The sequence below is a fragment of the Manacus vitellinus genome, unplaced genomic scaffold (genome assembly GCF_001715985.3).
Source record: "Manacus vitellinus isolate BGI_N305 unplaced genomic scaffold, ASM171598v3 scaffold_30_pilon, whole genome shotgun sequence".
In the NCBI taxonomy this organism is placed as follows: Eukaryota; Metazoa; Chordata; class Aves; order Passeriformes; family Pipridae; genus Manacus; species Manacus vitellinus.
In genome coordinates, this window is record NW_021940291.1 from 1 (window position 1) to 144,179 (window position 144,179).

At 38.8% G+C, this 144,179-nt stretch overlaps 2 protein-coding genes across 2 annotated transcripts; both read left to right on the forward strand.

Annotated features, from left to right (window-relative positions):
- Positions 1 to 1,214: 1,214 nt before the first annotated feature.
- MUC2 (mucin 2, oligomeric mucus/gel-forming) lies at positions 1,215 to 14,474 on the forward strand (the record flags this gene model as incomplete). The annotated part of the gene is made up of 18 exons (XM_029961069.1): positions 1,215 to 1,924; positions 3,004 to 3,178; positions 3,731 to 3,978; positions 5,114 to 5,297; positions 5,429 to 5,633; positions 6,254 to 6,432; positions 7,071 to 7,140; positions 7,448 to 7,548; positions 7,706 to 7,737; positions 7,912 to 8,086; positions 8,651 to 8,755; positions 9,360 to 9,400; positions 10,012 to 10,134; positions 10,592 to 10,687; positions 11,318 to 11,446; positions 12,121 to 12,160; positions 12,452 to 12,581; positions 13,989 to 14,474. Coding segments are annotated over 18 exons (2,939 nt in total), but the record flags the coding sequence as incomplete, so codon positions are not given.
- A 10,343-nt stretch (positions 14,475 to 24,817) lies between these two features.
- LOC103759753 (mucin-5B) lies at positions 24,818 to 68,213 on the forward strand. Its single transcript, XM_018075969.2, has 48 exons — positions 24,818 to 24,968; positions 26,544 to 26,799; positions 27,630 to 27,744; positions 29,105 to 29,192; positions 30,881 to 31,014; positions 31,422 to 31,647; positions 32,444 to 32,569; positions 33,279 to 33,396; positions 34,616 to 34,754; positions 35,335 to 35,436; positions 36,474 to 36,543; positions 36,782 to 36,919; positions 37,627 to 37,791; positions 38,626 to 38,720; positions 39,493 to 39,619; positions 42,667 to 42,919; positions 43,898 to 43,950; positions 44,334 to 44,434; positions 44,741 to 44,892; positions 46,670 to 46,808; positions 47,548 to 47,658; positions 48,430 to 48,609; positions 48,970 to 49,206; positions 50,533 to 50,689; positions 50,903 to 51,031; positions 51,455 to 51,539; positions 51,745 to 51,782; positions 52,817 to 52,972; positions 53,790 to 53,855; positions 54,179 to 54,271; positions 54,963 to 55,204; positions 55,712 to 55,889; positions 56,180 to 56,430; positions 56,856 to 57,039; positions 57,580 to 57,772; positions 58,392 to 58,570; positions 59,086 to 59,155; positions 59,307 to 59,428; positions 59,823 to 59,854; positions 60,270 to 60,447; positions 61,424 to 61,528; positions 62,175 to 62,215; positions 62,830 to 62,952; positions 63,906 to 64,001; positions 65,242 to 65,370; positions 66,269 to 66,308; positions 66,972 to 67,095; positions 67,656 to 68,213. The coding sequence occupies exons 1-48, from the start codon at positions 24,887 to 24,889 to the stop codon at positions 67,828 to 67,830; spliced, it is 6,393 nt and encodes a 2,130-aa protein (XP_017931458.1). The 5' UTR covers positions 24,818 to 24,886; the 3' UTR covers positions 67,831 to 68,213.
- Positions 68,214 to 144,179: the final 75,966 nt, after the last annotated feature.

The following is a 144,179-nucleotide window of genomic DNA, read 5'->3' on the forward strand; positions in this document are numbered from 1 at the left end:
CAGCACTGCCAGCACCACGGTGCCCCCCATCAGCACCACCAGCAGCAGCACCCCATGGACAACAACTGTTCCTGGCTCATCAACAACCACCTCTCCTCCTCTAAGTATTGTCACCAGGACCCCTCAGCCTCCAACTACATTACCATTAGGTAATTCTGTGGCTTTCTTTTCCTTTGTGGGTTTGAGAAATTTGGATTTATTGGCAGCTTACCATGTTTCTTAGTTTTTATACTCTGCAGGAGTGTGGTTGATGTGTATTTCCAAAAAATCATACAAAGCTGACATTTTGGCAGCAATGTCAATATCCTCTGCCATCCCAGAGAATCTTCCTCTGTAAGAATACAATGAAGTACATGAAGGGGTTTGCCTGTTCTCACCCAGATGCAAATTAATATTTTGTTGAAGGACTCTGTCTGTGGACTGTGTGGGCAGAAACAGTGTATCTTACTTCCTCCAGCATCATTACTGCACTCTTATTATGTACACAGTACTACTCTATCTACTGTGTGTCACATTATGCTATAAAAGCACAAACAGATGGCTCTGAGGCTGGACACTTTCTAAAATGCTGATTAAATACTATTTTAAAGGAGTCTGCATTGCCCATAATGAAAACTGGCCATGTGAAAAAGAAAAACCAGAAAAGTGAATTGGGGTTCCTAACATCCCAAAATATCTTATGAGTGAGTCATCTTAAGGATCTGGGAGTCAGATATAGAACGTGTACTGTCTCCAGCAACTGCTGGAGTTAGTTTCGTTAGAATCAGATGACTGAGCATAATCAATGGTGGTATGAATGTGCCACATGAAGTAGCACAGGGAATAATGGTCTGTCCATAGAATATAGTAAGATGGCAATACAGAATTAATCAAAGAGTTCACTGAGCATTGATCACTCAATGGATTCCCCTGGATTTAGGACAGCTGAACTCTTCTCTGCAGTATCAAGTTTTAACATTACAGAAGCTCTTCCACCTGAGATTGATTGTTGATCAAGCTTTTATATCAGTCTCCTATAGAAGATGAAGGAGATTTTATTAATAATCCCTCCGTGATGCAAAACCCATTAATAAAACAGTTTCTGTTTTATTTTTATCTAAAGACCCTGTGCTTATATTTGTTGAATTACATTTGCTTATTAGAAAATGAGATGAAATTATGAAGAAAATGCAATTTCCCTACCTAAAATACTGTGTTTTCTCCCTGTCATAAAGAGGGTACAACACCTGGACCAGAGACACCGACAAAGACAAGTACTCCAGTTACTCCTTCAGCTACTCCACTGCCAACAACTAGAACAACAGAAAGAGGAAGTACAGTGTTTACCAGAAGCACCACTATTCAGCAGTCAACATCCTCGGTGTCAACAAGCCCAGTGACTGTCACCACCTCTGAAGTCACTGAAACAGGATCAACCCCCAAAACTACCCCTTCAGGCCCCACACCCTCAAGATCCACCAGCACCACACCAGTAACAGAAACACCTAGCCATGAGACCACTACCACCAGGACCGTGAGCCCCCCAACAGGATCACATACCGCCCCTGTCAGCACCACAACTTCAGGACCATCCTCTCTGGGGTCTACTCCTAGGAGTACTGTATCTCTGTCTTCAGCATCAACCAGCTCTGTGCCAGTCACCACCTCTGGTACTACTCCAACCAAAACCTTTACCACCACTTCAGGAACCACCTCTAGCAGTTTTACCATAAGTACTGCAACCACCACCTCCACCACCTTAGAAACTCTTTCACCTGGCTCAACTAGTACATCTGGGCCAACTGCAACATCAACTGCAGTCACCACTACAGGAAGTTCTACATACAGTACCGTTACTCCAGTTAGTGGCTCAAGTTCAACTACAGGTCTAACACCAACTACGCCTAAAAAAATATGTTCTATTTTACCTGATGAATCTTATGAGGTGAGTAGATCTCATGGTTTTTTTAGCATTCTGATTTGGATGGAGACTAGACACATAACTTCGATGTTAGTAACATACAGAGTAGGCACTGAACTGGATAGAAAAGGAAGATTCAGCCTGTTCTATTTTTTTCTGTTTTCTTGGGTATCAGCGAGACTTCTAATGATATTCAGATTGATATATACTGCTATTAATTCTTCAAGGATAGTTTTTAAAAAGCTTTCTTCAAGGAGCTAGATCCCCGTTCAGTGTTTCTCTTTATTGCAGGATAACTTTGATGAAGAGGTAACCAAGAGCTAAGTGGTGCTAAACTATCTTTTCTGTTTCTGCTTTTGACTAGGTCCAAAGTAGGAAAATATTGTGTGTTTGCAGTGCAGCCCAATAAGAAACCAGAGCATTGAATTTGTCTGAGTTTTGAAAGAGTCATACTTGTTCATATTCTGGTTTCAGGAGAGGACTATGAAACAGATCACCAGATTCAAATGCTCGTCAAATTTGACTGAGAGTTCTGATTTTTTTTGAACCCTCCACCTCTGACAGACAAATTAATGTCTTGTACAATTCTAAAGCCTCCTCACAGCTTAGATGCCTCTCAACTTGCTCAGTAGATATGCAGGAATGAAAGTTATACATGGTTGAAAAAACAGTGGAAGATAGAAAAAGTGCATACAGTCACAATGCATGCACATAATCACCTTGGACATTTCTTCCCAAACAACTGGCATTCACTGTAGCTTTAACTGTTAATCTGTTCTAAACATTCATGGAAGGGAATTGATCATATATTGAACATTGATATTGGTCAGTGTCTTTCACTGTTGCTTAGAGAAGCTGTCTAGGTGATGAGGTTAGATCAAACATGTAACTTAGATAGCTGAGACTAGAAAAGGTGATTCCCATTTCTGTTTAGTGCCTTGACTTTTGTAAGTAACGCTTTTAACTTTGCAGCTTTTCAGATTTCTGCTGGGGAAAAATTGCCATTAAACATATGGTGTTTTAAAAATCTGCAGAAGATAATCAGACTCACTGCTTCATAAGGTTTTTCTCTGTCTTCCCCCTTCCCCTCTTTTCAAACACAGCAAGGTGAGTCATGGTGGCTCTGTAACTGCACTAAGGCAATATGTATAGAAGACAATATCGTCCAGGTGATTCCCATAATCTGTAATCCACCTCCTAAACCTACCTGTGCCAATGGGCTTTCTCCTGTGCCAGTCATTGATGAGGATGGATGCTGTTGGCATTGGGAGTGTGATTGTAAGTATATATTTTGTTGAGTATTTAATCTCCTGTGGGAACAATACTACTGTCATGACTAACAATATTTATTAGGGGACAAGATTGCATAAGACTGTGACCCTCAGTCTTCTAATATGGGTCTGTTTGGAGTGCTTCATTGATTCTTTTTTGCTAACTGAAGTGTTTGCTTAAGTTGCCATCATTTCTACATAACTGTTGGGTTAGTAGAATAAAATGGTCTCCCAAAGCAGGATTTAAATTTTCAGATGCAGACCATAGGGTAGAAGCCTATATATTGCTCGTTCAGACTATTGGTAAAGATATATCTGTGGTACAGTTAATCCTATTCTCAGTTGTCTGTCAGTAATGTCAGATGAACTGTGCCTTGAAAGAGCCTGGTTTTTTATTGATGACTCCTACATAACAAACTCCTGCATTGACAAACACACTTAAAAAACTTAAATGCTTAAAGTTCAATGAGATGATTCCCACATCTATAGATTTTGTTTGTAGTCTGATCTGATTCTGTATGTTGCCATAAGAGTCTGACTTAGCTGTATGCTTTTTTAGGCTACTGCACTGGCTGGGGAGACCCACATTACATGACTTTTGATGGACTGTACTACAGCTACCAAGGGAATTGTACATATGTCCTTGTGGAAGAGATTAATAAGAAAGTTGACAACTTTGGTGTCTACATTGATAACTACCATTGTGATTCACGGGATGTGGTCTCCTGTCCTCGAACGCTCATTGTGAGACATGAAACTCAGGAAGTGAGGATAGCAACGGTGAAACCAAATACTGTAGAAGTAGAGGTATGAGAGAATGTTACCATTGATTTTGATATCACATCAAAATGATAAGTATATTCACAATGTTTGGAAAAAAATCAAAAGTAATCTGTGTTTTAGATTCCGTAACAGTTTAGATTATAAAATGGGACTGATTTGAAGGACTGCTTTTTTGACTCTAAACATGAGAGAAAAAATTCTTCTTCTCTTTTTAATCTCAAATATTTTCAGTGCCCTATCTCTCCTAAATGCGCAAGTGTGGACAAATTACTAAGAGTTAAGGATATAAAATAAGTTGATTTATAATTAATGTTAATGTAACAAAGGAAACAATAAATGTTGAATGGGAGGAGGTAATGTAAAGTAGACATAACAATAAAGTACCAGCCTTAAGCCTTTTAAAAAAGTTACATTACTAGCTCTGATTTGTTTCACCTTTTTAACTTTTGGAATAAGAGCACTTACATGTTTATTTCATTGATAAATATGATGTCCTGGCTTTGGGCCTTCAAAATTGGATGAGAAGTGTTTGTAGCTTTATGCTCTTTGTTCGGTTTATTTTTGTACCTTTATTTTTGTACATTACTGTGTGAGAATATTATGTCAGATTGCAACATATTGTTGAAAATTTGCAACATTTAGACCTTCTTTTTTTCTCTGAAGCAAAGAAATCTGCCATTGCTGAGTAAAAGTAGTAGTGTTAGTTCATAGAATCACAGAATCATATCCTGGCTACAGTATTTAAATAAATAATACAGATTTAGTCTTATTTCTTTCATTCAGTTTTCCAACAAGCATATTCCCTTTATTCCAAGAAAGTTAAAACTTTATACAGTATAAATTTAAGAGAATTTTATGTTCCACATTCACGAGGTGACCTCAATGCCATAGTCTCTCTAATGATTCAGTTAAGTGTTAGGATTTAGCTAGTTTAAACCCTGAATTTTATCTTAATTTAACAGAGGTTGATAGGCTTTTTTGGCTCAGAGAAGAAAAGTTTGGCTTTCCAGTAACATAAAAGGAAACACAGGGACACTTGATACAAATGAAAAGGATATTATTTACCTTTACATTCTCTCTGCAATGCAAATGAACAGTCAATTGTTTTCTGAAGTCAAACTAAATATATGCCTCTTTTCTGTTTTCCTTTGTTTATTAGGTGACAGTAAACAATCAGTTAGTGGCTTTGCCTTATAAAAAGTTTGGCGTGAGCATCTATGAGTCAGGAATAAATCGTGTTGTGGAAATTCCTGAGCTAAAAATGAATGTGACCTACAATGGCTTGTCCTTTTCTATCAGAATGCCCTACAGCCTGTTTGGCAACAACACTCAGGGACAGTGCGGTAAGGCTTGCTCTTGCAATATTTGTACTCTCAGAAAACCACAATAACAGCCCTGCTTACAAAGATGAATAGAATTTGATAACAAATGAGTTATCAAGTGAGTGAATTCTTTCTCCCTTTACCAATCTTAGGTACTTGCAATAACAACACCGCAGATGACTGCATGTTGCCGAATGGAAACATTGCAGAAAACTGTGAAACCATGGCAGATCACTGGCAGGTTGTTGATCCCTCCAAACCACAGTGCTCTCCAGGCCTAAATCCTACAAGTTCACCTAGCACAACCCCAGCAGAGCCTTGCAAAGAATCTTCCATCTGCGAGCTTCTTTTGGGAAGGTAGACATTCCTCTTGGGTTTACAAGCCTGGTATCTTAAATTGAATTGACAATTTTAGGATTAATTTTTCAATGAAAAGTGTTTCTACCTTTTATTTCTTGTAGCTTTGTGGGTTGCTTCCACTCCTTTTACTTTTTCTGGTTGTTATTCTTTGCTGACAGTTTCTTTCAACCCGCTGACTGCTATGTTAACCTTCATTGATGTTCTCATGTGCTTCTACAGTCTTTGCCCTCCTCTGTCCTACACCTTTTCCCACATTCACTTAGCAGAAAACAAAGTCCAGCTGAAAACAAAGATCTTAATTTTTAAAACACCGTGTCAGAATTAAAAAAAACCCCAAACCCAAACAAAATGTCTTTAAAGAGGGAGCACATGGTTGCACTCAGTAATATTCATGTAGCTCCTGGCCTGAAAATACTTGTGTCTGAGTGCTTTGTAGGTGAGTGGAGAATACTTTAAGTTATGTTGAAAGGTTACAGTCTGGATAAGTGCTCTCAGTAAAAATCTCTCATCCACAGTCCATGCCCACATCTTCTGTTGCCACATCATACCAGGTTAAGCACATTGAAAAATTTATGGATCATTCAATAACTAATAATGATAAATATTTCTGTTTCTAGTGTGTTCAAGCCATGCCATGAGTTTGTGCGGCCTGAAAAGTACTATGCAGCCTGCGTTTTTGATAGTTGTGTACTTCCCAACCTAGACCTGGAATGCTCAAGTCTGCAGATCTATGCTGCCACCTGTGCTGATCAAGGTGCATGCATTGACTGGAGAAGTCACACCAATGGTGTATGCTGTAAGTATTTGGCCATTTATCTTGAATTATTAAGGAAGCTTGTATGGAAACATTTCAATAGTAATGTCGTACTGCTTTCCGAGCAATGAAGACAACAATAAATCACACCAGCTGCTTTCCTTAAGTAATTTTGCAGTTAACATTTTTAACAATGGAAATATGAATGAGCCTGCAAAAATAAACATCTGTTGACTGTGCCAGAAACATCTGTATCAGTACACACCTTTTATGTACACAGACAGTTTTGTGTTTTGCAGGCATCAGCAGATCACTCTATTTAGTGATATATGCATTACTTTTCAGCTGTAGTAAGAGGACGACAAAGAGTAGGAATACACTCCCTCCTGAGAATTTGTGCAAAAGAGACTGAAATGATGAAAAAGAATTGTAATCGAGATGTAGACTCTTGGCTTTATCACATTAATGTAAAGATGGTTCCCTGTCTCTGGCTAAATTGCATAAAATAATTTAATTCAGAGACATGAGTCTGATATCTGAGATTTTTTCTCCTTGCTTCTCAGGGTTGTCACAGATACATAGGAGAATGAGTAAACACTGTTTAAGTTCTTGGCATAAGGTCATGAGGCTTTTATATGACAGTTACTGAGCTCTTCCTCCTTTTTATTCTTCCATTCCAGCTCATGAATGCCCCTCAGGAAAAGAGTTCAGAGCATGTGGTCCTATTAAAGAGCCAACCTGCAAATCAAGGTAAATAATTAGTTAGTTATACCTTCTACAACTGTTCACTCATATCTAATGCACAGGTGAATGAGGAAAATCAACCTCCTTTCATATCTTAAACTGACAAATTTGTTACCACTGTTCTGTTGATCCTGTGTATGGGTGCCTCTACTGTTTATGTTGTTCAGCTAGACCAAACACAAACACTGACAATCTCTAATCACAAATCTGCAGATCATTTGCCACTGTATCTTCAGTGAAAGGTTATTTGGCATAATCCTCCTCTATGTGCCTATGACAGTAATGGTGTTCCTCTGAACATTTTGTTTCATAGTCACCAAAATGAAACTTCAACTAAACAAGTGGAAGGCTGTTTCTGTCCCAATGGAACAATGCTGTATGACTCTGGCGTGGATGTCTGCGTGAAAACCTGTGGTGAGTTTTATCACTTCACTTGGATGCATATTCGCTTCCCCTCTGTTGTTTCCTTCTTATGTATGCAACACAGGTCTGACTGTATGCAGTCAACATATAGTAGAGATGCCTACTGGTATGTAACTGGTAATGGAGATTTATTTTGATATTTTCACAGGCTGTGTTGGAGTGGATATGATCCCAAGAGAGGTACGATGCCATATGCTTTTGGATTAAAAGTAGAAGTTGGGGGTTGGGAGAAGAGAGCGGTCTCCACTGGTGCAGGCTTGTTTTGTGGTTTCCCAACTTTTTATTCCTGATTTTACTTCTGTTCTTTTTAATTGGTAACTGTGCAATCACTAATTTTATTTTCTTTAATGACAGTTTGGGGAAAAGTTTATAGTAGACTGTCAGGACTGTACTTGCCTGGAAGGGGAATATGGCATTGTATGCCAGCCTCATGAATGTCCTGAACAACATGTCACTTGTAATGGAGAAGGCTTCTATCAGGTCACTGAAGTCAATCCTGAAGACTCTTGCTGCCCTCTTGTCACCTGCAGTAAGCTTATACTATGTTTCTAGTTTTTCTATACTGCTTAGAAACAGAAAGAGACTGAACTACTTTAGCACCAGAGACCTGCAGCAGTTAGTCCCAAAACAGTATTTTTCCTCATGCCTTTTAAAATCAGCAATTAAAGTGCATTTTAATATTGAAATGATTCAGGATAACTGAATCTACAGCTATGGGACTCAACACAACTCAATTTCTAGTTCTTGAGTTTTATTCAAGCAAGAATTCTCTGTGGATTTTCATTTTGCAGCAGTTGCCTATGATACTGGAGAGAGTAACAGCTGTTCATTACTTCTCTGCATAGAATTGGGTTACTTTATTAATACAGGATAATTACCTAGTAGAAAAAGTTTCATAAACTAATGCAGTACCCCCAAACCAGTGCCTAGATTTACTAGGAAAAATATGTTCCCTTTCTGCAGTTTGTTTATCTGAAGAGAATCTGGTCTGTTTCCTATGGAAAGTTCATCCTAAATGCTTTGATAGATGCTTATTTCTAGTAGCTGTGATTTAGTGTACTTTTTGGCTTATTCTTTTTTTTTTTTCCCTCAGAATGCAACACAAGCCTCTGCACAGCTAAAGCTCCCAAGTGCACACTGGGATTTGAACTTCATTCTTATATTCCCAGTGGTCAGTGCTGTCCTGTGTACCAATGTGGTAAGTTCCTTGGAAATATATTACAATGATTAGCATTATATATTACAGAATTGATAATTACATTTAGTAAGACTGTATGCAATAGCCTATTGAAGGAGATATTCAACACAGTCAGATTCTAGAAATTAGTTACTATTAACATTGGTTACTACTGCTATAGTTATGACAACTAGGAAATCAGAAACACCTCAGGTGACTCAAGTTCAATTCTCCTGATTGCAAATACATGTAAGGTCAGCTACAGAATTAACTGTGACTGTGGTCTCAGCTTAATCTAGCAAAAAGTCCCTATAAGCATCCCCAGTAGAAGACAGCTTTACAAAGACTACTTTGTTCTTGGTAATTGAAAGAAGGAAGTACTTGGTACCTATTAACTGGACATTCTTGGCTATGAGCTGGACTGCATATATTAGGACAAATCTTCCCTTTTTGCACATGCAGTATTAGTTCTTATACTTTATACATGTCATGTCTGCTACCAGAATGGAGGAATAACCAATGAATTTGAATTCATTGTGGAAGAAATGAGTTTGACTAGAGTGGCGCAAAGGCATTTTTTATTCTTTTTTCCTACGTTAACATCTGACTTCTTGCTTATTAACAGTTCCCAAGGGGGTCTGTGTTCACGAGAGTGCTGAGTTCTTGGTAAGTTCTAAAAATGCCTAAAAGACCAGTTAGTAAACTTGATCACAAATACTGTGAAGAGGTTTATCCAGTACAATCAATATTTTAGAAATTTTCCAATTTCTGTCAGGAGGTCATCAATTTCACAAAGCCTAAATCTCTCCTGAAAAGGTTGTTGTGTATGAAAGAAATGGAAGAGTTGCTTGTATGTCAGTATCAGGAGAGAGATTTGGGTTAAATGTGCTTGCATTTTGAAAAGTCAGTCCCCATTTATTGTCAGTACATTGTTGCAGTTTTAAGACTCTGCTTTCAAAAATTAAAAGATACGTGAATAAGTGCTATTCTAAACAAACCTAGATTTCTAATAAATTCTCTTGGGCCTAGTAATTGTGCCTGTCCTTTTAATATCAGAGTTTATCATTGCTATGTAGGACGTCAATAAAGACACACATTAAATTATATTCAGTGTTTAAAATGTTGTCTTTATAACTGGCTAGCCAGATAGCTATCCAATTGTCTTTAAGATTTTTTCCTTTTCCATTGCTTGATTTACAGATTTTTTGAAATCAATAAATGTCTGTCAAACATGTCATATGCCATTAACATATGCTTTTTTTTCTTAAAATTTTTAGCCTAACTCCTCAGTCTTTGTTGATAAGTGTCAGAATTGTTTCTGCACAAATGAAGTTAACGTCAGCACTCAACTGAATATCATCTCATGTGAACCTCTTCCATGCAATACGTACTGTGCACCGGTAAGTGACAAACTTAAACAAAAAAACCCAAAATACCCATTTATGTGAAAATCACTTTGATCAATGAGTGGTATTAAGCAAAGAACAGGGAGTTGAAATTCAGAGACCAACTCCAGTGTGGATGCCAACTGTCCTTCGAGCAATCTGCTGCATGCAGCTTGACTCCATAACTGACAGTATTCAGTTCATATTGGCCAGATTAGCTGGGAAATTTCTGTAGAGCACTTAATGGAGGGATATTCAATTAGTAGGCATATTTATTGCATTGCAGTGCTTTAATTTATTCCATCTATAATCTGCTTTTATTATTTGTCTTCTACTGGGTTGGAACACAGAAAGTCACAAATCTAGAGTGCACTTCAAAGTATAATCAATCAATGGATTGGTATGTTTTCATTTATTTCTCAAAAATTCATCTATTATAGTGCTATTGTTTTTAATTAATTTTAATATCTAGGGATATGAACTTCAACCAGTGAAAGGTGAATGTTGTGGAAAATGTGTGCAGACCAAGTGTATTATACATGCAAACAATGAGGAACTCATCTTGAGTGTAAGTATGCTCTACATTCTGTGTCTCTACCAAATATGTAAAGTTCCCTGTTTCAGAAGGGGAACATCTCCTTGCCAGAGACAAGGCTTAGTGTAAGTTTGCACCTGAAAGATCAAAGACTCATCTAAAGCAAAACCTATCTACAATATTTTGACCTGAAGGTAGGTCTCATGAAATCAAATTTTCTGGAAGGCTCTTCTTGGAATGACAAATCCAATACCATTGGAAGGGATTTTCTTTCAATTGTCTGGAAGCTTGGGCTTATCTATGTTGTTTGATTTCTGTATGAACACTAGTAAAGCCTGCATATGGAACAATTGTATTGCCCCTGTAGGGTGGAAGTTTAGGATTGTTCTTAATTAGCATATAACGGTCTAGCTGTGTGTGGGTGATTTTGTTAAAGTACTCTACATAGTTTAGAGGCATTTTTCTTTCTCAAGGAAAATCCCATGTAAAACTGAAGATTCTTTCCATATATGGTACATTGCAGTACATGTAACAATCTGTATCTGAAATGGCTGTTAAAATGATTTACTGGGAAACAAGAGGAAAGTCATTGTCAGAGGACAAGAAAATTTCTGTCTGAGCTCCCTTCAGCTTTTCTTATTACATTTTGCATTTTACTTGCAGCCTGGAGATTTTAAAAATGATCCTAACAACAACTGCACCATTTATAGCTGTGTAGAAATCCACAACCAGCTTATCTCTTCCACATCTGAGATTACCTGTCCAGCATTTAATGAGGACAGCTGCAAACCTGTAAGTAAAAATGGAAAATTTACCCTCTACTCCATATATAGATTACTTCAGTTTAGTTCAGCCATCTAAGAACAAAAGTAAAATTAAGCTCTGATGACCCTTCACCATAGCTTCTCAGTCACAAGGGCAAAAGTTTCTAATGCATCCATGCACAACCCTATACAGTGTATAAAATATCTGGGTGAGAATTTGAGGCTTATAACTGGTAACTGTCTCTCAGTAGGCAAAATATTGGTCAGCACTGAGATACTAAGTCTTTGCTGATTGCTTTGTTTGGGGTCCTGTCTCAACAGGAACCATGTTTTCTTGAATGTTACAGAAACAGAAGTTGTTCAGTCAATAGGCTGCCAGTAACACTGTGCATACTCCTCATTCAAATACAGAAAACTTAAAGAAAGCATTTATTGGAATAGTTTCTGAGGAAAAATGACATTATGTTAACTGTAGACTTCCTTCAAAGAGTTATTTTTATTTTCACAATCCTTTTTAAATGGATAGATTTCAAGTCTGGAAGAGACCATTATCTTTACTTATTCAGATCGATGCTGCAGTGTTCACTGGTTGTTTCCAGCCATTGACTGACAAATTGCTCTCTTTAGTTATTGGCCTAAAAGCCTCTTTCAATAGTGAGAAATAAAACAATATAATTTTTTTCTGTTTCTTTGTTCTTTTAGGGAACTATTTCATTCTTACCTAATGGTTGTTGCAAAACCTGTAAGTATCCCAGTGTATCTGAATCAACGATACAGAGAATGAATTGTCTTCTTTAATCAAACCATTTTCCAGCAATAGAGGCTGATATATTTCTATTTAAATAGATATTTTTATATTTATGTTTGTTATTCCAAGCATTCACTGTCCAATCTCTCTGGAAAAGTTTAAGCTGAAGCAGAAAAACCACTTAAGACAGTTCTTTGAGTGCACTAGTGAAGCTGAGGGAATGCTGAACTGCAAGGAATTTCTGGAGGTATTTCACTGTGTGTATTTTCCGATCTTTCCCTATAGGTGCACCTCTGGATAGCAGCACACCGTGCTCTGTCCGTGAAAGAGAAGACTTTATTGTCTATAATGGCTGCCGTTCCGTGGACAGAGTTGTCATGACTGAGTGTGAAGGAACATGTGGAACCGTCTCGCTGTAAGTAAACTTATCAGACAATGAGATTGAAATTCTGCTGGCACTGAGCTTGTTTATATAAAAGGAACAATAAATAGGCAGACTACAGAATGGTAGAAGACTTGGGACTATCTGCTCCCCAAATCATAGACACAAAATCATGAAATCTGTGACTGAACAGTTGATTTATCTTAATGCAAAGCAGAAGAATGTATTACATTTCCTTGGGATTCAGACAGATATGATAAGGTCTCTTCACCCAGTAACAGCTGTCTTGTCTGTCATTTGTGTCAGACCACCTTTGCTAGAAATCATCACTAAAGATAATTTCCTGTGGATAATTTCCTGTAATAGGAATGAGCCCAGGGAGCAGCCAGACTTGATACTCTTAAGCTCAAAAGCTGCTTCTCAATAGTTAACATCTAAAATGAAACACATACATCTTTTAAAGGAAGATTCAAACCTACAATTTTTATACAGTATATAAATTAGAAAACTAATGCTTTAGGGATGGTATTAGTAGAGTATTTTGACTGTACATTTTTCTCTGAAATGAGAGAATATACAAAAAAGTGGCTATAAGGGAGTGGCTAGTAGGACACCTGGTAGTGAGCACTGCAAAAACACAATTCTAACTCCCCAAAGAAACTGTCACTTGCTGCCTATCACTGAGTATGCCACAGGGTACCTTACATGGGAGAAAACTGCTTTTTAGTATCACATGAAACTATGATTGACTGGGGAGTTTATTAGTATTTTGAAATACCTTATCATCCTAGGGTCTTTCTGTGGTTGCTTCTGCACACAAATACAAAAAAAAAAGGTGGATCTTGATGCAGTTCATAGCCTGATATAGACATATTCTGCAGGTTAGGAATGGTGCTTGGGAAGCTGATGAACACAAGACTGCAAAAAATACTTTGAGATAGAAACAGAAAGAGCTGCTGCTTCCCTTTCCTGTTAACACCGCCCTGACTGGGATATGCATTTTATTCCCATGATGCAATTGTAGCTTTTGTAGACAATTGATTGACGTGATGCCATTCTATATGGCCTTGTAGCCCTTTGTCTATGCAGTTTTCATATTCAGGTCAAGGCTTTGTCTCCCCCTAAACTGTTGATCTGGTGTATTTAACATCCATCAGTGCTAGGATTATGAGAGGGATCTAAGGAAGCTGATGATCTTGTACTCACTGAGGGTTTTTTATAGGACTTTGATATGAATGGTTTTACCAAAAAAAAGAAATCTCAGCAAGTGCAATGAACTTTAAAAGCATATTATTTTAATCACTGTTCTGTTAGATGAACTTAGCGCTTCCATTAGCCACAACTGCAGCTTCTCACAGGAGTTCTGTATGTGATTTCACCCTTTCCTTCTGTATGTTGGCTTCTGGCACTGAGTAACGTTGCCATTTTCTATTTTACTAGATACTCTGCTGAGGCCAATTCTATGGATCACAGCTGTTCCTGCTGCAGAGAATCACAGACTACTGAGAAGTACGTGGTACTGAAGTGTCCTGGTGGGCAGTCACTGTCACATAAGTACATCTATGTGGAAAGCTGCAGCTGTCAAGACACTGAATGCCAGATCCCACAATCCAGTGAGTTGCAGAGAAGAAAATAACAAGGCAAGATCTCTGAACCATACCAAGACGACCATCAGCTTAACATCAAAATGAAGACAGAAAAAAACTAGCAGCATTTGACTGAAAGGCCTGTGCACCATTCTTAGCTTTCTTGACTACTTTTGAACATTGCTTTTCCCAGTAAATGCATCCTATTTGTTCTCTGATTACTTTGAACAGTGCTCTATTTATTTGTGACAAAATAAGAACACAAATTTGTATTCTTCCAAGTGCACAGCCTTTTGGATCCTTTTATAATCTGCTTATTTTCTCTGAATGATTAAAAGCACATTTCAAAAACACATGGCTTCTGTAGTTATTTACGTACTGTTTTCATTAGTCTGAGTTTTAAAAGAGAAGAAAAGTTCTTTTTCAAGTTAATGGAGATTGAGCGATATATATCCTAAATTTTTGGGGGGTCTATTTCTGGCTCCCTAAAAATTGAAATTTCAATGTTTAAGGTGGGAGAGAAGTTGATTCTGTCTACCAGAACAAAGCCAAAGATGAATAATTGTCATGAAGTGATTCAGATTACTTGGAGAAACTTCTAGTTTAGCACCAGATCTTATTTTAGGAGGGCTGTGTATGTTGGAACTGTCTCAGGTCATCACAGTTATATATTTTCACTAAAAAGATAGTCCCTCAGCTATGTTCACATATGTTCATTCACAGTGCTTTCAAGATGTACAGTTACTACTATAGTAAGAGCTCTCCAAATTCCAACCTTTGCAAAACAGATGCCCATCTCTAAGCTTGTAAACTTAGCCTTCCTCTACAGCAAATGGAGAGCAATAGCCATTTTTGACATTCATTTGTTTCACAACAAGGAACACATCCAAACCAGGTTAGCTGAATTGCATTCAAAAGTGCCTGTTTATCTGATCTTGCCATAAGTGGAGCTGAAGCAGATTAGCCAGAAGTTGTTCATCTCTTGAATCATCTGAAGTACAATGAGGGTAAACAACCCCTGTTGTATGTGAAAAAAAAAGGCTTTTGGTATTATTTTGTCTCTGTTAATGAACACGTAATTGTGTTTTACCCTTCTGAGAGTCTGAGCAACAGCCAACCTCAATAGTAGCATCTTTGCTACCTAAAGGATCGGTGGCACTATTTTGTGCTGCTACTAGCCTATCAAATGTGCTGCAGCTTAGGATGCAGACACTGGTAGGAACATGCAGAAAATGAAATTCTAGATGTTTTTAAGCTTTCCAATACTATGACTGGAGAGCTAATTTATGTGGAGAGCTAATTTATGTGGAGAGGTAGCTGATCTAAGGAAGTTTCATCAGTTTACAAAGCAGCTAATGAAGCCTGGTTTCTGCTTCACTATGGGTTTCTAAGGATTTTTATCTCTATGTTCATTGTGAGATGTGACTGATATTTACCTCCTGGGGCACCTACAAAGTCGCTCTCCTCTGTGGATTCTTTGTTGTCTAACAATTTCTTTGCTGATACAACAGCCATACTTTTCATCTAGTCCTTTGCAAAAACTGCTTTTCTCAAAATCTGTTGAGATTTAGCTGTCTTTGAGTTTTTCATTTTTGCAGTTAAATTTGGCTGAAGTCAAAAAATAACTTCCAGACACAAATAGATAAAAGGTGTGATCAAATCTGCCTTGTTTCCTATGAAAAAAAGATAAACTATTCCTAGCCAGTAGTGGCATTTTGCTGCACACTATATTTACACTGAAATCTAAAATCTTCCTTGCTGCATTCATTTTTTGTTTGCTCTGTTTGCATGGGCTCTTTCTGGCCCTTCTAGTGATGGGTGAACTACTTCTTAATAAGGAAGTTTAAAGATTCTATGTAAGTCAGTAGGGCTGCAGATTTTGACTTCACCACTGCAGGGCAGTCTATGGCTAAGAATGTAAAATTACTTCGGACCAAAAAAGCAAGCTGCCTGGAAAGGAAGTTTCTATTTCCTGAAGTAGAGGGTTTTATCTCTGAGAAGAAGGAATGCTCCTGTTTCCCCACAGACACTTGTATGCTCTTAGTAAGCACTGAAAAAAATTATTCTGAAAGGCATTTACATGCATGCACCGGGTGGTGTCACAGTGCTCTGTATTGCAGTTCTTCCAGTTTTGGTGCTGGGTCTGTGCTGCCCATAATCAGGTTTCCAAGCGGATGCTGTCAGAAAAATCTTACAAGTGCTTGGCAGTTCTGGGTCAAACTGTACATGTCAAACCTCCACCCCTTTCTGCACCCTTAGTCACCTTAGAACTGTGTGGTTCAGTTTGTGCCTGCATTTCCAGTGGAACTGGATGACAAAATTGAACAGATGAAACTTTTTCCAGTGGAGGAATCCACAAAGAGTCTTTGGGAGAGAATGGAAGGAAAGAAGCCTTAACTGTGTATTCCTATAAAGAGTGACAGTGAGTAGCACTTTTGCTCCCCTCCATGACCCTCTTGGAAGTAAATGGAGACCTGTACTATTTGATCCCATGAAGCATTTTGTTTCTTAAACAAGAGCTGTTTGGTCTGCAGGTCACAAACACAGATTCTTCTGAAAAACCCAGGGGACAAACTGAAGAAATCTCTCTCATTGCCCTCTGCCCCTTTAGGGACTCAGAGGAGATCATGGGACCTTCTGATCTCATTGTCTTCCAGGCAAGGGACCCTGGCAGCATCATAAAAAGCATTAGTGCTGGAAGGGAATGGGCTCAACTCTCTCTGTCCTCAAAAAATGACTCCATTCTCCAAGAATTTCCTTCTCTTCTGGAGTATAGCTAAAAGGAAGAAGTAGCAAGAGCTCCATGTCATGTCTCTGTGCCCGAGTCCTGTGTTTGTATCCTCTTAGACTTTCTGTCTAGCCTCCCACTTTCATTGCTGGCAAAGGGTTTCTTTTTCGTTTGTTTCTTTTTTTTCATCTCCTGCTACTTAGCAGTTTTAGTTTTGCCTTGAAAAATGAAGAAGACTTCTTGGGATGCAAGCAAGACTTCCACCCACATAGCCTTTAAAGGCACAAAAAACAAGGTCCCAGCTGTTACTCTCCAAAAGCTGCTTGGTTTGGCCTCACTTTGTCTTGTTGTCCCTAAGCACGAGATAAGCAGAGTTCCTCTAAATATGAGGTTTGAACATGTCTTCGAGGCCCTCAAAGAAGTACTTGAAATTGCTTTGACATTCTGGAAAACAAAACAAGACTAATCATGGCCTTATTGTTGCTTTCCTGAGGGGAAGGAAGGGCAGATATGGGCGAGCTGAAATTCCCCATTACAGGCTGGAGTTGGAATTTACATGTAACATGCTTATGGCCATGGTTGTCCTGGTTGTGACTTTGAGTTCTTGCCTCAGTGGCAGGCTTCACCAAGGCAGCTGGAAGCTCAAGATCTTTTCCAGGCAGCTGCAGTCTTACAGGGAGCTCCCCACAGCACAGGGTTAGTTGTGGGAGACGACCACCAAATGCTGGAGCAAACCCGAGTGGGTTGGCTGCAGCTCAGGGAGGGTGCTGTTGCCACATGAGTAAAGAGCACTGCAGCTGAGGGCCTCCAGTGCAGCTCACAACACACTTGCCCACTCTGACAAAAGAGATCCTTGTCCTATTGCATTGTGGGCCACCAGGAGGTGGGGGTGGGAAATACACACAAGTATTCCCTTAGACACACCCTGAGCCTCACAGTAGGTTGCATGCTTCCCTGGAAGCAAGGCAATTGTGGAATGCACCTTATCTGTGAAACACATGGGTTTTAGTCTTCTTCTGCAGGATAGTTTGAATCTCAGACAATTTCTTTGTAGTCACCTGGAGATACACCAGAAACTAGATGTTTTTCACATGAATCTACAGCGATACAGTGAGAATTTTCATCTGGAGTTAAAAAGGAGTTCTCAGAAGATTTCCTGATAAAGTGAGCATGGTTGTTTTATGAACCATTACTGGACAAGTGTTTTGAGAACACCAGGGACAGAAAGGAAAGTTCTTGTTAGCAATATGGAAAATCACTGCTGTTATCTGAGGTAAGGCAGATGGAATTCAGAAGCAGGGGAAAAAGCCACATGCAAACTGAAAAGAACTCTCCCCAAAATAATACAAGGTAGAGGTTTCTGATCTAAGAACTACATTGCTTACTGATATAACTATATAATATAATCTTATTATTTTGTGCTGCAGGAGAGGAAAGGTAAGATAAAATTTTCAGTATGTTTGCTGTTTGACTGTACTTTGCTAAACCACACTTCACTGAACTAAGCACATACAACTCCACACATAAGCCCCAATGAAAGGACTTCAGCAAAGGCAAAGCCCTAAGTAAATAATCATGCAGTTACTGTTCTTGTTGTACAATGTTTGCATTTGTCTAGAAAAGCAAACTCAGATACTGGGAAAAAAGACAGAAATAGACTTACAAACTATGAGATCATAGGAAAGAAAATTCTTATGAGTTTTAGGTCTAACAAAAAGAGAAATACATTTAAATAACTGTAACACTGGTACACAATTTCTGAAATTTCATCTCCCAGCATAAGCTTTGAGGAATAGGGGATATTTTAAGGCAGAACAAGTTCTTCAAGTAAAGCAACCCTCTTCCAGGGCCAAATTTCCTAAATTAATTCAATCTTTTCAGGATACCACAAACTGTGTTCTTAACTGGCAACCTCCTAGTCCAATCAGGTCCAACCAGGCTACATAAGCCATATTCCCATCACTAATCCTGTAAATTCTTTTTCAGCATCACCCATTTAAAATCTGTTATGTTCAAAATGAATTTCCTTAAGTGTTCCAGTTTTTCAGAATTCATATGTGAAATACTTGAATTACTTTCACAAACTTGTCTCTAGAATAGTGAAAAACACCTCTGTAATGTTATTATCCCAAGATTTTGAGAAAACTACCAAAGAGTAGAACTCAGAACTCATAATATATTTTTGATATTCAGTGCAGCAGCTTCCATATCAGAATATCTTTCTGCTGCAGAGTGGTTTAAAGACATGTTGCCTTTTGCTACTCTTTTGGCTAGCCTCCTCTCCACATTTGACAGAGAACTGGTTTCTTCTAATGCTGCTGACCTTCCCCAGTTCCAGGAAATCATGGATCTTCCAATGATACACAAGTACTTTTACAAAGAGTAGCTTGAAAAGATCATTCTGGAAGTTTGTTCCTGGTCACATTATATGAAATATTTAAACGGTGAAACCCTTGTCATTTGCCTTGAAGGTTAAACAGAAAAACTAGTCATGAGAGCCTAATTCAGCTGGTCACACAAATGCTAATCTCCACACCCAGAAGCAGCTTCTTCCTGACTGTACCAAGGCATAAGTCTAGCATAATGATAACAGAAGCATAACAGGTTTTCAAATCACTAAAGATTATCATGTATGTGGTGAGCAAGTTGGAGAAGAAACCTCAGATACTGAGCGAAACAACATGCATACAACTACCCTATTTGACAAAAATCAAGTAGAGTTATAGTATGGCAGAGTTGGGGTTGAGAAGGAGCACCTGTGGTTCATGCAGCTTTCTTTTAAGCAGTAACAAAAGGCAATAGGAACGGTGATCAAGGAATGTGGCTTTACACAGTGCCTGTGACCTGACACAGCAGTTAAATTTCAATAGCCTGTCCCTTTGGACTAGTGTAGCTGAGCACTTCTTGCCCTTTGTTTGCAGGATCTATGGGAGATGTATGGTCATTCTTCTCCTTAAGGGAGTCTGAGCAAAACATAGCACACTAAGGGCAGCTAGTCCCTGGGTGGCCTATTTCTGCCTTCCTAACGTGCTAAGCAGAGGCCTAAGGAAAGACTGTGTCCCCATTTCCCTTGGTTTTCCTCTTTCTGGGTAGGTGTTTGGATTTAAATTAAAACTGGTATTCAACCACCTACAAAACAGCTTCAGTTTTGGTGGCTATGGCATTCAAGGCAGGGCCAGCTCTGAAACTTGGATGACATAGAAAAGTTAGCTGCCTACTGCGAAATATTACAGGTTATGCTGGAAGGATCACAATCTTGTGAGTCCAGTAGGAATGCTCTGACAGAGTTTTAGATCAGGTCCTTAACAGGGGCATAGTGTAAGTCCAGTTTAGGAAAAAAACAGGCCAAGGTTGCTTAGCTTCCCACGTCAACTTGTTCTCTGCCCCATCTCTCAGCCTTTCTTTTGGCTTGCAGTAACTTTCAGTCATAGTGAACATGGTTACTTGCTGTGTAATTTCATGTAATTTCAGGGTTATAGAGACCTCTGTACTAAGTATGCAGTGGCCTCTTGTGAATTATCTTGGCACTCATGAAATAAGAGATTGCTTTTTTAAAAAGAGGTGGAATCTGCTCTAGCCTAAACCCCATAAAGCTCTAATTATTATAGCAGAAAGTTTGCATCCTTCCCCACAAGGGGCCCTGGGTTCCCTGTGTTCTGCTTTTCACCAGGAAGGTGAAAAGCGTGTACTCCATGCTTTTCACCAGGAAGGTTGCTTAAAGAAAAATCTCTCAAGTAGAAAATCTCAAGGGCCCAGCCTCCTGATGAGATGGCTTTCTATGCAGGGAGTCTTTCTTACGTGAGGAAGTGCCAATAGGTCAAAGAGACCTGTGTGCATGAACACCAATCAGCCGTGTCATTACTCCTTGTACGTGGATTTTGACAGATCTACATCTTAAAAAAACCCAACAAAGAGCAGCTGAACTCTTTCCTTACAAACAGGAATAACTAATGTCCCTGATTTTTTCATGAAAAGTCAAGGAGCCCCATGGCAAGATGAGAGGTTAAGGAGCTTTATGTTCATTCTAAGGCAAAATGTAAGAAAACATTCAACCATCTCCTATCAAAATTAAAATACTGAAGGCATTCTTCATATATTTTAATGGATAATTAATGACAGAGATCCATTCCCTCCTTTTCCACTGCCTGCTACAGATCACCTTATACATACTGACAGCTATTCCAAACTGAGTGGTAGATGCAAATCTGATGGATCAAATAAATCTTTATTGTAAATTTCCTAAATTCTATGATATCATAAAAAATAAAAAAATGGAATCCATGTTCTTCTTGAATTCTACTGGCAATTTAGAATGCACAAATGATTGTTATAACTATCAGTTATATAAAATATTTTGCCAAATTCACTTCAGACTTTTTTTGTCATATGGATTATTGGCACAAGAAGGCTTGACACTAAATCCAAATGAATTGTTTTCCTGGCTAACATTACCTTGTTAATGAAGCATGCATCATTTCTTTAGAGTTTTATTTGGGCAGTGCTTGTAAAACACCATTTTATAGTGGATACTCATTTTAAGAAGCAGTACCAACTTTGCCTGAATGAAGCGGAATATTAGAGGATTTCCAAGCTGAACCCCACAAGTGTTTGGACTGATCCAAGATGGCCTTAATGCTTTACAGTATGTATTGAATCACCTTTTGCAGAAGGATATGATACGAATTCAACTGCCAGACTTCAGTACAGTGGCTGGATATTAATTCACCAGATGCCCCCTATTTGAGTGCCTCTTTACCAAGTGTGTAGCAAAAAATATGAGATGTGAGTCACTGCTGTATTACATTAGCTTCATGACGGTTTATCTTCAGTGAGTCAGTGGTGATAAAGAAGCTAAGTTAATATTTACCTATTGTATTTACTAAAATCACATACCCTTTAGTGGCAAATGATCCATGAAATGGGCGGTAAAGGGGCCAAGAAGAATTGTTCTTTTTGGTAATACAGCTGCAGAAGAGGGAAGGCCTCTTATGCCTCAGAATCCAATAAAGGGAAAAGTTATTAATCCCAGTATGTCACTGCAGGGGGAATAGTTATATCTTGCATGCCAGCAATAGCAATGATTCAGTGGTAAGTGATCAACACAGTCTATAAGCTCCCTGTCAGTCTGAATTTTCTTCTGAAAGCTTCCATGTGTTTTTTCTGAAAACCTCCGTGTTTCCACGTTTGAATATAAAAACTTCATTTGAATGCAAATATCCTTCCCCTGTCAGTAGCCCTGAAATCATTTCAGGGGAGTGAAGCATCCAGTGATTTCTAAGGACTATAGCCTGCAGTATCGGTGGAGAAGCCAGAAGCAGCAGCTCTGGTTAGTCACTGACAGGAACTCTGTTCCCCAAGAAATGGCAAAGGAATGGCAAAAATGACAGAGCAGACAAACAGAGGTAAGAAAATGTCTAGATGCAAAGGAAGAGGACTGAGTGTCCTGTTTCTTTGAGTAGCAGGAGTTGTGCTCTTGCTTTTCTTAGAGGAGGATCCCAGATGACTGATATTACTTTCTCTGCTGAGTAGAACATAAGTGGATGTTGGTTCAGTGAGTTATTTGTTTTATTCTCTCTGTTCCTTAAACACAGTTTTAAAATGTGCTTTTCATGCTCTTCCCATGACCCTAAGTGCTAAGTGGGGCTTATGGGGGAAATCATGTCTTTTGAACTGCCCCACGCACAGAAGACAAAGGGCTGAGAGTTGCACTGGTCAACCTCACTATGTATTTTTCATCAAAGGACTACTCCAACCTGAAGAGTATCTTTGGCAAGGAGTTAATATGTGGTTCCTGCTGCTTTTGTACTGCTCAGTGGGAATAAAGGGATTTTTTTCTAGAGTCAGGAATCATATTCCTAGAATCTTATTCTTCTTTCTGCTCTCATACCAAAATTCCTTGATTGCCTGGGCGGGATTGGGGAAAGAAGAGTACCATGATTAAAAAATTATGGACTTTATCTCAGCAGAGTTCTACATTTGGATTTTGACACTAGGTTTGATTTTGGAAAATTATTACCTTTCGGCTTTCCATCTTTATCCTCAGTTAAACTCTCTTCGTCTTTGTCTGTGATTTACTGACCTATGCGCTTTTCCTCCTGGGCTTCACTGCCCTTCCCCACACCTGCCATTAGCCCTGTTTTGTGGCATGAACAAGAACTCAACTTGAAAGTTACCATGAGAATATGCTGAATTTGAGTGTTACTGTTGCACTGTATTTATTTCAGACCACCCTCATATCTACAATGTCATATTCTCGTGGTTAGGTTTATCTACTAGATATTATCGTGGTTTACTTTGTACCTATTTGGATGGAGATCAGCAGGGAAGATGTGTTGTGATTAAAAGGAAAAGCAGCAGGAGTCCATTATTTCCATCACCAGTGCCATAAAGTCTGTTGGTTCTGTATTCCAGCCAAAATGGCAGGGCTTCAAGAACAGACTTTGCCTTCCAGTAGCGCCCTGCCTCGAATGCGACTGACAATGGAATTAATGGGACACGGACAGTGGCAAAGGGGTAACATGAACTCATGTTTCATGTGCTGCACAATGCTCTTGCCTGCTACTGCTGAATTTTCTTTAGAGCAACAGCAGCAGCAAATCTTCCTCTGGCAGACATTTGCACTTGCAGTTCTTTAAGCCACTTCACAACTGTGCAGGGGCAGCAGCTGAAAGAAGCAGTAGGCCACCTTTGGTTCACTCAACTGTGTCAATACCAGAAAGCTTGGTAAAGCAGTGAGCAAGACATGGTTCTCAAGGACCAGCTTACTGTCTGCCAACCAGATAAAAGGGCATGCATATTTCCCAGTGGGTGCCTGCACAAGCTCGACCTGAAGCCTTGCAACCAGAGTGAGACCTATGTCCACCTTCAATTATATTCATGCCCACTTACCACTGGCAATCACTCTGGCATTAGTATATTCCCAAAGGGGCATGGAGCAGCTGGAAGTGTGTCATCTGTGTTTGATTTGCTGGGTCTAGGTGAGAGGTTTCCTCTATGTCAGAAGCAGTCCCCCCATGACATGGATGATGTGAAGAAATGCTGGTGTCAACCAAGCAAGTAAATCCCTAGAAGAGACTCTAAAATTACTGATATCAAACATCTGTAACAGGATATCCTACAGACCATAGAGCTCGTGACTGAATCTGCTGGATTTTTTATGGGTCTGTGAAAGGGTATTAAAGTACTTTGAAAGAACCAAGGGATGCTTTTGCAGCAGCATAATTTAAGAGGTGAAGGACTGAATTGTGGTCTACGTTTTGATGGGACTTGGGCACTGCTTCTTTATGATGTTTGGAGAAACCACTGCCTCAGTGTGCATAAAGAATAAATTACCTTCCTATGACTGACTGGTATGATTATATCCCATTTGTGCAGTACATGTGAGAATTTTGCACTTTGTGGCCTAATGTTCCTGATTTGTTGAAGCAGTCAGTCTTTGGTCTTTTTTGTAAGATCTTTTGGATACACTTCTTAAAGGACAATGCCCTCCTGCCATAAGATTTTACTCTAAATAAACCATACATTATGCTTGACCTTACAATACTTTTTGCTCTAACATTTAGAGGTCACCATTAGTGATTCAAAGTTAGCAGAGGTAACAAAAAAGTCTTCTTGAGCTGGAGGACTGTGCTGATGTGCAAACCAGAGCAAAGCTCTGAAAGAGGCCAGTGATTGCTTTTAACTAATCAGATGTTCTGAAAAAGAAAAACTATTGTTGCCAAAGAAATAATAACAATGTAGGAGGAAGGTGGGGGGACCTATATTAAAAAATGGAAATTAGACAAGAACAACTCTCTTTTCCCATAAAGCAAGAGAGAACTGGATACCTGTCTTTTCTTAAAGACAGAATGTTGCTGGGTGCTAATATGAACAACTGAAAGAAAATTTAATGAAGCTCCACCTTTCAGGGACCCTGCCATCAATGTTTTGTTCTCATGCCAAACTCCTGGACTATAAAAATCTGCCTATAAGCCAAGAAAAAACACTTCCCTGAAAGGATTTTCAAGTTACCGCTCCATGGCAAGATGGGAATAAAAAAGGGGGGATCATTTTGGATCTTCTGCCTAATTTGGAGTTGTTGCAAGGGCAAAGAACCTGTTCAGATAGGTAAGAAAAAAAATCTAATTCTCACATTACTTACTCTCATTTTGCTCTCCATAGGTGAAAATAGAGTTGACAAGTTAAAATGTGTAACATATTCATGTAAGAGCTGTAGACATACCAGACACTGTTTAACATTGTACATTTTCATCCTTATTGTCACCCATTTAAGTATTTTACTTTTTTACTTCCATTAGTAGGTAGTGTATCAACTATTTTATGTTCTAAGTGACTAATCTTTAAGAGGAGACCCTCTGGATGCAGTTTACATCACAAAAAAAAAAAAAGGTGATATCCTTTTCAACACATTTCACTTATATTTTTTATACAAGGAGTATGTATCATAATGCAGATAGACTTGATTGACCAGCAAGAAATGTTGCATTAGGAATAATCACATTTTTTGTGGTCTGCTGCACTCTTATCTCCTGGTTTGATTTTGAATGTCTTACACTTTTCCCAACTGCTTAATGCACAAACAATTGATGTAACAGTTATTGCTGTCTTAGTAATCCTAGCAATTCTACTTCCAAGAATAGCCAAACTTTCTCATTTGCCCTCATTATTGTGTAGAAAAGTGCTAAATTGCCCTACTCCACTTTAGTCCTGCAACAACCTATGGCAAATAACAGTCCCTTTAAAAAGGGAGTGTTTCTGTAAGGACTTCATGGCACTTGAGTTTGTGTTGCACATTCCTAGCATTAAGATCTGAATTTCTCAGTTTTCCCCTGGTGGTTCTTAGGCAGGAATATTCAATAATATTTTAGAATTCACTGAGTGCATTAATTTTTTATTACATTGGTTTTTTATTTGATCTGTGATGGACGATGCTATGTTGATATTCCTAAACAAGCTACCTAAACAACACAAAGAAATTTGCCCATTTTCATTCGTCATTCTTTCAGATGAGCCTAGAAGAAATGCTAAATGCATTTTGTAGCAAACATATATGATTTAATTCAGGGTAATTCATGTTGTCTTTGTGAAGCTCAGTGGCATGAAAATGACTTTCTGAAATGATATCTTATATGCACTTAGGGTATGTATCTATGCATTTGACAGAGGTACAACTTAGAGGTCCAAAACATGATTTTTGGTTGAGAAGAAAGAACAAGTAGCTCTGAGCTGACTGCTGAAGGTGGTAGCAGCCTCAACCATGAGACCAGTGGCTGCTGTTTTGCTGTAGTCATGCCACCTATGATATCTCCTGGAAGGGACTCAATACAAGACTTTGGATGGGTCTACTGTGTAAATACAGACACAATCTTTATAGACAATGGAGAGATGCATGCAGTTTTGAGAATCTTGTTAGGCAGATATGTAAGGTAGGGAAGCTGAACCCGTTCTGCTTCACTGTTAACCTAAAGGAGCCAGGGCTAATCTGCTTACATTGGAGGTATCTCTGTCATTGACTTCAAAAGATCAGGGAGATGAAACTCCTTCCCACAAGCTAGTATCTTCCAGGAGTTATTATTTTTTCCCTTTGAAAAATCTCTCCTTTAATATTTTTTAACAAAAAAAGGGCAAAGCACCTCATATGGGGTGAATTTCTAAGCTCTCTTCCTATGACTTTTTCTTTAGTCCAGGTCTCTACTGTCGGTAGGAGCGAATGTGCCACCTGGGGCAATTTCCACTTTCATACATTCGACCATGTTAAGTTTACTTTTCCTGGAACCTGCACATATGTCTTCGCTTCACACTGCAACGACAGCTACCAGGACTTTAACATTCAGATCAGACGCAGTGACAAGAATAACTTCCTGATCTACTTCACTGTCACCATTGATGGAGTGATCTTGGAGGTGAAGGAGACAGGCATCACTGTGAATGGGAACAAGTGAGTAAAGACTGTACTGTTGTAAATTGGGCACAATTTTAAGGGCAGTCCTTATGAGAAGCACAGAGTTCTTCTAGCATTTAATTATGAAGGGCCAAGGCAATCTTTGACTCTGGGAAAACCCCTCACAATCTTGTTGGAGAGAAAATTGCAAGCATATGGGCTGTCTTCTCTTGACAGCCTTCTAGAAACAACCAAATATAGAACAGCATTCGTCACTAGTTGTAATTATAGTACCAAAGCCCATGTGTGTCTTCTAAATTGAAGGGACAAGAAATCTCCTAAATTTTAGCCATTTTCTGAATTTCTAAGTTTTTTAGGCTGTGGGAAAATGAACGGTAATTGTCTTGATAAGAGGGAAAACTAATGTAGGTCTGAGTCGCATCAGCAGGTGAGTAACAGAACAGAGCTCTTTTCACATCTCTGCAAATCCCAAATGTCAAGGAAATCCTGGAGGGATGATGATAATCTGCAGTGTCCTCATGTGGAGGGCATTTTTCCAATATTGTCTTCTTGTTCCTTATAAACTTTTGGGTTAGGTCCCAGGATATGTAAACAAGCAAAGCTTCTTTGGTATCTGTTGAGTGGGTAGTGTAGTATCAACAAATGACCAAAATACATTGTGTTGTGGATTAAGGTGGGTCAAAGGTCACAGTGGACAATGTGATCACACCTAAATTCAGTGCATTGGATGGCTGATTTTGAAAAGAGTGTTCCCACATCTTATTTAGTTTGTTTTGACTCTAGGTTTTCTTCCTATATCTCTGTGAGCATTACATCAGTCTTTTTTTTTTTTTAATGCAATCTCTTTTGTTCTCTCCAATTTCCAGGATCCCCATGCCCTTCAGCTTGAAGAGCATCCTGATTGAGGACACCTGTACTTACTTCCAAGTCACTTCCAAGCTGGGCCTGACACTCAAGTGGAACTGGGCTGACACTCTCCTAGTATGAACAACCAGTTAGTTGTTTTTCTCCTGGTGAAACTCATCAATGATGAAAAGCAGAGATGGATGCAGGCACTGTGTTAATGAAAGAAATTGTGGGAGAGAGGTGTCACTGCATCCATAAGCTGATAGGGAAGTACCAAACTAGGTAATAGTTTTGTGGGGCAGGGTCATGGAGTTCATGGAGTCACAACTTTGAGGCATTTCCAGCTGATTTTATGTGACAAAAGTTGCCACTGTTAACCCTGGATGTAACACATCTGTAGTTACTTCCTTGCTCCTTGGGGCACTGACAGCAACACAGCTAGTCCCTCCAGCTCTGACTTGCTAATTACCCTCTGTTTCATGCACATCTTGCATGGGAAACTAATCTGTGACCATGTTCAGACATTGGCCTCTGTCATTCCAAAGCCATGCTATGAGAGAATTCCCCTCTAAAGATCTACCCTGTAATAGCCTCTTCTTCAACAGTGTATTTACACTTTCAAGTGTGAACACTTATCCTTCACAATCAGGACTGAGATTAACTAAGTGGAACTTGCATGTCATGTTTTACAGTTCAGAGACAGAGAGAGGGTAAAAGGTGAATAGAGAGAAAAAAAACCAGGAAGCAATCAAGTGATACTGAAATTCTGATTTACTGAAGTATTTGCTTCCCTCCTTCCCCTGTACTAATTAATACTTAAAATACTGAATGCAGTACCTGTACATGATTGCAGAGTGGACACAATTTTAGGGTGACACACTTGTAGGAAAAGCTTTGCCTTTTTTTTTTGTGGATGTGAGTGATGCCAGTACTATCCTCCGAGTATGTAAGAGTGATTAGGTGCTGTAGTTTTATCTAGCAAGGCAATAGTGTGCTAACCTGGATCTTTATTTCCCCTAACTATGGGCAAAACAAGTAATGCTGGGCAGACCCATCCCTAGAAGTGCTATAAAGGTTTCCATTTACCCTATGGACTGGAAAAACTCTTAGATATGGCTAAAAGCTAACTAGAGGGTGCTTCTTTGCAGCATCCAGCATTAGAGCACAGTTATCTGACCTGCCTGCAGAGGAGCTGTGGTACCATGCAAGAGGTAAAAAATGTCTATATACCAGTGTCTCTACACTAGGAGACACTGGTTCAAGGATTAGTCCAGTGTTCAGCATGCTTCACTTAGCTCTTTACTTAGGAATGACAGTTGCTAGAGGATTATCTTCACATTTGAATTCAATCTGTCTACAGGTAAGTTTTATGACAGCGTTGTAAAAGAAGAGGAGACTGCTACAAATTGGGAATGAGCATTTCTGTATGAATGACTTTGTAATGTGCTGCTGATGTGGAGAAAAGCCTTTAAACTCTGTGTTTCCTCTTTTGTAGCTGGACCTGGAAGAAACATATAAAGAGAAAATATGTGGTCTATGTGGGAACTATGATGGCAGTGAGAAGAATGATTTGATTTTGGATGGTAGGTCATAAATACAGCATATTCCACACAGAACAGACCTCTTAATACATGACATAAAACTTGATATCTGTATATTTAGCAGGGTTTTGGATTTCCTGACAGGCACATGAACATTTTCATATACAGAAGATGTATTTTAAGAGCTTCTGGGATGATTTGGGCTTCTCTGCTCTTTTCAAACTTGCAAGAGTCTCAAATCTCTTTGACCCAAATTAATTGCTTGGCTATCCTGCAGCAACATTGCCAGGTTTCCCATTGATAATAACATACTTTAAGGAAATGCACGATTGTATTTTCTCTTCTTCCATTTTAGTCATTCTACATGTGATTATTTTTGTCTCTATAATAAAATGAAAGCATCAGAGAAATCACAGATTTCATTGAGCATCTTGGAAGAAACTGTAGTGCCATCCACCGACACCTTCAGATATTACAAATAGCTGAGGCTAAGTCCTGCAGAAGGTTGTATGAGTGAAGAGAAACCTGCATCTTGAGATATTAGCTGCAGGACTGAAGCCAAGGTAATAACAATATCCCTTAATATAATACCTTGGCTTCTTAGGTCACCAGAAGAATATGGTCACCTACCTCACCCATTCAGAAAGAATCCTGAGGTTTGATTAAAAGTACCATTTGTAGTAATATATTTGGGGGGTCATTTTCATATTTTGTATTAGGTATTGGACACATTTTAATCATGTTTGTGCCCTATACTTCACAAGTGCAATATGTGAAAACTAAAGGTGGCTCAATTTTTTATCAAGAAACAGTTTTCTACTGAGAACCATTGCTCTAAGAAAACCAAACTCCTCTCATATGCATCTTGTTCCATATAAAACAGGTTCCCATGCCTGGGGACCACATGGCCTACCACATCTTTCCTGAATACATCTTTCTCTCTGGGATGAGCAGGCAGAATTAAGTATACTTGTCCAGGCTAAAATTCACTGCATGTAAGGGTTCAAAATTTCTCATTACCTACAGACTCTTTCCTCTTATCAGGAAGAAAAATCCCATATCTACATGAAGTAGCTCATCTTGAAACTTTGTTCTTTATGTTCTTTAATGTCAGTTGAGATCCTTGGAAAATCATGTGGCTCCAAGAGCTCAGAGCTTTAAAAGATCACCTGTTTCCAAAAGCATTAGTGGTAAAGCACCTGAAAACAATGCTTTAGTGGAAATAATTAACATTTAGGGGACTGAGTTAGTATAGGAGAATAGATCTGGTCAGGAATCTATCTATTAAACATTGGGGGGGGGAAAAAAAGGTAGAGAATGTTATAGAACATACAAGCCTAAGGCTTTACATTAGGTTCTGATAGTAGAAGGCAAGTTAAAATGTATGACTGTTATACATGCAAATACAAAACTCTGTAAGATCAAATACACCCTAAACAAACCAAAGTCTTCAGAAATGATGAGATGCAATAGAAAGGTCAAGAGTTTCACGTGATTTTAAATTCCCAAGCTGACAGCAGGCCTTGATACAAGTGTGCCATATTCCTAGCTCTAGCTCAACAGAAGTTATATCAGGCTTTCAGCCTTTATAATATGGATGCTGGTTAAATTTGGGCTTTTGGTGAGGTGCATACTGCCTTAGAGACCAAAAATTAAGTGCACCTTTATAGCCCATTAACTGATCTAAAGAATTGCAGGCAGTTACTGACATGCATCTGGGGATTTTGCAGGATATAAAATGCATCCAAGACAGTTTGGGAACTTCCACAAAGTAGAGGATCCATCACAAAAGTGTGCTGATGTGAGTCCAGATGACCATACTGGAAGACATCCTAGGAGGAAAGACGATAGATGCAGTATATACGTAAGTATGTGTGCCCAAGAAGTACAACCCCTCCTGAACTACAGTGCTGGAGAAACTGTGTTGAAACAAGTGCTAATTACAGAGCAAGCACTAAACTGAATTTTTCAGGACTTTGCACATGAATTTGAGCAAAATGCTGAAAGAATATCCTATTATAGTGTTAGAGAAATAGATAGCAGGAGAATGCACAATTGAATGACAGCTTCCAGTCCAAGAAAAAACCTCATGACAGAAAGTTAAACTGGATAATCTCCTGAGGTCCCTTCCAACTTGAATTATCCTGTGGCCCTGGAATTTTGTCATCAGTGAAATCTTGTATATCCATAAACCCGAGAGGTGGTCAAATGTCAAGTGTAGCTTTTTTTTTTTTTTTTTTTTTTTTTTTTTTTTTTTTTTTTTAAAAACAGAAAAAAAGATGCAAGAAACTTATGTCCCGTTTTGGAAACTGCCCCAAAGTGGTTGCATTTGATGACTACATAGAGACCTGTGCTGAAGATATGTGTCACTGTGCAGCTAATTCTTCTCACTCTGATCTGGTTTCCAGCTGCATATGCAGCACTTTAAACCAGTACTCTCGAGACTGTGTCCTGAGGAAGGGAGACCCTGGAGAATGGAGAACCAAAGAACTCTGCTGTAAGTAACTACTGTTCTGGAGTTTTCTCTCAGGTTAGACATTTATGCAAGTATTCTGATTCCAGTGGAGCAAAGCTAGGGGCTCTGTTAACTACTGTGAATCAATCTGTAGAAGTACTTAGGCAGAAACATTGCTAGTGGAAAAGCTTCTACAAATTTAACTTGATTTTGCCTCTTGAATTAGAACTATAGCTTGATGTAGCCCCCCTCCTTCTTGCAAGTAAGTTTTCTCCAGTTCTTTTTTTGAATTTTACCATGCACAGTTAAGTCATAAATAACCTTGTTTCAAATGTTGACAACTAGACAGAAGTAGTTACTGAAAAGTATAATATGTTTGTACTTAGCTTATCCTGTGCTTTCTTACTCAGTAGTCCAGTTACCAAGCAGGAAATCACTGTAAATCCAGGGGGAAAGCTACAGGTAGTTCACCCAAACTGCTGGTGTGGATTGGGATAGAAAATTCATGCCAGAATCACTAATGCTTCAGGCAAAAATAAACTATTATGACTCCATAAATGAATCTGGTGTTCATTGCTTCTATCACGACATCAGCCAACCTTGAGCTAGTAAGATAATGTAAAATAGCTCATATTTCCCAGCAGTACTGTTTTGTCCGCAGGTAAAGTAAAAGTGGCCATAAAAAGTTCCTTTAGAGGTTGAACAAACATGACATATCTGGACAGAAGGTCTTGCAAATGAGATAAGCAGGAGAGGAGGAAGAAGGAGTCAGGTACAATGATTTGAGAGATCTTATAAGTACATCGTTAACAGACTCCATTTTCATTTGATCCTGCAGATCAGGAATGCCCAAACAACATGGAGTACATGGAATGTGGAAACTCCTGTGCTGACACATGTGCAGATCCAGAAAGGAGCAAGATTTGTAAAGCCCCATGTACAGATGGCTGTTTCTGTCCTCCTGGTAAGGCAGTTCACTTCTCCCAGTGATCACACACATCGGGGGACAAAGGGGAGGTTGTTCCCTTTCTTTAGCATTTTACGCAACAAATAAACTGTTTCTTCTAGCATAATTTAAAAACTTTCTTCTTGGAAGAACCAGATCTCTAAAGATTCAAGATCCTGACACTGGAGGAGGAAAGGGAAAGATTTCTAAGTACAAGGCAGAAAAAAATTGTGCAGATGAAGAAAGTAAGAATTCTTACTCTAGAAGTAAGAATGCAGATGAAGATGTCTGGTGAGGTGCCTCCCTGTTGTGAGACTAGATCTTGATGTAGGTTAAGTGACACATAATATAAATGCATTTCCAGGTATGTGCATGTGTAAATTTGTACATGAAATAGAGTCTAAGATGAGGTTCTGGTTTCTGTTAGATGCACTATTAGAAAAGAATGGAAACTGGCTTACATCCTTGCAATCTGACACTAGATAATCCTGTGACAGAGGAAAAGTTTCATAACAGTAAATATTCTTTGAGTTCTTCATTGCTTTCATTTGAAAGCAGTAAGAAATATTTCCCATCCATTAACATCTGGGGTGTTTTCCTTAAAACGTATCCCATTCGTTCAAAGAAGTGCTGAATATTCCTGAGTTTTTTTCTGTACTCTAATCTTCCTTGATGGTGTTTCCCAGACTCACCAAAACAATATTAACTAGCCACTGTGTCTGAACAGGAACGATCCTTGATGACCTCGGTGGCAAGAAATGCATCCCCAGAGACAGCTGCCCCTGTATGTTTCAAGGCAAAGTCTACTCATCTGGAGGAACTTACTCCACTCCCTGCCAAAACTGGTACTGATGTGATCCTGATTGCACTAACAAGGCAGAAGTATTTATTTTTGAGTATTGATGAGTTCCATTTTGTACTTCTCTCATTTCTTTTTTCCTTTTCCCGATATTTATCTTAAATAACAATGCAAAGCTTGGGTCTGAATTTCAACAGTACAGGAAAATTTAGAGGTAGTCCTCAACCTCACACAGTTATTACCACTCTCACTTAAAAATGGTTGTGAAAACTGAGCTCGAGATTTCAGAATGCAGAAAAATGAGACTCTTTGCTGGTTAATTCAGAGACATTGCCCACTATAGCGAGGCAAGAAGTCAGACCATGTTAATAAGTGACATTTCCAACAATCTCTTGTTTACAAAGGCTGTATAAAGGCTTGGATCTCAAAAATCATGATCCTTGAAAATTATTTGATTTAGAAAAAATCTGGTGGCTTGAACCCATCTCTACTCTGCACTAGCGAAAGTTGATACAACTTTAGGTATATTATTCTCAAAAGAGTTTTATTTCTTGCTCTGATATCCATCTGGTGAATGAACAGTTGTATATGTTATTTGAGCTCCTGTGACACAGTACCATTTCTTGACCATAGGCCTGACCTTTATGTTAGGAAGGAATGAAATGTGCTGTGATGCAGGATGGGGTAGATGTTCTGAAAATTCTTTTGGATTAATATTTCCTGCAATTTTGAGTAACTGAAATTAATGGGCTTTGGGTGGTTCCCATCTAGCCACGTCCTCACTTACTCCTCTCAAAGCCTGAGCCTATGTGGCAGGACTGTTTTCCTCTTGTGTGCACAGGTGTAAGAATTATAACTGCTCATTATCTCAGGTCCTCCACAATTAGCTGCCAAAATGTTGCATCAGCAACTTGCTGAATAGCTGCATCAATAGCACAAAATGTTGCAAGATCCTGTTGGAAGTTCTTTCTTTCTTTCCTTAAAAGGTCAAGTAAACAATTTAGGCCCTGAAAAACATTTCTTGCTTGACCATCTCAGTGTCTCTGTGAGGGAGTTAGTTCAAAGCCCAGGGCATTTCACTCTCTCATTGAGAGTCATTCAAACTTCACACTTTAAGGGCCTTAAGTCTTCTTCCCACCTGGTTTTAATGAGAAGACAAGGTAAAAAGACAAAGAGAGTGCACCTGTGCAGAGTCAAATGGCATATCACCTCTTCTCCCTTGAAGCTGTGTTTATTCTAACTGCTGTTTTTTGGGTTTTGCACAGTACTTGCAAAGGAGGCCACTGGAGCTGTATCTCTCTGCCCTGTTCAGGAAATTGCCACATAGATGGAGGATTCCATATAACAACATTTGATAACAAGAGATTCCATTTTCATGGCAACTGTCATTATGTCCTAGCTAAGGTAAGAGCAATCTCCCATTTCACTCCTAAATCTCTTGAGTAGCATAAGGCATTAAACTGTGCTGGAGCTTTATATGACGTAATTTAATTAAATGACACCAATTCAGCAAAGCACTTCAACACATACTCAGTCTTAAACCCCATAAATTTTTGAATTTGCAATGAATGGCATGTCAATTGCTGATGCTTAGCTTCAAAGTTTTGCAGCTTCAACATAGTTGTATTTTTTTTAATTGAAATTATTTTCTTAATTGATGTATTAGTGTAGATTTAAGCATTTCTTCTGAAGTTTTCTTTATGTGTGATTGTCAAAAGGAAGTGGATGAGCAAAAATTTCCACAAAAAGGTTGAATGTGACTGTCTGCAAATATGAGATCCACACAGGCTGATAGCAAGGAAACAGAGTGCACAGGAAAGTTAATGAACATTATTGATTTTGGCAATGAAATACAGTTTGCAGTTAGAGATCAAATACTCCTATTCTTTCCTTATTCCATCTTAACCTTTCAGAGATACTTTTTCCCCTTCTAGCTCCCATCCTGTAACAATGTCTGCACATCCCTTTTTTCATGTCTTTTCAGAACACGGATGACACAATTGTGGTGATTGGAGAGATCATTCAGTGTGGGACATCAAAGACAATGACTTGCTTAAAGAATGTATTAGTTACACTAGGAAAAACTGTGAGTAATTGGCTTTAATTAGTGACACATAATAGATCACTTTTATTCGGGTTCAAATATGTGATTTCTCTAACACAGTGGACTCATTTTGGTCTGTTGCTGTCCTGAGATGGGAAGATTAATACCAGCAGATGATGCAGTGCATGTGTTTGTTAGGCTTGTCCTGTAAGAGTTATTTCCTTTCCAGTTCTTTTGGATTCTTTTCCATTTTCTTTAGAGGTAGATGCCTAAAAATTATCCTAGTCAAGTTTCCTTCTCTTTTTCATGACTTCAAACTTTTTCATTTGTTTCTTTTTGAAAGGTTGAGTCTTTTAAAAGAAAAGATCCCCTTTATTTTACAACAGTTCTGAGTCCTCAGGTTTTTCCTAATGCAGTGACTGAAGTAGCAGAATTCTCCAAATGAAGGCCAAAGGCTTCTACTGAAAATTATGGCATGATTCACACTAAATTCAGAGGAAGCTGAGTTAGGATTGGTATTTATACACTCCTAAAATTATACAGATCTATTTGGCACACCTGGAATTTAGCTGTTGCAGTCCTAACCTTGTTAGGAGGTTTGACATCCTAACCTACTTCTATAGTCAATAAAGGAAGATGGGGATCTCCAAAGGACAAGTTAAGTCAACCCACCTAAGGTATGAGGTGTTCTTTTGGAGGGGCCTATCTCCCTGCATTGATTACTGGGGGAGTTTGAGTCAGATAGCTCTCATTTTGCTTATGTTACATTTCCAGTGAGATGGATCCAAACCTACACAGAACATCTCACATGCAGTTCTCAAAAAGATGGCTCACCTTTCAGGTGTATGAGAACATTCAATCAAAGCTGTTGATTATAGAGAGGGGTTTTCATTTTTTGTTAAGGCCTAGAGATTTTCCTTGCATTATTTTATGGTGTCTGGACACTGAGTTACATTGACCACAGAGGTGATCAAGTTCTGAAGACACTATTCCTTGATGCTTAATGAAGTTTGTCAGGTTGCTGCTGTCTGTCATGTCACATGCATTCACTACTGCGGGCTTTTTTCTTTTCCCTGCAGACTATAAAAATATGTTCCTGTGGAAATATCTACATGAACAATTTCATTGTGAAACTGCCAGTAAGGAAAGGTAAATGCCCTTCTTCACAGCTTCCCCACAGTAGCCTACATCTGTTTGCAGAGGGATTCCTGCTCCTTTCTCTGAAAAGAACTGATTCTGCTCATTGTTAGGTGGAGACTAGGCTAGGTCTGGGACTCCCTGGGAATTCCTGTGTTACACTGGATGCATTGGTAAATGGATATTCCTGTTTACTCAGTTTCATAAAAATTTGTAAGTGCATACATTCCTTTTTTTCTTTCTTCTTTAGGTGGCATCACCATCTTCAGACAATCTACATTTTTCATCAAAATCTTGAGCTCAGCTGGAGTACAGATTCGAGTGCAAATGAAACCTGTAATGCAGCTCTCCATAACAGTGGATCATTCTTTTCAGAATCGTACATCTGGTAGGACACACCATCCTCTTTCAGTTTTCTCTTAAACTGAATTATACCTGCTTGTCTATCTCTTTAACTGAACAAAATATTTTATTTTATATTCACTTTGGTATGTTACAGCTGCTGGTTAGATCTGTAGCTGTCCGGAAACAAAGCATTGGCTAAATCCTTCAATTTGCTGAAGAAAATTAGATCATCCCTGTGATGTTTTGTGTGTGTGGGTCTTTTAGACTCTATCTGTTTAAGTAGGCCTTCATTAGAGACTTGTGAAATACAGACAGTGTACTGGGGTTTGCCACCAATCTCCTGTTTGGTGGCATCATTTAAGCTTTTTGTGCTTCTGTTTCCTATCTGTGAAATGGGATTACATTCTGTCTTTCTGACACATTTTGTTTTTCTTTTGTTATTTCCTTTGCTTATAAGCCTTTGGGGAAGATACTTCTCTGTCTGCTAGTGTTTACTGAAGCACATTCAAGCAGCTTCCAATCTCTGTGCTATCACTAAGTGCTACTGTAATGCAGAAAAATAATAATTACACTCTAAAGACAGTGTCTTATCTCATTTGTGGGAACATCAGGAAGTCTCTGAAAGAAAATGGGTTTCTCTTAGGCAAGGTCCATTACAGAGCTGAGTGTTCATCTAGAAGCCATTCCTTTTTCCATGCATGTAGTTGATTTCTTCTTTTCTTTTCTTTCCCCACTACCCCCCGACACAAGGTCTTTGTGGCAATTTCAATAACATCCAGACTGATGACTTCAGAACAGCCACTGGAGCTGTGGAAGATTCAGCTTCTGCTTTTGGTAATTCATGGAAAATTAGAGCCAGCTGTTTTGATGTTGAGGACAGCTTTGAAGATCCTTGTTCAAACAGTGTGGATAAAGGTACCACGCTTTTCATCTCTAGTTTATCAGTGCTAAATAATTTTCACATGATCAAAAAAGCTTTAGAAATCTCATAAACATCAAAACCCACTGTCTTTGAGGCTATTACTAGGGAGGACACATTGCGTTTTGCAGGTCTTTAAGATTACAACTTTGGTTTTAAAACAAGAAACAGCACTGCTGGAGAAAGAGAGCCAACACCTTATTCACTGATGACTTGAAAAGCACACACAGCATCAGTGAGAGTGATTTAGGTTTAAGGTAGAGCATACTTGGTTGTCAACATTTGGGCAAGTTCTGCATCCAATCTGGTTGCTACAGCTGAAGTCAAAAGGAAGAAGTTATCAACAATACTGACTTAGGCAAGCGTTGTACTGTAATAGGTGCCCTGTCTGATTTATCACTCTGACTGGATTTGGATATATATGGGGTTCAGACTGTGCTCTCCTAGGTATTGTCACATGCTATTAAAGCTGCAGCTCCCTGATTATTACATGCTTGATGTTATTGTTTGACTATAAAAAATTATCTGACTGTAAAGAATTAGGAAAGTTTGATAAAAACCAATACAAATGGGAAGGTATTGTAGATGTTCTGCAAATCCAGCTGCAGTAGTAATGTTAGCACTTGGAAAGTGAAACCTTCCTTTTAGGAAGATGGCTGCTCACCCATCAAACTATGCTTATCACTTTGATGTGTTAATGACTTGTATTTCCATCCAGCACTATCTAAATGATTCAGGTCATTCTACTTCTATGTGGTACCAGATAAGAATATTGATTCAGATAGTAATGTGGTTTAAGTGACTATGGACAATATTTTTGCTCACTTCAGAAAAATTTGCCCAGCATTGGTGTGCTCTTCTGTCTAATACAAGCAGTGTGTTTGCTGCCTGCCATTCTGTTGTAGACCCTTCTGCGTACATCAAGGTAAGGCACTGGTCTAAATGGGTTGTTTAATCTAGTCCAGAGACTGATCTGCCATGAAGGTCACCTGGCCTAGGGGAGTGAAAGAGGTTACAATAGTGTCTGTTCCCAAAGAAGTTCACTGATGCTGATTAGAAAAATAACAAAATCAGAGTTTATGCAAGGTAAGATGGATCTTTTTGGCTGCAGCCCTGGAAATAATTGTGACTGTCACCACCGACATCTGTTGCACAACCCAGAAGTAAATACAAAAAATGAGTTCAAGATTTCAAAGTTTCAAAGAGTGAGAATTGTTCACTCTTTGAAAAGCAAAGTCAGCACTCCGTGTTTCTGTTGCAATTGTCACGTAATTGGGTGTATCTTATCTACACACTAGATACGTACACAAGTGCCATCATCACTGTGCAACATTTTCAGTTATGTATATTTTAAGATGACATATTTTGACATGTCCTAGATTGTACATCCTCATGGGAGACTGGTATAGACATTTCTTAGTGTTTTAATGAACTATAGGTGCCCTTATCTTTCTCATTTTTCATTTCTTCATGAGTGTTAGACATAATGTCACTGCAGTTTCTGTCACAGGTTTGCTAGTTCTCAGGTTTGCATAGTATTTCATCTGCATACATTTTCTCTTGGAGATATTAAGTTTCATTGGTAATAATGCTTTTAAAAATATATATTTGTTGACTATCTTGTGAATTGCTATATGTTTCCCTGCTTCTTCTATGAGCTGGACATAATAATGCCTATGTCCTTTCCTGTCCTTTAGAAATGCATGTATGACACCTGTAATGCTGAGAAGAGTGAAGTTGCACTGTGTAGTGTGCTCTCTACTTACTCCAGAGACTGTGCTTCAGCAGGCGTGTCCCTGAAGGGCTGGAGGCAGGGCATCTGTGGTATGTGTCCCAGAATACCTTGGGGGAACAGCTTCAGGAGAGCCCAATTTGTGTCAGCTGGTGTCTTTTGTGTTTAGTCATCAAGTTAGAAAGTCTTTGAAAAACAGAATAAGCATATATTCTATAAAGTTCTTCTTCCTGCCAAAGCCAGTTCATGGCTGCTTCATACTCTTATGATGCATATTCCTTGTGTAAAATATAAGCTGAATTCAGTCCTCAGAGAAGCAAAATAGTATAAGGCATATTAATCACATCAAAACAGGAGTTAGGGTTAATTTCACTTTAGATTTAGCTAGCAATTAGGTTACTTTTGAACACATGGCCTTCCCCATGTATTTTAATTCTAATACCTTTTTTGCAGCCCTCTTTCAGCCCTCTTGTCTCAGACATTCCCCATACAAATGATATCACTCTCATTAACTGCATTTTTCCATGTTACAGTAAAATAGTAATTTTTTAAATAAATATGTTTTGGTGATATATGAGAAGGTGAAAGTGTTTGAAGGCATTTTCAGCTCAGGACTATCTAACAAATGAACAAAAGTTTCTTGGACATACACATTGTCACTAAATCCCGAGTCTAGAGTCTACATATGTATATGTCTCCCTTTGGCACTGCCAGAATTTATTATAAGATAATATCAGAGCTGAGAATATAACTTGAAAGTCCCATATTCTGAATTTTACTTCAACATTTCCAGTTTTTCATTGACGGTCAGATAGTTCAAGAGAGATTTGCTTCTATCAACAAGAAAATAGATATATTGGTTTCCTGACTAATAGCACATCTGAATAGAAAACATAGCAACAGTTATATTTATGCAACTTTGATGCAGCTATGATCTGTTTAATTGCCTGACTTAGAGGCTAGCTGGGATACTTAATAAAGACTAACAATTTATCTTGTATGGTGTATTGTCAAAGGCATTTAAGACTATGCTAAGAACCATTTCACAAACCTGTGCTGAAATATTCAAAGGAACACAGTATGGTGCACAGTAAATTGTCCTAGAAGCATGAAGATTTATGTACTAGACACGGCCACTGTTTATTGAAAGCTCTGTTCCCAACATAGAATTACTGACATTTTTCATGGCAGATCAAGACTGGCTTGTAGCATGGGTTTGACTGAAATCTGTGGACTTAAGTCACAGTAGGTAATATTGACTCAGCGCAGGAACCTTGGGAAAAAATGCCAATGGCTTAATCAGCACAATCATTTTAGGCCTTATTTAAGAAGAAATAATCTTTTGGGAACATGCCTGTGATAAGAGTGAAGGTTGCACTACTCATGAGTGAAAGAACAAACGGGAAACAGCAGTCACTCTCAGTGTTCTATCCCAGTGTGGGGGGTGGAAAGGCTGTTCCAACTCCTGCAGCTGTGTCCACTCTGCTAGGCTGCAGGCAGCATCCAAGGCAGGTTATATCCCAGGTGGATGCCTGCATTGCAGTAAGTAGAGTGCATGAAATAAGTAAAGCCTGCTAGGTAATTGTTGGCTGTGCCTGTGCCTTACACAATCTTTAGCACAGGGATGAACCATTACTTGAGTTACTGGTTACCCAGCAGACCGCTGGGGTTTGTAGTCTTTGCTAAATCATAGAACTGCTTTTTTAGTGCTCCTCGTGCAAGCTAGCGTGAAGATATCTTTGGTATGCTCATGTTCTCTGCACTCTTGCCTCCAGTTATATGTAATCTAAGATGGCAAATCTCTGACCATAAGTACTGTAATCAAATAACCTTCCTCCTACAAGATCTTGCTTTACCAAAAGAGATCTTTTTCCTCCACAAAAAATTAAAGAGAGAAAGTAAACACATTATTTTATTGCAATAATAGCTACCAATTGAGAGATATAAATTCATGTTCAGCATCCTTATTAATATCTTTCTTATTTGGCCTATTTTGTTTTACAAATACCAGTTGCTGCATCTTCAAAGGATGCCTATAAAGTAGGAGAATATGGCTTGCCCGATTTATACACAGGATATTGTGTTTGCTCCAGCTAGGACCAGAAAATCAAATGGGTTTTGTTGGCAGAGGTGCTGTTTTTGCATGTGTACACAAGCCTAGGATGCTAAGTAACCTAAGAAAGTGTACTATGGTTATGAACTGGAAAACCATACAAAGCTTTGTTTAGGCATGGAACATATTGCCAGTATGTTGTTAGTATTGCTGGAAAGTTGATTAGCACACTTGCTCATGAACAACTCCTCTGTACTTTCTAATACATCTGAAAAAGAGCTGTGGGATTAAATCTGCAGATGTGAGTTAGAAAGAGGCCCAACATGACTAGATCTCCATTTTTCATTGCATTTCAGAGGAATTTGGATGGTAGACTTTCTTGAAAACCACAGCCTTAATGTGGACGATGTTTTCTGACAGAATTTGGTGCCATCCCTATGGATCACTACTGCAGATTTTATGACAGAGTTTTGAAGGTGTTGCATGTTGGCAGCCTATGAAAATTAAACAGCTTTTCACTGTCTTACAGGGTTAGTTGAGCTCTTCAGATTTTGGTATTTAACTGTTTGGTCCATCCAGAGGTCTTAGAAACTATTGTTTCTCATTTGCCCAGAGGAGGACAACAAAAGTTTTCCTCAAGACATCCACGAAAATTGAAACACACTTTCATTGGCAGCATCAAATGATTAACAAGTTCCTTGTCGCCACTCATTTAACATCAAAATTTACCTCTTACAAAATATGCTCATTTCCCAGTTATTCCCAGCAAAAGAAATCTTTAGTAAAGGTCAGAAAACTAATTTTTAATTACAGAGACAAATCAGAAATTACTGGTTTCAGTTCTTGGCAGAAGATAGAAATGTAAATTCTTCAAATTACAAAATACATACCCTGCTGATTATCTCAGTATTCGGTGTTATGTAGTTCAGCCTACGTAAGCAGACTTCCCCCAGAACACTGGGAGACAAGGCCTTCTGGTTTGGTAGCAGCACATTTATGGTTACCAATGTGCAGAAAGCCACATTAACAGCATGAGAGATGATTGCACAAAGAAGGCCATACATTCCTTTTATTTCTTTTACAAAGATCCCTCTGAGGAGTGTCCTGAGACTATGGTTTATAACTATAGTGTGAAGTACTGTAACCAGTCTTGCCGCTCACTGGATGAACCCGATCCACTGTGCAAAGTTCAGATCCCTCCTATGGAGGGCTGTGGTTGCCCTGAAGGGACCTACCTAAACGATGAAGAGCAATGTGTAACTCCAGATGACTGTCCCTGCTACTACAAAGGCAAGATTGTTCAACCTGGCAACTCCTTCCAAGAGGACAAACTGATGTGGTAAGCTTCTGTGGTGATGTAAAGGCTGCTGTATGTCTGGGAATATCAGGGCTCACTGGGAAAGTCTCTGCTCCAATCCATAAATGGCATCATTTTACAGTAAGGAATAATGATTAATTTCTCCTAGACTGTACCAAAGTAAATATTCCAATACCAAGGCAGGAAATGCAGCCACAGCAAATGTTAAGATCTTATATTCCTTCTAGCAAGCAAGAACCTGAAAACGTGTGAGCAGAGCAATATTTGTAACCTATCTCTATGCAAAGTACTTTGTTGTGTCAAAGTATCCATACACAATGAGAGCAAATTTCCTAGAAGACAGAGGGCTCAGGAGAGTTTCAGGCTTTGAAATGGAAAAGCAAAGTGAAAACCACCCTCCAATACACCATACTGCAGGCTATTTAAAAACCAAAAATGGTCCAGGAAAAAAACCCAGCCCCAAATCTCAGTTTTTAAAGTGAAAATACTAAAAATAGCACAATTAATTTGCATCTGCAGCGAAAAACAATTGTCATTTTCTCATTTTCAATCACTTTAGGGTAACAATGCAAACAAATACCAGGAGAAGGCTGTTTTATTATCTTCAGATGTTTATATATTCTCTCTCTCTCTCTGTCTTCCAACTGAGGACTCTAGACTATTTTATAAACACATATTCATTTAGTAATTTAAGAGGTCTCTTATTTAATAAAGTATTATTCTAATCTCACGGAGTGGAAAATAAATGCTTAGGAAAAGCTTGATTTAGGGAAAATATATAGTAAATCAGTGACAGATAAAGGAAAAATATTTAAGAACAGGGTCTCTTAATCTTCCTTCAGGGAATGGTAATTCATGTCTGTGAAACTGATAACTGTACCAAATATTCATTTTGATAGGAATTTGAATGTGACTAGTGAAGCTTTACAGTGCCTTTTTCTCTCGTGAGGGAGAAATGGGCAAAGAGCTGATGTGTTTCATTTTATGGAATCTCTTTAGCAAATGCATTCAAGGAAGATTAGACTGCATTGGAGAAACCATCCTGGTAAAAGGTGAGATTCTTTAAAATAATGGCATTATGATGCCAGCTAGTATTTATAAGGTTTTTCTGAGTTATCTCTCACTTTCTGTAACATTTGGTATTCTGCACATTTCTTTCATTCTCCTTGAAATGTGCTGGTTATTGATAATATTTGTCTTTGTAAAATGTCACCATCCTTACTGGATGCTTTAAAAGATGAGGATACTTCCCAAAGCTTTGAAGTTATCTGCCTTCTCCCTGCACTGTTATTGAGCAGAAGCAAAAGCTATTAGAAACTTTAAAGGAGAGCCACTTACTGCCCTCTGAAATACTCTGGCTAGTTTTACAATTGCTGGTGGCATCCTTATTGCTTTCACTAAATTACCTTCCTAAAGTGTTTTCTTCCTCCTATAGATTGCCCAGCTCCTATGTATTACTTCAACTGCAGCTCCGCAGGTCCCGGGGCGATCGGATCGGAGTGTCAGAAAAGCTGTAAGACGCAGGACATGCACTGTGTAAGGACTTCACCTCCTAGCAGGAACATGGGGCAACATGACTGTGCATGTGTGATTGTCCTTAACAAACACTGATGGTAACACGTTATGCTGTTCACAAACTGGCTGCTTTACTGATCACAGAGCAGTTATAGCTACCAGCTAAAAATGTAGCTGTGATACTTGTAGCTTGATTGCCACTAGCTTACAGTTAAGGAATTTTTAAAAAAATCCAGAAGTTTGGCATCCAGAACTAGCACCTCTGCTGGTTCCCTGTTCTTTCTGTGCATTAAGGAATTGACTTCTGTTTCATCTTTAAATGTACAGTATGTCACAGAATGTGTTTCTGGCTGCATGTGTCCTGATGGGCTGGTATTGGATGGCAGTGGAGGATGTATTCCCAAAGATCAATGTCCATGTGTCCATGGAGGACACTTTTATAAACCTGGGGAAACCATCAAAGTGGACTGCAACACATGGTATGTTATTCCAGGGAGTCTCGTTTTATAAGAAAATATGTTAAAATTGTCCTTGCATAGTGCAGCCAGGGGGCAGGATGCACTTTGGAGCCATCAGGCTTCTTGTAAAAATAACAGGGAAAATATTTCTCTGCAACCCACTGCAGGAGCCTGCACCTGGGGAGAACATGTACCAAGATCTTCTGTCGAACCATTTCCATCCTTTTCTGCTTTCACACTAGCTTCAGAAATAACAGCCTTACCCTAGTTGGTCTGTGTTTGCTCATTCAATAAGGGGGAATTGAGTCTGTGTCTATGGGGGCACAGCTGAACTCTAGAAAAGGATTGAATTTAGATACATGAGCAATTGCAATGCTCCATCCTCATGACTTGCAGTGCTTCCAGTCACATGGTTCTCAAGATAAATTAATTCTCTAGTTGCTCCAATTTCTGGTATAATGCTGCCATAGATTTCACTGTTGTTACTAATCATGGTGGGTAAAATGCTTTGAATCCTTATTCATTATTTAGTGAGGATGAGACTGTATAGTTCTGCCAAGAGGAAACACTTTGGTCTAACCACCATTGGTACAGGCAATCAAGTTTAACATGTAAAGTCAAAGCCTGGTAAGCAGTTGTTGCTATTGTAGAGTCATTAAGAAGTTTTATTGCAGCAACAGCTTTGTTTTCTTATGAGTAGAGTACACACATGGGAAAAAACATGCATTCTCTGTGTCAAGGGTATAACAACAAAAATTTTCTGTCTGCAGTCCTCCTGAACTAGAGGTAAGGTTTGTCAAGGTTTGGTGGGTTGACCTTGGCTGGACATCAGGTGCCCACCTAGCTGCTCAATCACTACCCTCCTCAGCAGGACAGCATTGGGGAGAAAATAAGATGGAAAATCTCATGGGTCAAGATAAAAAGAGTTTAATAAAGCAAAAGCAAAGGCTGTGTGCAGAAGCAAAGGAAAATAAAATATTTATTCCCTATTTCCCATCAGCAGGTGATGTCCAGCCACTTCAGGAAGTAGGGCTTCAGTATGTATAGCAGTTGCTCCCTAAAAAAAAATCATAAAACAAATGGCCCCTCACCCTCCCACACCACCCCATGCTCTTAGCTTTTATTGCTGAGCAGACATCACATGGTTTGGAATATCCCTTTGGCCAGTTTGGGACAGCTGTTCTGTCTCTGTCCCCTGCCATGACCTTCCCCACCCCCTAGCCAGCTGGTAAGGGAGGGATGCTTGAAGAGACAGCCTTAATGCTGTTCAGCAACAGCCAAAACACTGGGGTGTTACTAATGCATTTCTAGATGCCAATGCAAAGCTGCTGTGGGAAAAAATTATCTCCATCTCAGCCAGACCCAATATCCAAGGGAAGACAGAGATAATATTCTGTTTACAACACTGTAGTCAGAAACAGAACTGACCACATGGTCTCTCAAGAATTAATATTCAGAAATGGTTGAAATATTGTTCTTCATCTTGAATCTGTCTCTTAAATCCCCACTGTCTCCTGCCAGGACTAAGTGATTTAAAATGTATTTGAAAGAAAAAACAGAGTAAAAATAGACAAAGTTCAAATGTGTCCGGGTAGTAAACATGAACTTTCTGATTAATATGCCATCTCATGGCATGATCTCAGAACAGTTGAGAGGGAATTGCTTGAAGAGTGTGAGATGATTGTTTTCTTTGAAGCACTGAAAAACCCAAACATTTTCATTATTCTGCCCCTTTTGGGGGTTAAGGAAAACCCACGTTTCATAAAAACATTGTGATTCTTTGCATTTTGCCTCCTAGCACCTGTAACAAAAGGCAGTGGAATTGCACAGACAAGCCTTGCAAGGGAACCTGCACTGTGTATGGAAACGGGCATTACATGAGCTTTGATGGGGAGAAGTTTGATTTCCTGGGAGACTGTGACTATATCCTAGCTCAGGTATCAATTTTTTTCATTTTTTCCATCCTTATGCTTTTCACAGCTTACACTGTAGGCTTCACTCTGAGTAATTAAAAGGCATTCCCATGTAAAACAATCAACACTCATGAGCAGGGCTTAGTCCCCTCCTCTTGTACCTAGAGCAGACACAGTGCTATTTTCCAGATAAAACAAAGCAAATTGACCTTCAGAAGTGACACAAGAGGGCACTGTGTGATCCCAAACGATTAACTCCTGGGTTGGACAGCCCTTTCCGGACATTATTCCAGCACCTGCAAGGGAAAGGTTGGCATGGTGTTGAAAAGTCTTTCTTTCAGCCATCCAAGACTGACATTATTTTTGTTCTGACAGAAGCATGCAGAGGTTAAGGTATGAGCCTCATGTATAATAATTGCATGTAATGAGACAGTACTCAGTGAGACATTTTGTCATTCTGAAATTACAGTTGGTTTTGCTAATTTAAAAAAAAAAAATTCCTTTTTTTTTGGGCAGGACTGCTGCTATGAAAAGCTCATTTTTTCCCCTTAGTTTTTTTTTTGAAAATCCTGGTCAAGTGTGAAGCTGCCACTAGGTCAGCTTCCACTGCATTCTTCTAAAATTCCTAGAGTTTTGATTAATAAAGTAGTGACAAAACAATAGAAGTTGAAACAGAGTGTCATTCACTTAGGGCTCCTGAAAGTGTTTATGACTGGAGTAGTTGCCTCAAAGGATCTAATAGAATGTTATCTATTTTTCCAAGGATTTTTGCCCTAATAACATGGATGCTGGCACCTTCCGGATTGTAATTCAGAACAACGCCTGTGGAAAGTCACGCTCCATCTGCTCCCTAAAGATCACATTGATTTTTGAGGTTTGTCTAGAATGGGTTATAACCAAGGAGTTGTAGTCTTGATTTTGTAGCAATTAGTATATCATCCCCTTACATTCCTACTTAGTTGCTGCTAGAGAGCACCTATGGAAGTCAAACAGCCAGAAAGCAGAGGCAGGCAAGCTGGGAAAGGTTTAGATGTTTGGTGTTAACAGGGACCCTGAACACTTCTGCAGGTGAGGAGATAGATGCAAGGAGTCAACAGCACTCTATGTACATGCATTTGTGTGTGTGTATTTGTATCTGTACCATTAGTGGTATAGGAGTGATGGTGAAGCTTTTAGAGAAGCGTGTTTCTGTACCATAGTTTGAGCACAGGACAGAGTTTTTTCCCTCCAGCTCAGGCTTAGCATTTCTCCAAAGTGTAGACCAAAGAGATTTCTCCCATAGTGGGGAGTAAGGGGATGGTGAAACAAAGTGGTGAAACAAAGCAGTTAAACAAAGCAGTGTGGCAAGGGGTGTTCTGGCATGCCCAGTTGCCCCTGTGCTGAGGAGCTGCTGTGCCAGCAGAATAGACTTCCTCTGGAATGAGGACAGTTTATGTGCCCATGAGGTTAAGAGTTGTCATGGAAGGGCAGGCGTTTCCCTTCAAACTCAGTGGGTCTTGTCTGTGGCTCACATCTGTCAGCAAACCACAACATGGTGCAAAGACTACAGAAAAATAAAGCAAAGAACAAGAGGCAGAATACCAGCGCTGTTACACTAAGTTTTCTACTTGATTTCCTTCCATGCAATGTATCTGTTCATTTGTAGAGCAGTGAAATAAGGCTCTTGGAAGGAAGAATTCAGGAGATAGCTACTGATCCAGGAGCTGAGAAAAATTACAAAGTGGACCTCAGAGGAGGTTATATTGTGATTGAAACAAATCAAGGAATGAACTTCATGTGGGACCAAAAGACTACTGTTGTTGTTCATGTGGCACCGTCTTTCCAGGTAGGTATGGGATGGACTGAGAGTTATGTTTGAAAAGCAGTGTTCAGAAAAGACTTTGGTTTAGTGTTCAAGAAGAAGCAGCAAGCAGGTCATAATTTATGTTTTATTTCATTGTTCAGTCAGTATGAAACACTCAAAAATATTTGGAGGTAAAAGTAAAGCCAGACACTTTGCAGTATTGGCAACACACTAACAGAGTGTTCTTGTCACTTAAGTCCAGCTTTTTCTAAGCTTTTTTTGATGTCTGTTTAGCAACTTGCAGCTATTTTGCCTTGACCTGTTCTATAGTTTATTTCTGTCAAAGAGTGGGCTGCACTCAAAATAACCAAGCCATTTACTGTGCCTACACAAACTTCCTAGGGAAAAGTCTGTGGTCTTTGTGGGGACTTTGATGGCCGCTCAAGGAATGATTTCACAACCAGAGGGCAGTCCATGGAGATGAGCATCCAGGAATTTGGAAACAGCTGGAAAATAACAAGCACCTGCTCAAATATAAACATGACGGACCTGTGTGCTGATCAACCTTTCAAGTCTGCCTTGGGACAGAAGCACTGCAGCATCATTAAGAGTAATATCTTTGAAGCCTGTCACAGTAAGGTAATCTTGTTCTGTCATCCTCAGTAGTTTCCCACTAGGTATTTGTTGCTATTTGGCAGTACATTTGCATGAATATTTTTACTATAATGGGCTACTACACAGAATCCTCGAGTACAAGGGCTACCTCACTCAGAACCTCACTTTACAGCTATGCCCGTTAAATCCTGTAGCACAGTACTGAGGAAACAGCAGTACCTGTTTTGAGTAACTGAAGATAAAGAGGATAATACTGGGCCAGCAGAATTAAAAAGTTAGGTAGCTCTTCGTAAAACCCAGAGATAAGTCAGTGTAAGTCTGTTTGTGTGGTGATCCTTACAGAACCATAAAATATGCTGAGTTGGAAGGGATCCCTCAGGATCATCAAGTCCAACTTCTGGCCCCGCCCAGGACACCCCAAGAAGCACACCCTGTGCCTGAGTGCATTGTTCAAATGCTTCTTGAACTTGGTGCTTAGTGCTGTGACCACCCTTCTGAGGAGCCTTTTCCAGTGCTTCATGCTGCTTCTTCAGGTCCTGTCACTGACATGGGAGTGAAGAGATCTGTACCTGCCCCTCCACTTCCCCTCACAAAGAAGTTGAAAAGTGCAGTGAAGTCTCCCCTCAGTCTCTTCTTCAGTCTGAACAAACCAAGGGACCTCAGGAGCTCCTCATAAGGCTTTCCCTCCAGATCTTTCACCATCCTCGTGGCCCTCCTTTTGATGCTCTCTAATAGTTTAATGTCTTTTTTACATTGTGGTGCCCAAAACTGCTTACTGTACTTGAGGAATTTCATTCAAATTATCTGAAGAGATTAATTATTTGATTTATTTCAGACAAATTGAATTAATTTAAACAGAAACGAGGGTACTAATTATTAATTAAAATGTGTATACAAAGCTTCAATGCACTTTAATAAGCCATTTTAAAAACAAACTTCATTTAATTTCCTTGGTTAGTTCATGCTAACACATGTTAAAACACAAGAGACATGAAGTTCAGTGGAAACAGAATTTCTTTTTATACTCAATCACTGTCTCTCAGAGAATGCACGCTATATGGTTGTGCTAAGCTGAAGCAAGATAGTTCAGTCTTGGAGAAATCACACTGGAAAGATATTTTGAGGATAAGTGACAGTATTACACACACGAGAATGAGAAGAATTAGAGTCCAATTCTACCAGGCAGGTGAAAATAGAAAACTACCTGTTGTAAAATATCATAGCTCCTTCATGACAATCCCAGCCTGTCACAAACTTCCAGTGCATGACAGAAATTCAGAACCTTTTCCCTCATTAAAACAGAGTGCACCCAATACACCTGTGGTGACAGATATGTTGCTATTTTGATAGGTGAACCCAATACCGTATTATGAATCTTGTGTTTCTGACTTCTGTGGCTGTGACAGTGTGGGAGACTGTGAGTGCTTCTGTACCTCAGTTGCTGCTTATTCAAGAAGCTGTAGCAGAGCTGGCATCTGTATCAACTGGAGAACACCTGCCATTTGCCGTAAGTATTGCCCTGAAAATGCACACAGAAAAGCAGTGCTCCATGTGCTCAGGCACACGGGAGATAAAGAGACAGAACACTGACATTGCAATGCATGTGTGATTAACAAGCTTTTTAAATCTTGTTTATCTTATTTAAATCTTTTAAACAAGATTTAAAAATAATCCCTGCCCAGTGTCTGAGACCTACAGGTGTTTTATTCTTCTGTTCCAGCTGTATTCTGTGATTATTACAATCCACCTGACAAACATGAATGGTTCTATAAACCCTGTGGAGCCCCTTGTCTAAGGACCTGCAGGAACCCACAAGGGAAATGTGGGAACTTGCTGTATAGTCTAGAAGGTAATTCTTCCTTTAATGCAGTTTTTAAGAGCTACTAGTCTGCTTTTAATGTCTTAAGCATTGGGTGACTGAAAGGTTATCCCATTTGCCCCAGAAGCTCATTGACCATGCCTTATCTAGGCTAATTCTCCATGTGATGGTACCATTTGTAGCATAATTTGCCTGTTGCCTTTAAATATGGGGAGAAATAAAAAGCCATTCAATATAAATTTGCAAAGAATAATTATCTGTTGACAGAGTTAATTAAAACTTTTGGGAGAGAGGAAAAAAGAGGAATGGAAAGATAACTAATAGTAAAAAGAACATTCATACTGGAATCATGTTCATTTTGGAATAAAATCTCCATCTGATAGAGGTATTTATGTTTTTTCCTGTATTTATGTAATGAAGACTAAAAATGGTTTGCTTACTTTAACTTTCCAGGCTGTTACCCAGAATGTAGTCCTGACAAGCCATATTTTGATGAGGAGAGCAGGGAGTGTGTCTCCCTCCCCAACTGCACTTCATGGTAGGTCAGTTGATGGAGAGAAAGGTGGAATAGGACTGGAAAGGACAAGCTAGGCAATGTTTTGTTACTGATCACAGGTGGTGGCAATAATTATTAAATCTTCCAGGAGCAGATTTTATGTAAAAGTAGATACCGTTGCAGACATTGCTACACCATATACTGATTCAAGTCAATAAAACAAGTCTTCTTTTCTCTTTATCCTCAGTGATCCTGTAGAGAAACTATGTACTGAAGACTCCAAAGGTAACTTTTCACCACCTTCACCATGCACTGAGTGATGATAGGACTGAAACAACCCAATATAATATATTACTTCAAACATACTGGTAATAGGAATCCAGATAGGTAGTTTAATAGGTGGATGCACAGCAATACAGATATACTTTGATAAGGAAAATCCAGCCTTGACCTCAAGTACTGTCTAAAGGATAGTCATAGAGAGGAAGGAGAGAGGTATGACATGTGGGATTCATTCTATCCAGGTAAATACTACTTTTTCCACTTTTACACCTCCTTGGTAGTCAGTGAAAACAGACACTAGTCTGTAGCAGGCCATTCATGGTACCTGTTTTAATGAATACTTTTAGAACAGGGCAAATCTTGTAAAGTCCTGTCCATTAATTTCATAAAATAAGATGAGACAGCTAGCTTATGACAGATATATTTGTGCGCCAAAAGGACACACTTTAAGTATGGTATCAGTTCATTCCTATATCTGGGAGAAACCACATCCCAAAATGCAAGGTGACCCAGCAAACAACACATTTTCAGTTTTGCAGTAATAGATATATTTCCTTTGGTTCCTGAATGTACAGCTATCCAAAATCTGGATAGCTTCTCATATATTTAAATGAAATTGTTTATCACTGCATGCTTCTCATTAGTGGGTGGAAATAGCTGTGCAACACCTTCTAGCCAGTGTTCTATCACTCAGCAAGGCAGTAATCCCACTCACATTCCCTGCCAAGAGGGAATTCACCTGTGTTCCCTGTGGGGTTAGGGCAATACCAGTTCTGATGCTTTTACCAATCAGTTATCGCTCTATGCAAGCTGACTCCAAGAAACACCAGCAATCGGAAAAATGCAATCCACTTTAAAATAAATGTGACAGATTACCAGTGCAGCTTCTTAAGTAGAAACTGAAAAAATTTTTTAGCCAGATTATTCATGTTTGATGCTGTGAATTTCAAAACTATGAATGCAGAGTTTGGTTTTCATTTGTACTTGTATTGCAAGTGTCCTCTGTTACTGTGGTATTTGCTCTTTTGGTGCCTCAGTTTGCCTTTGCTGTTACAATGGAAAGACCTACACCTTAAATGAAACTGTGTACAGCCACGTGTATGGGACCGAGTGCGGTGAAGCTGTCTGTGGCCCTAACGGAGAGATCATTAAAACACTTACCACATGCAGAACACCATCTACACCAGGACAAGGTACTAGATCTGTAAGAGGTTTGGTGCTGATTCTGTGGAAATCTGTAATGGTAGTAAGATCTATTCATCTTGGAAAAAGACTTCTACTGGGTGTCTAGGACAAGCAAAGAATTTAAGACTATTGAAGTTTCAAAAATGAGGGATCAGAGCTTGTGGATCTTGTACTGAGGACCAAAAGTGTAATTTTTATAGATTCTTACTGACCTTACTGTCAGTGAGGTAAAGAGAGATTTGGCCATTTTTCAGTACAGATTTTACAATAATTTTCGGCATATCATAGTTGACACTGGGGTAGTCTCAATATTTCATACTTTCAAACCTTGTTTTTCTCTTTCTTATCACCTATATCACAGCATGGTTCTTATTGTACTGTTTTCTGCATTGAAATAAGTGAGTCTCAAATGGGTAACTGGAACATGAAAATAAAGCTGCCTGGCAGTTATCTCCCTTTCCAAAAGATAAGTTGCAGAGTGAAGAGAAGGTGAAAGAGCAGAAAGTAGGAAGTAAAAAGAGAGAAAGAAACGTGGGAATTTTGTCACATGATTATGGCAAATAAAATAAGTGGCCAAAAAAAATGTGTTTTATCCTGGTAGCAAGTTATACAAAGACTACAAGGAATATTAAAAGTCAGCATCTGTACTCACATAAGTCGAAGAACTAAAGACTTGATAGTGACCCTGTGTGTTTGGTATTTGCTAAGTGATAACAAGTGAAATAAGAAGTATAATGAAGTAGTAGGTAGGAAAGAATTATTGAAAGCAGAGTGTAGGTGGCATAGTAAAATGTCTATATGATCTGTCTGTATTTAAACCAACAGTTTCTTTGCCACAAAGCTTAGAAAAGCCAAATGGAGTGCCACTGGAAATCACCTCTCCAAAGTCAGGTGAAGTACTGCAGGATTAGAAAACTGGAATGATTAAGTGAGAGTAGAAGGGGGATTTATTGTATTTTATGCATGTATATATAAAACTCCCTACAAGTGGAAGTGTGTTTGTATTATAGCACCATACTGTGTAATAGAGAAAGTGTATATAAATACAGAGAGGATGGTTTTAGTGTGTACATGTATAGAATGTAGTGGGGGTAAAAAAAAGATTATGTTTTCCTTTTTTTTTTTGTGTGGTTGTAAAGAACGTAATAGATGTCTTAGAGCTTGAAAGTAGAGTAGCAGAGCATTTGAATATTAATTGATTTCATTTCCTGCAGAACTACATACTCAGACTGTAACATCTGCACCTCCATCGCCAATGGTAGCCACTCCCTGCTTCTGCAATGACAATGGGCAATTGATACAAATGGGTGAGAAACTATGCAAATTTTTGTTCTGCACCATTGATGTGGAAAGATGTACTATTAGATAAAGATGCTTCAGCAAGGGCTCATTCTGCCTGTTGCAGTCAGACACAGGAAGTTGTGTCTTTAAACTGTAACTAACAGCTTCAGAAGTACAACTCTCTCACATTCAGTAACTTTGTTCTGGTTTGAATATCTCTAGTGTAAGGAAACTTATAGCAGATGCTAATGTCAGCAGAGACCTGAATCCCAAACTGCTGAACACAAGCTTGTAACCCACAGTAATATTCCAAAAACAGGGGAGGAAAGACTGTTCTTCTTCTATTAGTAGCTCCTGATCCGCTTACCTCCTGTTTTGTGTTTGTGAAGACCCCAGATACACTCAGTGATGTATTGAGTATTCCCTCCTCTTGTACTCATTTTCAACTCCTGCTAATGTACTTAAGAGCAGAATTTCAGATAAGCCACTTGTGGCCCTCCCTCAGCCTTTGCCATTTGGATGAATTGAGCTCCTGTTTAGTTATTAATTTCAAGGTGCTGCAGACAGACAGTCACACCTAAATGTGGCTGCTGGATACAGGCAGACCCAGATAGTTAAATCCAGGGCTGATACGTAGCTGATCTGTGATGCATAGGCCTTGGGAGTTAGAAATTTCATGTACAGTCTGGTGCTAACAGTTGGGTTTTGGCCTTGCAGGAGAAAATGTTTCTCTGCCAGTGAATATATCGGATCGTTGTGCTTATTCTGTCTGCAATAAATTGTGTCAGATTGAATTAATTTGGGCAGAGTGTAAAATTGGTCATATTGAGACCGCCAAGAGCTGTGATCCAGATTCTGAAACCTGTCCACCAATATCTACTCCCAGTGCAACAAACCAAGTTCCTGCTTCCACAAGGGCTCCTGTGAGCGATTGTCTCGCACTCATTCCTCCCAGAAAGGTGAGAGACTAGGAAGAAGTCCAGGTGTTTCATCATTCATCATTCATGCACTGTCTGCAGCCAAGATCTGGTGTTCTCCTCTGATGCTGGTATCCACCACTACAGCTGTACTATAGGTGTGGCTGAATTAGATGATTTAGACTTATGCCAGAAACCTCCACTGAGAGAATAAGTTGAAGATTTTTCTGTTCACCTGAAACATCTAAATGATTGCATGTGGGCAGAGCTTCCCAAATTGAACAAAGACTAGGAAATCACATCTGGCCATATCCCATGATCAAAAGTCCTATAATATTTAGTCCTATACAAAAAGTAGATATTAAGGCTCTGTTGGTTGCTATATGTTTTGTATTGCCTGGTTTCCAGACACAGAGTAGATGCCAACTCTTGCCATGCTAGACAATTAACTGAATAGAACACAGTCGCTGTGCGTGATTTTAAAGATTTTGTTACATTACGTTGTTATATGCCTCTCCTCTTTTTTTTTTTTTTTCAATCCATCAATAGTTTAATGAAACATGGAATTTTGGACGCTGCCAGACTGCCACTTGCCTGGGAGAAGGAAACAACATCAAATTGTCCAGCATGACTTGCCCTCCTCAGCAACTGAAACTCTGTGTCAATGGTTTCCCGTTCACAAAACACTACGATGAAACCGGTTGCTGTGAAGTCTTCGAATGTCAGTGTAAGTGGCAGAAAAATGCCTGAAATTTATGTTATGTATCCAAGAAGGATAAGTCTATGTGGTCAACATCTATATTACATTCATATTATTTCAGTAGGATAAAATGGAACAGAAATGCCATCTAAAACATTGGCCATTACAAGTGGATAGGAGTGTCCCTGTTAGGCTAGTTTTTCTTTATGAAACTGGTTATTTAGGCTCTCACTGGATGCAAGTAAAAGAGTTAAAACCAGCTTATACTTGCAGGAAGCTTATAAGCCAAACTTCAAGACTGTCACTCTGTCTTCCAGGTATTTGCAGTGGATGGGGAAACGAACATTATGTGACTTTTGATGGGACATATTATCATTTTAAAGAAAACTGCACCTATGTCCTTGTGAAGTCAATTCATCCTGACTCTCACAATTTTTGGATTCACATAGACAACTACTACTGTGGTGCCATTGATGGAGCAATTTGTTCAATGTCCCTTATCATTTTTTACTCCAACTCTACTGTTATTCTGACACAAGCAATGGAACATGGAAAAAAAACAAATTTGGTAAAGTATTGTATTAAAATGAATTTTCAATATTATTTTGCCATAGTTACTGTAGTTTACTGTACTGCTAAACATCTTGCCACAACAAAGGATGAAGCTTGTAAAATATGGAATGGGTAGGAAATGTAATTGCATTGTTTTCTCTCTTTTTTGCTTTGTATCAACAAAAACTTTTATATTCTAAAAATCCAGGAAAAGATCACGTAATTGAAAATTGTGGGTTTTATCTTGATATGAGCACTCAAATATAAATTATGACATGTTAAAAATAATCTTAGAAACTGCTTAGATAACTGTCTTTGAAAGACTTAATTTGGTGCACCTAAGGTCCGAATTTGTACTGCTCAGCTTTCAAGTTGCACAGATCATTTAACTTACTTAACAGGAGAGTGTTCATGGAGACCTTTTGTTTCTCTTCTTTTTAGATTTTGTTTAACAATGAAAAAGTTGTTCCAGACATTTCCAAGAATGGTATCAGGATAACCAGTTCTGGACTTTATGCCATAATTGAAATACCTGAATTAGAGGTTTATGTGTCCTACAGTCAACTTGCATTTTACATAAAACTCCCTTTTGGAAAGTTTTATAATAATACCATGGGACTATGTGGTGAGTGTCCTCATCAGCTGACAATAATGAATGCAATAAATTTTCCTCCTTCTTTCACTCATCCCCTTGTAAACATCTCTAAATGCTTGCAACTCCATTGATTTCTATTTTTCACAAATTGTAATAAATTTATCACTATTTAGTGGAAAGACACTGTCAGGAGATAGAGTTTTAAGTCACATCGTTTCATTATTGGTGGATGGAGGCAGACTTTTTCTAAGCCCTTCCTCTTGAACATATATACTCTATATGGGAATGTAAAAAAGTCTGGACAGTCCTATCCTAGACAGAGCCATCAGTTGATTTGGCCACCCAGAGAAATGTATCAACCAACATGTCAATTCTGGTTTTCATGAGTAACTGTCAAACTACTTCTTCTAGCCTTCTCTTCCTACAAAAAGTTTTCGTGAACTTATCCAGGACCCCACATGTTGTTACCTTCCCACAAAGACATGAACTTCCATCCAAATGTTCTCTAAAAACAGCTTCATCAGCATCAACTGAGCTTGAATTGTCACTTTGCTTTTATATTGCTACCAGGTACTTGCACCAACCAGAAGCCTGATGATGCTCTGAAGAGGAATGGTGAGGTTATTGAGTCCTTCAAAGACATGGCATTAGATTGGAAAGTACCATATCCTACCAACAGATACTGCAATCCAGGTGTCTCAAAACCAGCTAAGACTGAATATCCCCAGCACTGTGAGCCTTCTAATCTGTGTAAAATCATCTGGTAAGACAACTCCCAAAAGTATCAGCAGAATATGTCCACAAGATAATTTCGTGTTTTACTACATGGCTTGGGTGAACTGATTACAGGGTATGATGAAAATATGAAGTCTTGCATACCTTGTGAAACTGAGCAGTGAACTGATGTGTGAGTGTTACTGAGTTTGGCAGATATTTTTCAGCTGCATCATCAAAATCAGTCCTGCCTTAATAGTGTCTTCCACTTGGCACTCCCTCTGCCTGTCAGTTCTGGAGATTCAGTATCTGAAAGCTCTGAAAGATACAGAATCAAAATATAGTAAGCGTGTCTGTCTGTTTTTAAAATAATTTTGTGCTTTAAAACAGAATTTATAAACATGCTAATATAAAAATGTCAGCATATAGATTTATAGCTATGAGCTGTGCAGGAGCCTTTGCAGGTCTCAGCCTAACATAAAATTGCTTCCTATCAAAGCATTATAAAAATGGGAAGTAAAGCTCATTCTTATTTAAGCTGTGTGGGTACATTGCCTACAAGAGCAATTTGTAGTTGTATCTTTACCTTGAGGCTTTGCCTGGGTGTGGATGGTTTGCTTCTTGAATTCTTCCTTGAAAGTCACCCAAGGTCTGTCTCCTTTGTGAAGGACCCTGACTGAGTGCCACGGCGTGGTCCCCCCACAGCCCTACTATGAGGCGTGTGTGGCCAGTGGGTGCTCAGAAGAGCACCCCAGCACCGAGTGCCAGAGCATGCAGACGTACGCAGCCTTGTGCGGGCTCCACGGGGTCTGCGTGGACTGGAGGAGGCAGGCGAATGGCCAGTGTGGTAAGTCTAGGAAACACTGCTAGTGGTGAAGCAGGTCTGGTCCGTTCTCACCTACATGCTTGCTTATGGTCCTCCACATCATCAGGCTTCAATATTTTCTGAGCTGCTCTGGACCTGGGAAAAAGCAGGAACAAATAAAAAGGTTGTTCCAGCCCAGAACTGATGCAAAACAAGGGGAAAACAGGCCCGTGTTGTCTCCCGAGTTGCTCAGCTGACTCCGATGTGCTTCCTAAAGCTTCGGCACTAGATGGCAACACGCCGCTTCTCTCTGCGTGCTCCGTCCTGCTCAGGGGGACCCCGCGATTCCGGGGTGAGCTCTGCTAGTACTGTCGCTAGACCTTGCTGAATCCTTTGGCCCGTCTTGGTGAAGCTGCAGGGACCCCCTCTCTGGGCAGGAGCCTGGGCTGTGCGGGCCCACGAGGTGGGCTGTGATAGCGCGGGCGCTTTGCCCGCTGTGCACTGAAGGGTACACGTGGGTCTGGACTGCTTAACTTGTGTGTTGCAATGCTCCACAGAGGCCATCTGTCCTCGGGATCAGGTGTACAAGCCATGTGGTGAAGCAAGAAGAAAAACTTGCTTCAGCAGGTGGGTCATTTCCTAAGGCATTTTTCAAGTCCATGATGTGAAAATTGACAGGGAAATTTGAAGTTCACATTCCCATGGGATTTAGGTGTCTGATTGCCCTGGGCTACATTTCTGCCTCTCATTCATTCCTGTTTATATTCTAATTGTGCAGAGAAGTCGTTATGGACACCCTCCCCTCCCAAAATAACACATCAGTGTTTATTGAGGGATGCTACTGTCCTGATGGGAAAACTCTGCTGAATGATCATGATGGCATTTGCGCTTCTGTTTGTGGTAAGAAATAATTTAAATGGTGTGATGGGAAGGGGGAAAGGGGGGTGGGTAAGATCCTCACTAGAAGTGCACTTTAAGGGGGGTATTTTGGGCACAGAGGAAACGAGGGGAGACCTTGATACTGACTCTTTCTAGTTAGGCTGGAAGCATTTCAGATTGACAGTTTCTGCCTGTTCTTATGCAGGAGGTGCAACTTTCGAAAGAACAGAGGGAAGAATGTTTTTTGGGGGAAGATTTTTTTGGGTATACAACCTGTGACTTTGAACTCTGGATTCCTCTTTCTCTTTGTGGTTGTTTCTCAGATTTGAAGACTTTCCTTCTGTTCTTGTCTTCCTGCTTCTCTTGTTTTCCCTGATTCAGTTGTCATTAAAGTAACATGTAATTCATTTTACAGGCTGCACTGCACAAGATGGGTCAGTGAAACAGGTAAGAGAAAGGAAAATACTGTCTTTATACTATATCTGGGTTCTGTGACCTCCTGTAAAAATGGCTGCATGAGTTGTTTCTTCTAATTCTAAGCTTAAAAACCAGTGAACTGCAAAGACACTGGGAAGGAAAACAGCAGATTTTATTAACTGCAGAAGTGCAGTTAATCATTTGAGGCATAGAAGCAGAAATAGCAGTTTGTGGGAATTGGTTTCTTGGTAGAACTACCAGGCTTGCCTTCTGCAAACACATAAACCAGCAGAGGAAGGTGGCAAATAATAGGATTTTTTCTTACTGTTCCCTTCGCATCCCTCCGGGATTTGAACTCAGCCCTGCACTGTCTTGCAGCAGGCATTCATTGATATAATATTTCCAGTTTTTGCTCTCTGAACTGCTATCCTTATTGTTTTCATAGCCTAGAGAGGCTTGGGAGCATGACTGTCAATACTGTACTTGTGATGAAGCGACCTTGAATATCTCTTGCTTCCCCCGCCCTTGTGCTAAATCTCCACCCATCAACTGCACAAAAGAGGGCTTTGTACGCAAAACAAAACCACGTCTGGATGACCCATGCTGCACAGAGACTGTCTGTGGTGAGTAGATGGTTCACATGTCATAATGTGGCATCATGCCTTCAGTAGTAATCCTCCAGTGAGATCTGGTATCCCAAGGATACCAGATTCAAATAAACACTGAAGTCGTCATTTCTTCTATCTACATGCCAGGAGCTCTTGCTATCGGAACAGAACTCCTCTGGTCCAACTTGTATTCTAAATTAGTGCCCTGACCTGACAGATGCTTACAGTGGAATATTCCCCATAGATCATTTGGACTACCAGGTGCTTCACAGGATCCTCTGGCTCTTGTCCTGAGATGAGAGGATAATCCTTTCACAGAGACCCCTCCAGTAAGGGAAGATAGGTTTATCTTCCAGGCTCCCCTAAGGCTTCCTGTGGATGTTCCTGATATATGTTTGCCCTCACCTTTGCATTTGCATCCTCCCAGTCTCAAATGCCACCACAGCACAAGACTAGCCTGCTCCTAACGCTGGCCATTCCCAGCACCTATAGGAAGACGTAGGACAGGGGATCCTGACAATGGTGGTGGGATGTTTTTTCTGTTCCTCATCCCTTCAATCTACCAGGAAGAGGTCCATTTGGCTCCTTGGAGGCCTTAAGGGAGCAGTGGACATTGTCGAGGTCCTTTGCCTTGCATGTCCCTCCCAACCTTTGCATTTCTGGCTCTCATCCACTGCCTCTTTATTTTTTCACTCTCTGCCTCATTTATCTTTACTGCAACTTGTTTCCCTGTCACTTGTCTAAGAGTGTTTAGTTTTTTAGAGATGACATCCAGTGGTGGAAGAGAAGCAGGAACAAGGGCCATAAATATATGTCCAAGGAAGAGCTTTACAATGGAGCAAACTTCACCTGAACATGTCCCAAACTCCGAAAATGTGTGATGCAAGAATCATCTATTTCTACACAATTTCTTGGATGTTCAGGCTTTGTCTGCAAGTAACGCTGCTGGATGGGATGCTTTGGCTTAGTTTATCTCTGTTATCTATTGCAGAATGTGATATAAGAACCTGCATTATCAACAAAACAGGATGTGACTTAGGTTTCCAACCAGTGGTTGCTATATCTGAGGATGGTTGTTGTCCTGTCTTCTCCTGTAGTAAGTACCTTGTTTCTTGAAGGTGTTTTTTTATTCCTTGAATTATGTAATTTTTTGCTGAATGAGTTAAAATCATAAGTGATAGCCTCTTCCCTTCTCTATCAGCCTTTACAAGTGGTGCTTTTTTTTTTCCTTTTTCTTTTGGAGTTGAAGTAACTGGTGTAGGTTCTCTGTAGCCAGTATTCAGTGAGTGTAAGCTATTGATCAGATTATGAATGATGGTTAAATTGAACCCATCCAGAAGCTCTGCTTCCAAGTTACATTTCTAGATGCACATACATGAGCCAGCTTCGCTCTGGCTTTGTTAGCAGCAAGGTGGTTAACACTGAAGAAAAGGTCAAGTAATTTCAAGTGTGGGTAAAAAAACCACGAGGTAAATAGATTTTACCTTATGGAAAATTCCAGGATATAGAATTACCTCCCACTTCCTGCATGACATCTAAGCAGATGTGGACTTCTGAATAATATGTGGGCTTCTGAATAACAATAAGCACCATGTACTAGTTACTTTTTTCCCGTGTTTGTGTGGGCTATTAAGTTCAGTTCTACTCTTTAACTTCTCTGGATCACTCACAATTCAGAGATGACTACATTAACTATTTGCATCATTCCTAGCACATCCTTTTCATTTTGTTTTTTTTTACAGTACCAAAAGGTGTATGTGTTTCTGAAGGAGTTGAATTTAAGGTAGGTCTTCTTCCAGACACTTCTTTCCACAAGTTAATGCTGCCTGAGTCAGAATTTTCTGAAGTTGCTATTGCCAATACTTATACAAAAAGCAGGATTAGAATGGCTGGTAATTTTTCTCTGCCAATAGTCTTATGTACTACTGGAAATGGGCACTGGACTAGATAACCTGCAGAGGTCCCTTCAAACCCCAAGTAATCTGTGATTCTGTGATAGATTAGTGAATAGGTAGTGTTAAAGACCAGTAACTGCTTTCTAGATGAGATCTTACCTATGTTTTAGAGTCAATAGGTCAGAATTATGATTGAATACAAATTTTAAACTTCACTGAGTGTTGCAAGATTAATTTCTATGTCAAACTGAGCAAAAGTAGATGCATGGAATTTATGAAATAACTCATTTGACATCATTGATGCACTTGGGAGTGTCAGCCTTGTGTTCGTTTTGTGATACCGATTGTGAGGTTTTAGAGATCTGGAAGTATTCATTTCAGGAAGTTCTTCCAAAAGTAAACCTCATAAGCATTAATTTTTTGATAGTCAAGGGGGATGTTTATTCTAGAACCCTCTGAATTCTTGTCATGGCCTGCCTTCTCTCTCCCCCTGTGTTTCCAGCCAGGAGCAATGGTGCCTAAAAGCTCTTGTGAGAACTGTGTGTGCACAGATGAGCAGGATCTCGTGACACAGACCAACCTCATCCAGTGTCTTCCAGTGAAATGCCAAACCACCTGCCAGCAGGTCAGCACCTCCTTGACCAGGAACAATGGCTGTAGAAGGGATATACTCTGAAACCAGGATAGCGTAACTGCTTTCTCACTGCAAGATAGCAGGATAGACTCTTCTGTTATTTTTTTTGTAAAGTCCTTTTTAAGGTGCCAAATTATTTTTGCTTTAGCAAATTTAAGAGGTCACCCTTGGAAAGATGCTCTAAGGGAAAATGATTTTAAACCTATTAAAATTTGAGTGCTGAAAGATGTTTGTACCATTCTGTTGGCACTGACCATTGTCAGATCAAAAATTAAGGTTGTGAAGAAACTGTGCAGTGGTCTGTATTTTTCCAGACAGTTCTCAGTACTTGTGAGCTGAGAGTACTCTGCTACTTCTCGGTATTTGTGAGAATCAGCACAAAACCAGTTCAGTCTATTACTGAATATAAACAGCTTTTCCATTCATGCCCAGATAAGGCCAGATCCACCAGTATTAAAAATGGACAGAACCTTTAATTGTCTTTTACCCTGAAGCCAGCCACACCCACACCCACTGAGAGACCAATGGATACCTAAAACACAGGGGAGGGAATCTTAACATGTCTGGCAGCAATAGTTCTTGTTGATAATGATATCAGACTAAGCACTAGTGGCAGAGTAATCATGTGCTGAATTAATATTTAAGTAATTATATGCTGAGTTAATATATCTGGCCTGTCTTGTGTGTTAGCCTGAAGAAGAATAACCAATGACAGAGTCTTCATGGCAACTGAAGTGTCCAGTAGTCACTGTTCAATAAGGGAGAAAAATTACCGGCTTTGCTTGTCAGACTTAAAGAGGTTCCAACAGTTTTCTAAAGACAACAAAGATGAAACCAGGAGATTGGCTCATTTCCTCTGTCGTCTTCAGTGTAGTTTTGATCCAAAGATGCTTCATGAATATGACATCAGTTAACATGGATAAATGGAAACTTTATTTCCACAGGGCTTTCGCTATGTGGAAGAGGAGGGTCAGTGCTGCAGCCAGTGCCAGCAAGTGGCATGTGTGGCAAATTTTCCATTTGGCAATGTGACCATTGAGGTAAGCACTCCCTTGCTTTGCACAAAAGATTGAATTACCAAAAAGACCTCAGCATTTTTTTTCCCAGTGCAATGCATTTTAAGGCTGGGAGGATCTCTAGGAGATGTAAAAATATCTGTGTTTCCAAAGTAAAGGTAGATGTTTATACAGCTGGTCTCCACTGTGTGCATCTCACAGGCACTATTGTGTTGAAAATTATGTATCTTGGGTAGGAATGGAAATCATGTCTCCCCCCCGCCCCCTTTATCCTGACATGGAATAGCAAGAAAGAATTTGGAAGGAATGATGACATTGTGTAATAGTGCTCTTGCAGAGATACATGAACAGGCTTCACATGATACTGCTCCAATCTGGAAACAGTTTCATTTTCTTTCTCTGCACATACAGGGGTAAATAGTGTGAGCAAGCTCACATGGCTGTACTACCACTAGTTCTGAATTTGCTGAGGCAGAAATTAATAGCTACTGCAGTGTAGTGACTTGGTAACACCCTGAGGTAATACACCATGTCTTGTGAGTGTGGAGTTGTGTAGTCAATGAACCAAGCCTTTAAAGGATGGACTTGATGATCCTGGAGGTCTTTTCCACCCTTAATGATTCTATGATTCCACGATTCTAGCTCTTTGGTTTTATTACAGTCTGCTACTCCTGTGAATGGTTAATGATGTTGTTTCGACCAGTGACTATTGTCTTGTATGCTATTGCTTCTCTGGTAGCTCTCCTGCATATTTTCTATTTCATCCTTTTATTGTTTGATAATTAATCTTGCAAGCTAGATTCTCCTGTTCCAATATACAATTTTTTTCTTTCCATGAGGAGGCTTTGCTGTTACCCATTAACCTCTATTGCAAAGACTTTTGTCCTTTTTCACACTTTTTTGTATTCTTCCATCTACTAAAAATGAAAACTGTTCAAACCTTTTAAAAGAGTTATTTTTCTTTTTGTGTATATTTTAGCCCACAAACATTAACACACCTATCTTCTGGCATTTCTGCTCATACCTCTATGCTCATTCTGCTACCAGCTTCTCATTCTTTCCCGCTGGCTGGCCTCAGAAGGGATTTTGCATAGGCTAGTGGTGGGTGAGCTTTGAAGATGTGAGTTGCAGACATCTCAGCCCTTTCAGAGTAATATGAACAACCCAGTCCCTCTGCCAGTTCATTGATTGTATTACTGTTGCAGTATTCTATTTTTATTGCTATACTATATTGGCTTGGGGTTTTTTTTCCTGTTTTTATCAGGTTGGAAAAAGTTATAAAGATCCATATGATAACTGTACTCAGTACACATGCACTGAATCAGCGGGCCAGTTTTCCTTGACTAGTATGATAAAAGTCTGCCTACCATTTGAAGAAGCAAACTGTGTGCCAGTAAGTATCTTACAGCCAGAGAAAGACTTCAGGAGTGAACCATAATGCTGCTGGCCTGGGAGTTGTCTTTACTGTTTTGAATGAGTCATTTCAGTATTTCTTGATCTTTCTGAGCTGGTCATCCTTGTTTGAAGGAAATGTGCTTTTTCAGCCTAAATGAAGTGTGCCATGGCAGTAAAGCAAACAAACCTGCACAGTTCACATTGCTATGGGATAAGAACTGGAACTTGAAAGAGAAGGGTATTGGGGCAATAGCAAGGTGGGGTTTTTCATCACTTGAGAAACATCAGTGTTATAAAATGCAATTGAACAAATAGTAACTCACCATAGATCCTTGGGGGTCTGATGAACACAGTGCCTTCTGATATGTGGTGTATCATTAAGCAAAGAAGTGGAACATGAATGAGGAAGGGGTATCATTCACACCCTGGTTTTCATCTATTAGTGGTTTCCAGTAACTTTCAGAAGCATTTTGGGACTTCACAGCAGATCTGAAAATCAAAGCAGAGCCAAGAAAAGCCATGTACTTGAGTTAGCTTTGGCACAGGCTCCACGTAGGCCAGGCTGTTCAACTCCAGGAGCAGCTGTCATTCTCTGGGGCTGGGGTTCTTAAGCTGACTTCAATAAGACCTGCATAAGGTCAGGCCAGGACATCTAACCTGGCTTGTAGGAGGGTGTATAGTTTTAAGAAAGTTAATTCCCTTCCTTACTTGATGGTTTGTTTTGGTTTGATTTAGTTTTTTTTAAGCAGTTTTATATATAATTGGTACACAAATAGATCTGATGGGGAATCTGCATTGATTAGAGATAAGGGAATATAATGGAACTCTCAGAATTGCTACTATCTCCTTAGCAATACCTACACCTGAACTAACTGTTTTGGTTACTTTCAATACAGGGGACAGTTGATGTGACTTCAGATGGCTGTTGTAAGACATGTGAGTGCATTAAATCACTGATTCTCTATTCCAATCCTGTTTGCTTCTTCCTACTTGTAGTCCTGTTTCTGCATGCACTGAGAGTCCAAAGTTTCCATAGACTGGAAGACAGTTTTACAGCAACAGAACTGTTTTTTACCTCTCAGCTGAGACTAAAAATCTGCCACATTCTTTCAATGGGGACATTAATTTTTTAACATCTTTTCTGTATTTTTAAATAATTGAAATACTGTTAGCTTGAAAAATACTCTTGATACAAAAATTTGTAGAAAATATTCTTTGTGTTATTCCATTGGAAAATTGCATAGAAAGGAAGGTCTTTTTTTCTGTAGCATCCACTCAAATCTTAGGTTGCAATAGAGTCATGAATGTAATTTATAGCAATTTTAGTAAAACCAGAACCCTTCATGTCTCTTTTAGGTCTTGGTTCAACAGTATCTTTGCATGATTAAAGCTAGTCTACAAGTGGAAAAGTACCTCGACCAGCGGGAAATTGTTTTGCTCAATTACTGCCTCTTTGCACTCTCAGTTGTGGTTTCAGTTATGCATTTGAACTGTAAAAAGTTTTACTAGGATGATCTACCCTTGGTTTACTAGCAGATACCTTTCAAAACATTTATTCCTCAGTCTGAAAAGGTCTAACAGAAGTGTTCTTCTGCTCAGGTATCGACCTGCCGCACAAATGCAAACGCAACGTGAAAGAGCAGTATATCGTGCATGAGAACTGTAGATCAGCTGCTCCAGTCCCAATGCCCTTTTGTGAAGGGATGTGCAGTACCTATTCTGTGTAAGTAGGAAACCTTTCTCTATCCTCCCCCATGGCTGGTCTTTCTGGGTTCTTGTTACCAGTGGGCTGCAGCTTCCTGCTTTTTAAAAGGACCTGGTTGGGGAACTGGGAGTGCAGAACAGCAGCCATTAGCAATGTCTTCAGTGTGATAGGAGGGCCTTATCTTAGCTAGGAAAAGAGGTCCCTCTGGAAAGACATCAGCAAAATTTATTAAACATGCTCTTAAATATGTCATTGTGTGGCTTTTGAACAGCTGTGGTATTTACTGAAGATTTTTCCTGCCCTGTGTTCTGTGCATGAGTTGTTCTTTTCTGTCTTGCCAAAATGGACCTACTCCCAAATCCACTGAAGTTACTGGGGTTTTCCCCATTGGTGTCAGAGGATCTGGCCCTGCATGGCCAATAGCATCCTGAGGAAAGGCTGTAATGAATAAGCGGAAAAATACATGGGAAAGTTTGCTCCTCTGCTCCTTAGAAGTGCTTCTGTTCGGAGCAGCAAATATGGATCAGTTTGGGAACATAACAGGCAGCATACTGATGTGAAAAACCTCATTTCTATAGGTATTCCTTGGAGACCAATGAAATGGAACACAAATGCACTTGCTGCCATGAAAAAAGAAGTCACAAAGTGAAGGTGGAACTGATTTGCTCTAAGCATAAGACAGTCCAGTTCACATATGTGTATGTAGATGAATGTGGATGTGTGGAAACAAAATGCCCAAAGAGGATAACATGAGCATAACTAAAGGAAACATTTCCTCTCCCATTTACTAGTTTAGTGAGTAGTTTAGAAAACTGTAGTGAGTAACCTTCAAATGACGATACTAGTGCTTTTTCTTTCTGGTATTATATGCAGTTATGGAAATTAGCTGAGATTTTACTCTAAATGTTTGTAGAATAAACTGCATTTCAAAGAGGACTTGTTCTCCTGTTTCAGTGATGCTGCTAATGGGGCAAGGTGGCTAATGTCTTTAATCCCACACTGGTTTATAAACCAAGGTTATTGCAAGACACTCTCAAGACAGTGATGCCTTTCAAAAGTCCTACCTGAAGAAAGTGCATGTCGTAAAGCCATAACCACTTCCACAGCTGCGGTTCAGACAGAGGCAAGACTTGGCTCAGGGCCACATTTGTGTTCTCCCTGGTGGTCCTGAACCTACTTTGGCTGTGATTGGCTCACTGGAGGAAATTAAGGTGCTTTTTGTTTTCCTTCAGCACAGTGAGCACTATTATCAGAAGTGTAAAAACATGTTTTTTACGTACACACTACAAAATGAATATATTTGCACTCTTATTGGGAGTCCTTATCTCACTGGTTTTTTTTATTATTTACCTGCATCAAACTCTCAGTCTCAGTACTGGTTACACGACTGTGATTTGTGTTATAAATAATGGACTCCCAGCTGGCATGTCCAGTGCCACTGATGACAGTATCTTATGTGGACAGTGACCAAAATGTTCCAACAATACCTTCGGAGTACTCAAGAAAGGCAGATGCTTCTGTTACTTGAGTAATTTGGTCTTCTGTGACCTGAAAGAGACTTGAAGACTGTGACTTTCGTAGATAGTGTCCTGCAGCCTGCTGTGCAGGGGTCTTCAGAATTGTTTTGAAGTGAATGCATTTGAACTGACCAAGTAGATATGAAATGCATTAAACTTTAGCTTTCCATTTTAAAATGTTGCAGCTCTTGAGCTCCAATAAATATTTAATTTGCTTCTTTTACATAATAAATTATTTCAGCTGATGTCAGGTTACTTTGATGTGTACTGTTTCATTATGGTGTTACTGATCTTAAAATTGTAGGAATCCTTAACTTTGAACAGGCATGGGAGTCCAGCCCCTTTCTGGAATGATTTGTCTAAGCCTAACGCTGGTGTAAGAGCCCTTGGGAAGTTACCAGTTTCTCAGCACTAGAGGTTCTGAGAGCCAGGGTAGCTGGGTCAGACAGCTGAATTCAGAGGAGGTGAATTTCACCCTTTGCTTTTATTCTGTTTCCTTGTAAACAATAAAAGAAAGGCTGCGTGTATCTAACGATCACAGTGGAAATAGATGCAGCAGAGGTATCTTTGGGAGGGATGAACAACGAAATCCGACAAACAGGTGTTTGTGATGAAGCTCAAATTATAGAATCATGGAATCATAAAATATCTCAAGTAGTAAGGGACCCATATGGATCACCGACTTGAACCTAATTCTCCCATTCCCAGCCCTTGCACTGGTCAGTGAACCAGTTTGCTTGATTATAAATTACAGAAATCTCCAAATAATGTGGTTAACTGTCAGTGCAATGCAACTCCCTTGGAAGGCACATGTTACAACTGCTTGACTCTGAGACTCATGTATAAATTTCACCTTAGTCCAGAAAACTGTTTTTATTGATACAAATCAAGTGTGTGCATGCTATTACAATGCAAAGAATAGCAACAAAACAAAAAAAGGGTATTCCTTTCTTTCCTCTTTGCCTTTCCCTGAGGGGGAAGAGGTCATTCTTGAGTCCTTTTATCATCAGAATAGGAAACAGACTCTGTAAGTAGTCATATACACACTCATGCAAATCAACTTGCAAACCAACCCCATGAATCAATCATTCTCAGCAACATGACTTAGCAAGAACATGATCAGGCACCTTTTGCATCCCTGCCTTATTTTCAGCTGGGAGAAGGGAATAAACCACAACTTAATCTAACCAGGTGTCTTTAGATTTCTATTCTCCTGTCTAAGTGATGATGAGATTTTATACAGAAGCTGAGGATGGCACTGATTTAGAGGCATACTTTCCTGTTCATTTTCGGCAGGTATTTTGCTTTTCAGGCAAGTGAAATGCTAGAAGCAAAGGTGTATTTCCATCTCCGGCATGCTTTTGATTATGTGAAATTTCACAAGCTACTTCTTCATTCCCAGTTACACCTGGCACTTCATTTACTCACTCAGTCCAGCATCTAACTGGCCTATGCAATACTATCTAGAGCTCTGATGGTGGGTGTTAAGAGAAAACTCATTGGTCCTCTGTTTGCAGGTGCAGAGTCCTACTTAGCTACCAGCAAGGTGAAGTCTATTTAATGAGAACTTTCAGCTTCTTCACCTGAGAGACAGTCAATGGGTCAAACATTTCCCCCTCCCCTGCTTCCTACCTGCCATGCCCAAAATGCAGAGAAACAAATCAGCCTGAAGGCTGCTTGATCGACCCCACTGGCAAGCTGGCCCTTCTTGCTCAGTGACTGCCTCTGCATGCAGCAGCATCACTGCTGTTTGCACAGAGCCAGCTGGACTGTAACTAAATTCTTTGTGTCCTTCTTTAGGTTGTTGCCACAAGCTCCCCACCAGAATGGGCAAAGTTAAACGCAGGTGTCTCTTCCAGGAGAATTTGCCTGTAAGAGCTTCATCTGACCATGATCCGGCTGCCGTTGCTGTGTGGCTGCTTCTCACGTGTGCACGGTCAAGCCTTCATCTGTAGCCCAAAGCCATCTCTTCCTGTTACTGACTGGTCTCTGCAAGTCAAATATTTCCCTGGCGTAACTCAAGAAAAATCAGTGGCATTGCTCCAAGTACTGTTTCTTCCTTTTGCGTGAATTCTTTACAGCAGCGTAAACTTCAATAGGGTAACCCCAGCAGAACCAGTGCTCAGCTGAGCCAGTTGGGCCAGGGCTCAGCTGGTTTCAGCCTGTAGCTGTTCTTTTCTTATCATGCAAGGATGGTACTTCCAAGTCACTGAGCAGTTCTGAACCAACACACCAGGAAGTACTGTCCCATACTGCTAAAATAAATATTTGTTGGAGATACTGCCTCATGTCAGGTGAAAAGTCCTGAGGCACTACCATTTTACTGGTGTGCTCTGAGTCTGGGTTGCCATTATGACATGAACTCTGACTTACCTATTGGTTTGAGGTTTGGAAAGGTCAGTTCACAACACCACTTTAATGCAGTTTAGCTAAACTTTGGATTGGCTTTTGTTACCAATTGTTAATGTTTGCAAGGAGAAAAAGAAAATTCAGGGTGTGCTCCGGATTTTTATTTGGAGAGAGGCACTTTTCTTTGACCTAGTTTTCCACTGAGCAGATCCCCTGGTTGTGGAATCAGACCTTTGGTGTTATCTACAGCGTGCCTTATCGATAACAATCTATTCTGATATCTAGAATCTCAAGCTGAAAACAAAGACTGTAAACTGTAAATGCCCTCTAATACAGAAGGGATTGTTTAAAAGAATGCTGCACCTATTTTGTTTCAGCGTACCAGCTTAACAATTAGAAAGTTGCAAGGTAAACATGAAAAAATTTGTCTAAATATCACTCAGGAAAGTTATCTGATTAGTAATGAACCAGAAAAGAAAGTAATCTAGCAAATGCGATGGATCCTGTTTCAGGTAAGGGGGAGACTAAGGATTGAGTGGTCTGAGAGTCCTGCCTGATGCTTCTACAGATTTGTGTGTTCAGAGACATGTTCTTGGCCTTGTTTATATTTCCTTCCTGATCTAATATAAAGGTAGGCCTTTGTTTCTTATATGTGATTGTAACATTTAAATTCATAAAGCCTTTTTGCAGGGATATACAACACGGTATTTGCAATCCCAAGGCTACACACTTTTGTCTGGTATCCCAAACATCCTTCAGGAGAAAGAACTGTGACAGTTTTCCAAAGATACTAGGACAAAGGTATCAGTTGTGAAAATCTTTCTTGTTTTTCCACTTCAAAGGATCTGATTATTCAGTATCTTTAGGGCAACAATAGTCTCAGTTTGCCTTGTACAAGGCCATTCTCACATCCATTTAAACCTTTGACAATTGAAATCCCTCTCTTAGGAAAGCAACCCCATCAGAGGTGTGCCCAGGTAATTGGCTTTTTGTCAGGAGTAGGCCAGAGTTTCATCATGGAACTACAGAAAGGTTGTCATTTCTTATACACTTAACTTTTCTCTAAAATGTGTGTCCAGGTTTCATCAGTAGTCTGTAAGGCAGTTTAATTGATACTCACTGGCTTTAATGTCTACATATATGCGTGTGTGTATATATATATATAAAAATTCAAAGGGAATCTGCACACTGGATTTATGTAACTGCAAGTTGACACTTCTGGTCATAGATATCCCTGTTTCACTTGAGCTTGACTTTTGCGAAGGCCTGTTTTTAAACCACCCTCCTTGTTCCATAAAAAAAAAAAATTATTTAACTACTGATTCTCCAGAGGATCTGATCTAGTGGGGTCTCCCATTGATATGAGTGAAGAAATCATGGAAGACTGAGTAGGAAGGCTCTGGTTCATCCCATTTACCTAAAAAAAAGAAAAAAAAAGTATGTATAAATTAGGACTTGAGGCACTGTAATCTTTCTGTGTAGTTACTGAAAATTGCTATGCACTTCACCTCAGCTCAACTATTATCTGGAAATGCCTCTGTCTCTTCTTCTTTTGATTTCCTAGGCAGTCTGAGTACAACCCTACTTCATCTAAATCCTTTAAAGCAATGTAAGAAGTTGATCCCAAATGCCAATATTATATATTTGTAATAGGAAGCACCAGATATTTACTGCAAATTCTGTCAACCCTGTATCTTACCTTGAACATCTCAACTATCAGTGCTTTCACTTTCAGTGAAAGACTCTTTCACCCTGACTTTTAGTAAGAGTAATGTTAAGAACAGTTTCATTATTTTTGATAGGTTCTTTGTAGAGGGCTTCATCTTGTTTTTAGCATTTGTAGTTGTCTTCTGAATTTTCCCTTTACTCTTTTTTTTGGTGTTTTAAATGTAGTCCTTAGTAACTGATCTCATTCTAAACCCTGACACAGAATGAGTCATATCTTGACCTACATCAATGTCCCTTAGCATGAGACCAGCAAATCAAAGGGAGCTTAAAACTGGGATAAACTAGGAGTGAGTTTGGTGCCATTCCCATGTGTTGTGTAAGTAAGTTATATTCAACTTCGATTTCTGAAGGCCACTGAAGAACTGCATAAACGCTTTCATGTTCCAACTCTGAAATGCTTTATGTTACAATCTCTCCCTACACTGCTGTTCAAAGAGAATCATGAGGCAAGTCCATTACTACTCCTTTACAGCATCTTGACTTCACTTCTTTACATATCCAGACATTACGCTATATTGACTGCTCTATTTCCCGTAATGCCATAAAATCTTGGCTTAAACCCAGAGTTTAATCTGACCTGCAGTGAGCATTGTTCTATAAACAAAAGGCTACTAAAGTGCAATGTAGCCATACCAGCTGCTACTTTATGGCCTGGAATTAGTTTTTCCCCAAGAGCTATTTCTCTCAAGGACCAGTGCACACACCTTAACATCCCCAAGCACCCTGACTTGGTTCTACCTTGTCACTTAAACTTTCTGCTTGCTTTTGATGATGTTCTCTGTTGTTTTCAGATTTCAGGTGAGGCATGGAAAAGATTTCCTGGGTATGTAATGTATGCTATAAATCCATCTTTCTTCACTGTTACCCCAGGAAAATTTTCAGGAAGTGTTACAATTCATCACACTCTTCTTAAATAACTACTTTAGAAAATCCTTCAAAGAATTTTTATAGCCTGCAATGCTGCTCTGTATGGGGAAATGTCTGGAGTCTGTTTACTGAGTACCAGAAAAGCCCTTGTAGCACCAGTGTAAAAGTTTGTTCTTGTCCTTCACCAAATCAATTGGACCGGACATCTTCCTAGAGACACCTGTGCCTTTCCAGGAGCAAGTAGTTGATTGGGTGTCATTTTTGTATCCTATGTTGTGCTGTTCATACTGGATGATAATAATGACCCTTAGAGCCTTTGTAAAAGGAAAAGCAGTTTCAAGCACATTCTCATCCTACAACCATACTTTCATAACGGGTATTCAATTAGGTATGCAATTACTAGTCATGCAAAGATTTCTGGCAGAAACAGAAGCTATTCCTATTAATTCACCTTTCCCTCAAGCTCAGTGACTTGAAAAACATCAGAAAAAAAAAACAAACAACAGTCAAGTTAAAAAAAACCAAAGGTTTCCCAGCAGTCTCATATTTTGTTTTCACAGCAATGCTTATGAGTGTGCTCAACTTCTCTGATGTGTTTTTATTAATAACTAATGAATTAAGCTGCTTGCTTTTGATGTTGATTTTTCACTTCAGAATATGACTTGGTGAAAGGAGTTTCTTTTCATCCTGGACACAAGGGTTACCACTCTGTCTTGGGGCTACCTGACTGACATTTGTCCTGGGATGGCATGGCACTTCTGGTAACAAAATTGTCTGTTCTATAAAAAATGAGTTGTTATTTTATTTGATGAACAGTTCTGCTTCACTGTGTAGTATCACCCTTGCTCGTAGATACTGGGGGGTTCCATAATATAGTTCCATTTCAAGGGTGCTGTATCACTTTGAATTCCCTGGTTTCTAATAGCTTTGGGCCTGATTCTCTTCTACTTTCTATTTTATAAATATATGACTCTTGGAGACAGTCCTGTGCAGGGCTAAGAGTTGGACTTGATGATCCTTGTGGGTACCTTCCAACTCAGCATATTCTGTGATAATTCAGGAATCTTTTTGGTTTTTTAAATCAACCTTTTGATTGCAACTTTAAAACTGAACTATACTTTTAGTTTTTATTTCCTTCATAAGGTGGACTGCCTTGCCTGAGAAAGATTCTTCTAACAAACAGCAAAATTTTTCATTATCATCAGCAAAGATGAATTACTTTGTATGTGGAACTTGTAAAACACTGCAGGCTCCAACTATTTGAACAAAATAGTCTGTTAATAATGCATGCAAGGGATTATTAGTAATTAAGAACTGTTTCTCCTTGTTCCTGCAGTCAAAACAACAGAGCAAACACTGAAATATGTAATCTTTGTTGCTAATGGATTCTGACTGGACTGGCAGGTCCTGCTTCCTCTCCACAGTTTTCTTTGAAGGGAAACCAAATTAATTATGTATTCAGTCTGCACTACAGCTGGAGACATGAGATGGGTCAGTACTGTCCTTTAGAGTGAAATACATGCTTACACCAGCAGAATCTGAGAGTGAGAAAAGCCTTTGCTTTCTCTGAAAATGCCAACCTGTCATTTGATACAAACTGACATTGAAAATGGTGTTATGATGTGATGGAAACATGGTATGACAGGATCTCTAGGCAGCCAGTTTACTGAAGTGAAATGTTTTTAAAGTAAAAAGGGTCCTCCCTTCAAAAACAACAAACACACCAAACCACAAAAAACCAAAAAACCAAAACCAACAAAACCCACCAGATACTTACAGCTGGATTTTACTAGAGTACAAAATAATCATCTGCAATAGGATGACCCTGAGAGGGACTGCAGAGCTGTTGGGTGAATCTGATTTTAAAAGGTTCTATTACATAGGTCCCCTGTCAGTTGTGTTCATGAAGAGTACGTGCTTTCCCCCAGTCCAGCCCCTGCCAGCACCTCTGAGTTGCCAGGTCTCTTCAGGGTCCCTGGCAAGGTCTCTGGCAAGCCTCCTTCTCTCCCTCACCTCTCAGATTTGGCTTTGGGTCTGCTCTTGGCTGCAGGAAGCCCTTGCTCCTTCTCTCCTTGCCTGCATTCCTGTTGCAGGCTCAACCTGTATCTTTCACACCCTCTCTGGATCCATTTGCCCTCCCAAATCTTCTCCAAGCTAAACCTGTGCAGTTACTCTCAGGAAAGGAGCCATTCCTACTTCCTTGAGAGTTGTACTCCAGGCTGCAAGAAGTATTGGGTAATTCCAAGTATCAGTGCAGACTGGGTGATTAATTAATGGTGAGTAGCCCTGCAGAGAAGGACTTAAGGCTACTGAAGGATGTAAAAGTGGAAGTGAGTCAGCAATGTGCACTTGCAGCCCAGAAAGCCAACAGCATCCCAGGCTGCCTCCAAAGAGGTGTGACCAGCATGTTTAGGGAGGTGATTCTCCCCCTCTACTCTGCTCTTGTGAGACTCCACCTGGAGTGCTACATCTAACACAGGAGTCCTGAGTACAAGAAAGACATGGACATGTTAGTTCCAGAGGGCCATGAAGATGGTCAGAGTTCTGGAGCACCTCTCCTATGAAGAGAGGCTGACAGTTGGGTTTGTTCAGCCTAGAGAAGAGAAGGCAACATTTCAATATATTAAAGGGACTGATAAGAAATATATAGAAAGACTTTTTACCAGGACCTGTAATGACATGACAAGGGACAACAGTTTTAAACTGAAAGAGGTTAGGTTAGGCTTAAATTGGAGATAACGAAGAATGTTTCTTATAATAGCAGTGGTGAGACACTGGAACAGTTTGCCCAGGGAAGCTGTGAATGCCCCATCATTGGCAGTGTTCAAAGTCAGGTTAGATGGCACTTTGAGCAACTTGGTGTAGCAAAAGATGCCCCTGCAGGGGGATTGGACTAGACACACTCTTTGTCAGAACATGCAACAAACAGCAATTACTTTCACCAAACTGAAAATCAGTAATAGTTACTTTGGGGGGTTTTATTTTTAATAAAAGTGAAAAACATGGCAGTGTTCTGCATCCCTTTTAGGAAGAGAAAGCTACTCTAGTACCTCCAGTATCATTACCAAAAATCCCTCCTTGCTTGTTTTCTCGGCCTGTGTCTCTAACCTGCCAAGGTATATTGGTTGGCTTTCTAGTTGTTTAACTTTCAGCTGGTCTCTACCATTTTGCAGAGCCATACCCCAGGCTTTTGTGCCATGAAATATTAGGCAAGTGTCTGCAAATTACAGTAATTTCTGCTGAATTTTTGTGCATAATTACATGATTGGAACAGAAAACTCTTGCAAATCTGTCTTTCTACTTCAGTGACATTATTACTCCTGGGCTCACTACAAATGCTCAGAAGGTCATCCTATTTGTTTACACAAATCCTGCTTTTCTTTGAGCATTGAGATTTGAAGCATTGTGTCAGAAAATAACCTTGGTCTGAAACTTTTGCAGTATTTTTAAATGTGACAAACTGTCAAGATAAAAAACTCTCAAAGTGATTTTTTTAAAAACTCTTTGACTTAGATTACTATACTGGTATATTAAAAATATTATTTGTGCTCTGGCTTTTGAAGAATAGCCAGGAGCATTGTAGGCATTCCAGAAATGAAACTTTATAAAGTGCCAGTTCATTCACTCTGGTAAGTCTTGATCTTTCCTTTACAATATCTAGAGAGCAGAATTAATACAATGAAGCTATTAACAGATTATAAATCAGAAGTCTGTGTTACACCTAAAGGTACTGAGATGCTTTCTCATATTTTGATAGAGTATTTGACTAAACTGCATCCACAAAGGTGACATTTTAAGAAAAAAAGCACCACAGTTTGACCGTATCTCAAACCTAGGTTAACATTTTCTTGATATCCTGGAAATTATTTTGGATTTAAGAGAAGCATAGAGAAAAAATATTTTTTTAAGCCAGTTTTGAAGTCAAAACCACTTGATGGTCTTCCATTTCATAAAATATCAGAATATTTAGCATGATGAGAGTTTTATTTATAATTCTTATGGATAGGCTTAACTATTCTTAAATGGCCTATTATTTTTGTAGATATAATTTATGATTTCCTAAATGTGTTTCAATAACATTTTTTTCCTTTTGCTTGCATCAGAGTCTAGTACCCTCATATTACTAATGGTATTCTCTCAATACATTTACATCATCAGTTATTGAACATCTTAATGTGGATAACTTTGCATCAATTTTAGCATAACATATGCGTATACTGATAAAATATTAAGTACTGCTGATTGTGTTACTCTTTAAGTCTATTTGAAACCATCTTGTGTTGTTATTGTGGGTGTTGATGCTTTTACTTAGGCCAATATAAGCCAGAACAAAATTCACTGAAGTCAACAGAACTCAGACAATAAAGAAATGGTGGGAAGAGAGAGTTATTCTTTTGTTTAGAGTGAAACATTAGATTTATTAGTTCTACATCCATTTGATTGTATAACAATCCTGTTATTTTGTGTTCTGCATTATATTTCTCCTAATTAGAAATTACAACCATAGTCCTTCTGTAAAATGTCTGTAAATATGAATGTTTGTAGAGAACCAAATAGATCTGATGCTGACAGCTTTCTCACATAAAAGATAGAGTCCATTTGCATATCTTCATGAACACACCATCTGTATCCAGAAAGTCAATACAAGAAGGGTGGAACAATCAACATGTTTTACAGAGGTATTTGTTTTTATTTCCTTAATCTGAAATAAGATATTTTTGTAAGCCCTCGAACATGTAAGGCCTTGTAATAATTTTTCTTAAGGAACACCAAAAAACCTATTTGGTTTAAGGTAGAGATACACTTATGAGAGGTTACCTGATATAATTCTTTCTAGATACAAGAAGGGAATCTGCTGACCTCAGAACTCTCTTCCAGTTTGAGGTTCATAGTAAATTGCTTGAGTAGACCAGGTGTATGAGTTTTAGTGGCACAAGTCAAGAAAGCTATGTTGATACTTTCAGTGCACATTAAAGTCCATGTTGCCTATTTGAACAACATGTTCTGGACTGTTGGCGTATTTCTGTCCAGAGACCCAAATTAAACTTCAGCCTCTTGCTTTCAGTACATGATTTGACATAAGTCATGACTACAATGGCATGTCCAGGACCTTTGCCAGACTGAGCGTTTAATGTAGCTTTTATCCTGAACTAGTGTTCCTTACCCAGCTCCCACACTGGATTTTTAGCACCAGCTTTCTATTATAATTACAGTAATGTCACTGAGTGCCCCCTTAACTTATCTGTGACTCTTTCTTTACCACGAATGTGCCGATCTCAAAGCCTGAAATTAAATCAAGTAATCTGGCTTTTTTTGCTGTGCCTGGCAGGGAGCTGTGGAGGCTTGTGAGACTCTCTCTGTTTCATTAATCACATGTTTGAAATTCACTGTCAGAAATTCGGAATCTCTTTGGTGCTCATACTGCAGAAAACTTGACCCTATCTTCTTCATCCTAGCTTAGCCATATTTTGTTTTCAGGATTACATGTCCTGTGGGACAAAGTGTTACTCCAGTGGTATTCTGCCATGTTCCGTGAGGTCCTAAAAGAAAACATGAGAGAAGCAAACTGCTGTGTGTCACTATTGGTGATATTGCACTGGACAATGTTTGCTTTTCAAAACCTATGTTCAATAGAGGTAATAAATCATTAAATTGCTTTCTACATGTCTGCTGCAGCACAGCTAACCTCCTGCTTAACTGGCCAGACAGACTTCAGCAAACACTCTACACAGGAGAGGTGAAAAGGGGCCCAAACATAATGGCAGGAGAAAATTTGTTTCTGTGTTGGCAAAAACAACTATTTCTCTCTAAATCAAATGCCAGCACAATGGAATCACCCCAAAATACAATATATGGTGCTGCTCGTAGGTTTTAGCATGGGAGTCTGTGCTCTCATTGTTCTTTCCCGTATACCAGTAAGCAGCAGTGTTTACTGTACAATTTCCATGGGTTCAGCTTTTGTCCTTAGTTAATTACAAGGAAGCAGCTACAAATTTAAGTCACTGCATTTCTGAAAACAGGACAAAGCACTACCAGACAAAACTTACGTGTTCTGTAACTGATCAAGAGCTTTTGAACAGCTTTTAAGGCACTAAAGTCTTCATTCTTTCCATACATGTCCAGCCCTGAGTCTTTTTCATCACATACCAGTGAGCTTCATGGCAAATGTGAAAAATTTATGAGTTTGGTAAATTTGCTATGTCAGTGTAAGTGATAGGAGCGACCTAGGGAGAAGCAGATGATCTACATGGGGTCTGGAGAAGTCCTGCAGCCTGTTGATCAAAACACTTACAGGGGAAGATCATAAGGGCCAACACTGCAAAAAGGTATTGACGCAAAAGGCTTTCAATATGTTCACTGGAGGTGATAATAAAACAATAAAGATACAAATCCAGGTCTACTATACAAGGACTGTTTTCCTGTAAAAATGACCCAGACTTAAAGAAGCAAGTTTGTTGCAGAGACAGTGAACCCATCTCCTCCCTCTTAAACTGTGTAACTCAGGTTCACAAACCAGAAATGCTCCTGTGCAACAAACTTCCTAAGAAATAGTTGAAAACTAGCATCATTCAGGTTTTCTCCTGAAAAAATAAGGGACCTTTAGTAACATCAGTAGGAAAACTCTCCAAGTGTGAGTCTCTGCAGAGACAAGTGTTAGCATAGTTGCTGTAGGGTTTTGGTTGAAGCATATCAAATGTATTGCAAATCACCCAATGTTCTGTGTGGTTCAAGTATATGATAATTTTGCAACCATTTTATGTCTTGGTCCTTAGTTTATTTTTTTTTTTTTGACTGAGCTTATCAGCAAATGCTGGTCTGTTAAAAAAGAAATGTTTCTGATGTAAACTAGCGTGGGAGGACTTCTTTTGCTTTACCTTTGATTTAAACTAAATGTTAATCCTGGAAAATAAATTTAGTAGTGAAACCACACCTCTCATTCTGCTTTCTCCATTTATACTGGTTGATTAGTGAACTTACTGAAAGCTTATCTCCTTATGGAAGTGAATTTGGATTAAGGGTGTGTGTATGAATTTAAACTGTGCTGCTTGTCATTGATTGGCTCTCTGGGTAATTGCTCTTATCTGGGAAGTAAGAGTGGTCTGTGCACAAAGCCAGTTCAGAGTAAAACACTCTTTCCAGCTTCAGAAACATTTTTTTTTCTCAATTGCCTTCATCTACAAAGTACTGGGATAACAGGGTCAGCCAGGGAGTAAGTCCTAGAATGAGATGTTCAAAAGAGGCAGGAAGGGTTGCAAGACTAGAGCTGTGCTATTAACTCTGTAGAGCATCAATCACAAACCCACGACCTTTCCCATAACCCACAAGAGCTGATGACGGGTGAAACAGTATTTACTGCTGTTAGTTCTCTATAATGCCTTCTGTGATTAATTTGGAATCTTGCACAACATTTAAAATTCTGCCTCATTTGTGGCCAATACTGTATTGATAGTATTTTTCATAGAGCTAGAAGTGCTAACAGCCGGGTATCCTGGATATATTCCAGAATGCATACTTCCAGTTTATTTACCCATGTTAGCCCTGTAGTTCCATCTCCTGTAGCCAAACCATTTGCTGCTTCTTGTTCTAAACAGGCAAATAATTGCCATGTTGTCAGTCTGTTGACTCACAGGGCAGGGCATTCCTATGGCTTGCACTGTTATTACACCTGTCTTGTAAAGAAAGCTTGTTATATCACACATGCACAAAACATTTTAGCTGTCACCATCTTTCCCTCATTCTTTAAACTATTTAAACATTTACCTAAGGAATGGTCATTTTCCATTCTTGGCCAACAAGAGATTTGGGATTGGTTTTGTTTGTTTTATTTTTACTGGAAAAACAGCTTCCAGACTTTGGTTTTTTTAGAAATGTAGTTTGACTACTTCATCTGACTTCTTTTCTTTTATGAGTCATTGACATTCTTTTTCCCATTTTCTGATTTTTACATATGATTAAAAGGGCCAATAAGTACAACTAGCATACTAACTCTTAGATCAGAAATAAAAATCTATACTAATAAGAATAGAAATTGATTTAATCTTGACACTGGGCTTGTGAGCAGTGCCAATATTGACTATTTTACTATCTATATTGGCTAAACATAATAATAATATTCTCACAGCTTCTAAGAGGGAAAAAAATTAATGATTTCTCAACATTCTCAGGGTAGTACAGATTTTATGTTCTTATCCCCATTGCTCAGAAATGCTGAAATAATGTAGGCAGCAAAGGGACACACTCTATTTACAGTGGCTATATACCACACATGGTGGAAAGCATTTCACTGTCCAGTACCCCAGAAATTCCTCCTGTGTTTGACAATTCAACATTAAGAGAAAGAGGAATCATTCATATTAAGTTTGTATTGGAAGGCTTTTATTTTTGAATTTAAAGAAATACCCGGCTCCCTTAAATACTTCTCCATATGTGAGTTTCTGATGTGAATGTCATGAGCCTTGCAAGCCTGTCTGAGTTTGAGAATTAAGAGTCCATCTACATGAATATGTAATGACTTATGTTTATTTTTAATTGAGATAGGTGGCCTAAATTTCTAGGACGTATAGTCTAATGATATTAAGCAGCAAGAGCTACTTTTAAGAGTGTTTTTCCCAAGGTTGACCTCACACACCTTTCTTGACTAAAAACAGCATGCACTTTCCTGCTTCACTCAAGACTGGGCAATGAGGCCTTACCTTGTATTTTCTTCACACCCAGAGTGTCAACAGTAATGGCTGAATGGAACCATTGAAATACCAATTTTGTTCATTAAGTAGTCTCTCTTCTGCCACTGATTTTTTACTTGTAATTTTGAGAATCAAGGGAAATCAAACTTAACCAGAATGCCTGCAACATGGAAAACAAACAGAGTTCCCCTAGGACGGTTGCCTAATGCTGCAGATTTATCACACATTCATCATGGTGGAAAGCATTTTATAAGGTCTGTGGAGGAATGAGCAGAGCCATATTTAACAAAAAAAAGGCACTGAAAATGCAACTGACTAGTAGGAAAGTTAATCTAATGTTTTAAAGCCTGATTTACACCAGAACTGTGATGTCGGGTATGTTTTCAGGTAAGATATCATACACACAGAACAATCACTTTATTTCATAAGAACATTAGGATTCTTGGTGAAGAAAGGCTCTATTATAAATGCAACACATTATTATAATTATTAATATGTTAACAATTGTAAGAATTATTGCAAAGGAAGTGAGCTATTTGTTCAAACAATATTATTTTATCATCAGTTCCTATCTATGTACAAGAGGAATGGGATTGAATCCAGTCCACAATAATGTCAAAGTCCAACTGAATTTCATTTACTGTGCATTAAGCAGGAAAGAAAGATAATTTGGGAAGTGTGGGATGTTTGCACTTTGCTTACCTTGGCAAGACCCATTCCTGTATAATACATTCCTGGCTCTCCCATTTTTACAGTCAACATATATTGTTTTTTTTTCAGTACCAGGAGGTCAGTGTTCTTCTTACAAAACAAGTTTACTTAATGTTCCTAACACATGTAAGCCAAGGGGAAACCCTCTTTATTCCATATTGTACAACCTTTTAAAGCATTTTTTCTATTCTACTGCATGTAGTTAATTTTTTAACTCACTGCAAGTGAAAAAAAAAAAAGCAGCCCAATGTTTTCAATGAGTGCACCTATCACAGAAGGAGGTGGTGACTGGTCTGATGCATTCGGGCCCTGCACTGAGCCCATTTACCTTTAAACTTCCCAGGTAGATGGGGATATTAGTGATAGCTTTACCATTTGTCCCTCAATTACATATTCTTGGCATGGCTTCTCTCCCAGAAGGAATGAAAGAACTCCACCACTGCTTTTTCATCACCACCCCCGGCATCACCATCTGCTCTGCACAATCTCCAGCCCAATGGGTGCTCTGGATTTACAGCAATCCCAGTTACATTTTGCTAAGACTTGTCAACACATTTCCTCTTTAAATAGCACAAAAATCTACATAGTGGGGGGAAGGGGAGGGGAGTTCATCTTGGCTGATTTTACAAAAGCCTGCATGAATTGCCTATCCTCCTTCCCCTCACCAGTTGGGAGCACTCTGAGAATGATTCCTGCATCCCAGCTGCCTTGTTTGCACATGGTAGGAGTGCTTAGTGGGGTGAGAGAGGGAGGGAAGAAGTGGCAGCTGCAAACTGTTAAATATTTTCCAAGGACCTTCTTCCAGATTGTGGGTTAATTTCTGTCAGCTCCAGGTATAAGCAATACAAGCCACTACCTGGAGTGCTGACCTTCTGGAAGTCCTATAGAGTATCTCTGTCCCTCTCCAGATTGCATCTGGCTACCAACTTCACCACATGCATAGAGACTCCTCCCCCCCATCTTTTTTTTGATACTTTGTATGGCCCCCATCCTAGGTGCCTGCAGACAGAAATTGCTGGGGAACAGCTGAAGCTACAGATATGGACCTTCTGCCTGTACACTGACTCACATATTGTGGGACTTGTGTCCACTGGGAAACTGGGAAAATTGCTCCTCTCTAAACTGGTGTCTTCTTCCCTAGAGAGGTGTGGGTCAGACAACATGAAGAGGCAGGAGTAGGAAGAATGGAGATGCAGGGAGACAGTACTCCAGTTTGGGAAGGCACATGTGTGGTGGGACGCTGTGGGCCTTGTGTGACCCTGGACAGGTCTGGCCAGTCCTTCTGGGGTGTCATCAAAGTCCAGCTTCATGTAGAACTTAAGGTTGTGCCTCTTCACTGTAGCATATCTTTACCTGCAGCTGATATTTTACTCATTGACGCACTGCCCCCCAAATAAATTTTATTTCACCTTAATTGAGTTTGTAGTCAGAAACAGGCTTCTGCATGACCAAAATTTACTTGCTCTTTCTCCTCTTGCTGTTCTTAGACATTCAGTATCATAAGACCTCTCACACACATCTGGAAATTTTTGTTCTGCTTTCAGAAAATTCCACTGCTCCAAACTCTAGCCATTTTCAGGAAAAGGCAAATAAGTGAAAACTAATTATCGTTAAATTTTAGTAATTGTTTGTTCTGATCTTGGACCAATTGCTAATTGATAGTTCTTTATGCTGGTCTCTTTTGAAACCAGAGTTGCAGCTGACACTCCTTTGCTGCTTAGTGCAAGGAGCAGGAGGTAAGAGGAGGAGGTAGAGACAGTTTTAAGCAAAAAAACCCAAACTGTCATGTTGCATTTACAGAGGAATTTCTCTGTTTCTTAAAGGGTCACAGTGTGCAGTTCTGTGACTTCAAAACATACACAGTACCAGGAAATTGATTAAATTTTTGCTGTTACTGTATCGGAAGTACTGAGTGTTGGATAGACCATGTCTGCCCTAATGAAAAATCCCTAATTTGTCAACCTGTTGCCTTTATAGATCTTAAAGCCAAGTAAATTTCAGAAAAAAAATAAATTTTCCTTTAAAAATTAATTACTGAGCTTCTAGCCCATCCCCTCTTGATTGAGGGTTTTCAAGAGTCAGAGGGTTGGTCTTAAACAAATATTCCAATGAATTTATTACGTCAAAGTCATGTTCACTCCATTGTGTCTAATGCCAAAGGTATTGAGGAAATTCCATCAACAAAATCATTTTCCAGTCTCCCTGTGTTCATTGCCAAGAACAGCATCAGCAGAGCTGATAATCAGAGTTGCCATTGGTCTGTAACATTCTTTTAAAAGGAAAACCAGAGCAAAAAGAACAGAGCCACTGAAATATAATATAAATGGAGAAAACAAGAAGTTTTAAACACCATTTTTTGGTCCTCAGTTGAATGAGACTTTATGTGATGTTAGTGAAATTTAGGCCTAAGTTGAAACAGATGCTAAAATTTGCTTCTTGAATAAAGACTCTGCCCTGGTTGGGACCTGCTGCCTTTGGTGTAATTAGGCCCATTCAAGGATGTTCAGAACTATGCTGTAAGTGAAAGGCTCATTAGGGCCTTATATGATGTAAGACCCACCCACACCCCCCGGATTACTGTTCTCCAATGGCTGTTCCTGTTGTTGTTTTGGTCACTTCCACCCTTGCAGAAGAATAAGGAGGCTGGAATGAGATGGATATTGTTCCTTTGTGTCATCTGGGATTTGCCTCTAGGGAAGTGAAGGAGAAGATTTAAAACTCATGAAGTTCAAGGTGAGAGTAATTAGCATAGCTTTCACTACACACCATCTTCAGTTACTGAATAAACAGAGGCCCTATGTGTACACACAGTTCTTTTGTGCCTAAGGCCAGAGCTTTTTCTCCCAAGCAAACCTGAAAGACTTCAGGTGTTTTTCAAACTAGATGTTGGAACCAAAACCAACCAAACTTTAAGGTGTTCGAATTCTGCATTTTGATTTTCTGTATGGGACCTTTCCCTATTTCACAACTCCAAAAGAGAAAATAGAAGGATGTGATACATTTGCATTGCAGAAGCTAAACTCCTTTTGAATTGCCTCTCCCATTGCTTATCTTCATTCCTCTACTCATTCTTTCCTATATCATGTGCTTGTGATGCAATTGCAGGAACAGCACGTGGCCTCACAGCCCACACTTACAGCAGAAATGTTATAGCCCCAAGATTACGGCATTTGTGGAGCTGGAAGAGTTAATGAAGAGTAAACGGCAACAGGCAACTTGAGAGGAGGGAGAGATGTTAAGAATTGAGGTATTGTTTTCTGGATTAATGGTTCGTACACAGAAGGGAAAGTCAAAACTTTTCCTGTTATAGGCAGTTGGGATTGGTAGAATCTGGTCACACCTTTAGAAAAAAAGAATCTTAGCAATTTACTCCAAACAATTCCAAGTAAACTGAAACTTTCCAGGTTACTTAGTCTTCCTCCTGACGTATCATTCAGTGAAGACTTCACACTTGCGATCAGAGTTGTAGTGTTTAGCACCTGAGATTGGAGTTGTAGCAATGGGAAGGGAGAAGTGTGCTGGATGGATATATGTAAGCCTGAGCCTTCCTGCTTGGCTAACTGTGGAGAACAGTAGGCAGTGACTGATCAAAGCTGGAGGGGGTGAGTGTTAGGAGAGGTAACAAAGCACCTTGAGTAACACACAGAAAACCCAATCTTAAGAGTGAATCACTAAAAATGGCTATTCACTGTATTATTCTCTTAAATCCCTCTCCTAACAGATATTTTTCATTTGGTCAATATAACGTTAGCTGCTATGCAGAATTATCTGTAAAAAGAACTTAATCTCTAGAAGAAGAAATGAGTGCTAAAGAAGAAATATCACTAGTGGAAGTGTTACACAGATTCCCAATATAGAACAATACATGATAGTGTCTTCACTTACTTGTGGACTAGTTGATCTCATTTTCAGTCTCTTTTCTTTCCCACATCATGCCTTGTCTTTTCCTAGATGACTGCTTCTTCCCGAAGGTAACTGAGATGATTTCTAAGTACTTGCATTCTTCATGAAGATACTTGGCAGTTCAGTTCCATAGGAACACTATTTTAAGTTCATTTAATAAGAAAATAAAACCTGCTGCTTGATCTACCTTGCATACTGTAGGTTGATCATTGATCATGAATTTAGTGGAGCCAGGTGTACAGTAACATGTAGATCCTTGTTCCATTTGTTCCTATGTTTACAGGTGCCTAAGAGGAAGAGCTGGGGTACCAGCTTGCTTGGTGAAGCAGTATAATGTATTGTAGTATGATGGAGTGTCAGGGGGTCATCAAATTAGATTTTGGTTCCTAAGATCCTCTTAAAGTTTTAATCTGTATAGATGAGGTCAGACCCTGAATACCCCAAATGTCACCTTGAGTTTATACTATCTGATTTCATCCATTTAAGTACATTAGTGAGCTAAGGTCCTTAGTTGCCCACCAAGTCAATACCCCACCAAGGCAGTTCAGCCAATTAGAAACACAAATCTCCTTGTGTTATTCTCCACTGACTCTATCCTAACTTAAATATCTCACTTGGGTGGCCACATCAGATTGAGTGGGCCCTCATATTTTATAAGGAAGTAATCTTTTGACATCCATTAACACTAGAATCTGCTGTGAATACTAATTTAAAGAAACCTATCAAGGCTCCTTGACTTATTGAGCACAAAGTGTTTCTCAGCCTCCCTATCAGTAATCCATGGAATACATATGGTCTGATATGAAGAGAGATCGCATCAGGAATATGGTTCAGATTTGATCAGACTTTATCCTGCAATTTATTATCCAGATATTTTGCAAGTCCTTCTGTGTGCTCCTTGGAGAATCTGAATGCTTTGTAAACCCTCTTGTCCACAAAGCTCACAGTCTAACCTGAAATTACAATACACAACAAATCCTGCAATTGGTCTGCTTGGAGATTACAGACTCTCAGTGATGACTGGAATGACAGCATAGAAATGGTAGTCACTTCATGCCCAAGAAAACTTTCCACAGCCTTGGGGAAGCAGAGTTCAGTTGTGCTGTCATCAAATGTCAGGCTAAATATTACTTGGATTTCTGAAGGCAGATTTCCATCTGTTAGGCCTTCAAAGCTTCCCAGTGTTAACATCACCCTTGTCATGCGTGCTCTTGGGATCAGTGGCATTTCATGGAAGACAGTTCAAACCAGCAGACATGTGAGCTTCCAGGAAGGACCATATTTCACTGTCTGGGGATGATTTCAGCATCCTGAGTGAAACAGTCCATTAAATGCAAAGCATCAGATTTCAAGGGCAGAGAAGTCAAGGGGAAGATCCTTATTGCTTACAGCTGGCTTTGGATGCCATCTGTCATCTTCATTTCACTGCCTTTGATGGTTTTGTGTATCAGGTGACTCCAAAATAGTGTCGTAGCTACATGTAATACAGGGTGCCAGGAGGGAAGCCCTGTTCAGGGGCAATAGGAAATCAGAGGACCTTCTTCAGCAGAACTGCAGGAATAACTCAGCAACAGAGAGTCACCCATTAGTCAATATGATAAAGACCAAATGCCTCTGTATCTGCACTTAATGTCCATAACTGGTGAACAGTGGAAGTGGTTGTAAACAAGTAGGAACTTCCCATAATATGACTAAATATTAATGATAAAGAATATTGATTTTTTTGCAAAATGTCAGGGGTCTTCATCTCTATTATCATCAGTTCATTCAGTCTCCTTGTATCCCATGAAGAACTTAGCACTGTGAATTTCTCTCCCAGCTCTTTTTCTTCATCCCATCCATTGCTGAAAGCTTACACTTTTTAGGTTACTTTATTGGTGTTACCAGGACACTGAGTATTTTCACACTGTATTTCATGCTGCTCTATGAAGTGTCACTTAATAAAGGCTAATCCTTTTCTAAAATATATGACCCACTCACTAAATTCAGCTGCTGGACTTTTATCCTACTTTTTTTATCCTCTACCTGTTTACCAACCTTTCACAAAGCCTTTAAGTATTTCAAGACCCAGGAAAATGAAACCATTCTTCATGGATTGGGGTTTTTTTATCAACTCTGGGAAATACTAGTATAGTGTACTGTTTAATTGTTGACTTCTAAAACAGTATTATAACCCACAATCTTTACATGTTAGGATTTTGCTGGGTTTTTTTCATCCACCATTTCAGAAGAACACTTCTTTATTTTTAGATCAAAAACAACCTGATTAAATAGAACTTAGGAAAATGCTACCATAGCTTTATATGATCTCCAAACTGTTATACAAAATTAAATGTACATTGGTGAATAAAAATCAATTTCTTTGGGGGGGGGGGATGAAGTAATAGCTAAATAAAAGGAAATAGTTAGATAGCATTTCCACAATAATGAACAATGGTTGTATGTTCACCTAGTTGCACTCAGACAAGAAGATTTCCTTCATTGAGACATTGCTACCTATTTAAAGATAAACTTTTCAAGTCTAGGCTAAACAGTTTGCTCTGAATAACTGGATGAAGCAAATCCAGAGGTAACCCTAAAGAGATAATCTGGGTTGCTCAGTTTAGACCTCATCAGTTCTTATAACTGGCCAGGGAGGTAAATGTTTAATAAGGTCTATTCTACCACTTTGAGTCTCTTCCCTATACTACCTTCCCTAATTGTCATGAAGATAACACCCCTCCTATTCCCCATGCTGCTTTTGCATAAGGAATGATGAGGAATGAAAGAGAGAAGTTGCTGAGTTGTAAGCACCAGGTTTCTCTTAGCAGTGAATGTCTCTATTCAGCATTATTTTCCTAGCAGATATCTCCTTAATTTTTAAGATCACATTTGTGCTGCCAGTGAGGAGCACAGCAACATTCACTGGATGGATGTTTAATACCAGGACCCTTGCAGCAATGGGTCTCCTGATACAGAACAGATGGCAAAGGCTTTAGTAGTATCAGCAAAGAGGAACATGGAGCTCACTATGGAACAGTTCTGCCAGGAAGAAATCCTCGGCTTCTACTGCAGGAATGACTTCAGAGTAGGAAGGGCTGGAGATAAATAAGAATAGGGACAATGGTCAGCTGTTATACCAAAATCCATCAGATGCGTTCAAGAAAAACAGGAGTGAAGGAAACGTGATCTATTGTAGGTTAAGGAGGCTGCTTTTTGCCTGAGGAAACCATTCCCCAAAGCCCAAGCAGTTAAAATGCAAAACATATTGTTTGCTTCATAGTGGCTACTTACGTGACAGCTCTCAGGGTTAAAGTACCATAAATCATACTTTTTTTTTGTCAGGATGCTTAAAAATCTGATATAAACAGGCTCCTGACAAAAATGTTACACCACTGGAATGGCCAGGAGTTATTGATTTTGTATGTTTACAGCTTCTCTTCCTCAGAATCAAAGCAATGCAATTTACAGCTAAATATGAGTTGTCATGGGAGCAATTTTAAACGTTGAAAGCCAGTTCAGTGGCTTAACAGGGACAGATGAGCTAGCTAAAGAGAACTGAAGTGCTAATTCCTCATGATAATAATACTCATCTCATTCCAAATTATTTTTCGAAATATTTGTATGAAACCATTAACCTAAAGGCTAAATTGCCTTTTGCCTCAAACCAGTCCCAATTTGTGCTGGAGCTGTCATAGTACCACTACAGAGCAGGACTAGCAAGTCCACCAAGATGGGGAAGGCAAAACAGTAAAACCCTGATAACAGAGCAGCTGAAAATTTTACCCAAAGTATCTCTCACTTTATCTGAGAGGCACGATCCTCTTTTGTATTAAGAGAAGGTAGCAGTCCAAAAGAAAAAGTAACCTAAGAACTGCTGGAACAACTTTACCCTAAGGCTATGAGAAGTGAAAGGGTTAATGAATGGGTTGAAATGAATGGGTGAAATTAATGTGTGAATGGGTTAGTGAATGATTTTAAATGAACGGGTTAAAAGTTCGACTCCTGCACATGCTAAGGAGTGCAGAGAATTGCACAAAATCTTAAAATGTTAAATTTCAGTGTGATATTGTATTTTGCAGATTTAATTCAGAAACATGAAGGGGATATTAATTTGGCTGAAGGGCAGTGTAGTTTCCCCAAGTGGTTAGGCCAGTCTATGTGTGTGCACGTGTGTGTGTGTGTGTGTGTGTGTGTGTGTGTGTGCGCGCGCTTTGCAGTGGGGGAGAATGGGACAGACAAAACCTAAGCAATAAATTGATGTTAAAGAGCTAGCAAAAAAATCTATCTCAAGCATAACCGGATTACAAGAGAAAAAACATAAAGCATTTATAGCAAGTTACATGCCTCAGTGGTGCCTTATCAGGTTATGTGAATACCAAAGATCAGAAAATTGCGAGTTAAGAGTGTAATAAAGTCTATAGAATATTAGTCTTTAGCAATATTGACACTTCCAGAGAAGTAGAAAGTAGAATGTCTTATATAGTCTAATAAATCCTGTTTAAGTAAGCACTGTTTGCTTGCCATGAAATCAAATCACTAACACAGCTGTCTGTGCAGACTATTATCCATATGGTTTCAGGTAAAGAAGACTTGTATCTTTATCCCTCAGTTTTTCTTGACATATGGACAGAGCCACGCTTCAGCAATTTGTCTTCTGTCAACAGCTTCTGAACAATGAAAGTTTATAAGCAACACAGCTGAAAAGTGTAGCTGCTGGGACTTCAATTAAAAAAAACTAAAACAGTAGATAAGATACTCAACATTCAGGTTGGTTTAAAGTAAGATCTTTGATGTGGTAAAAAGGCAAAAAGTATTTTTTTTTTGCTCAGTTTTCAGTTTATGTGTTACAGTATTATAGTCTCAATTTATTTAAATGCCCTCAGATGCAAGCATACAAAGCTATATATACAGTTCTCTTAGTATTAAACACAGTCCATGTATTTTGTATAAATATTTTCCCATAACATAAAACATAGCCAAAAATTAATACATGTTAGAACCACAAAGAGTGCTATTACAATACTTGCATTAATTATAATAATTAAAATATATTATAAATATAATATTTAATAATATTTTGGCAAGGTTTTTTACCTTGCTGAGACATCTTTTTCTTGATTCAAAATGTCATTTTCTTTAATGTGGTCTTGCAATGTATTTCCCTTTTTCTTTTGTTTCAAGAAGAAAGTGCTTCATTGGTATTTTCATTAATGTTTTTCAGATTAGCTCAGTTTATTACCTTTGAGTGACTTTGCCTTTAGTATTCTTTATTTCCTCAGTTTGGGTTAAAATTATTGCATCCTACTACTAAATACTGCATTTGCTCTGAATTTTTACTAGATCTTCTGAAAGAGGAACCAGTAAAAAACAGAATGGATTAAGATTCCCAATGTGAAAAATAGATGGCTTATATCTTAAAAATGCATTCTTTTAACTTAACAAGAGAACATATTAGTTTTTCATGTTGGATAAACGGGTAACTCTTGGTCTGGTAGTGCAGGCACATCAGAGTGAGCAATAAAGCTTTATGGTATTCTGTAGCTGTCCCTTTGTTAAGAGGAAGCCACCTGATGTATGGACATCATCTTTGAACATATCATCCAAAAAGTACAAATCTTTTAAGTTAATATTGGTATTGTGTCTTGGTTTGTTTAATTCTCCCTAATATGTACACAATTGAATAGATAAAACTTGTGTGTGTTAACTTGTAGCTTTATTCTACAGAAAATGATGACTTGGTAGCTTACATAGATCACTGTATAATCACTGAGCAGTCACTATAGAGACTATATAGATTTCCATGGAAATCAGAGGATAAGTCAGAGGATCCAAATCAAACACTGAATGTTTGCTGCAGTGTCTCATCAGAGAACTAACTCTCCAGCTACTGGCTGCAAGAGGATAAGAAAGAACTTAAGTCATAAAATAAATCAGATCTGGATTTCAATCACTTTGGAAGGGGAAGTGTTTAGTTTCATTTGGCTTATTGCACTGACAGGGTCCATGAACAAAACAAATAAACACACAAAAACTATCCAAAGCCAAAAACCAGATTTAAACACTTCTGGTTGTGAGGTAGGTTAAGACAGAAACAAACAGATAAACAATAAAAACCCACCCAAAATAAATTCCCAAGTGCTCTCAACTGCTCTCAACTAATGCCATTCCTGTGAAGACGCCCAGCAAAATTTCTGATTTTCATTGTCCGAAAACAAAAAAAATTGGTTTACCTCAATGTAGATGTTTTCTCACTGCACATGAAATCAGAAATTTCTTGCCTTGCTGCTCCTGTCTGGACAAAAATTACTGAAGGGTAATGAAGAATTAGGCAGTGATTTTGAGTATCTTCTAACATTTTAAATGCACATAACTCCTTCGTGTACTAAAACATCATGTCCATAGCTTTTCTGTATAATAAGAGATTGAGACAGTTAATCATGTAAAATATCTGTTTATATGAAGAGAAAACCAAATTTGTACATAAATGCACTTGTACATATACATAATGAATATAAATACAGATTGCTTCATGTCTTTTCCCTGGTCTTTGATTTGTCTGATCTGCTCAATCTTTCTCTTTTTCTATAAAATACATGTATTTTAGCACATGATCTCTTTTTTCTTGAGTCTCTGTTGCTAAAAAGAGTAAGAGCTATGAAGTAGTTTATTAAAGTTAAAAGAGGATAACTTATATAACCAAAGATTTGGAGGGAATTATAACATTTCTTTATATACGCAGAAAAGGTTTGAATCTGAAGTGGGGAGAAGAATGATGAAAAGAGACTGATGCAAACTGGAAACTGAAATAGGCAAAATATCAAACAATGACAAACTGGTCATGACCTTTAAAGCATCAGATTTGGCATTGGTCTTCCAAAAGGCTATTAGAAAATAAAATAACTTGAAGATGGAGCTCAACCCCTATGGAAGGATTGAGGTAAGTTTGGAAGAGAAATCCTGGAAATAGACTTTAGAGTTGTGGTACCTTGCCATTTCCTTAACCTCTTAACAGCTCCAGGAACTGGGAGAGTGTTGAAGGACAGGGTTGGAAACAATCATTTCCCCCATGTCTATTGATGCGTGATTTGGCTTTCAGATGTGATTCTCAGCCTCCAAAGTCTTGGAAATTGGACAGAAGTAAGAGGGTGCAGCAAAGCTTGTGCAGCATTCCCCTCCCAAGGTACCCAACTGCTGTAATCTGTTTGCACACAGAGAGTCAAACTAGACCTTGAGCAGAGAGAATTTTTCTTCCCTCTGAAGTATACTGGAAGGAATTGCTGGGTTTGAGGTGTTACTTCTCTTTTCTCAGCTATGGATGTGATTCAGCAAAGTCGATGTACATAGCAAAACTTAAACCCCATTCTTTTCTGTATTCTTTGCTCTGTTCCTCATTATAAGATGTCTTTAAAGAGATAGGTTTTGTCTAGGCTGTTTTGTTTATACTTTCCTGATTTATGACCTGCAGGTGAGTTTCCTCCAGGAAAGCAGTATTTCAAATTTGTGTCTTAAATGTGCTATTTCTTCAAGAGGCAAGGCAAATGTTTTTAGGAAATAAAATAATGAAGGGCACAGTGACATTTGAAATTTGTGCAGCAGTAGTGACAAGCAGACATCTGCTCCAACATTTCCACAAGGTCTTCTGCCTACATAGGACTGTTTATTTTTTTGACAGCTCCATGCTGACTTTAGAGCTTTATCCTGTTATCGCTGCCTTGAATGGAAAGTTGGGATTTTCATGTGATCTTTCATCATCAGCTATATTTATGACAGGCACCAGAGGATTCTGAGGCTTGTCATGATGTAGTGAGTGATGTCAAGGCTGACTTTAAGCATATAGTCTCTTTGACATGAAGAAATTTTATGCAAGTGGAACATCTTCCCTGTTTTCTACATAGATTTCTGATAGGTTCACTGTGCTCTGATTGATTTTTCTTTTTTTTGTGTATATTAGCATTACCTGTAGCAAACTGGCTAGCCTCTACAAATCATTTTCTACATGTTCTTGGAAAGATATCAAGTCCAGAAAGAAGTTTAATTAACCTTTGCGGTCAAGCTGATAAGGCACAAACTTATTTGCAGCAGTAACACTGGCTTAGTACAGATGGTTAATCTTGATGAAGACATGAGCCGTCAGTATGTCCTTTAAGCTTTTACTTCCCTCTACATATAATTTTAGCTATGATATCTCCCCTGCTATGAAATTTTAGATAGATGTGAATTCCTGGGAGGTCTGTGGCATGCAATTTAAATCTCTGCATATTTCTGCCCAAGGAATGAGAAATAATCTGATGTGCGTCTCTGGTTTCGTGTTGCTGTTTGAATGATGATGTTTCTGGCATACATCTACTGGTGAATTCACTTAGGAATCCCTTTGGATGAAAGGTATTATCCAAATGTGAATTTCAACTTTTAGCAATATCACTTCTAACTTTGGGCTAGGAATTATATGAACAGATGTTTGAAATTCAGGAGGGCAAAAGCTAGTGCTGTCGCCTGCCTAGTTTGAGTCTGGAACAATAGGAATTCAGGGAACTCAGGAGTTAAAAACAAGGAATACTGCAAAACACAGGCAAGGTCTGTAAATGTCTCCACCAGCTACCTTTTCTTTTTTCGGGGGAAAAAAAAAAGAGGTATCATGAAAGAAACTGATCGTTGTCTTCATTTAAAGCCTATCACATTCCCAAGGAGCCTTCCCATTACTTTCATCAGTTTTGTTTACAGTTTTAAATTTTCCAGATACTTCACAGCTTTCTTGGTAACATGCCTTCCAGCAGTTTCCATTTTCATCAACCCTAGGAGCTGCTGCTCACCAAATTCATTCATTTTGCACCACTGAGAATAGTATGCTACTGCATCCACTACATGTTTAAAAAGACCTGCTACATGTTTTAAAAAGTCCCAAAGAGTTGAGTCGTTTTTACTATGTTTTTTAAGGATGCATACATTGATTTACAAACTCGAGACTCCAAACAACAACAAAATCTGTGTGCCTGAACTGTTCAGTCTCATTTGGGAAGTAAATTAGAACCTGACTTCAATGCCCACCCTTTTTGCAATTGCAGAAGAATAAAGATCACTTAGAAGTTGTCTCTGTTGATGTTCAGAGTTTGTTTGTTTTGCCCTCTACTAACCACCCTCCTACATTTACATAAGGTCCTGTATCCTGTATTCTGTATCCTGTATCCTCTAATGAAATGCACATACTATGTGCATTTCTTAAGTCAGCACTAAAGATTCCTGCCAAGGGCTAGGTGATGCCAAAGGAGCATCACTTTGAAATGCCATGTCCATTCCTGTGAGGAAGATCTCTGCAGACTCTTGCTTCTTCTCCATACATCTCTCTACTCCATATCGAATGTGAGGCACAGTATGCTGACAGGTCAGAAGCCACAAACAAGGAATTGTGCAATTCCTGTCCATCGGCTTTCTGTGTTCAGATATGCACATGGGCTGATACCAACTACACAGACACTGGCTGGAAGGCCAGCAGCAGACAGGTCAGTCTGCTGCCCACAGGTGACCAGACCTCCTATCATGGTCAGGCTGCACTGCTGTTTGGGGCCGAGTAAAAAAAAAACTTAGGGTTGAGATGAAGGCAGATAGGGGCCCAAGGTCAACATTAGGGACTGTGTAATTTTGATTACAGCTACAACTTTACTGACATAGCAGAATTATGCAAACTCTAAGAACACACGTACACAGATTCTTCACTGAATGCTTTCATTGGGTCACCCCATTATTTGCAGTGGTTAAGCTTTAGGCAAAGCAGCAAGGTGTTGACTTCCTCCAGAAAAGTTCTCGTAGGTAATAACCTGTACTGTTGACATAGATGGAGAAAAAAATGCTGGTTTTTCACTTCCCTTAATCCTGCTACTTTGTAATGGTAGGCAGTTAGGACAAAAATGAACCAGAATGAGAATGAAAACTACTGAAATGAAAGTATCTGCTGTTTAACCTGCATCATTCTCTGCACTTCCAGCACAGATAGACCCCCAGTAATAACACTATCTCACATTAATTCAGGGCCTTTCATGTGCTATGGCTTCACAGGCTGTTTCAAGAATATAGTGTGGATAGGCGATTTCCATTCATAGGCTATGCAGAGCACAGAGAAACACTGCACAACAAAGGATAGTAATTTTATTATACTTATATAAGGCAAGATTTCTAGCCATGAAAATTTCTCCAAACTGGAATCAGACTGCTATGGGACTAGTATCTTCTCCTTTACTGAATTTACCTCTGATCATCAATTTTTAACCTGTACAATTGTTCTTTCAGAAAAATATCATCTTTAGTTGTATAGATGATGGAGGGAAACAATGATCTAATGCTGGAATAAAAGGTGAATGAGTCACCTACTGAATTGTTTAAGCCACACATTAAGGGTCTCTGAGAGGTGCCATTCAAATGCAAAATGGTTGAGATAGTGCTATCGGCCTGTGTTCAACAAAAGTAATTACAGGAATCACACATGTCATACTCACTTACTGGCATTGAAAACCAAATAAAGGAAATATCGGAAATATTTGCTAAATTCAGACATGTTCCCTGGCAGTTACTTTCCTGAATATATAATTACTTCTCCTTTAGTAATGCGTTTTTTAAAACTTCATGTCCTTCATGACACTGAGAAACTCATAAACACAAACATGGACAAAAATACATCCAAAACAAAGCTCTTACAGGCTGGTCTTAACAATCAGCATCTGAACATATTTCTCAGGTTTCTGTTCTTGTAGAGTCCCTTGAAAAACCTTGTGGTTTTAAAGTTAGCATCGTGGCTCTGGTTTAAAACTCAGTGAAGTGCAGTATTTCCACTGATTTGTGTTTTCCATTAGAACAATTGAGAAAGTATGTGATTTTTTATGTACATTACTGAATTTTCAATGGATATGAGCCAATGGCTACTTTTGCCTTGCTTGTCCAATTTTTGATTGTTTAAATACCAAAATTCCTGGTATTTTTACCTACTGCTTTACTAGAAAAAAACAACCACCTATGTGGAAAATTACTCTAGAGTTTGGAATATTGTTTCAAGTTTCTTAACTACAACTGGCATAGCAAAAGTATACCTAGGAATGTAAAGATAATCTTGAAGATAGCAGGTGTACCCCACTATATTAAGTGATTAACCTTAGAGACCCCGGAAGAAGAAAGAGCATTGTGGTCAAAACTACCTTCTAAAGACCTTTTCCTAATCTCTACTACTGGCATTCATTTTGACCAGCACACACTGCCATATAATCTCTAAGAATATTTACTTAGGCCTTGCTGCTGGTTCACTGTTCTTGCCTGGACAACAAGATTCATGGAAACATTCACGTATCATAATATAATCACAGACAAGATAAAGATACTGTAAACGAGCTTTACGTGACTGTACCATAGTGGCTCAACAGGTTTTGATACGTGCCTAGTACACTTGTAAGTGCTTTATGGGGACATCCCATCAGATTTACATTCAGAAGGCAATCTTTTATTGGTTTGGAAACTTCTTACAGCAATCAGTTTCTACTTTGCCTCATCAAATTGCTCCTATAATTATTTTATCTATCCATCTATCTATCTATCTATCTATCTATCTATCTATCTATCTATCTATCACGTGCAGCACATAATGTTTTGAACAATTTGGAAGATCCTTTTTGACTCTTTATTGATCCTTTATTGTTTGGGTTTTTTTGTTTGTTTGTTTGTTTTTATTTCTCAAATAAAAGTAACCTGTCAGTGAATTGACTGGATGCAACCTCCTTTGCAACTATGTTGATCTGTTTTCACAATGAATTTTCAGGTGCCTGCTCAAGGATGATATATTTCCAAGGGTGATATATTTACGTATCTTAGTTCCTCAGAGCTTTAGTTCCTCATCTGGAATATTCTCCAAAACCAGTTACTGTGCACCTGTGCAAAGACTTCAGTGAACTTACTTACTGAACATGGCTCATTCATTGGCCACACAGCTACTTATTGATCAACGCCTTTAATACATTATCAAAGCACAAGGAGCCAACAGTTGCTCTGTCTACATTCATACACTGTGCATCAGTAAGATGAAAAGGGATTCAAACAGACAATTTTTTGTTGAAGTTAATGAATGCTGCAGTATTGTCAGTGTTATAGGAGATTCTCTTTTTCAATCAATGTTTCTCAAGACCTAATGAAATCCAGGAGGCTGAAACATGTTCAGAGAAGGCTGCTGCCCTGAGGAAATTGCTGATAGTTTTGTTTGAGGAAGTAGCAGTTTAACCCTTTTTCAGATAATCTCAAAAGTATGATAAACATTTTATGCAATTAGTCAAAAGTATAAGCAGGTATGAGTATGTCCACAAACACTGAGGAAGGCTGAGTCTACCTCTTGTAAAAAAAAAATATTTTTCCTGTAGATTGTTAATCCTCAAAAAAGAGAAAGAAGTCATCCTCAGAACAAACTAAATAATTGCATAGAAATTATATCAGTTTTTTTCTTTAACAGTATTTTCAGCTCATTCCAGTTTCCGGGATTATACAGAAACAGGAAAAAAGTCTAACGAGACTGTACAATCTTTGAGAGGGTCTAGCAGTACTACACTCCTCACACAACCTTTTTTCCGTGAACCCTAAGAACACAATGCCTTTGATAAAGTTCATCCAACTTACTTTCAGTCCTATGTTATGAATCTTGTTGCGTGAATAATATGCTAAAAGAGCCTGTTTCTGGCCTGGCATTGCAAGCGGAGGTATAGGCATCTGATACAAACACTGCAGATATCCAACAGGGCATAAGATGAAGTCCACCATTTTTCTTTTGTTTCATTAATTACATTCTAGAAATAGTAGCCATATCCATAAATTGTTATCATTGTTACAGATCTTTTGGGAGGTTCTCCTTTACGTCATACCCTTTCATTCAATATTGTTAACGTAAAAATATGCAATACAATGTAGTGATGTTTGTTATGGTTACTAGAGATAATGATCTACACATTCACCCCCTGCCTTTTTAAGGCACCTTTAGCCTCATGGTGTTGTTCCTCCACGCATGGGTTCGGTGCCTCTTGGTACTAGTGAGTCAATGGGGTAAACACGACAGCAGAGGCAAAACGGTCACTATACATGACTATCACTAAATGTCAAGCACAGCCAGAAAAGCAAGGGAGAAGCTCTATTTCCCATCTACACCGTGAGCTCAATGGATCACCAGGTCTGAATATGGCTGGTTTCCAACAGCCCAGAGTGATTTGTAAAGCCCCATATTAAATCACTCCACTAGGAAGAATTTTTGATGAATATCTGAAAGTCTGCGATTCACATCTGGCTTCATCTCATAGAAGCATGGGCTACATTGTGGTGTGGTACAGAACAATTTTTCAGGATTTTCTTGGATTATGTGAAATATGTTCATTCACTAAAAAGTAAATAATAAGGATACAGTAAAGATAAAAATCCAGTGCCCAGCTCAAGGGTTGTACAGTGTGAAGTAAAGACACTTCAGATGGGTGACTGTCCAAGTGAAACTCTGCAACCTCTACATAGGTGAAAATTCATTATTCATAACTAAGTACAATGATTTGTCTTTTTTATAAACTATCAGTTCATCTGGCTTGTGAGCAAGTTCATGTGGAGAAATACCCATAATTTCAGTTAAGAAAACTAGTGGGCCATATTGTCCTCTGGCATGGTTTGTCTTTCCTACACTAGTACAGTCCATAGCGTGACCATGATTGTAGGAGTATAGAGGTATTTATTACACTCTGTTGTAGGTGGTTCCTCTTACTGCAGAAATACACACCATGAACACACTACATACATACCACTCAAATTGTAGCCATGCTACATTTTCTGTTTGGGTAAAAGTGTGTAGACATGTATAGACACAGCAAACCTGAAGCAAAAACAACCAATCAAATCCATGTAAAATACATACATTTAAAATTTAGCAAAATAAGCAAGGTTAGAGGGAAAAAAACATGTTGCATAAGCAACATGGTTTCATGCAAATCTACATTATTGATAATTCATGACTTCTCTGATAGATAACAAGGATTAAGCTTATAGCTTTCTTTTAATAGCAACAGTTTTTCTTTTGCTTGGCACCCTATTTTCATGGAGTTTGCAAGAATCTAGGGCCTCTGGGATCGCATACCTCCATCAGGTTCCACTGAAATTATCCACCAACTCCAGGTGTTGTCTGGGAAGAGCAGGGGAATAGGTGGGCAGACCCAAGCTGCATATTGAATGACCTTAACTGACACATAAAAACCTGAAGCAATAAGAAAAAAAAGGATTTATTCAATACAGCAAACAGATGGAAAGAGTGGGGTTTTATACTCACTTAAATGTACATTTGTCAATATTCTGCTTTTCTGTTCCTCCTTCTGTTACCAAGGGGTAAGAAAGCAGCCTTAAAGTTAAAGAAACAAAAATGCTCTTAGTACAGCTGAATCTCCAGAAAGGCCCTGTGGCTTTCAGCAATCCATATTTTCTGACAGATTCTGCGGTAGAAGCAAGGAAGGGGTGACCACTGCCGAGCAGTGAGGTGTGATGCTGATGAACAGCTTTCTCAGCAAGCCTAAGGCTGTCATACAGAACAGCAGGGGCAAAGAGCCTAGAGTTATCTGAGGAACAGCGAGGAACACTATGTATCTGATGTCTGTTTTAGAGCAAAAACTTGCAGTAGCTGTCCAGATGCTTAAAGAAGGAGCACAGAACACAAGCTACTGAAGTTGGCCTTGCTGAAAGAGCCCTTTCAAATTCAAAAGGGATATAAACCCATAAGATCTTGACTAGGTCTTACCATCTTACAACACACTGTCATTGAGTGATTGCCTCAGTATGTTACACCTGGCTGAGGAATGGTCTGCAATTGCAACAATTGGATTTGAGGACTGTCAATGACCAGCTTAGCACAGAAGGGGTGGAAATGGAAATATTATTTTAAAAGTCTGTTAACATTACCTTGATTTGGGATTTTGATGTAGAAGAATTGGAGCAGGTCTCAAGGATGAAGTGCTGCAGAGGTGCTGAACCTATTGACTAAGGCCATGTTTATTGCTGGGCTGTTAGTTTACATCTAATAGAAAGGGAGGAATGAGTTTTTCTGGTCAATACAAAACAACCTTTCTACTAAGATATGAAAAAATCCCTATTGCTGTGAAAACGTTTTGAATATTACAAGTGGCCATTTTGCTGACTTTAAGAAGGCATCTCACGAGTAACTGAGGGTCACTGCTGAAACAGCAATAGAAATTTTGCTGGAACTTCCATCCAGTGACAAATAAAAAGGAAGGAAATGATGACAGGGGCAGCATGGGTCTATTTCTTATATGATCCAAGTCAAAAATTATATCAAAAAGGAGGACTCCAGAGAAAGGATCAGTATATAGACTGATTGAACACAACTGTACCAGTTTTATATTTTCTTTCAAGTGTAGATACTCTACGTAATAACTAACAATAATATTGTTCACAGCTTTACTACTTTGCTGTCTGCTTTTCAGCAAATATAACTAAGCTAGGAATTTGCCTTTGGTTGTCACCAGACCACAAATACTTCAAATTGGTATATACTGTATATACCTAGTTACAGATTTAAGACCTCCAAATACTGAAAAAATATAATTCATTATCAATTCAGTGACTGCAGTGTAGCTGCTAATGTTGATAAAGAACAAAAGGAAAGTTTTTGACCAAATTGATCAAAAGAAAAAAAGTTAGAAATGCAAAGAAAACTTTAGTTCATGAGCTAGCACATGATGTCTTAAAAACAATAGACTGCTTCTGGGATGCCACAGTTACTAAAAATGACATCCAAGAGTGCCATTTTCACTTAGCAACTTTTGGGTTTATAAACCTGTAGCAGGACTCCCCAAACCACTACTCTTTCCAAAGTGTTTCAGATTTACATGAAAACAACATACAACACTGTTTGTTTTAAAATAGTTCACAGTGTGTTTCTGGATTGAAATTCTTGATCATGAGCTTTTAAAAAAACAGACTTAAGTTGTACATGTTAAACTTTTCAAGTTAAACATTTTACCTTCAGATGTACAATAACAATAGTCATGAAAGCCCACAAAAGCATACATTAAAGTGAATACTAAAGGTCACAGTGTCAATACATGTTGAATATTAGGGATATCAGGAATGATTGACAAAAATCAGATATTATCAACATGGAAAATGTGGAGTAAAAGCTACACATTTAAATAAGGCTTTCAAACCATTCAAAGTATTTAAAATCAATGATATATAAATACATGCATAAAATGTTAAATAATGACAGGTTAGTTAAAGAGCAATTTAAAAATCAGTATCATGATTCAATACAATCACAATATTTATTACAGTGTAATTGAAACTATCTTAAGCAGTTCTAATACTCTAGAAGCTTTCAGTAGTAAGCTTATATCACAACTGTTTTTCTTCTCATACTCACAAAGTTTTCTGCTTAAGAGAAGCAAGAATAGCAGGTACTGGAGAGGAAGAGTTATTTGATTAGTTGTTTTGTAGGGGTTTGTATTGGTTCTGTATTTTACACCCCTAATTTTATTGGTTAACATTATAATTATATCACTTGTATTACTAATACAACTGGAAACAATGTCAAATGTTAACTTGGTGAATGTCTTGAAAAATACTGCTGGACTTAAAAGGATATTTGACCCTAAAATATCTTTCCTGTGCAATTTATAAAGATTTCCATCTTACAACATGAATATACTGCAAGATTAATTTCTTGTATTATTCCTTGAAAGGCAGCCATGTGACTGTTCTGTTATTAAGGTAAACCACAATATACTTCTTTTATTCTCACGTTCAATGCTCGCACCTTCTTTTGTCTCTTAGAGCAATTGTGCTGCTTTTAGCAAGGCCTCTCAAACACTTACTGGTTTCTGTTTGCACAACTCCATGGTCATTAGAGATAGAAGTTTAATATAGTGAATAAATACCTCTCCATGACTAGCAGCCCGCCTTCTACATTCATGTACTTATGTATTAGAGCCTGACACAGCTCTCATTTTGTACGTGCATGTCTTCAGCATTGCATCAGAATTTATTGTTCCCGGAACTGTGTTAGCACCTTCAGTGGGGACACCAAAGGGGGCCTTACTGGGGGGGTCATGTCACATGGAAAACTGATTGAGTCCTGGTTTGGAGGGATATGTGAGTGCACAGTAACTGGATAGAAACACAGAGCAACCACATTGCAGAAGGCTCTTTTCACCTAACTTTGGGAATCTGAGGTTCAGACACATAAGATTACATAAATACCTCACTTTCCCTGTCTTACCCCAAGAGAGAGGAATCATTTTCGAGAAGTGGCCATCTCTCTCTCTTCTCTCATGAAGATCCATATGAGCCCATAAGACCAGAGAGCTGTCTTCAGATGGCTCAGTTTAAGTGAAAGGAGTCTTCCTAAACACAACAGCATGTATCCTTAGAGATTTTAGCTTATGTAAAAAATAATACAGATACTTTCATAAATCAGCCGCAGCGTCACGGGCCATTTTAGATTCATTTTACGTAGGTTTTGTGGTATGTCTGCACTTTGCTGCTGTGGAGTGACGGCAGGGTAGACATGCCTTTAGGAAACCGGATGCCAGTTTATCCGGTGATTCACGCAAGGCGTTTAGAGCCCTGAAGCCTTGACAAAGAATGTGCTGATTGTAGGCTGGGTGCTGCTGGGTGTACACTGCTCAGTACTACTTCAGTGTACGACTTGTTTTCTCATTTATAATGTTCCTTCAAAGTAATAAGAGCAACTGAAAATAAAGCCATGAACAAATCAGATACTACATAGGGAAAATCATCATGGTCAAGGTTCTGTCTGAAATTCTCGATCTTGCATTAAAAAAAAAAAAATCTGGTTTTTGCACATCACTAGTATTCTCTTAAATAAGTAATATAGTTCAAAAGGCAGCACAATATCTTGAAGGCATTGTTTCCCTTCCATGAGCATGATGTAGAGAGAAATAGAAGCTATCCCTGTTTATCTGGCATTTATCTCAAACATGTGTGAACTACCAAAAGTAAAAAGAAGCTATTTGTAGAGAACAAATATCTTTCCTTATCTACTTTTTCTTCAGACCACTGAACCTTAATTGGCAAACAAAAATGGTTTTGTGGTTCTGTGACTTATCAGTCTTCATCAGAAACATTTATTTACAAGCTGTTTCTCGAAGTTGACCGTATTATACAGTAAATTCAAGTGTTTTATAAGCTAAGAGTCGGCACTTAAGCAAACTGATAAACATCATTTACGTGAACAGTAGCACATCTATGCTTTTGACCCAACATGTTCACTCACAGTTGGAGTATTAGTCTCAGTCTAGAGGTTTTGTTCACTACAGTATAGAATTATTTCTGAGATTGACAAAGCTAGCTCATTCTAGTCCCAGAGTAAAATATCAGGGATCCCCTTGGTTCATCTGAGGTACAGAGATTTACACAGAGAATGCTGCAACTTCATCCTTCCTTACTCATCATCCTGACCTTCACCAGAATTACCAACCCCTGCTGCAAGCTTGTCACCCCTGTGTCTCTACTGCTCATTTGGATTTCCTTCAAATCCACATATTTTCCTCTCTTTGGAAAATCACTGAGGCTCCTTTACATAGGTCAGCTATGTGCAAGTTACATTTACATTATGGTGAGATATTCCTTTTGCTGCCTGTTGTGAGGTTTCTTGCATTTTCCTTGGAAATTTAGCCAGTTGTTGCCAAAGGCTTGGCTGCCAGAATTGATGCACCTTTTTGTAAATATGTTCTTAGTGTTTTCCTACCATAACTGCTTCACAGTGATTCCCAAAAAATCACAGAAGGGCTTCCTGGATTGCCAGCACTTGAGAAAACTATACATGGAGTCTGCCAGCACCAATTCCTCTCATTTCAAGAAAGAAAGGCCAGAGACACAAACTGTGTTGAGAGGGCAGAAGGTCCTGGGAGGTGAGAGTGTTGGTAGGACAGACAGACACTTCCAGTCTGTGAAAGACTGAATCCCTTTGAAGAAGAACATCTTGCTCTTTGAGCTCTGAAGTTGACTTTGGATTCAGATTAGGGTTCCTTTCTCCTTGAGACACTTACAGTTTTCTTTAAATCTGAACAATGTCTAATTTAGAGAGCAAAAGGATAAAAAATATTCCCTTTCATAAGATATTGGCTTAAAAATATGCAGATAAAAGGCATATAGACTGAAATTAATGTAGTATGCAAACTGACACATAGAAGCTTTTACTGTGAATACATTACACAGATCCAAGTCTATCAAGACATTGAAATTAAAAAAAAAAAAAAGAAAAAGAAAAAATGAAAATCCAGCCTGAAAAATTAATTTAACTAACAAATTCCAATCTATTGAAATTTTCACATTTTTAAAAATTTTGTTAGAAAAGCTTGTTTAAATTTCTCTGGTTTCCCCTATATTTACCTTAAACCCCACCTCTCTAATGTTTTTTCAGGGATGTTTACATTCCCAAGTTCAAATATAAATAATTGATCTTTTTCTACCCATCTAGACATAGTGTAGTAGTATTTTAACATGCTTTTCAGTTTATCAGCACTGAAATTTGACCACAGAGGTAGATGGCAGAGCTACTCCCCTATTTGTTTCAGTTACAGACTTCCTCTTTATTCAATACAATTTCTAAGACACATATAATATTTACTAGACACTGTACATATCTTCCTCCTTCAGCCATGGTTACAACTTAACAGTCAGGCAAATGCAAAAATTAGAACCAGGAAAGAAGTTGTACTTTTCTGTTGCATAGTTTCCCCATCATCAGCAAACCCTGGCAAAACCTCTAAGTGGGGAGTTAAACTTTGACATGGAGCACATCTCCATGAAACATTGAAAGTTAGAGAGCTAATAGGCCATATCCTCCATTAGCTCAATATCAAGGTTGGCCTAGTGAAAATGAAGAAGTAGAGGCTGCTGACAATTGCAGATACATCCTGTTCAGGTGCCTCCTTCAAGGCATGCCCATTTTCATTTTCCTTCTGGACAGAAATGAGGCAGGAAGGCCATGTAAGCCAGGAAGGACCTCAGGGATTCCCATGGACCAAATAACTTTATTTCATTGTGGCAAAAAAAAAAAAGTCAGAGGATAACTGGATAAAGGTTGTTGCATTCCATCCATGTAGGCATGCTGGAGATTAACCCCTGTTTAATATATCTTTGTTTTTTGTGTTTGCTTCTGTCATGTAATTTTTGCAATCTTCATTTTCTGCTTAGTAACTTGCATGAGTTGCCCACTTAGCTGAATTTTCAGATAAATAAAAGGTTGAGAGGAATAATACAAATAAGGTTATTATTATTTAATAAGTGAGTCACAGTTATATGCAATATAGAAACAGGGAGGCATCAGCTATGTATAACTGAGTAAGGCAAATACTCTCTTGGGCTTCACTACACTAAGAAGAAAAATAACATTAGTCACCTCCTTCCTACCAGAAACAGAAAGACGTTATTTCATATCAAAGTAAAACTCTTTTCACTATTAGCTTGCCTAATTTTTTGATAAGCAGAAGGTCTTTTTTTGGAAAACCAGATTAAGTCTTTCAATTACCTTTCTCATTCCTATTTTTGGAAAAAAAAACTTCCTCACAAAGGCCATAGCTTTTAAAAAATCCAAAGTAGGGAAAATGGAAAGAAACATGATTGATTTTAATAAGTCAAGTGTATAGAGAGACCTGTGACTCATTCTTTGAACCTGTAAACTTCAGAATTTTGAAGTTGCTCTGGGAAGGGAAATACACAATCCATTTAGTACAGGTTTTAGTCTCTTCTTCCTATTCAAATCAGTTTTGAAACAGCTTTCTTAATTTTTTAAAATGCCTCTGAATTTTTCCCATTTGTCCTCAGTTATCTGGTCCCCAACACGCTTTGCTCCTTGCTTGTATTCTCCTAAATCAGGAAGAGCAATAACCCTTGTTCGTTCCCCATTTGCCCTTTCCCACCTCCTAATGCCACAGCCTGTCAGACCATATACTCCATTACTGCTTTAATGAAAAGGGAGCTCTGCTTTTAAAAGAAAATCAGGACACCAGATCTGGAAATATCTCCTGAAACGCTAGTAAGTCTACTGGAGACTGAGAACTGAAGGAGATAGAGCTGAATATCACCCATGTTGAAGCTATAGAGTTAAAATAGTCCTCAAAGTAAATGAAAACAAGTCAATTGTATTATTTCCTGCATTGTATTTTCCATTTTTGTTGTGAATGTAATACAACTAGAGGCTTCCTTCTTGGCTGCTGAAGAACGCAGTGAGGTGCCCCTTACAGATGCATAACTTTGGAGAACCAGGAAGAAACTCTGAATCCCCATGTCACACACACTGTACAGTAAAATTTACACTGCTGGTAGCACAACCCAACACCCCTCCCTACCACCCCCAAGAGCATGACAAAGGCCAATAACTCATGTGGTGTAATACAACATGTCACATTGCTTGACAAATGCACCAGAAGGACTGACCCTCACATAGCACTTTGATAAATCATTCATGAACAGATTTTCTTTCACCTTTGCATGTGGATTAAAGAGAGGAGAGTAAAGTGGAAAATGTAGATGTCATACCAGGAACAGCACAAATAAAAATACTGTCGCACGAAGAGCTAAAATTCCCCAGCCTGCTTTCCCGATTTATCCAGGAGCTATATGCGCATTTGAAAAGGTGTGTATGTTTGCTGCCTTTTCCACCTGATATGTGGACAGAAATGCTTGCATCCTGCCCACTCTCCATCAAGAATTTGACTGAGGAAATAGATCCTCTTTGCCTACAGGCATTCAAGCCTAAGTTCCAGACAGAGAGTAATGTAATTTTCCATGCACAATGGGGAAGACAGAGCAGTTCCTGTTTCCTGAAAATGCTGGTCAATATGACTTAACTTTCAGGTAGCAACATGTTAAAGGGGGCTGTTTCTTGTACAAGGCTAAAGACTGACAGGAGATCACGTGTGGGATTAGGCTTTGAGCATGTGATGAAGACAAAATACTGTCTGGAATATGGCTGTGGCCAACTCCAGCAAAGAAGGGAGACCCTAATTTGCAGGGAGACAAAGAGGGGCTGCTGAAGAACCTTTGTGTACAATACTGAGTTGTGCAGGTTTTTGTTTGGATGAATGTCATGGTAGGTACGTTCATGGATTTACCTGGGAAAAGCTTCCTGGGAGATTGGCAGTGGCTGCAAGAACCTTTATGCTGTTCCCACAGTTCCCCCTCTACCACAAGAATCAAAACTTGACTCTATAAAGATCAAGCTTATGTGCAAAGGCCCCAAGTCCATGAAAAGAGACTTTGGACCAGGTTTCCTATGCACTTATCTTGTGTGGGAGAGCAGCTGCCGAGAGTTCTCTGTCTCGATACACTTCTGTAAGAGGAAGTAGTGCTCATTCTCTCCCAAAGACAGGTCTGAGGGAGCATCCTCATGCCTGAATTAGGTCCATCATTATTTTTCTTACTACAGTTTTCATCCTCAAGGTAATGCACTGGATTTTGTCCCTCAGTACATCCCTTCGAAGTGTAACCTTGTAATTTTGAGGAAATGATTGCTTATTTGCTATGAAGAGAATCTTCTATGGTATTTCTGAGAAATGCACTCTTCAACACATTGCTTAAGAAACAAAAAGGCTGAGAAGGGGCATGAGAGATGCCTTTATTCAGATGTCAAGAGTCACTCTGAATTTGATTGTATTTGGGTCTGAACTGTTTCCCAAATGAGATGCATAACGAAAATAAAATAGAAACGAAAGAAAGTGACCCCACTGGGGAAATGCAATGGTAAGACTGTCCAGAAAAAAATAAAGAGATTTCAGTAGTATTTCTGTCCATAGCTACAATAGATGAATGACAGTGGAAAGCAAGACAATGAGGAAGCAGGCTTATATCTGATAGTGGCAAGTTCTGATGCACTGTGTGTGTTATGATCCTGTTCATAGATACAGGTGGAGGAAGCCGGCTCTGAAATGGTATTGCCTTATTTTTTGTTCCTCAGGTTTTGTAATTCTCAAAATAACCTTGTGACCCAAAAACTGCAGAAGAACTTACTGAATACTAAAGAAAAAAATTTGAAATGAAGATTTAACAATTAACAACAGTTTGGCAAACAAGAGAAAAATTTGAGGTTCAGACTGAATTTGCAAAGAATAGCAGTTCAATGACAGTACCAGGAACAAAGACCTGAAAATAGGAAGCTCTCAAAGTCAGACAAACAAAAGCATTATCCTGGTGTGCACAGATGACAAAACAGAGCAAAAGACCCAGTTCAGACAACCAGGATGCTCTCAGGCTCACAAGTAACAAAGAATGGGGAAGAAAGGGCAGTAGAGCTGAAAACGTTTTTGTGACTCACACTGATTGGAAAGTACATGATTACATAAAAGGAGGAGAGGAAATGGCCTCAGGTTGTGCCAGAGAATGATTAGATTAGATATTAGGAAAAGTTTCTTCATGGCAAGGGTTGTCATGCATAGGAACAGGCTGCCCAGGGAAGTGGTAGAGTCACCAACTCTGGGAGTGTTCAAAAAACTTTTGGATATGGCACGTGGGGACATGGTTTACTGGTGAACATGGTGGTGGTGCTGGGCTGAGAGTTGGACTTGATGGTGTTAGAGGTTTTTTCCAACCTGAAAAAGTCTATGATTTTCTAAAAAAATAGATCTATTTTTACAGCTAAAAGGGGAGTCATTCATCCTTCTCAGATGAGTAATGTACTATGAGGAATGACCATAGTGGATTCATTCAGCTCCAGGGCAAAAAATCTCTTGAACTGTAGTTTCACAAGTATTGGACCTACTAAAATCTCATTTCCTAGAGGGTTCTCTCTTCTTGGTCCACTGAAACTTTAGGTGAATTACGCTAATTAAGATTGAAGCTTTTCCTGAAATGGAAAGTCTTTAGCAGAATTTCCTTCTTTTACCTGGGTAACTAATTTCTCTAGCTTTGCAGAAACTTACATAAACTTGAGACATCCAGCCATCTACCAAATTTGATTAAAGTTGGCCAAAGATCCAGAAAATGTTCTGGGGAACAGATAGATGTTTACACTAGGGAACATATTATTATTGTGTAACACATATTGCATAAATAAAAAGTAATTATTTAAAGGAGGGATCTTTTCTACTAACTCCTGATGGTAAAGGTTTTAGTGATTTGACTGACCAGGAGTATTTCTTTCCTGGACACATTCACAAGGCTTTGGCAAATGCCCTTAGTACAGAGCACATGTCTGTGTGTACTCACTGCTACTTCTGGAAAACACTTTCTACAGACATGGGTTGGCTTGTATTCAGCAAGGCCAGAAAACACAATCAATTTTTGAATGTTCACAGGGTCAAACATTTGCATAGCTGGCATATTACTTCAGAGGGAGCAAAAAAAAAAAAGTGAAAGCATTTGTAGGAAAAACAAAACTGCAGGATAAGAATGGAGTGTGTATAAATTTTTAGTGATCTCCACAACTTCTGGACTCCAGCCCTCTAGTTTTAATTAGCATTTCCTTACTGCTTGATTCCAGAACCAATAAAATAGTCTCTGGTCTCTCTGATTTCCATTTGGTGCTTTCACTATAAATATACACTGACCTTCATTACTTGCTAACAAGTTCCTAGGGTGACTCTTCCCTGAAATTTACTTCCTGCAAATAGGAAGTCTTTATGTCTGAAATAATTCTAGTTCAGTTCACACTGGAATGTCTCTGAGGTCAGTTTATCACCCACAGTTGATAACAAGTGAAAGGTATGCCATGGATGTCTCATCTAACTTAATGTGCTACCACCCCCTCTGGACATTTTGCCCAGGATAAATCAGATATAGTGCATCTTCTACCAGTCATGGCTAATGACTGCTTTTCAATGCACTATTAAGCAGTTTGTGATTCATGCAGGCTTGTGATATACCTGAAGGATTTCCCACCACTACCAGACTATAAATTTACCAGTGTGAGCATACTAACAGGAGAAGTCTTCCTCTTTATAGATTTGCCAGGACATTCCTCCATGCCTTTGCTTGTACATATATGTGTACATAATTACATGTATCTATAAGATACGATATGATATAATGTGGTATGATTAGTATAATCTCAAGGGTGCCTGGTCCTAACTTCATGAGATTGTCCCCTTGCCATATGTCATTGCATCCTGGTACAATCCTGGGCAGGGCACATCATTATGGCATTCGTGCCCTAGGTCTTATGGATAGTTTTGTGAATAAATATCTGATGATTTATTTTCTTGCTGTTTTTCATGTTCCAGAAAGTTTCTAAACTGCTGATTGTAAGGCATGGCTGAGATATCCCAGAAGAATAATATATCACAGAATCATAAAATGGTTTGGATTGAAAGGGACCCTGAAGATCATCTAGTTCCAACTCCCAGCCATGGGTAGGGATGCCACTCACTAGATCAAGTTGCTCAGGGTCCCGTCCAACCTGACCTTGAACACTTCCAAGGCATCCACAGCTTCCCTGGGCAGCCTGTTCCAGTGCCTCACCACTCCCTGAGTAAAGAATTTTCTTCCTAACATATAATCTAAACCTGCCTTCTTTTCATTTAAAACCACTGCTCCTTGTCCTACCAATATCTGCTTATATAAAACGTCCCTCTCCAGCTTTCTTGTAAGCCCCCTTTAGGTACTAGAAGGCTGCCCTAAGGTCTCCCCAAAGCCTTCTCCTCTCCAGGCTGACAGCCCCATCTCTCTCAACCTGTCTGCATAGGAGAGGTGCCCCAGCCCTCTGATCAACTTAACAGTTACGCTCTGGACTCGTTCCAACAGGTCCATGTCTTTCTTGTGCTGAGGAACCCCAGCCTGGACAGAGCACTCCAGGTAGGGTCTCACAAGGGCAGAGTAGAGGGGATGAATCACCTAGCTTCTGAAGTAGTTGTGAAAGGTTGCTATCAGAGAAAACACTCTCTGTATAGGATCTCAGCTCACAAAGTAAAAGTGTAGTCATACTAGTGGCAAAAGTCAGCTGAGTAACAGGTTTTTAAACTGATGGGCTTGAATCTTCAAAAAAAAAAATCCACCAAAACAAAGAAATGAAAAAGAGTAGCACAGTGCTTTCTGGTTTGCCAGCATGTTAGACAGGGTGGAGGAAGGCTTATCCTGAGCCCTGGTGCTCCACCAATGGCTGCCAGCACCGCCTGGAGCTTCTGCTGCCACCAGAAAACATTGCTGGTTACCAAGTAGCAAAACCTCACTCTATTTACATCAGTGCTATCAGAAGTTTGTCTTGTTTAAACTGAAACAGAAAAAAGGGACACATCTCCTTCCTACACAGGCACTTTGTTAACAGCCATGTTAGTAACAGATTAGAATCCGAAAGGGAGCAGCAAAAGGAGAACTAAAGTATGAAGTAAACTATATGGCCTTTTCCCATAGGTGTTTCCACCCTTGGAAAAGGGAACATAAGCCCTAATAGTATGTGTCACAGTATATATCAAATTTTCCATTACCTTGTGATAGTGATGTGTGACAACAGTTTCACAGAGGGAAGGGCTTGGGCACATTGTGGCAATATTGAATGTATTGTATGATCTGCAGTTACTGGACTATACAGACAAGGAAAACCTTGCCTCCAGTTCTGGATTTGGGGATTTTTCTCAAATTTGATATAAATCACTGATGTTTCTGGTCAGAGAACTTACAAACTGGCATGCACATCTCTGATCTTCAACTGAAATTTCTAAATTGATTTTTTTTTCCTTTTCATTTTTTGACTTCTAAAAATGGCAAAATACAAAAGCCCCCAGGAAACTCATATGGAAAATGACCCTTCTTATACCAAGTCTTTAGGGAATGGATCCCTACAAGCAGACGGGCCCCACTTTGCAGCAAATTGAACAAATAAAGGGTAATTTATCTTTAGGTGCAATAACTATCATACACAAGTTTGCCAAAGGCTGGAGAATTCCATAAAGCTGCTCAACAAGAAGGCAGACTTGATTAGAAATGAAAGGTCTCACAACACCACCCTGAGTACTCAGCTGTTAATCAGGTTATCAGGCAGCAGGTTATCGGGGCTTTTCTTAATTGATATAGTCTTTTATCGAATGAGGGTGTTATCTCATTGGTGAGGTCATAATATATGAGTCACACAGAGTCAATAGGATATCTAGCACAAAGGTGATGCTATGCATTATAGAGGCTAAAGATATTGCAGGTACTGTAGGTGCTGTTTACTTAAAGGCAACTGGTGAGTGTTGTGGCTCTTCAACCTTCAGAAAAAGCTGTTTTAACCTCATTTTAAGCTATGTCTACTGCTCAGCATGATTCTGCTTATCATGATTTGATATTGTTGCCTTGGCAATGCTGTGTGACATTGTGAACCCAGGGACTAATTTCTCATTTTCAATTGCCACGTAGCTGAGATTTTGATTTAGCTAAGCAAAATGCATTCTCTGAACACTGAGCTTTTTGTGGTTAAACTGGCAACAAACTCATACCAAGTAAAGAAAAATGAACATTTTGAATTAAGTATTTTGCAGTTTTACTAAAATTTTACCTTAAGAATAGCTGCCAGTCATAACTGTATTTCTTATCTTGCAGATCTCTGTGATGACTCCACATCTCATTCCTGAGTGCTTGTATGACTTTTGGTAAGCCTTTGGCTTTGATTTTCTTCCACACTTAGATACCTTAATGTTGTACTCCTGCATGAGAAACAGTGCCTTCTTAACTTCCTTTTTTTTCTTTTCCTGTAAATAAAGAGAAAATGAGTCCATAAACAAAACCAAGGCATTCAGTGAACTCTTAGGAGAAGTCCATTCATAAAAAATACATCCATACTAGTGCCATCATCTTGTTGCTAATGCTTATGTCAGAGAAAGCAATGCACTGTGTCAAAAGAACCTGTCATAAGATCAGCATGGAAATAATTTTCTTTCTGAAATTATTTTTTAAACCAAACCAAAAATTTTAAAGTTGTTTAAAGCATCTTGTGCATGTATTAGAAATATTTTGTTTCATTTTCAAGTCCCTAATAATGCTTTTAAACATAGAATTACTCAGACATAGAAGTCAGAAAGGGTATTTTTCTTATAGAAAGAATATCTGAATTTGGAAGGGGCCCATAGGGATCATCAAATCCAACTTATTGGTATCTAATGCATTGGTGGCAGTGGTAGTCACATGCTCATCTTTCAGGAATGAATTTCAACCTGCAGGGCAGAAGTGCCCAACTTGTTGTGGTGGTGTGCTGGGTTTCATTGTACAGCATTCCTAGCACATAGAGCACACAGTGACTCAGCTTCACAGTCCTGTTACAAACACCATCAGCAGTTGGTTTACCAGGCACACTGAGACTATGACTCCTTCCACCTTTCTTCCCATTTAGTTACTTAGCACAATAGTCTGGTAGGCCTCATCAAGTGCAATGTCAGAAACAGTTAAACATGTCCAATGGATAAATAACTTTATTCTGTTAGGATCAACAAAGTAGCAGGGAAGTGCTTCTGAGCAGTATTGCAATAAGACTGCTGAAGGTATCAGCTGACATGGGAAATTAATAAGGCTTAAGGATCAAACAAATTACATCCATTATAACTTTGCAAGAAAAATTTCCTTCCAGTGTACCCTACAAAATTATGTGAAGCTTTAGCTTCAAATAGGGTGAAAAATGCAAAAGACCATCCCACACTCTGCTAAAGCCAACACGCTTCAAAGGAAGCATTCACAGTTAACATAGGTGCCTCAGATCTATAATAGTATTATCGGAGAATCTGAAGCATCTTAGGGGAATAAGAAACCCTAAGCAAAGACCTTCCCGACACTGACTTTGAACAGCTTAAAGTAATGCTGAACAAATTTCTACCCTCCTAGACAGAAAAAAATCCTAACTATCACCTTACCGTTGTTAGACCCATCCTGCCCATGGTGTCCTTAAGAGATTAGGTGGTAGAGCACTGCTTAAATGAGCATTGACATTATTGATTGAAAAGATTGTGTGCAATCAGAAAAGGGGATCATTCAGCTAAGAAGCTGAAAGTTTAATTTGAATGTTGCTTCCTAGATTTGAAAGCTCCACTTTCCTTACAAAGGCACTTTAGCAGAGCTGGAAATTAATTCTGTGTTTCATGATGTATGCATATGCACAGGAGTTCTTTGTATCAGAGTAAGTCCTTTACACTAAAGACTAGTTCAGTAATAAATTTTAAAGAAGATTAGTTTACTTAGTTGGGGTATATGAGATAAAAAATAGAGAGTATATTTTCCAGATGAGACTTGGATAATCTCTGGTTACACTGGTTTATCCTGGTAATGAAGCTTAGAGAATTAATACTGAAACGTAAAGTCTTATTTCCACCAACACCAAGGCAATTCTGAACCTTAGCTCCATTGACTGCAATTCATCATCTCCTAACTTCTATGTAATACTGTTCAACCTGTGCTGTAGTTCAGTGGGTTCTTATCAGGACAGCTGCCATCAAATGGCAACATTGCTAATAGCTTTCCAGAAAGGCAGTTCTTTATAGAGTCATGTAGAATTACCTAATTGCTAAGTTTCTAAGGAGGTAAATGCAGCTAGGCTTTTTAGGTAAATTGCTCAAGCTCTGTTCAGAAGATTACACCGTGAGGGGTACTCAACCTACAGATTTTTGTACCAGCATCATTATGCCAGTGGGAAAGCACTGGGTCTGTTTATGGAGAATTTCAGGCAGATTTTGAGCTGACTGGAAGTCTGTGTTAATAACCCTTGCAGTTGCAAATAATACAGGTTATACCAAGGTAAGACAGGAACAAACAACCCATTCAATCTGTCTTTCACCTCCTTATTCCCCAGGGTTGAATCCTTCTCCCACCATCAATGGGACAAAGGGAGCCATTGCTGAAGGCCTCAGCAGTGATGTGACTGGCTGGGGTGGCACAGCTGTAGCCATTACCAGGTTTTAGGTTTGCTGCCTTCTCCCAGCTGGTCCACTTTGCAGCAGCAGTGAATATTCACAAAAGTCAAATTCAGGGTTGCACACCGACACGTGAGGTGGAAGACCATGTTCCCTTTGAAGTCAATGGAGGGAATCAAGTTCTTCTGGGGAATATTTACAGCATCAAATCTGGCATCCTGCTATTCTCCCCTAGCAGTGGAAGAGGTGGAATACAGCTACAAGAACATAGGCAAGCCATGTTCTTCACAAGTATCTGGCATTGTCTCTGGTTGAAAAGATAGAAGGGCACAAATTCTCTGTTCATGACTCTCAGGTAGCTTGGGGTACTTAAAGGGGCATAAGGCTTTTTCACTGGCTCTGTGTTCGGGAAACTAAATCCTACTTCTGGATCCTTTCCCAAAGAAAAATGTCCAAAATCAGGCTGTACCTGGGAGTCCTCAGTACTCTCAGATGCAAGAAGATAACAAAGTGCTGAGAAACATCTGCTCATAAGTGAGTTCGTGATAGTGAGTCTGAGATGAGAGTCACTCAGGTCTCATGAGTGAGACATCTGTTCATGAAACAATGAGTTTCCACAGGCTTTGAAATCCCCTTTGACTTGGGCAGGTATGCCAATGGGTCACTTGCTGAACTCTAATTCTCAACACAAGTACAAGCCCACTCCTCGTACAGTCTGGGAAACTCCTTCTGTATCCTCTGATAGAACTGCAGTAGTATCTATGGTCTACTATAATTATCCCATGAAAATATAAATAAATTGTATTTACATCAACAGAGCTTGCAAAATGAAATTATAATCAATCATTCATGAAAAGAAAGCTGACAAGCATTACCTTTTGCCTTGTCTTATACCAATAAATTAATAAAAGTCAGTGTTCCATTCTTTGATAAGTGGCAAATGGAAAAAACAATAAAGAAACAGCTCCGCATATATTTTGTCTTAAAATTATCAGTGGAAAAGGGATTTAAAAGTTTTTTTAATGGAATTAAGGTAACTGAAATATTTTAATATTTTAGTAGAAAACTGGAATACCTTTTCAGACAAGAACAGCCCTCTTTTATTTTTTAATCTGTAGGGCTGCTGCCTAAGAGGTGAATGTTTTGAGTCATCATTCACAAGTCTCTGCAATTTTGGCAGCTGTGGAGGTCAGATCCCAGCTATGAGACATCTCCAGTCTGCCCACCAGTTGTGGCAGTCCTCTTTTGGGTTGTGTGGTCATGCAGATGAGGTGAATTGGCTCTGGCACTACCATGCATGCCTTTATCGAGGCTGTGCAGCTCATGCACGTTTAGCATTGGGTGGTGTGGCTATTGCTTATTTCCTGCACAGCTGCTCCTCGTCTCTTCAAGGGAATGGAGCCAAGTAGGAACAACCATCAATGTGGACCGTGCCAACAGGATGCAAGTGGCCCACCTTTGTGGACACTATTTTATTTTTTTTCTGCAGAGAACTGATGTATAGTCAGTGTTACCATAGAGAAATATTGGTTTGTCACTGACCACAAGTGCAGACAAGCTGACCAACCAACCCCATGGGCTCTGAGTGCTGACAACAGCCATGCAGAATTGAATCTTGTGGTCTCTCAAAAGGTTTCCATATCCATGTTAACCCTGAGTGATGGGGGCTTTCTGTTGGTGGGCATGACCGAGTCTATCACCATAAAGATTCTTACTGACTGCTTGGATAGAGTCCCTAAAGACATCATGAAGGTGAAGTCTTTGCAAATTAAGACTAAATAAGGATAAGTAAGAATGTTATTATTGATTTTACAAAGTCAATGCTTGAACAAGTTGAGTCAATACTTTAGAGAGCTGATTTTATGGTTAAAAAAAATATATAGGAAAAAGAAAACTCATGAAAATTTTGTCTTCTTTTTGTGACCACAGATGTCTAGTTCCTCTAATACGTTTTTTATGTTGTCAGGAATACAGACTTTTAAAACCTGAACTGGAAACTTGATTTAGGGCATAAGGAAAACATCTGGAAAATGCTAACAATCCTGTTCAGCGTCTGGTGGGTTTAATTCCTTCTCTACCATTTGATCCTGTGAAGGGTACCATGTAGCTTATTCCCACTCCGATGATTTCCCCAGCAAGTATAGACTGTTACTGCTGATATTCCCCTACAACCTATTAGGAAGAGGCTGAACGGGCACACAGAAAGTAGTCTCAGTTGCATTCTTCATTCACCATATCACTTGCTTGGTCAGACTATGCTACAAGAGACATATAGTGTGGGTAATGAAATCATGTAAATTGCAATGGTTAGTAAAGAGGGGGTTAGAATGGGGAGAAAACACAGGCTGTTTTTTTTAATCAGTTCATGTAGCCAGGAACATCAATAAATACAATAATTGACCCAGAGATTTTTGAGTTGGGACATCACCTAGACTTGGGTTTTGGCACCAGCGCAGGAAGAAGTCAGGTTGTCTGACCCAGTAACTTTGAATGGGTTCCTATTTCTCTGGTTATTAACTGAGAGCTGCAAGATCAGTAAATTGTTAGCATATCTGGATCTGAACTCAACAAGCCTGACTTGCTCATCCAGTTACCATTGCACATGCTTTGACATTAACTTTAGCAAGGAGGAGGATCTGAACCAGGAACTCCTATAAACAATTTTCCTTTGAAATCAGATTAGAAAGTCAGAAATGCCAAGTGATAAGAGAAGACTTTCCTTCACAAGACTTCCTTTAGGAGTCTTGAGTCAATGGCACCAGCAGGACACTAGCCTTCATGTCCACACAAACAGGCAGAAAAGTTGATTCACTGTCATTATGAAAGTTATAATTTTAGCTTTGCTTCACCAAGCTATGGAATACAATTAGAGTTATATTAAAATCGCACATACCTTCCCTATTTTAAAAAGGAAAAAAAAAAGCTATAATGTGGTTGAAGGAAATGTTCACCCAAAATCTGGATGAAAAGGGAAGGAAAATGGGGAGGAAATCAACCTGCAATGTCTTTGCTTGCTGGTTTTGACATTAGGGTCCTCTTCAGGCCAAAAGTGAGCCTTCCAAGCAAGCAGATGGAGAGCTTTACCTGTTGGCTGGGAGGAAGGGATAGAAGCGGAGAGATATTTTTTTTTTGGAGCTGACTGGTTGCTAGAAAGACCTTTTCAGCATAATTATCCTGGCATAATGTTCCTGACCAGTTCTTCTAGTAGAACCCTTGTATTGATAGGAATCTACAGGGCCCATGCTATGAGGTGTGGGGTGCTGACTGCATAGCTGCACGTTGGCATCACACCTACAAAGTATACTCCTTGAAGAGGCAGATACACTAAAGCCTGTGGTTCCTCATCAAGCAGGTATACAAGATGTACTGAGGAAGGAGTACTTGGTGAACATGTAGGAAGGTGGTTTTTTTTCTAAAAATAACAGAAGAGTTTCCCTTTTTTTTTCCTGCTGTTGAACTACAGTGATCTTGGCCATCTCAGACTCAACATCTTTACTGGGGATGGAACTCCAGAATGAAAAGTCAGATTGAAAAGTGGATGATATTATAAGCAACGGAAGATAAAGCAATTAAACCTAAGAATTTTTATACTTATGCCTGTATTTAAGATCTTTACCCAAAAAAATTACTTTAAAATATCTTTAGACCATTGCCATTACAAAAACATTACTGATACATTTTTGAACTTCACTAAATAACATAAATACAATAACAGTAATTCAAATATAGTATATTTCTACTATACACGTCACATCAAAACCTCTAGCATCTATAAAACTGGATGGGGTATTCTCCAAAAAGCAGTTTACAGATAGGTTTTCACATGCATTCTGGTTTACACTGATCTAACAAAACCTCTCACACCTAGCCCATAGCATCCCAGCCAAAACGGAATCCGAGGAGGTGAAAAATTCAGAGTATGAAATGCACTTGACTGGGTGTCTGAAATCCAGCACTAAGTTTCTTGGTCCTACTCTACTAACAGTGGAGAGAGGCACCCCCAGGACAGCATTCAGCCCACCTAAAATCCGACTGGAACATGTAGTATAGCTCCACCTGAAGTTACATCGTTCTGTAGCAAACACCACTAAAGCAGCATTCAGAAGCAGCTTCTGACACTTGATTCAGGAAGACCAGTGTCACTCCTTTGACTTGATCAATTTTAACACAAAAGAATAAACCACATTATACTGCTGGAGAAAGGGAGACAAGCTCTGTACATCCAGGATTTTCATGCACAAGCTCCAGTTAGGGCTATGATCTCTCATTACTCTGGGGGGTCATTACCCGCGGGTATGATGTTGCTTCTGTCAATATTTAAGTCTGCAAATAAGTGGATTACCCGAACGTGTATGTCTCTGCAATGATTTACCTGTTAAATTTGTTGCTATCAGATCACAGAGGGTGTAACACAAATTTGACCACGATAATTTCAAAGCTTCCTTCTCACCCTGGCATTTTGCCACAGGCTTCACAGTAATATCATCACGGGCCAGAGACAAGATCAAGAGACTTAAAATAATTGCAGACCAGGTAAAAATTCTACTTCTCTCACTTTTCTAGGTTTCATAGGCAATAATATAGTCAGAAGATTTCTCATCTGAATCAGTTTTAAAGATAAAAATGGCTCTTTTAGCAAATGAGAAAGCACTTTAAAAAACCACAACTCCAAAGGAAATTAAAAGCAAAAAATTCAAGACAAATTACTTCTTTTTTTTTTTCCATTCTCATTTTCATAAACATCTAAAAAGTCAGGGAGAAGTATATACTGAAGATGTTAATTTGACACCCCTTACATATCTTTACTACATTTCTGGTGGAAAGGTGGTTTTCCACTCACTATAGAATTTTCTTGCAGCAGTGGTTCCAAGTTTAAAGGGAAGAAAGGGGAAAGCGTCACAGAGGTGAACAAAGGATTACACATTTTCTATCATACCTGAAAAATAACCTACAGCACCTTCCTTATTAAGACTGTGTTGAATCATTAAATCAGGATGTTCCAGTTCCTGGTTCAGCATTCACCTCAGACAGAAAACGGTGAGGTTTCAAAAGTTTTGGCATTCATAAAACTAGTGCAGGAATAGTATATTCCACTGATGAGGAGGGAAAATCTAGTTGAACTTGGCTGTGAATATTTATTCTTTTGAACCCATAAAAGGGACTTCCAGAGATGCTCTCAGCCTAAATGCTTCCTTGAGCAACACCTGCTCTTACTCAGAAGTAAAGCCAAAGAATTTGACTATGACAAGGCACATGAAATGAACAGCAGGTTGAGACACTTAAATTCCAAGTGAATGATGAAGTCCATTTTTAATGCTACATAGTACTACAGTTAGAGCTACCAGCAGTGGGCATTAATAGGAGCACTGCCATGTACTTGTATGAAGTTATGATAGCATTGAATAGAAGAAAAACCAAAAGCACCCTCAAACAACTTCAAAAACAATTAGGTCTAAGGTTTGGAGGAATGAGGGATTTTGAAAGCCTACAAAAGAAAAATAACCATAATTGTAACTATTATCTTTACTCTTGCACATTATTTTTATATATTTGCTTTTAGCATTTTTCTACTTCCTGTTAAAATGAAATAATGTCTTTCACAAGCCATTTCCATTAGTTTTGTTCCCAAAGGAGTTTATTTCAAATTAAAATATATTTCTTATTCTTTTACCCTTTTCCTTTCTTCTGTCTGTATTTTACCTTTGAAAATTACTGATTTGTCTTTCTAATTTATTTTTAAACAGGCAACTTCCTGCTCGATATTTTCTCAGCTAATGCCAACTGTTTTTCCCCTCTTTCTTATAAGTCTCTCCTTCTTTTTAAGAGCTTCTTGCTTGATTTCTTCTGATATACGCATATCTATCTCAAGCCTTTTATTATAACATTTATGGATTTCATATAAGTGAACTCTACTTTCTTTATATCATTTTTGTGGTTATTTTTAAAGGAAAGTATTACTCACTTTACTTTTCCATGCACTGATAATATTTTTATTGGCTAGATAGAGAAAATGAGCTCTACTGAGACACATTAGTGTGTCAAAGGGAAGACTAAAAGAGTTTGCTTTTGTTTTATTAGATGTTAAAAATGGTTTACCAGTTTCTGAAAAATAGTTGACAGTTTTTTCCTCTATACCATATCCTATTACAATTACCTGTGAAGTGTCTGTGCCACTATAGCTTCATATCTCTTCTGGTTTTGACTGCAATTCTAACATGCAAATGGCCAAACAATCAGCTTATCTCCAAAACCCAGGTGAAACAAACATAGCTGGTGGGCAGGAAATCCTCTGTCTTTTTAGGGATATTTTAGCACATCAGTAAAACCAATTATTCAGTGGAGGGCTTATATGCTTCAAGGTTTTTTTCTGCTTTCTCCCTTCCCATTACTGATGATGCAGCTATCCCTCCTCACTGGTGCACACAAAAACTCAAACAGTAGGAGGCCCAGATGGAGAGCTGTTCTGGGTAAGCTCTACAGTCTCCAGAGCAGCAGGAACCTGTCACCAGATGCTGTCAGGTAACAGGCTAAAGTGTTGCTTCTGCTCCTCTGCACAGCAAGCACAGAAATACAGCACAGCCCTCCATCCTTGGAAGGGTGAAATTGGTTTATCAAATAACTTGGGGCTTTGGATCTGAATTCTGGGAGAAGCTGCTGTCTAGAGGACTCTAATTTTGAGGAATGCAACTATGAACTAGGGACTTCAGACAAAATTAAAATGGAGAGTGTTACATCCATTAAGGTCTATGCATCTTTTTGTTTCTTGGAGCAGTACTTGGGAGAGGTTATTACTGAAGATTGCAAAAGGGTAAACCACCTACAGGATCTCAGTTTCCTCCCAGAAATCTACATATGACCCACAACCCATCTGCATATGCACAGCACTGATAGCAAAATAAAGACCCATGTTGACATGGAAGAGGGATCCTAATTTAATCCTAGAACTGATATAATGTTATTTCAGGAAGCCACCAAGCAGAACAAGAATCCCTTACAGTTAATTGGTGACCTGTGACTGTATCTCTGCATATAGGTGGGGATGAGTTATTTCTATATGACTCATTCTTATAATTAGCCTTTACCATCAGAAGATATTGTTAGAGCTGACTGATCACCGGTGAACATGGCATTTGAAAGACCTGAGTGCAGGTGCTGAACCAAACTTATCTGTGCTAAGACTTCATTAAGGTGAGGAGTTACTGTCACAAAAATTCTGAAATATGAGGAAAAATGAGAAGTCATGTTTGGAGATATCTTGAGATTTGATCTAGGGACCATGAAGAAAACCAGGGAAAGGGATGAAAAATACATGCCAATTCTTCACTGCTACATTCATGTTCTTGGTATTGCATGCTGAGAACTCCAAATATATTCCTGTGTGCTTTCTTCTGAAATATCCAATTCTTTAATTTTTTTTTTAAATGTAAAATATGCTGTGTAACTAGGCCCCAGGAAAGAACACATAAACATAAATTGCAAGGCTTACACCTAGGAGCAACTAGCTCAGAATTGATATTCTCAAGCCAGTAAGAAATGTAACGGATTGCTAGACAAAGATCTGTGATTTTGAAATATTTAAGTACGTGTAGTTGTAAAAGGCAAGAATAATTTGGAATAACACCTGCTTAAACATTAACAATCCACCAATCTTTAGAAACTTGTAATAGACCCTTCCTTACACTAGAACTTTTCCTCTTTTGTAGCATGAAAAGGATGGAGAAGAACAGCAATAAGGAGAGGAAATTTGGGAAATTATGCAAACTAGTGGCTACAACCACAATAAGAGATCAGTAGTCCATTTTGAATTCCACCATGGGTTTATGCGAAGGCAAAGAACAAGCTACGTGATAACTCTTTTTCAGTGTTCACGTCTATTCAGAGTGTGGGTTTGACTAGAGAGTGACTAAATTTCACTTTACGTGTGTGTGGTGCTCAGCATTATGTAGTTTCAACCTGCAGGTTTTCAAAATGATAACAAAAAATCACATACCATTATTCAGTCACTTGAACTGAATTGTTCTGTTTCAGTTGCTGTTTCAGATTGCCACCCAGCAACATCCAAGAGTTTTTCAACAATTTATTCAGAGATTCTCCAAAACATTTTCACCTGCTTATGACACATCAAAAGCATCACACTAGTAAAACACATGTTCACAGCTCTTCAAACAACCCTACATGGAAAGCCGGCAATTTCATTTTCATTATAGTTTTTGAATCCTATTTATATCTGACATCCTAACAAGATATTTCAAGACATATAAGCGAATCAATCCCACTGCACTTAAAAAACCCCTAGCATCTTCTCTGTTATCTTGCTTTATATCACATCACCTTTCCCATCCCAATATTAAAGCAGCTAGTTTCCAGCCTTTTTCATTGCTGACATAGTTTTCTTTTTCTTCTTACTCCTTCCAACCCAGTCACTTCTTACATTCTCCTTCTCACCTCCTGGCTGTCTTCCCCTCAGCTCAACACTCTTCCTACTCCTCTGACATTCACGAACTCACAGTTAAATGACTGGAAGCGTGGGGTCAACCTCCCAGACTACATTGAGAAGATAAATGATGTTTATGATGTGACTGTTCTCTGCTCCAAATCTCCTCTTCCCTATTGGTACAGCAAACTTGTTGGGAACTGGTGATCTGTGTGGCACTGTCAAACCTGATTTTAAGAGCATTACTGAAAAAAAGAAATTAAATAAACATAATTATCAAAACCATTCTCCTCTCTGAACATTGCTTTCTGTTGACATGGCTGTTGAAGTAGCCATATATGGTGGCTGTTGGAGTAAGCAGTGATTGAGAATCTCTGCCATCATCACTATGATAGAGTGAATATGTCTTGATGGAGGTCCTCATAGACTTCCTGATGCCCTGAAGAGCTGTTTCTACAAATGGTACATCTTGTGTAGCTCAATTCTGTCATAACAGAGATATAAAAAAAAGGAGAAACATTAGCTGTGGGTGACTGACTGAACACAAATAACTGGAGGGTAAAGAGGTTTAAAATGCAGCTTGTTTCCCTCCTTGACCTAGTCCCAGCCTTAACTGTGACATCTTGAAGGTAAACGTTCAGAGGAGGCAGATGTTTTTCCTGCAGGGTATTTTCATTCTGCACACAGTTTCATGCATTTCTCCTTTCATGAGCCCAGCAGAATGGGCTGTGGCAGGGTGTTTTGGCGTTTCAATCTTGCACTTGGTCCTTCCAGTTGAAGGCATGCCTCCAAGAGAACAGGTGGGTAGTGGCAGAACAGATCAGCTGATTTCACACACGTGTGCACTTTCCTTGGAACTGGATAAATATCTGTAATAATTCTTTGCTAATATTTACTCAAAGAGTTGCACTCTGTGCATCTTGCACTATATCCTGCTTCCACACTTTCTGGGTTTTTTTCCTCTACACTATTACTTGTGTACCATCCACAGGCTGTTTTGCTGTCTGTTGTTTTTTCTTTGTTTGCAAGACCATTGTGGTAGACAGAAATATTTTGCTCTTTAATTACACACCTAGCAGAGCAGAGGTTTGGCCTGAGACCTAGATATATGTATGTATAAATATATATAAGGAGGACAGCTGTTCAGCTTCTCTTTATATATTCGTGACTTCACACCGCCTTTCACAACAACTTCCTCAAGACTGGCCTTAGGTCACCCAACTCCTTCATTTTCTTAGGTCATTGTTCCAGGGCCATCTTCCCTCAATTCCCAACATTTCATTTTTACCAGGCCTATGATCTGAGCCATGTAGTATAACAGACCCTTGCCTGTCACAAGTGTGACACACGCAAAGCCCAGTTTGTGACCAGAGGTAAGAGAAAAGAGTGTGATCTGGATCCAAACTTTCTCAGGCTTTCGGAAGATGTAAATTATGGTTTCAGTGTTAATGTTCAGGTATGCATCTGAATTGCCACAGCACAGAGAAGAGAATCCTATTGTAGTGTCGCTTTTCAAGGTTAGCTCAGTGGCTGTGTGCTCCTCTCTTACAGTACATCATGGACCAGACTTATAATTAAATCAAGAGAGCTACATTTAAGTAGAAGAGGGTTGGTTTACAGTACCCAAGAATTTACCTCGATTAATTTTAGGTAACAGAATAGAAATTTTCCAATCAGGTGCAATTGAACAATGGCTTCCTATGACATTTGATTTAAATATTTACTGAAATTAATATTTATTCAAATTTTCAAGGTTTTAGGCAAAATTTGTAGCAAAAAGTATTAGCAGTCTGGAGGACTGTCAGGGGTGTATGAATAACACATGTTATTCTCATTAGCTTAAATTTAATTTTCATGGATAGGCAGCAAAGAATATATACTCTGCTAGAACTCCTTCTTTAACTTAAGAATTTAGAGAGCTTAAGTGTGAGACTGAAGCATAGGACAACCTTTGTTCTGAAATCTCATTTAAGGGACCAATGTGATCCTCCATTTAGGGACATCACATACTAGAAATACAGATCTTTTATACCTAGATGTTCACATACACTGAATTTGGGAAAAAAGAAAGAATTCTTATCCATCCTAAAGCATTATATCTGGTTTAAAACTTGTCTGTACACTCATATAATGAACATTACCTGCTACAGAGTAGTCCGAATGCAAACCTAATGCTCTGTGCTTATAAATCAAAGTCAGTAGATTTATGCCTATCTATATATAAAAAAAAATTAACCTGGCTAATAGCTACTCCACCAGGTCTAACTCAAAAGTTTAACTGACCTTTACCTCAAATCCTAGTTTGACTTACTTTATTTTTTTTCCTTTAAAAGAGACTTTTTCAGACTTCCCAAAGGACTCAGTTATAAATACCTTTATCTTATTTTTAAGTTTTACATTATTACACGACTAAAAAAAATTAAATATTGGCAATAAGATTTCCTCTAAGTTACTCTCTGTAAAAATTCAAAAATGATTTCAGAGGCAACAGCTTTGCAAAGGTTACTGTCTGTTGTCTTCTTGGCTGCAGAGTTAGTGCAGTGGTCAGACACCTCTGGAAGTCTGGTTATCAAAAGGAGTATTAAATGAGATCAGCAAATGTCCCAGGAAACAATTTCACAAAGGAGCCAGAGGGTCCGAGCTGGCAGAAAAAGCCAGTATTAGCTGGTTCAGGACACTGCTTTAGCTACTTAAGGGTCAATAATCAAACAACAAGTGAAACCAGAAACCTTAAGAGTTTTGAAAAACCTGCTTCCATACCACCATTCATTTGAAAAATTGCATTTCTATGCAATGTGTTTGTGTGCTTTCATAAGAAAACAACATTTATCTAAGTTTTGTGTATTCCCTTCACCTTATTTGAGACCAAGGTGTTCCCTTTTCCTCCTCCAGCAAGAGGTCTGCATGGCTGATGTACCTTCAGGCAGTCTTGTTGCCTCACTTTGGGTGATTAGAGCTCTCCTTCCAATCTTTTGCACTACTGGTTGCTACACAAAGCAAGCAAGAGACGGAGGTGAATCACCACAAACACTAAGTACTGCAGCATTCATGTTCCTAATTGAGTGGACAGATGTAGCACTTTCAGGCAATTCACCTTTTGACTTGGAAATCTCTGCTGAACTCTGTTTATTTGGTTGGATTTGAACTGGTGAATCCTTATTTCCTCTCAAACAGCATTAAACATGACTATCCATTAAAATTCCAAAATGGCATCATAGTGTGAAAAACACCGCTTTCACCCATTTTCCAAATGTAAGAATCACGTAATCTAAACTTGTTTCCATGATAGGGTAGGTGTTACTTTCTGTACTTGCCAAAAGCCACTTCCCAGCTGGCACCTTGAACAAATATGGAAAAACAAACTAATAGGTTGGACTCGATGATCTCAGAGGTCTTTTCTAACCTAACTGATTCTGTGATTCTGTGAAATAAAAGTAGACAAATATTCTATGACTCCCAAAGATGACAGATACAAACAAGTCATCTGGAAGCTGTTTATTGAGAAAAATAATTGTCAGAAAAGTACATCTAACCACAACCGTTGATCAATAAGTTCATGCAAATGCAGAATTTCTTCTTTAACTGGTATTTGCAAATGAAATTAATTATGATAAGAGTTAAAATCTTCCTCCCTCATTTTCTGACTCAGCTAACTAGAAAAATGTCCTTTTCCCCTTTTGAGCCCCAAAAGAAGTCAGTTTCATCCAAACTTCCCAGTTCTAACTCCCTCAGCATCATCACATTCAGCAACAGTCCTGGCTCACTGGGGAGGTCCCAGATGATTGGAAGTTGGTGAATGTCATGCCAATCCACAGAAAGGGCCGGAAGGAGGACCCGGGAAACTACAGGCTCGTCAGCCTGACCTCAGTGCCTGGCAAGGTTATGGAGCAGATCATCCTAAGTGCAATCACACAACAGCTACAGGATGGACAAGGGATCAGACCCAGCCAGCACAAGTTTAGGAGGGGCAGGTCCTGCCTGACCAACCTGATCTCCTTTTATGATCAGGTGACCCGCCTGGTGGATGAGGGGAAGGCTGTGGATGTGTCTACCTGGACTTCAGCAAAGCCTTTGACACTGTCTCCCACAGCATACTCCTGGAAAAGCTGGCAGCCCATGGCTTGGACAGGGGCACTCTGTGCTGAATTAGGAACTGGCTGATGGACAGGCTCAGAGAGTGGTGGTGAACGGGGCTGCATCCAATTGGCAGCCGGTCACTAGTGGTGTCCCCCAGGGATCAGTGTTGGGCCCAATTCTGGTTAATATCTTTACTGATGATCTGGATGAGGAGATTGAGTGTACCATTAGCAAATTTGGTGATGACCCCAAGCTGGGGGGAGTGTTGATCTGCTGGAAGGCAGGAGGGCTCTGCAGAGGGACCTGGACAAGCTGGAGAGTTGGGCTGATTCCAATGGGATGACATTCAACAAGGTCAAGTGCCGGGTCCTGCACTTTGGCCACAACAACCCCATGCAGCGCTACAGGCTGGGGACAGAGTGGTTGAAAGGGATCTGGGAGTTTGGATTAACAGGAAGCTGAACAGGAGCCAGCAGTGTGCCCAGGTGGCCAAGAAGGCCAGTGGTATCCTGGCCTGTATTGGGAACAGTGTGGCCAGCAGGACCAGGGAAGTGATTCTTGCCCTGTACTCAGTGCTGGTGAGGCCTCACCTGGAGTACTGTGTCCAGTTCTGGGCCCCTCAGTTCAGGAAGGATATTGAGGTGCTGGAGCAGGTCCAGAAGAGCAAAAAGGCTGGTGAAGGGACTTGAACACAAGTCCTATGAGGAAAGGCTGAGGGAGCTGGGGCTGTTTAGCCCAGAGAAGAGGAGACTCATCACTCTCTACAACTATCTGAAAAGAGGTTGTAGCCAGGTGGGCATCAGTCTCTTCTCCCAGGCAACAAGCAGTAGGACAAGAGGGCATGGTCTTAAACTCTGCCAGGGGAGACAGATATTGGAATGGGCTTCCCAGGGAGGTGGTGGATTCACCATCTCTGGAGGATTTTAAGATGAGACTGGATGTGGCACTAAGTCTAGTAACCACAGTGGTGTTGGATCAAGGGTTGGACTTGATGATCTCGGAGATATTTTCCAACCCAGTTGATTCTGTGATTTTATGATTCTATGATCACTCCATTCTCACATGAGCTTTGCTCCTGGAATCCCTACTTCACTACTTGCCAATACAGAAAAGGACCTCAAGAGGTGCTCTGCCTTTTCCCACTTGCAGAGGGACTTGTTTTCTCCCTGTAGCCCTGCTAGGAGACTAGTCAGGACTCATCACCCAAATCTCTGCCAAACAAGTGGGAAACCTGATTGGAACAAGGCCTGATTTGGACTGAATTTCACTGAGATAGCACCTGAGTATTTTCAGAATTTAAAGTACTACTTTTCCAAGCAATGAAAATGCACGGTCTCGTCAGAAGGATGTTGCACACTGCAGGTATTCATGTTCTCAAACAGCCAAGCAAACAATGACAAGTTACAGGATAATTGCACAGATGTTTGATATAATTAATTATAAGGACTATAGGGTCAATATATTTCATGACTTCAGTCAAAGATTCTACTAAAGATAAAGACAGAATACACATCCGGGTTTTAACCTGATCACAAAGTTTTGATTCAAAATAGAGTTAAATTGTCTGACTGAAATGTGTTGATCTGAGTGAATGCAACCATGGAAAGAACCTGGGGCACACACAGTGGCAAGACAGATTTCTGAGGACTCTGCATACCCCCTGCTGTTTGCTGCACCAGAGCTATCAAACAGAACATGCCCTTTCACGTGTGTTTCTCGCTGTTTAGTCAGCCAAGAATGAAGCTCATGCTGATGTTTGGGTTTTTTTCCAAGGACCTGTAACAGAAACAGTAATATTTGTTCCTTCTGTGGTGTAAAAGATGTCATCTGATATCCTTAGAAGCCCTATGTGAACTAGAATGCTCAGCCACACAGGCTGGTACTCAGCTCAGTATATTTAAACTCCTTAGTGCTCAACAACACTCACCAGGAATAAATGATTCTTCTATTTACATTAAATGAGCCAGGAGACCCCTTCGGGTGAAACTGCAATTTTGTTTTCTGCAGTCATTGCAGAAAAAAACAGATTTAACCTTGTAGTTCTTGATATGTGGCATTTTGGCTGAACAAGAATTCCAGATTTGGGAACTGTATGGTTATGGGCTGTATGGTTACTATCAAGAGAAAGCTTGGTATTTATCTTGTCTAAAATGAAGTAGGAGTTCTGTACTTTGTTCTTACTCAACATGAGAAATATCCTTTCACATACCTACCTGCAGAGCACAGCTCAGTATTAAGCATACATTTCTGGGTGAAAACTAAATAACAAATGGTATTCTTTGCTATTGTTCTTGTTCTCCTAGATAATGGTTTGAACAAGATAGTCTTTGTTTTCACAGATGCTTGGTTTACAGTTGTTCATTTAGTGTTTTGGCACCAGAGAGAACAACTTTTTTTGGCAATGTTGTCCATTCACTATTGCTGTGTACTTGCTAGATATTTTGCTTAAAATTACTGTCATGACAAAAACCTGTTCTTCTCTACAATAGAAAATACTGATATGTTCAAACAGCATAGATGTTGCATTAATATCTAGCAGACTAGAAATTGCTAAGACAGAAATTCTATAAATTAATAATTTTTTAAACCAATACAGAAAATTGTTATTTTATATTATAGTAATATCACAAATAATTCTAGTTCTTTACATGAATATGTAAATTGGCATTGTTCTGGACATAATTCTATCCAGTGTTTCTTTCATGATTTGGATAGTAGCATTTCTTGATGATACCAACCTTGTATGGATAATAAGTACTCTGAAAAAAAAAGAATTGGCATCAAAATTATCCAGATAAACTGGAAAAATATCTAAAATTAAAACCAAAACATAAACATTATTTCAGTAGTTGATTTTGAGTTGGCAAAAGGAATTCAGAAATTGCAAAAGGAACTAGATGCCCAAAGCCAGCCAGGCAAATGGTATACAGTTTGCCATAATTTCCAGTTAGCATGTTAGTAAAATTGCATCATTTTACTTCCTGTTTAACATTCGGTAGGCTTGCAAGCCCTATGCTTCCACAGCATTGCTGTACAATCCTATGTATGCAAGTTGCCAGGAATTGTTACTGCAGCTTCACCCTTACAAGAGAGATTCTCAAATCAAACTCCAATTTGTAACTACCAGTAGTTCTTACAATGATTACATTTCCTGCTAGCAATAGGAAAAGACTTAAAGACTACCCTCAAATAAGGCAGTCAAGGATGTACTAGTAAGACTCCAAGTGTTGGGAGAAATTGCCAGTAAGCTATAGAGCTGCATAAGTCTCTAAATACATTATTAATTGCAAGGGTAAACCTTCTCTTTAGCTCAATCATCTTGCAGATTATGGTAGTGACACATGAAGGAAGCAGTCTGTCTGTAACACCTGTTCCCGAAGGTACTCTTTTGGCTCACCTTAACCAGTGCTGCAATACCTCCAAGAAACAGTGTGATGTAAGCAAATCTGTGTCATGATTGTGGCCAGAGTTTCAGATGCAACATTACCATTGCACAGGATACTTCCAACAGTTATGGTTTCTTCCACTTTTCCTCTTTTATCTCCCAACATTCCCATGAGAGGGAAACAAGAATATTTTCTGCACACCTGCCAGGACACACTCTATGGTGGCATTTCCAGCAAGGGTAGTTTTACTATTACTAGCATTACTATAAGGGAAATGAAGAGAAAAAGTAATGCTGAGGACATCCTTGTCTGGAGCTGTTTCTCCAATACTGTGTATCACAACATTTCTTCCCTACTTTGAATAGGCACACATCAAGAAGGCTGCCAAGAAAACCATTGTTTCTGACTTTCAGTGTTTCAATAAATACCATTTTCACAGTTTGAAATGTGGCTCTGAGTTTTAAATGCCTTGTTTTCAGGGAATGGCAAAGGCAAGAGTGACTGAACTTGTGCACCCAGAGTGTGGGCACTTAAAATCAACACCAATGCCATAGCTCCACCCTTTCTTAGCACTTAACCTGACATTCTGTGTTATTAAATGCTGAGCTTTGTTCTACACTGCCCTAGACAGTGGCTAGGTTTGTTGTGTATTTAAGATTTTAATGGGATTTGTCCTGGCTAATCTTGTATGTTGCAACTGCAAAGTGTAAAACAGTCATTGCTCTTTATATAGGGAAAGTGTCCTTAGACCCATTTATTTACCTATTCATTTACAATTCTGGCTCTGACCAGGTTTCCCAGGTGTTTCTACCCTATTGCTTTATTTTCCAGGGTAGGAACCAGCACAAATCATCATCCCTTCAATTTCTCTGATTTTTAAATCTCTAAGCTAGGAGTCAGCTGTGCATACCCATTTTCACTTAAAACACTCATGCAAATAAAAAAAAAAAGGAAACCAAAACCCAAACCTACCTTTTGCAGTTTAGAAGTTAAAAAGATGCATGTTCTAAGCCCATGGAATTTCCCCCTAATTTCTCTAGTGTAAAAGTTGATTGTCAAAGTAGATTGCTTATCAAGGTGGATCATCTCCCAGGACCACTGAATTTAGTGGATTGCACAACACAGAGGTAATCATTACTTCCTTTAGAGCTGAGGATAAGCTGAGCAAAGGCTTTGTTTTGAGAACAGTGTAGTAAATTTTGTGAATATCTGCAAAGGAAACCTTTGGTGGAGAAAGTTTAATCAAATATCAAGATTTTATGTGTCAGATACAATGAAACCTCTTTCTACTACTAAAGAATCTAGGATAATTTATTGTTACATGAGAGAAAATGTACAAAATCTGTATTATGAAGTCTTAGTAATAGTTATCAATTCAGCTTGGAATCACTAGAAGGAAAAATGCACTAAGGAAACATATTTCCTCAGATACCTTAATCAGTGTAAATACAATGAATTAATGTGAGCTGGTTCAAACAAGGGTCTAGCCTGATGGAGCGTCAAGCCATAATGTGCATAAGCAGGTCAACAATTAGTAAGTGATACATAAATTGTAAGAGAAAACACAAAATCGTTTAAGCCGATTGATATGCAGCAGTTACAGTAAAGTTGAAATGCACCATAAAGCCTAGAGAGTGTGCTGAAGTGACTGTTGTACAGCTCCAATGTGGTCAAAACCTCTGGTTACATACAACCCAAACAATTCCTAATACAGTGAAAGGCTTCTCTCCCTTTTTACACCTGCAATCAGTATTCTGTCTTGATCTGATCCACCTTCACTTGGAGTGGAATAAAACTGGACTGAGTTCCTGTAAGCTGAAACTGTCCATGAGAAACAAGGCAGTCAAACCAATTTTAACCAAATTTTGGCATAAATCTTTTGGCAAACTAATTTAGTGTGCAGCTGGGCAATTCTTCAGCTGCTGATATATGTATGCTGTCCCCCCTTGACTCTTCCCTTAGAAAAATAAGGCTGTCATTTAGCAATGTTAAGTACATAACAACTAGAACAGATTATCAACAGATGCAGACAATTCTCTGTCACTGGAGTTTCCTGAGCCAAGAAGGGATGTTTGCCAGAATGATTTACCCTACATGAACTGTAAATTTCTAATTTGCAAGAAAAAAAGCATAGGATAAAAAGTATCCAAGTGTGTAGTCTGGATTGTAGAGGAAGTGCAATTCAATAAAAATGATCACAATGTTCTCTGATGGCTTTAAATCTTTGAGTTAGGAAATGTGGTGTTTGGAATATCATTGAAAAAGCATGGAACTCACATGAGGGTTTATTTCTGTGCAGCTCAATTAAATTATGCTGACTACTTTGAAAGTAGACCAGAATAAGAGACTTCAGTTTCCTGGAGTCTTGAATTCAATCCAAAACCTGTAAGAAAAGAAAGCGCTCCCCACCTGTTTGCAAGAATGATTCAGAGAGAACAAATGAGCATACAAAGGAGTTCCAAAACTGCAAGATCCACACCATAAAAGCAAACTTACTTTTCCTGTTTCTCTTCTTGTTGGACAAAAACACAAAATGGAGATGAACAACCTTCTGGATTCTGCTTGTTTCAGAATGCTTAAGAGCTCACTGCCTGCTACGAAACATATGTCAAATTTTTCTACTTCTTTCTAAGGTTTGTGATAGACTAATTTATTTGTTCATTCTTGTGAAGACAGAAAAAATATCTTCTCATTTCATGACAATATCTTCTCTATCAAAAACATTATTGCACTGATAAGGCTAATAAAAGAAAACAGCCCTTTGTGTCAATATTAATCTGAGATAAATGTCGATAAGAAAGACTATTTCACTTTCAGTTTCAAAAAAAGTCAGTCTTTCAAATAAATATTTTTTGCAACCATTTCCATGATCATGTAATTAGTTCTGCAATGGACAAGCTTTCTTCAGATCTCTTCAGCATCTACTGCATAGACTGTAAGATTGTTCAAATCTACACTTGATGCATTCATTACTGCATATCTTATTTGATCTAATGCAGTGTTTTCTATCTGTAGTGTCCAAAACACTTTCCAGAAATTTTAACAACATTCTTATTTTATTAATAGCAATATGAACAAGCGATAATTGTGCTTTTTTGTCATACAAAAGGAATCATAGCTCTTCTTCTATTCTACTCTGTAAGTCACATAAGCAGGTATTAGAACTAACCTCACAGAATAAGTCTTAGGATGACATAATGATGGACAAAAGTATCAGGAAGATAAGATTTGACAAAAAAATCCATGTACTCCATCTTACCAGAATGGTCATTGTATCAAGAGATAGATGAGATACAGAATAAAATCAAGCGTTTGAAAACTTACAAAAGCAAATGAAATGGTAAATCTATCCCCTAGAAATGAAGTTTGAATACCGTTTGATTACCATTTTTTTTTATGAAAACCAAGTGAATTTCACACTGTCCATGTAATCTAGAAATATCATTATTTTGATGGCTAGGGTGAATATAAACAGTGCTACTTTCCTAATTAGCAGCTCACCAAAATCTGCTTCAGATCTGAAATCTACATGCGATTCTCTCTGTTCAGTTTATTACTAGTACTAATTCAAACTCTACTTTCATTCCCTCAGGAATATTGCTAGCACTTGAAGGAGTTGGAAAGTTAGAGGATGCACTCTTCAAATTAGACAATGCTTACAACAATCACTACCAGCTCATAACATCATACTCCTACTGAAGACTGTTTGACAGTCAAATTGCCATGGATAAAGTTTGCCTGATGATGACAATTTTTATAAAAGAGTAGAATAACCTTCTCCTCATTCATAACTCTGGCAGTCATTTCAGGTCAAGGTAGGAAATTTCAGTCAATACAGTTCTTATGCACAAAACATGAACATGCAACACCAGTTTTCAGCCATTTGCAGCAACAGACCAAAGCAGATAAGAATTTTCGTAATTTTCACATCAATAAAACAAAAAACTGACTCCAAAAGAGGTCAACAGACAACTCATCCACTGACGTATTGAATGTTTAATACAGTACAGGACTAGCTGCTCAAGTTTGACAGCATTCTTGTTTTATATCACACTTCGCCATTAAAAAATGATAAGAAGGCTGACAGCTCAGCTTAGCAAACCGTGCAAGTTCCATTAGTCACCTCCATGATGCATATTTAGAGAATATATCTAAAACCCATGGTCTATGATAGCTTACACTATACAGCCCAGAGAAATGAGAATTTCTCAAGGCTAGTTCTCCTCTGCCTACTCAGGCTCAAAGAGGAAGGATTACTTACGTGAGCAGAGTTCAGGCTATCTGAAGTTGTAATGTGCCATCTTTGTGCGTATGCAGTATTACACAACATCTAAGTACATGATTGGATCCTGCTGTTCTCCACTGGACTGTGTGCACATCAAGCACCTGCTGTAGGGAGAGTGAACCCGGATTCAGGGTTGAATGAGAGCATGTTGTGAGCGTGATGGTTGTCTGCAGTCCCCTCTCTCATTGCCTGGATAATTTGGTTGCTATGGAGTGAAAATAGCACACAGATGCCACCATGTTGAAATGGATTAAAATTCTCCCTTATTTTTTTTATGTTGTGCATATCTGTTTAAACTGGAATTTTCACATGCAGTGGCTTTTTTTCTTCCAGATATTGTGCTGGACACTTCAGCATCTCAGCTGCAGAACTGTGGTACCTTCACAGTTCTACCTGAAGACTGCATTCTAAACATGCACATTACCAAAATAAAGCTCAGTGCTGAAAAAAATCAGTCCTAGGAGTGTTAGACTGTTTACCCCCCCAAAAAATCTATGCCTCATCTAGGAATATGTAAAACAAAAGATATTATACCTCTACTATTTAAAAACATATTTTCAAAAGAATACATTACTATTGATGAACCTCTCAGGTACTCCAGTGATAGACACCACAGAAAAATAACTGGGGAAATTGATGAGTCTATATTTAGAGAGAAGATATTGAATGGCACACAGTAACAAAGTTAAGACACAAGTAAAAATAAGGGAACAAATGACTGAAGAGATACTCATTACCTAAGCTCTGTCTGAAAAAAGCAAGAACTCTCTAAGAAACATAGTATTTCACTTGTGTAATTTAAAACTATCTCATGGATCTGCACTTATGGTCTTAACACCAACACCTCCAGGTGTTTTGACCTCGCAAACTTAATAGCATTTTATAAAAGAAATACAAGCTTTGCATAAAAGTCAAACAATGAAGACAATAAAGCCTCATACTAATAATCATGAGTAAGCATCAGGTTTGTCTTCACAGTGCTTATGGCCTGATCCCTTCTACAACAATAAGATCTTGAAGAACTATAGGAGTCTTTTGACACTTACAAACCTCATCCAAATTTCCAAGTGAAATTAGTGTGGCCAATTTGTACCTCCCTGTATTTTGTTCCACATCTTCCATTAGTTTAAGTTTTTCTGCTGTACCATTATCCAAGTTTGTAAACTGAAATGCAAAATTTAGAAAAGGAACTTTTAGAAGTTATTTTACAATAGAGATTGAATGCATATACACAGACACTCACATGCAATATGTTCTCCCTTCAAGGAGTATGACATATCAGAAACCTTAATTATTAAAAGGAATGGCAACATTTGAACTGAAATACTAAAGAGGTGTCTGCTAACTTTTTTCACAGGTATAACTTTTATTAATTTCTCTGAGTCTTTAATCATGCATGGACCAAAGGATTTTGTTTTGTTCTCCATGTTTGTCCTTGTTTGTATGCATTTTATTATATCTTCCGTGCACTTTTTAGATAAAGAAAATCTGCTCCAGATTTAAGTTAAGGATATGTATTCACGGATCCAGTGGAGAAAGAGCCGTACAGCATTCACTAATAATAGAACTGATAAAACTTGCTAGTGGCAATAGCATATATGTGTGTGTGTGCGTGTGTGTGTATATATATCTCCACTTATATACAGTCTGTAGTTTACGTTATTACGAATAAACAAAGTGTCATTCAGCAGAATTATGTCCACATAGTATACTAACGTAGATTTTTTTGAGGTTGTGCATCGTTAAGAGGTTCCTTTGAAGGCTTATATGCACTGTTCAGCTTAGCATTCCATTTCACCCACATTTTTACCAGTTGTACCATTTATTTTTCTGAGCCTGCAAACACCAATTGCTTTTAAAGACTGATTTTATATTTTGGGCACTATGGTGCTACGTAACAGAGTCAGGCTTTCAGCTGGCATTACACAGCACTACTGTGACCCTATGTTATGGTATAGCCATAGGCAGAGCTCAAATCCCAGACACAGTGTTGCAGCGTCAGTGCCCCAGAGAAAGGCAAATTCTCTTGGCTGCAACTTCATATCAATGTAGTGACACTACTTCCTATTATAAATTTACCTTGGCTGTTGCTAGCAGAGGGATCTCTGCAACACGCACCACTGCACAATGCAAATATGCCTTCAGGTATGTGTGTGTACATCAATTTTTTAGTCTATAATACCAATTGCAAATATTGGCATGCACGGTTGTGGTGTCTGTGTTTACAAACTGTAAAGAGGCTTAAGTGTTTATCCCCTTTATACACAGAGATATCCTGGACGTGTTCAGACAACATGGAAACCTTACTCTGGCCCCCATGTTCATACTTCTCATGGTACAGAGTGCACATTGTTTTTATCTTTACTAACTGCACAGTATCCTTGCATATGTGGAATGTCTTAATACAGTGATCTAAAATGTTTTCTTACTGATTTGATTCTCAAAGCATAAATGTCAAATAAAATAAGAGGTATTATGCTCAATATCTCTTACTTCATAGTCATATGGTGTTAACTAGCCTCTCGTGTTGCAGCTACACAGTCTCCAATGCCTAATTTAAAATGTTATGCTTTGCTTGGGTTCTTCTAAATGACACATCAACCTTTAAAATTAACAGATAATAGAAATAAAACAAGAAATAGATCCAAATCATGTTACATGTTGCTTGTTTTATGGTGAAACATAGAGACTGCAATGGAGGTCAACGCATTATGTATTGGTTCTCTACAATGTACACACTAAAAGACTGCATGAGAACTACTCACGTTAATGAAATGGCTTCAGATTCAGTATTAATGTGATTTGATTTTCAATCTGTGTTTTATCTAAGCATTTGGAGGTAAAGGAATGGATCAATGGCACTATGTTTGAGTAAGATCTAGTAAAGAAAATAAAAGGAGTTGTATCTCCATTTTAATCTTTAACTTCAGATAGACTATATCCTATCATGCTATGAAATACCTACTGCAACTATTTGAAATGTAGTTTGTCTTCAAGTAACTATGAGAACACCTATAATGTTAATGGACAGTGTTTTCTTTTGGTAGAAACTGATCAGTTGCCTCCCATTCCAAAGAAACTTTCAGATAAAAATTGTGAGTTTGAATTTGCACAGATTAAAATTTAGGGACAATCAGAATGATACTTCAACTGAATGCAATGCCAAATGTCCCAACACCATTTCAGAGTTTAAACACGGCTTCGGAAGTGGCCAAATGACCAGAGAAAAGCCAAGCAGACAACTCCTCGTTAACTTGCATTTTAGCCTTGGCACAGAGTAATCCCTATCAAGTACAGGTATTTTCATCCTTCCCTTGATATGAATAGTCCCTGCTCCAAGAGGACACTAGGTGGACTAGACACCTTCTACATGGCTCTGAGTCCATCATTCTGTCTTTTTTAACTACAAATGGAGACATCAATTTCAATCATTATTGCACCTGAAAGTTAACCAAATTTGCCATGACATTTTATTTACATTCTAGTCACTGTATGAAAATAAGATATGAGAGTCTAATTTTTTCTTATGAAGAATGAGATTCAGAAATCATGAGTAAGATGTAGAACTAATATCATCACCATGTAGCATTTGATCATGTAGGACTAAAAAGAATTGTTCTGAAAATGCCAGCAACTCTTCTACTGAAATTTTTAATTCAATTTAATATTGCAGATGTAGAGATTAGGAATATGACCCCATGAAAAAGGAAGAGAAAATATAGAAAAAAAGTGTCAGGGTTTTCAGATCAAATGCGATTTCAAAATATTCTATCTTTTCTGTTAAAAAAAAATAAAAATAGCTATATCAGTAAATTTTTCTAATATACTAATACTTCTGTTAATGCAGTCAATTGTATAGATCTGATCATAAACAGTTACACAAATTGGACATGTTACCCCACACCAGTCTTAGAAAAATACTCTCCCATATCACTGGTGTATGACTATTGTGTGAATGGAGGTGAGATACAATTTGAAGAGGAATTATATCTTTGAACAAATAGTAATACTACTAAATTAATTTATCATAAATATTTGGAGATTATTTTTGCAAGACTAGTATATTTTGACACATTTTATAATAATTTCTTAGAAGAAATAGCACAAGATAAGGAAGTTATCTTAAGTTATGGCAAGAGAGTTAATCAATGAATTAACCATTTAGGAGTGAAAGGATAACATGATTCATGACATATATGAGATTTCAGAACTAAAAAATACAGATATAGGGAAACAACTTTTGATGATGTCTTAAAGCTCAGTTAAAGGGGGTAAATTTAATTGTAAACCAGTTTCAGCCTAATTTGTGATGACCAAACTGGGATCCCTCAGAGATCACAGTGCTTCCCTAAACATGAAGGAAATGTATACGAAACTACAGCATAGCAACTGTTGATATGAACTGATTTTTCAGTGCTAAGCAATGTAATGATTCATAAAGCATATTTTTCTTCCTACCAACATAATCTCTTACTATGCTTATGTGTGTTACCCACCTGAGTTTACCATACTATTTTATAATTACTCTAATTATGTGCCATTTATATCCGTTAATTTTTTTTATTTTTGCTAGATCTTCATCCTGGAACTTTGATAATAACCATTAAAGACAATGATATTTCCTTAAATTTTCACTGCATGTATTTCCATATATACAAGTATCTTGTAGACATCTTCTTTTCCTTGTTAAATAATGCTAAGGTAAATTCAACAGACTTACATGTCAATGAAATTGCCAGAGATATAACTCATGACTGAAATGGAACAATTCTTTTCCTCAACAGTTCCAATTTCATTTTGTTATGCTACCTTTATTTAAATATTAATAACCAGTTGTACTCTTAAAATGTTCAGGACAACCAGCATATTTTCTTGCTTCTGTTTGCTGCTCAGGGAAAAATCGGGCCTTTTATTTCTTTCTTAGTGTTGAAGTTACTTCCTCAAATCTATCTGTTCCAACAGAGGGTAGATTTCAATTAGATATTAGGAAGAAATTCCTTTTTGTGAGAGTAGTAAGACACAGGAACAGGTAGCCCAGAGAATTTGTGGATACTCCATCCCAGGAAGTGTTCAAGACTGGGCTGGATAGGGCTGCTTTGAGCAACCTGGACTAGTGGAAGTTGTCTCTGCCTGTGGCAGGGGAATTGGAACTAGATGATTTTTAAGGTCCCTTCAACCCAAACAATTCCATGATTCTGTGATTCCATGATTATTTTTCAGAAAACAATAATAGAAAATCATGGAATATGGAAACAATCCCATAACTTCTTCCTTGCCAGAAATGGTTGAAGCCACGTGGGATTATGGGATTTGTTCTGTGTTTCTCTGCATCCCAGGGTAAAACACTATAAAAGGTTAATTCACCAAGTAATATAGCTGTAAATAACTATTTTACACACTCACAAAGCATTGTTCACTCTCTCATTGTTCCTAAGATAAGGAATATTCTTGCAAATCAGTCTATTTGTTTGTCTCTAGGGTTAGCAATCATCATGGGTTTTTTGTTTTGTTTTGGGGGTTTTTTGTGTGTTTTTTTTTAGATAGAATCAATCTAATTTTTAATGGTGAAATCATGTTTACTCAGAAGGGAAACAGCTGAAATAGCACTACAACTGCCCATGTGAGAAGAGCGGTCCCTCAAGGAGAGGTCCATATTACTGACTCTCCAATGCTGAAGGATCTTCATTATGTAGACCTGTGTTGTGCCTGGTCAGTGGAATAAATGCAGACCTTAGATGGCACTCGATTTCTCCATTTTCACAAGCAAACTAGCTACATAGGCAGGTGCAAACTCATTAAAAACAATTTGTACCAGGTGGAACTTCTTTGGGTTTTCTTGAGAAGTTAATTACCATTATTTACCATAAGGAGAAAAAAAAAAAAAGGGGAAGTAATTCACTCCAAGTTCATGCTCAAAAGTCATTTAAAAGCCCCTTAAACTGTGTTTATCTCATAATATACAACAATTTGGAAAGACTAAGCCTAAGCAAAAATTCTTCCTGCTCACTTCCTGACATTTTGTCAGAAAGACCTGCAGAAAGAAGACTCCTCCTAGAGTGTAAATACCTGAGGGAAAGTCAGAGCATCCTCTATTTACCTGTGCACCTGCAAAGGAAAACTAAAACGTCTGAAGCCCCACCTTTTAAGAACCTTGTGAAACAATCTGGGAACAGAGCCAAAAACTCCTCTCTCAGTATATAAGACTCAGGAACAGAGAGGTATTTCCTCAGAGGCAGGTTGTTCGGTAGCTTCTACCGGACTTCCAGAAGATGGGCAGAGGTGGTGGGACTAGAATACCACTATGGATATCAATATTAGCACTTGTCTTCATACACATTGAAGGTAGGAAGATTCACTTTCTTGGCATTTTTACTGTTTTAAAGAATTTATAGCTTGCTTTGGAGTTTGAAACATTTTTTCCTTGGCTTTGTAAAGTTAATGAACCTGTTACATTCGTGCAAGATTTTCTTTTCTGTTATGAATACTTTTCCTTCTTAAGAAGAAGAAATTACCTCTCTTCAAACTGCTGCCCTGTTTTCTCCAGTTGAAATCTGGAACAGCTCCCCTGCATTCAGTGGAACTCACTCAGAACTTACATTTCTACAAAAATGCCTCAAGATTTGCATTTAGCTTTTTATGTCCATTTCAAGGTGGTACAGTATTTCTAAATGCACAAACCAAAAGGTGCAAAAGTACCTCTAGAAAGGAACAAGTCAGAGGATGAGATTGTCTGCATGCATTTTTAAAGATTTTGTTTATCAGCTGATGACACAGTATTGAAAAAAGGAGGGCTTTGGTGAAAATCACTGGACAATAGGTTTTAACAATTCTTTTACTCTTGCCCATGAGGTTGCACAAAAGCTTAGCACACAGGGTTGGTTTGCAATGGGCTAAAAGCAAATGAAGCGACTTTAAGTATTCTAAGAGGGCAGTAATAGTCAGAGATGGATTGAAATAACTTTTTACATTTTTTAAATTATTTTTTCATGAGATAATTTCCCTTAAAGTTTAAGGTAACAACAATATTCGTTTTCCATTTTGATCTCAGGTGCAGATCCTATTGTATGATTTTATATTTTTCCTACTCCTAGGCAATTCCATACTAACTTATGTTAAAAAGTAGTAGTGTCATGGAAAAGCCCATCAAAAGACTGACTGTAGCATTACCACACCATGCAATGGAAGCAGGGATCTGCAATGCATGTGGCATGAGACAGAATGGAGCCATACAATGCATGGAGAGAGAAGCAAAAAGCTCTCTGAGGCCGGGCAGAGGAGGAGCCCAGAGGCACTGAATGGTTCCTACCTTAAAAAAAGGCACAGCATGTCCTTCCAACACCAACTGCAGACCCCTGGG

What these genes read in the sequence shown, in the direction of transcription:
- LOC103759753 (XM_018075969.2), top strand. Translation starts at nt 24,887, where the DNA reads ATGGGAATAAAAAAGGGGGGATCATTTTGGATCTTCTGCCTAATTTGG. An exon ending in GAGAACACCTGCCATTTGCC is followed by an intron (nt 50,690 to 50,902) that starts GTAAGTATTGCC and finishes CTTCTGTTCCAG; the next exon opens with CTGTATTCTGTGATTATTAC. An exon ending in CTCCCCAACTGCACTTCATG is followed by an intron (nt 51,540 to 51,744) that starts GTAGGTCAGTTG and finishes CTTTATCCTCAG; the next exon opens with TGATCCTGTAGAGAAACTAT.